The sequence below is a fragment of the Phalacrocorax carbo genome, chromosome 2 (assembly GCF_963921805.1).
Source record: "Phalacrocorax carbo chromosome 2, bPhaCar2.1, whole genome shotgun sequence".
NCBI lineage: Eukaryota > Metazoa > Chordata > Aves > Suliformes > Phalacrocoracidae > Phalacrocorax > Phalacrocorax carbo.
The window spans coordinates 30,147,641-30,291,819 of record NC_087514.1 but is presented as its reverse complement, the minus strand read 5'-3'; the positions used below and the strand labels follow the sequence as shown (position 1 = coordinate 30,291,819).

Here is a 144,179-nt window from a genome sequence, read left to right as displayed (position 1 = left end):
CTGCAGGCCACAGCGCTGCCCTCTCACCTGTGTTGTCAAATGAGGGACATTTCCCTTTTACACGTGGTGGGTTGGGAACCAGTGTGGGGAGTGCTCATTCCCAGCAGCTGGCGGGCAGGAACCCCACAGTATCCTTTTTCATTCCAGTTCAGTCTTGTACAAATTAAATTTGCTGGCAAGAGCAGCAGGGCACAGACACTTCACCTTGCCTTTCCTCTGCCAAAAAGCTCTGGGGCCTTACCATGCCCCTAGTAGCCCAGGAGTCATGGCTTAGCTGGGAAATCCAGCCATTAAAAATAAATCAGCATGTACAGTGATAAGAATCAGAAATCATTGACAAAACCATAAAGGCAGGAACAAGCATGAATTGTTGCCCTTTCAATTTTAATTGCTGATCCCTCAAAGCTCTTTTTATCCCTTTCTCCTCTTCTTTCCTGGTTTGCTTTCTCTCCCCTCTTCCCAGCCCTGTGATTCTTCTGAGCTTGCCAGGGTGTCTGCTTACCCTTGTACAAACAGAGCTTCAACAAGTACAAAATTAAAACTGCAAAATTTGGAGAGGAATTTTTCTCCTGACATACATTTTCTCCCAAATGCAGGGGCAGGCTTCCTTCCTGGGGCCATCTTGGTGCATCACAGAAATATTTCATATACTTAGAGCAGCGTTCAAAGGGTTGAGAGATGGACAAGCAGAGTCTGTTACATGCCTGGGTTTCTTGCTTTTCCCAGCCATCTTGGATTTTTTCAGTTGCTCTCTTTCTCCTCCTCTTTCCTGGTTTACTTTCACTCCCCTCTTCACAGCTCTGTTTTCTCTTTCTTTTTCTGTGCTTTTCATCTTCCTGGGAAGAGCCTGCAGACCTTTGCATTCAACAGTATTGTTAGATAGATAAAGCCACGGTCAACTTGAATCAATTCTTATTTTAATCAAAGCTTTTTGATTTTACCTTCTTTCCACAGATAAGGTCTTCATTCATTCAAGGCACATGAGGGACTCTGCCACACTTTCTGTGGTGACTGGAGGCAAAGCTGTAGGCACCTAAAATGAAAATGTAGAAGTTAACAGGGGGGAAGGGCCTCCCTGGAGTAAGGAGCTAGTGCTTACCAAACTTCTACTTATCTTTTCGAGGCATTGTAAGTGGAGAAAACGAGAATTTAAAAATTGGACCAAGTTGGTGTCCCAGGGCTGTTTTATTTCCGACTTTGAGAGGGACATGACCAGTAACAACTGGATAGAGCTTTATAGAGGGATTCCCCACAGAAAGCTCATCACTGCACTACAACCGAGAGCTAATGTCTCCCGGCAGAGAAATTCTTAGTGAGGTGTAGACAAGACAATCAATTAAAATCTTGTTGGCACTGCCAGGCGGAAATTGAATCCTGCGCACATATCATCGGATACTGCCCAGCAGTACAAGAGGCTCAAATTAAGAGACATAATCATTTATGTGAAATGCTAAGTGTGGAGGCAAAGAAGAAAGATTGGGTAGTATTCCAAAGCAACTGCTAAAAGACAAACAAATACCAGACTTGGTATTAGTGAAAGATACCCAAGCCCTAGTTGTGGATGTCACCATACAATATGAAGGCAAACCAACATCTTTGCCCGATGCAGTGATGGAAAAAGTGAGGAAGTATCAACATCTACAACAGCAAGTGCAGGAGTTAACAAATGCTAATATTATTAAATTCATAGGAGTTCCATTTGGAGCACAAGGAAAATGGCATCTGGACAATTATGAACTATTAAAAGAACTTGGGCTCTCTAAGTCCTGATAAGAGAAGCTAACTCGGCAGTTATCAAATCGGGCTTTATTTTCTTCTGTAGACATTGCACATATGTTTGTTTGTAAAGTAAGAACTGTTGTAAAATTATAATGTTTGAATGTAACTATCATTAATTTGTAATAAACTGATCTCACCTTCTTTTCCATCTCAGGGGAATAAAACTAACCTTGTCTCATGATGATCGGGCAGGGGGAGAGTAAATGGGGATCATAGTGGACTTGTACTCATGATGTGTCACCCTTCCACACAAATTTGACAATCATTAGTGGACTTTTCCAAGGTGGATGGGCCACCTATAGTTAACCTGGAAAAGGAACATGTATACAATTATATATGTTCGACAAATAGCTCTTAAAAGCAGATCACTTGGATTGGTTTGCATTATCGCCATTTCACACAGTCCCCCACCCCAAAATAGACTTCCTCAAGCTCTGATGAAGCAGGATGTCAGCTCAACTTTTCTGAAGTGGAAAGCTTCTAACAGGATGGTTCAGCTGAGCAAATTCTAATGGGCTCGTGGCACAAAGTGCAAGGGCAAACCTCCACCAGCCCTACTGTTAACTTTTGCAGAGCTGCAGACTGATGACCTTGCCCTTTCATCACAGGATTTTAGCCCACACCAAGAAAGAAGTCCTTTCATGAAAAACATAAATGTAACACGTAAAACGTAAAAGGACCTTCTCTGAAGAGGATAATCTGTTTCTCGCTTCTGTTACTTCCCAGACCACACTTGTCTGCTTTGTTTCTGTCCCAGAGGCACAAGTTCAGGGCATTCAGCCCCTCCTTTCATCACTGCCCTGTAAATGCTCATTTTCTGCCTCAGTTTGCATGGCATTAGCCACAACAGGCACCTCCTCCTTCTGGAAGGGGCATCACTTCAGAAATGTGACCAGACCTTGAAAAAGGGTCAACATCTCTTGTGTAGTATGTGAAGAAAGCCCAGCTCGGTGTCATTAATGGGTTTGCGATATGGAATACTCATGAGTTTCTACCCTTCTGCGCTCCCTCTTTGCCCCTGAATTCTCACGGGCTGTCGTGCCCTCTAATGACGGCCATGTTGTTTAACTGCGTCTCCCTCCCTCTCTGCCACGGGAGTGACACTGGCTCTGGCTCCGAGCAGAGACAAGATGGGGGAAACCTGAGGACACCTCACAGCAGAGCCCAGGGCACACAGCCAGCTGCTGGGAATCATCACCTGCATGCCTGGGATGGTAAGAGCCTGGAGACAGACCAAGGAGACAAGCAGATTTGGAGGAGGAGGCTGTCAGAAGCGTGGCTTAGGGCGAGGTGTAGGTTTGAAAGAGGGACAAAGGGTAGAGCTGCCATTGGAGGGGGCTGACAACGGAAGGGAAAGGCTGCAGCTTTAGACTTAGTGTGTTTCTTAACCTTAGACTTTTGCCACAGCTGAGCTTTGACCCAGACTGCTGAAGATGGCCCTCTGAAAAAGTAACCCAGGAAGAAATCTTTTTGTAGCCTATCATCGCCTTTATTGGCAGCTCCTTTGCAGCCCCACTCCAAGGTCAGCTCCATGCTTTCTTTCTCCCTGCCCCAGCTCTAACCCTAACCCTAGACCTGGGTCTCATCAGAGCCTTTAGACCAAGACACTGAGACACAGACTAGGAGGAAAAGTTCTCCAGGGAGAAATATTTTGTGGCTTGCCTCTTCCATTGGCAGCCCCTTTGCAGTCTCTCTCCAACAGCTGCTCTATATTTGTTTCTGTCCCATACTTAACCCTAGACTTTGTCCTTGACTGAGCCTGCAACCAAAACTCCATTAAACACAGTCCAGGTGAAAAGGTTCACTGGGGAGATAAACTTTTGCAGCCTACCTCTTCCATCAGTAGCTTCTTTGCAGCCCTACTGCAATGACAGCTCTGTGCTTTGTCTCTCTCCCAGCCTTTACCTTAACCCTTACCAGGAACCTCTAACCTGGCACTATTGAAAAAATTCACAGGGAGAAGTCTTTTTGTGTCTTTTGTGCTAAGCCACTGTTCTTAGCTGTAGAACAGGTTCTCTCTCATGAACTTTAGCGTACGGACTTTGGCTGGAGATCTTACAGCTTCTACATCTATGCTTAGGAGAGAGATAAAGTGTAGAAATGTCATTGGCCAAGGGCTGCAAAGAAGCTGCCAGTGGAAGAAGTAGGCTGCAATAAGAGTTTTCTATCCGTTATTCTTTCACCTGGACTAATGTTTGGTTACCTAGTAAGGCTCAACCAGCCCAGGGTCTAGTTTTAATGTTAGAGTTAGGGTTTACATTAGGGTTGATCGGAGGCCTGGGAGAGAGAGTCAAAGCCTATATCACTTGTTGAAGTGGGAGCTCTCTCTGTATTGCAGAAGCATCTTCTGTATGCGGAGAGGCTGAGAGAGCTGGGACTCTTCAGCCTAGATAAGAGAAAGCTCAGGGGGATCTCATCAATATATATAAGTACCTGAAGGGAGAGTGTAAAGAGGACAGAACCAGGCTATTTTCACTGGTGTCAAATGACAGGATGAGAGGCAACAGGCACAACCTGAAATTCGGGAGGTTCCCTCTCAATATCAGGAAACACTTTTCATTCTGCGGATGACCAAGCACTGCCACAGATTGCCTAGGGAAGATGTGGAGTCTCCTTTCTTGGAGATATTCAAAGCCATCTGGACATGGTCCTGGACAACTGGTTCTAGGGGGTGCTGCTTGAGAAGAGGGGTTGGACCAGATGACCTCCAGAGTTCCCTTCCAGCCTTCAGACAGGAAATAAAAATATAAACCCTGTCAGAGTCAGGAGAAAGACTCACTGTTTTTAGGTGGCAGGAGTTAAAATATTAACCCTTGATCAGCAGGAGGGCTACCAAGCCTTTTCTGCTACAGGTTGAAGGGCCAGAAAGTCATGAACTTGCAGTGGTTCGGAAACTCATGCCTCAGGTCCAGCAGGGCCAGGCGTCCAGAGGCAGTGGTCTGGTGTGGCGTGTTCTGCTGCGTTTCAGGGAATAAACAAGAGGTGGTTCTATCTGTCACTTTTATCCAAATCCTTTCATCTAAAGGAAGGAAAAAGGAATCAAGATGTATCCCCAAATGGTGGGTGAATGATTTCTATTGCATAGGTAATATTTTCTACAGCTTCAGGAATAATTCTGAGTCAACCCCTCCATTGCACAATATAGATTGAATTAACCTTGATCTAAACTGAGGAGTGCCCCTGGTAAAGCTGTAGGAAGAGTTTCCCTGCAGTTGCTCCCTGGCAGACTCCAGCACCAGTGGCAGGTGATTACAGAAGCCGTCCTCATGGGACCTTTGCAGAGCCAAGGGAGCACTGTTCAACCGTGCTTCCATCTGCGAGGACTCCCAGGGTGGGCAGAAGGAAAACCAGCGAGCGCCGGACTGCACCCAGGGCTGGCCAAGGCACTGCTTTTTTCTGTAATCAGGAGTAAATATTAACATGACGTAAAGCTTCAGCCAGGGCTGCCTGTGCCTGGGGGGAGGCGCCGCCGGGCCCAACGGTCCGACTCGGCGGGACGGCGGCGAGGCGCCGCAGGCAGCCAGCCCAGCCCAGAGGAGCCCAGCCCAGAGGAGCCCAGCCCAGAGGAGCCCGGCCCAGCCGAGCCCAGCCCGGACCAGGGGAGGGCGGGAGCGGCCGTGGCCGCTGGGCCGCTGCTGCCCCTTAGCGGGCGCTGTGCGGCGCTGCCGGGGGCCGGCGGCCTGGGCCGTCCCGCTGCGGGGCCGCCGGCAAACGGGCGCGCTCTCCTGCCCGCCCGGCCCCGTGCCCAGGCCCGGCCCGGAGCCCTGCGGCACCGCCGTCGAAGCCGGGCGTGACAGGGAAGGCCCCTCAGTTTCGTCCCTCTCTGCGCGAAGCGCGGCTGCCCAGCGCCCGGTCGTGGGCAACTCTGCGCTGGGCTGCGTCTGTAGCCAATTCCGCCTCTCGCAGACGCCTGCGGGAGGAACAGCCAGGCCGGCGGTTCTGAAATACGAAGCGTCAGCACATAAGCAAGTAGCAACGCGTTGTTGTGAACGACTTTATGAGCAAAAGGACTTGCCCAAAGCTGCCCCGGCCGCCTGTGTGGGACAGGCCGCCATTTCCCGCCACAGAGGGGCGACGCTCGCTGAAAGAATACCAGGCTTTTTTACCTGATCGATGTACCTGCACTTACCAGAATAACACAATCTTCACAATCACTCCATCGGTTGGATCCAGGAGACTCTCCGCTGCTCTTGCTTGGAGAGAGATCGCAGATGGAGGTGAAAAGGGGAATTTCATGTATAAATCCCACGCTCCCACCCTGCCGTGAGGTAGATGCTCCTGGCAGTGCTGGAAGCTCACGGACAGTCCCGGGAAACATGCTCTTACCCTCCAACGGGGTGTAAAAGGCTCAGGGCGAGAGACACAATTTCACCACGAGAAACAGAGCCACAGCATGCAAATGTAGGGTTCAGAATCTAACAGTAGAGGTTATGTTCTGGTGAAGAGTCCCATCCAAAGTACTATAATGCTGGTGTGAAGACGGTGTCTTCTCGTTGTTCCTGCTCCGATTGTTTCTGGAGCATCTGTTGCACAGCCTTGAAAATCTGCCCCAGCGTCCCAGTCCTACAAAAAGCATCACATTGTTTCAACGCCTAAAGCAAAGTCCTGAGCACTTAAAATCTTACCAGAAAGTCTGCTATTAAAAATCATCTGGGGCCTGGCATGAGATAGTAAGTGCTTTGAGGGTGAGGACCATATATTTATTTCATGCGTATACAGTACCGAAGGATGTACTATAGCTGGGTTATGCTTTGTGATTCAAGGTGTTGCCTCCATACATGTAGATGAGTATATGAATGACGGATAACTCTCTCTGAAATAATGAAACCCCAAACAAATGTGGCAGTGCAAGCTACGTTTATTAAATATCCATCAAGTGTTCATTTTCCTCTCTGAATCAGGCCAAGTGTTCTTCTGAAAGCTCTGCACAGCTCTGTCCAGCTCCCAGAGCAATGATCAGTTCCTCTTTCAAGCTTACTAATGATAACACTGAAAAAAGAGTACCGCCTGAATTCTAGCTGAGATCAAAAACATGCCGTAGAAAATTGGACCAATGAGTCAGCACTAATCTATTGTATGCTAAAATAATTTCATACTAATATGAATATACTAAGGTGGGCAAGATGACAGGATGTTGAAATTTTTGTCCCTGAGGCAACAGTGACTCAGTAATGACTACTTTCGTCTGAGCCACAGATAAATCTGTAGCTGATGCTGTGCAATATAGATAGCTGAGTCAGAAATAAGGCTCTAAATAGATATGTATTTTGCACCCAGAAGCTGATGAGATCACACCTGCATGCAAAGACAAGTTTCCAAATATCGAATAACTTCAATACCACAAAAAAGAAATGGAGAAATGCCTTCCAGGCAGCTCTACATTGAAATGAGCTACGTGAATACTGATATTTTAACACAGCTGTGCAACAGCATGTGTTAACTTTACCCTAAAGACTGTGGTTCACATCATATTTGCACTCAAGTGATTATCGTTGTCATCCATTTTTCATAAAAAAACCAAGTAGACATATTTCTATGGCATACTAATGTGAGCCAAGATTTTTAGGCAGTGGCAAAAATGCTGACCCTAGCTTATTTGTACAGTACCTGTTAATCATCATGAGACCTAAGAAGATTTATATATGACAGTACAAAAATATATAAAACATCTTTTACCTGAAGGAAATGGAACTTCATATTCCCACTGTGTCAGACAGAGTATTCACAGTTTGAGCACTTACATAGTGCAAATTTCAGTGGACAAGGATTATCTGAGTAAGAAAAACAATTGCCAGAAGTTTAATTTAACAAAATGTCAACAATTTCTGTATCCTTACAATGCCTGTGGAGAGAGATAGAGTCTCTTAGAATTAACCTATAATGAAACTTTGTCTGCTCTGTATCCTAAAGGACAGTCGAATTAATCGTCCCTCGCATGAAGCTTTGTTTTGTGAATTCTTCCATGCATGTGTATGGATAGTAGATGCACAATATGTGTAGTGTAGTACCCAAGCACTGCTCAGACGCTGTGCTTCAAACACTGGGCATTTGGTAGTGAGGAGAGTTAACCTCATCTGGCAGCAACTGGGTTGCTGGATTCCTATTCCTCTCCTTCACTTTCATGGAAGGTCAGTGTCTAGTCACAATTATATATCTAGTTTTGCTCAATAGCCAGCAATGACACAAGGATTTGAGAAGGGGTGGGTTTATCCCACAGATATCAAGCACATCTTTTGGCACAGCCTTGGTCCATCTCTGGAGGTAAATCGCTTTCTGCTGCAGCACAGGTCTAACACACTTTCTGTGAGTGAAGCGCACAGATAACCATGCTCCTGTACTTATGCTTTGTGGCAGTCCGTATCAAACCAAAAGAAAGACTCAGCAGCCACCTGAAAAATGCACTCCATACGCCTGGAAAAACACAGGTTATTGTACCCTCACTACCGAAACCACTTGGAGAGCAATCTCATTCCGTCTTCATGCTACATGAAATCCATGTACTCCATAATCCTAGAGCTGCAGCCTGATGACTTAAATCTACACAGACACACTGTTCAGCCTCCCAGGAGGGGAGCTCTAGACACTGACCTAGACTCCACTTTTAATTGATGACCGCAGATCCTCTTAAGTAGCCATCTCTACCTGATACTAACAGTTTTTCTTCATTTGGACCTGGAGGGAGTCAGTAAACACTGACTGCACATCGTAATATGTAGTTGCTTGAAATCCAGGACACAGCAGAGTTTTGAAATAGGAAACACTCAGTCCAGCCTTGAGCAAAGACCAGCCCAGGATGCTAGTGTCAGCGCCTCTCCTGAAGTTACCCAGCGAGAGCAGCTCATGCTGCAAAATGTGGTGAGGAGAAGTGACCAGGGCAAAGCTGGGGACCAGATGCAAGTGCCTCGTCTCAGACTGGCCCAGTTGCTGTGTCTTTTGGCCGCATTAGGCAGTACAGGGCTCCAACATTGGCACCACAGGTTTAATTGCCCAGACTTACCTGAGAATTGCATTCAGCTAGAGCTCTTTCACGCTCCCACAGCCTCAAAGAAAAGGAGAAATAGCATCATACCCCACTACTACTAAGCTATGGGACAGACACAGGCTTCTAAACCCTCCCACACCATGTGGGTAAAGTCACAGACACAGGACAAAGCATCATGGAGGACAGCATCTCTGCAAAGGTTATGGCTTATCCCCTTTTAGAGGAGCCTGCATGCTGCCTTCTTGCTGCTGCCCCCCACAGCTCACTGAGATGCGCCCTGTGCTTCAGCCAAAAGGTTGTTCCACATCTGCAGTCAGAGCAGCAACTGACATCACGGTTATTTTCCTGGAGCAATCACAGCAGTCTTCCTAGGGAGAAGCATTTCACCAGCGCAGAGCCTTGCAAACAGTGGCCCAGAGTCTCAGGTCACAGAAATCAGCAAGTCACTGCTGTGCCATGCTAACTGGTACAGCCCTGACTGCTGACCAGTAACATGTCTCTACTCTTCCCCTGCCCTCTGCCATTTACACAGGCACTGGTATCAAACACTGAAATCACAGAAGCATGTGAATCTATACATTCATATTTAATCAGACAGCCTAGCAGGTAGTGTGTCCTCCAGGCAAATTTTATAGTAATTGCGTTCCGGGATAGTTTCAGGGCAAAGTATATGGTGCAACATGGACTTCTCACTGTGCTTAATAAATTCTGAGCTGAAGAGACAACAGGACTGTCTTGAGCAGGAAGAGGGACTGCTTTGTTCTCTCTGCCGACTGCGCAAAGCACCCCAGAAAGGGTGGGAAGTGGGCAGGACATGTCTGCAGCCCCCAGGGCTGCGCTATTTCAGCCTGCTCTGCTTCTTATTTTCCCCCACCCCATGTTTCAGATGCTGGGGTTCTGCAGCCAGCTTCTCACTAAAGGAGGCAGCTGCTGTTTCTATTGTAGCCAGCAAAGGCAAACTCCTCTCTAGTTTTTCATGTGAGTGCCTACCACAACCTTCTACCTGGACATTATATGAAGAAGTACAGAGTTGGCATTAAAACAGTGGAGTTAAGAAAAAAAGATACGTAGGAAGTTCTGTGGAAACTCCATCTCTGGATTCTATTGCCACGGTTCATCCCTGTCCCATAACAAGAGATTCCTTTCCATTTGGGCCACTGCTTTGGCTAGAGACAACATGCACTTCTGATCCTTATGGCAGCGGCACGGGGAGACCTGCAGCAAGAGTGGGACTGACTGTGGGTGGCACAGGTACGGGCATGAAGAGTTCAGGGAAAGCCACACATACTCGTGAACAAAATGCAGTGGCTTAGGACCTCCTTGCTAAGCATATGGCAGCACCACATTCCTGCTGATGTGAAACCCAGGCCACTGCTTCATCATTGAATTGCTGGCAGAAAAGTGAAGACCATCCCTGCTGAACAGTGGAAGACAGGACCCTCAGCACAACCGGTGGGGTTAGAAAGGATGCTGTGTTGACCCAGCGCTGGCCCCAGCCATGACTGCGGTGCCTGCAGGGATGGCACCGAGCCAGCATGGAGCAGTGCTGGGAAAAGGCAGGCTCTGACCAAGCATCCCTGCCCGGCACCAACACCCCACTTCTCAGCCTTGCTCAGGCCAGCTGGGCACTGTCCTGAGCCCTGCAATTGTGTCCCATGGGATGGGCCTCCTAGCCTGAGCAGGATGGGCCAGGTGATCTACTGCTGCAGCTCCAGGTGGAGTCCCGCTGTGGCTCCAGGACACGCCAGCACAGCTGGGCCTCACAGCAGCAGTGTTTCTCATGCCTGCTGCGGTCTGCTCTGCAGGGAGGCTCTGGGTCAGCGGGGTCATGTGGGTAACCCGGGACCACATGATGAGGGACAGGCACCTGCTCCTCTTCAGAGAGTCTCTGCTCATTGCCAAGTTAAAGACTTTCAGGCCACAGCTTCCTCTTCCCAAGCCACAGCCCTGACACCAGGACAGGGACACCCTGGGAGCATCCTGGCCTTGGTCCTGGATGCACCAATGTCTGTGCCAATGGCAGACATATGGTAGAGGTGAGCAACCAGGCTTTTAGCAGCCAGTGTCTGCCCAAGGGGCAGTGCCTATGGGCAGTTGTTGCTGCCAGAGCCTGGGGGCCTGTGCCAGGCAGGACTCCCCAGGGACCCCCAAGGAGGCCACCTCAAAGTCACTCCCTGCTGCTCCTCTGTGCAAACCTGGCACCACCTTGCACCCGAGCTCCGCCTGGCCCTGGGCAAGCTGTGGGTGGTGAGCTGCAGGAAGGAGGCAGCCAGGGATGAAGAGGAGGAGTAAGTCAGTGCTGCGGACAGCAACGCTCTTGTCCTCATCTGGTCCTGTGTTGCCACTTCCTGGTGAGTCTTGGTGCCACGTCGCATGGCAAGGTTGAGTGGTACACTGTGATGATCACCTCCTCTCCTCTCTGGGGTCTGGCAGCTCCGGTCAGAGGGTGGCAGGAGAGGTTCCTGAACATGCCTCTGACACCTTCTGAATTGCCTCTGCCCTCTGTGCAGTGCCTGGGCAGGGAGTGGGCAGTATACCAGGAGGGAGTGAGGCTGGGTTTGCCATATGGGTGCTGCGGGGTGGGCATGCAGGCAGCTGGAACAAGAGGGAGGAGGGCACATTCCATGTTCTCCATCCCCTGGCCTTATTGTCACCCAAACAGCAGGACAAAAGCAGCATCTCTGAAAGGGAAGAGGGAGCCAGGGCTTTAGCAGCACCTCTGTCCTACCCCATGAGGCTTCGTCCTGCTTCTGTGGCTGTCCCAGTGGGGCAGAGCTGTGCAGGCACCCATGTCTGCCCTGAGGCTTGGAAGCAGCAGAGCCTAATGGGTTTTTTGTCCTCTCTTTCTGCAGTTCATGAGTGGTAAAAGAGCCGTGGGTGGACACGCTCCTTAGGTAGGCCCTGCCTGGCATTTGTGAGGCAAATGCTTACACATGGGGGATGCTCCAGGTGTAGCCATATGCAGAAACACAGCTCCCAAGGAGGGGAGAGGTGCCCCTACTGCTGCAGACAGCTTTTGAGCAGTGCTGGATGAGCTGCTCGGCCATGTGTGTCCAGTCAACACATGCCAGCCTTGTTCTCACCACTGGCTCTGCTCTCTGCTTGACTACTGGGTGGTATCTGGGTATTTCAGGATCACTTTTAAGCCTAACAGCTTTTTCTCTGTCCCTTCCCAGTGCACAGATGACCAGAAAGAGCAGAGGGAGTGAGGGTGACCCAGGTGTCCTCCATTAAGCTCCTAGTGAAGGAGCCGAGCCACCGCAATGCCATGAGGGTCCCTCTTGTCTCAGCTCTGCCACCAGAGCACCTTTGAGTGTCGCTGGTTCTCCAGCTGAGCATCAGATGCCTCATTTCTCACCTTCCACTTTTTTTCTCTTCCCTAGGAATGACATTAGTTGCCAGGAGTCTGCAGATGTTGGTCAAGGACCAAGCAATGGTGAGCTTCACCCACTTCTTGCTGTGTCATGCAAGTGCAGTGAGCTTCTGTTGGAGGGTCCCGTGTCCCAGCCTCCAAAAGTGTGGGCATCATGGGTCACTGGGCACATCCTGGGTTGCTGACTACAGCAAAGCCCCTCTGCCATCCCTCCTACTCAGATATTGCCAGGTGGCTGATGTAGCTTGCTGGTGGCCCTTTCTGCTGCAGGGCTGCTCAGTAACTGCAGCGTGTTTCTTGCAGGCTGGACCCAAGCAATGGCCTCCACCCATCCTGTCTGGCAATGATGGTGGGCTGGGCCACTTGGCAGGTGAGTCTTGAGAAGAAAGGCAGGTAGGACCTTCTTTCCTTCTCTTGCAAATGAGCACTTCTGCTGCTGTGGGGCTGCTGTGGCCCTTCCCGCAGGGCACATGACTCACTCCCAGCAGACAGTGCTGAGAGGGGCCAAGAGCACTCGCCTGGTGGTTTTCCTGCATAGCTCCTTGCTTTGTTTTCCTTTGCTGCAGGTGAGACCAGGAGGATGGCCCATTGCACTGTGAGGGACCTCAGCTACTGCAGAGGCACCGGGGCAGTTGGGGTCTTGCTAGAGAGGGGCTCTCTTTGCCAGAGCTGTTTATCAAACATATATAATTATACACATGTTCCTTTACTGGGTTAAGTATAGGTGGCCCATCCACCTTGGAAAAGTCCAGTGGTAATTGTCAATTGTGGCAAAAATTATGACATGTCATGATATCGAGCTAACATTGGTCCCTATTTACTCTCACCCTCACTCACACAAGTTTTTGTTGCCAATAGCTATAGGGGGTCCAGCTCTTGCCCGAGATAGATGGAAAGGAAGTGTTAGTTTATTTACAAATCATCAGATAACACATTTACAATCAAATATTAAGATTTTACAAAGGTTCTTGTTTTGCTAGTAAACATGTGTGCAATGTCCATTGAAGAAAACAAAGCTCGGTTTGATAGTTGACAAGCTAATTTTTCCTGTCAGGAGCTAGAGAGTCCAAGTTCCTTTAGTAATTCTTAATTGCCCTGATACCACTTTTCTACGTGCACCTAGCGGAAATCCTATAAATGTAATGATATTAACATTGGTCAGTTCCCGCACCTGATGTTCTAGATGTTGATATTTCCTAACCTTTTCTGTCACTGCATCTGCCAAAGATGTTGATTTACCGTGATATCTTCCTGTGATGTCAACGACCAGGGCTTGGACATCCTTCAGACAGAAGTTTGGTAAGCAGTAGCTTCCTACTCCAGGGAGGCCCTTCCCCCCTGTTAACTTCTACATTTTCATTTTAGGTGCCTACAGCTTTGCCTCCAGTCACCGCAGAAAGTGTGGCAGAGTCCCTCATGTGCCTTGAATGAATGAAGACCTTATCTGTGGAAAGAAGGTAAAAACAAAAAGCTTTGATTAAAATAAGAATTGATTCAAGTTGACCGTGGCTTTATCTATCTAACAATACTGTTGAATGCAAAGGTCTGCAGGCTCTTCCCAGGAAGATGAAAAGCACAGAAAAAGAAAGAGAAAACAGAGCTGTGAAGAGGGGAGTGAAAGTAAACCAGGAAAGAGGAGGAGAAAGAGAGCAACTGAAAAAATCCAAGATGGCTGGGAAAAGCAAGAAACCCAGGCATGTAACAGACTCTGCTTGTCCATCTCTCAACCCTTTGAACGCTGCTCTAAGTATATGAAATATTTCTGTGATGCACCAAGATGGCCCCAGGAAGGAAGCCTGCCCCTGCATTTGGGAGAAAATGTATGTCAGGAGAAAAATTCCACTCCAAATTTTGCAGTTTTAATTTTGTACTTGTTGAAGCTCTGTTTGTACAAGGGTAAGCAGACACCCTGGCAAGCTCAGAAGCAGCACTATTTTTAGCTATTTGACCTGCTATATATAAAAAGGCAAAGTCCCACTTTTTGGTTCATGTCAGTTGGCAGTCCTAATGCTGGCTTGTATTGTCTGAATCCCAAATAAGCAGCAAGAATTTGTTCCAAGTAGCTTTGGACCATACTGGTGCTTCTTAGGTCATATTTCACCTGAGATAATTTAGAAAAAAAAAAATTTAAAAAGACAAAACTACCTAGGCTCTATACAGTAGGGTTCTACTTCTGGTACCTTTGTACTTCTTTCTGCACTGTCCACTAGAGAGCAAGGCAGTCCAGGATGGCTGAGTACAAACTGATTAAATCAGACAGCTCAGCGGGGTGTTCTGCAGAAAGAGGGGCTTAAGTCCTGAAAGCAGCGCAGTCCCGGCCAGCTCAGTGGCTCTGCTCAAGGGAGTGTGTGTGGCCTGTAAACCTGGGTTGGTAGCAAGGGACAGCGAGGGATTAGGCTGCTCAGGCTTTGGAAAGGACTACATCACACCTACCCAGGGGCTTTCTGTCAAGCCCAGCTACATGGCAAAGGGGCCCTGTAAATCTGTATAAACTTAGTTCTCTGATGTTATTACACATGGTTAGAAGAGGCCAAGCAATACTGTAGTCACTGCTGGTAAGAGTTCTCTCATCTGTGCTATAACCAATTCCTTTTGAATTTTATTTCCCAAACAAAGAGGAACTAAATCATGCCTATTCCTGCCTTTATGGTTCTATCAGTACTTTCTGAATCTATCGTTGTAGGTGCCAATTTATTTTTATTGGATGGATTTCCCAGCTGAGCTGTGACTCCTGAGCTACCAGGGGCATGATGCGGCCCCAGCACCTTCTTGTCAGAGGCAAGGAGAGAGGTGCCCATGCCCTGCTGCTCCTGCCAGCAGATTTAAATCACGCACAACTGAGCCAGAACAAAAAAGGAAAATGTGGGGCACCTGCCCACTAGGCACCAGGGCTGAGCACTCCTACCACTCCGGGGCAGCCCCACACCTCCCTCAGACCTACCCCCCTGCCCTGTGCAAAAGGGAAAAAAGTCCCTTCAGATGACACCGCAGGTGTGAGGGCAGCACTGAGGCTTGTCCTGCCTGTCCTCCACCTTGTACTGGAGGTGCAGAGGATAAGGGGCATCCCATCTCTGGCAGGCGGCTTTGCTGGATGGTTCATCAGCTCCATGCCCACCAGTTGGCAGAGCTGAGAGATGGCTCCATGACCTAGGAAAAGCACCGGGAAGCTCACAAAAAAGGCTGCTCTGGGGTAACTTCTAGTTCAGCTTTGCAGTCTCAGTTAGTTGGGATAGTTTCTGGTCTTCCAGTTGCTTATATAAACTGAACTTGCAAACCTTTGCTGCTTTACCCTTGGCCCTATTTTCCTGTTGAATCTGAGGGGAGATTGGCAGCAACCCACTGACCATGGGATATGCTTTGGGAAGACTGAGGCAGTCCAGCTTCATGCAATCCCCTTCTTTAGAGTGAAAAGAATCAGCCTTTTCTCTGCTTTCCTGATGATTCTGTCCTCCATCAACCCCCCATCGAGGTCCTTCATGCCTTTCCCTTGCCGAATTCCAGGTAGTCACTACGCTGCTCTCCTCCTAAGCTCTCCTGAAAGCTAATTTCTTCTGTGATACCTACAAAGCCATCAAGACTGATGGGCTGCTCCTCCTGATTTGTGGAGTACTAAAGCACTGTCATCTTAATTTGTAGCTCTGTAAGCAATTCAGTTTTCAGTTCTGTAGCTGAACTTAAATAATAATAAAAAAAGTTAACTGAAGCCAAAGCTTTTTAAGTTTTCTCACTGAAGCCAAAACAAAATTCAGTTTCTGTCTGAAAAAGACTTTTCAGGTTGTTTCAGGAGGACAGGGATAATAGGGGCCTACGTTTCCTGAAATTATCTTGGTGCCTACCCAATTCTAAGAAAAAAATTTTAAAACAAAATATTTTGGAACAAAACAACTGGAAAAAAATTTTAAAATGTCAAATTGAAACTTTTTAACTTGTTTTGAAGTTCTGTTTCAGTTCTTGGGAGGCCAACCCAACCTGATAAATTAAAAATAAAAATGTTCCAAATCAGTCTTTCCATGCATTTTTGATTGTGAAAAAGTGCTCCATGGAAAATTTGCATCAGCCGGAGTTCACTGATGTGTTTTCTCTTATCCATCAGTTATCTCCCGTTTCCATTGTTATCTATGAAGCAGAGCCCTCTATGTATGGCTAGACAGTGTCTAAAAAGATGGGGTATTGTCCTCTTCTGTGGCTTGCATGCCAAGCTCGGAATATGCTTAGTCCTGCACAAAAAGCCAGGGAGCACACTATTAATGCTGCATCTGCATCGTCCAGTTTTTTCAATAGGGAAAACATCTCCAGTGAGAAACTGGTGGAAAGCTGAATTGTTGCACCTGAGGTGCCTCAGAATGGTTTCTGTTGCCTGTAAAAAAACTGCTCTGTTTTGCATATAATTATATACTCATCAGACCAGAGATTTTCCCACTTCCACCCAGTAGAAGTCACCCTCTCTGTATTTTTTTTCTCTGTGGACAATTAATGTTTAAGTGACTGTATCCACAGGGAAGAGTTCCAAATGAAGAAATTAAGAGCAACCTGTTTCCTGACTGTCTCAACTGCTGATGAGGCCTCTTCCCTGAGAGGTGAATAAGCCAAGTTTGTGTTCCAGTTCTGAGCCACGCAGAGGGGATTTGAATGGATGAGCATGACTGGACTGGAGGAAGAGCAAAGAAACTTTACCAAGGTGCCAAGGTAGGTTTTAATTAACTAAAACCTTTTTCATTAGTCAGTGATTAATGACAACTCAGGAACTGAAATTCTTGAAAAGGATCAATATATTTGAACCAGGCAGTAAAGGAATCATTTTCTTCTCCAAATTGCCTTGGGAAGATTTGAGCTCAAATTGCTATACTCAAAACTAATGTATCTGCTATTTGCTTAAGTGTAAAACCCACATGACAAATAATCTTCCAAGCCTGGTCTGGAAAGGCCAGTTATCCCAATCAAAATAGAGCATGTAGGTATACAAGACCTCAGAAATGGTATTAGCCAAAGGCAATTCAAACCTATTAATTTGAATCTTCTCAGGAATATTATAAATAAGCAATTTCTCATTGCATTGCTCATTTGGCAGTTTTTCTTTATTTCTAGGATTTTGCCATTTAATAATGATGAGCTGGCATTGCCTCCCACATATATTGGGATTCAATGTTTCAGAGAGAGTTATCCGTCATTCATATACTCATCTACATGTATGGAGGCAACACCTTGAATCACAAAGCATAACCCAGCTATAGTACATCCTTCGGTACTGTATACGCATGAAATAAATATATGGTCCTCACCCTCAAAGCACTTACTGTCTCATGCCAGGCCCCAGATGATTTTTAATAGCAGACTTTCTGGTAAGATTTTAAGTGCTCAGGACTTTGCTTTAGGCGTTGAAACAATGTGATGCTTTTTGTAGGACTGGGACGCTGGGGCAGATTTTCAAGGCTGTGCAACAGATGCTCCAGAAACAATCGGAGCAGGAACAACGAGAAGACACCGTCTTCACACCAACATTATAGTACTTTGGATGGGACTCTTCACCAGAACATAACCTCTACTGTTAGATTCTGAACCCTACATTTGCATGCTGTGGCTCTGTTTCTCGTGGTGAAATTGTGTCTCTCGCCCTGAGCCTTTTACACCCCGTTGGAGGGTAAGAGCATGTTTCCCGGGACTGTCCGTGAGCTTCCAGCACTGCCAGGAGCATCTACCTCATGGCAGGGTGGGAGCGTGGGATTTATACATGAAATTCCCCTTTTCACCTCCATCTGCGATCTCTCTCCAAGCAAGAGCAGCGGAGAGTCTCCTGGATCCAACCGATGGAGTGATTGTGAAGATTGTGTTATTCTGGTAAGTGCAGGTACATCGATCGGGTAAAAAAGCCTGGTATTCTTTCAGCGAGCGTCGCCCCTCTGTGGCGGGAAATGGCGGCCTGTCCCACACAGGCGGCCGGGGCAGCTTTGGGCAAGTCCTTTTGCTCATAAAGTCGTTCACAACAACGCGTTGCTACTTGCTTATGTGCTGACGCTTCGTATTTCAGAACCGCCGGCCTGGCTGTTCCTCCCGCAGGCGTCTGCGAGAGGCGGAATTGGCTACAGACGCAGCCCAGCGCAGAGTTGCCCACGACCGGGCGCTGGGCAGCCGCGCTTCGCGCAGAGAGGGACGAAACTGAGGGGCCTTCCCTGTCACGCCCGGCTTCGACGGCGGTGCCGCAGGGCTCCGGGCCGGGCCTGGGCACGGGGCCGGGCGGGCAGGAGAGCGCGCCCGTTTGCCGGCGGCCCCGCAGCGGGACGGCCCAGGCCGCCGGCCCCCGGCAGCGCTGCACAGCGCCCGCTAAGGGGCAGCAGCGGCCCAGCGGCCACGGCCGCTCCCGCCCTCCCCTGGTCCGGGCTGGGCTCGGCTGGGCCGGGCTCCTCTGGGCTGGGCTCCTCTGGGCTGGGCTCCTCTGGGCTGGGCTGGCTGCCTGCGGCGCCTCGCCGCCGTCCCGCCGAGTCGGACCGTTGGGCCCGGCGGAGCCTCCCCCCAGGCACAGGCAGCCCTGGCTGAGGCGTTACCGCAAACCCTGCGGTTAGTCTTGCCTTGCCTGTGACAGTGCTCCTGCCACTAACAGCACCAGTTGCCCGTTGTTATAGTATATTTGAATTTATACAGAGAAGGCAATGCAGTAATTGGTATATTTAGGTGCAAGCACGCTCTCTATCCCACGTTTACTAATTCCCATTACATGGCTTGGGTTGCCTGATGCCGAACTGTACCATTTCATCCCAGCTGCGGCAGTGAACCAGTCTAACCCCAGCCTTTGCTGTCTGCTGCCGGCCCAGTCTGGGAAGCGGGCAGCAGAGCGGGGTCTGGCCGCACTGGACTGAGTATCAGCCATGGCACGGCCGAGTGTACAGGCTGAGAAACATGGGCCGCGGGGAGATGCAACTGGGTTGTGGGCTGAAAGCAGAGAGCGGATTAATGGGGATTTGAACTGTCTACGGAGGGAATTGCAGGGGATGTGTACAGGCTTTCGCAATGTTTTTACTGCAGGTTGGATTAATTGCACAAATGTAGTCCTTTGCCTTCACCTTTCAGAGACACTTCTCATCACTATAGAGGTGTCTCATCCCATAGAGGTGACACTATAGAGAGTCACAAGACCTACTGCAGTAGAGCTGGAACATAAACCACGTTTATATGCACATCTTAATGACAGCAATAACGCAGGCAGCACAAAAGCGAATGCAGCTGAGTTTCTGCCTTCTGAATACGCTGTGGTTTTGAACTGCATTGTTATGGGGTCTTTTGGTGTCAGCCCAGTTGTGCATTTCCCTGTAGCCCTTCAGATGCTCATTCCTAATCTGTATGTCCTGTGCTATGCACACTGAATCCAAGTAATTAAATTTCCATTACGAAACCTTATCAGCTCTGTCAGAGGCAGGAGAAAGACTCACTGTTTTTAGGTGGCAGGAGTTAAAATATTAACCCTTGTTCAGCAGGAGGGCTACCAAGCCTTTTCTGCTACAGGTTGAAGGGCCAGAAATTCATGAACTTGCAGTGGTTCGGAAACTCATGCCTCAGGTCCAGCAGGGCCAGGCGTCCAGAGGCAGTGGTCTGGTGTGGCGTGTTCTGCTGCGTTTCAGGGAATAAACAAGAGGTGGTTCTATCTGTCACTTTTATCCAAATCCTTTCATCTAAGGAAGGAAAAAGGAATCAAGATGTATCCCCAAATGGTGGGTGAATGATTTCTATTGCATAGGTAATATTTTCTACAGCTTCAGGAATAATTCTGAGTCAACCCCTCCATTGCACAATATAGATTGAATTAACCTTGATCTAAACTGAGGAGTGCCCCTGGTAAAGCTGTAGGAAGAGTTTCCCTGCAGTTGCTCCCTGGCAGACTCCAGCACCAGTGGCAGGTGATTACAGAAGCCGTCCTCATGGGACCTTTGCAGAGCCAAGGGAGCACTGTTCAACCGTGCTTCCATCTGCGAGGACTCCCAGGGTGGGCAGAAGGAAAACCAGCGAGCGCCGGACTGCACCCAGGGCTGGCCAAGGCACTGCTTTTTTCTGTGATCAGGAGCAAATATTAACATGACGTAAAACTGAAGAGTTGGAGCTCTTTTCTAGAACTGTTGTATTTAATGCCTGTTTTCATATATGATTTATTGTGTATGCATTTTTAACCATACAATGTCTTCCCTATCTCCCCTAAATCCATGACTTTGTGTGTCAGTAAGGTTTTCATCACTGTTTCTCCTTTCCTTGTTTATGAGAAGACAAACTATGCTATGTTATTTTTAGGTTATCTATTTTGATGGGGTCTGGACACAAATAGTTAATGAGTGCACCCAAGATAGCCTCTACTATTCAATACTTGTTAAAGGTCAAGAAACAGAGACGTGGAATGTAAGAGGTGCCACCACAAGGTGAAGTCTGTGAGTGACAGAATGCAAATACATGTGGATTTGTATTGATAATGGTCATTTGATACATTATTTGATATGTATGTTGCTTAGTGTTCAAGTTATGTAGTAAGCCTAGAAAATGGAGTTGCTGTAACTGTGACTAGGTATTTCTTTCCATTCTTCGCATTTTATGGAAAAAATACTTTCTTGCTTTTTGTATCTGCATATTGGGGTTTGGTTTTCTTTTGGGTTTTTTTTTGGTTTTGGTTTTTTTTTTCCCCCCCTGTTAGCATCAATTTGTGTCAAATTCTCTCAGAGACTTTGTGTAATGATGGTACCTCTAGATTTATATTCCAAGGCACTGATGTTTCCTTAATTTTTCCTGAAACCCTTATCCTTAAGTATCAATATTTATTTCTTTGTAAGCTTAAAACTATACAAGAAAACAAAAGATATTAAGCAAATAAGTATAGCAAGAGTAGTCAGCAACCCCAGGAGCATCCAAACCCTGCACTTTGCAATATCTGATAATGTCTGTATGGCCTGGAGTGGTCTCAGGGCTCAAAAGCCACAGTGCTTCGGCCTGCAGGAAGAAGAAGGAATGAAACCTGCAGACTGCAGTACTCGGATCTCATAAGGGTGGATCACAGGAGCATTTCAGCCATGGTGATTTATAAGTTTGGGACCACTTTATCAATACTATCTTTCTTCTACTCATCTTGTCTTCCTGGACATTTTCCATGCAACCCAAGACTGTGATACCTGATGACTGTAGGACTGAAAACTTTGACACATTAAACAGACGTACATTTCATGGTCTGAGCTTTTCTGCACCCACTGGCTCTCACCAGTTTTAGAAAATTATTGCCTTCACTCACAGAGTGCTTATCCACGTCAAACTGCAACAGTGGTATTATAATGCAGGAAGGGCTTGGGTGTTGAAATTTTTTTCACTTTCATTTTCTGGTAGGAAAGCATGGAGCTTAGCAGGGATCAGCAGGGTAAGGAAAGGAAAGCAAGCACGGGAAGGTACTTACCTGTCTTTTCCTCTTAGCTAAAACTAAGTGTTCTGTATGGCAAACAATAACCTTCATGAAAACGGACATTAACTATGATCTCATCCCTTTTGTGTCAAAACTTTTTGTGCAGTAATAACAGACAGCTTTTGTGAAACCAGGAAGGTTGACTCCCTTAGTGCTACAGCTTATTGAGCTTTCACTGTCTTGTGGTTCTTCCTCTCCCAGATCTCCTCTGATTCCAGTCCTCCACCCAAAATTGTAAGATGTCCAGTTTGGAGCAGAATATTGGAAAAAAGTTAAGCATGTTGTTCCTGGTCAGATGTACTCTGATTTCACGTGACTGTAGTCTGCTGTTTGGAAACATCCTCTTCTTGTAAATCAGACTTTCCAGAGAACGATAGTGAGACAGTGAGAGAGTTTTGTGCTGCATGCACCGGATATGACCTTATTGAAAAGTTGTAGCAGGGCTCATGATGTGTGCAAGAGAAAAACATTTAACCGACGTCCTTAGCCTCACACTGCTGCATGTTGATCTGCTAATGCCATTGATAGAGCAACCTGTAGACACCCAGCTGCACCTGGTGTTGCAAGGTCACGGCACAATGATGCCTAGAGGTTCTGCTAATGTAATCCTTCCAGGGCTGGTCTTTCCATCTACCTACTAGAAATCTAGTATACTTCCAAGGCAATGAGTTTCAGGTTGGGAGCCTTCCTTGATTTGAGAGGGCAATAACTAATATTAATGCTGAAAGTCTTTGAGGAAAAATGAAGATTAACTGCCAGTGTGTATGGTATGGCTTACAGGCTGCTATCAAGAGACATATAAAGGCTTTGAAATATTAGTTGTGGGAATGGAGTATAGATGTCACCTGCAATGTAGACAAGTCTTTTATTTGAAGAGTTTAGATGTCCTCTCAGAAGATTCGAAAGCTGCATGTGCACTGTGGAAAATGTAAGGGAGAAATGAGGTAATGTGAGAAATGCACATTTAGTTCTAAATGATCTCTCTGGGAAACAGCCAGGAAGATCAAAAGCCAAGCTAAAATGCTTGAAAAATAAGGCATGAACTGATATTATCAGAAAGTCATCAAATCACAGTGAAGAACAGAGCAAGATGAACTGCTGAATGTTTGCAGAAAAACAAAGACAGAAAGGCTGGAAGATTTGGATGAATTAGCCACAGAAGGAGAGCCAAAGTGGGAAAGAGAGGCATTCTTAAGGGAAAGAGATAACAATGTAGTGGAGAATCTGGAGAAAGGAAAATGTCTGCTCCAAAATTGGCCCTTCTAGATTGTAGCATGAGGATAAAACAAATCAGGAGTTCAGAAAGATTGAATCAAGGTGGGACCAAGAGAGAGACTGAGATGCTTCAGAAGAAATGTGGATATGTTTGGGGAAAATATGTTTACTGAAGTAGCTGTAATTTATAAATCAAAGAAAATTGGATTGAAGGACAATACTTACAGAAAACATGAAATACTAATACCAGCATGTATTACGAGAAAGCTGGTAGTTCATGAATCCTGGAAATTAAAGTAGGAGCCAATTAGGAGAAAAGGTAATGTTATATTGTGTGTCTATGCTATTACCTTAATCATTCTGACTTTTATATTAATGACATTTAAGCTAAAAGCCCTGCTCATCCCCTGTATAAATATTAACATAAAATAGATTATGTCTCAGATCGATACCACATCCACAATCTATAACATGCCTTGTAAACAAAATATTTAGTTTCAGAGTCAAGTTTATTTAGCGTTTCATTAACACTAAAGTATACCCTATTGTCTCTTACCTGTCTTCTTCAGGAAAAAAATTCCTTTTTAATTAGGTCATTGCAGTCATGTGCTGCTGCCATTATGTAAACTCTTCCTGGTACATAATGAAGGATAAATACAGCATTTCATTTATATAGGTTTGATGCTGGCATAACTATATTGATATACAGGCTGTAGAACAGGTAGAGCAAATAGACTTTGACGATACAAATTCCTTTCCTAAGTCCTCTCTCAGTTCTGACTAAACCTAAGGCTGGCAAGGTAATTAGGGTCACTTTTCCTAACTCTGCTATGTAAGAGGACACAAGTTTATATGAAATGCCTACACTCAAGTCATTGAATAAAACCTACTTTACAGTGACGAGTATTTTACTGAAGACCAAGATACGATTATTCTATCTACCTAATTCTGAGCTATCCACACCTCATTCTTGCATAAGGTAGAGTCAAACACAGAAGCGGAAGAGATTTAAGGGTAACATTGGTTGTTGCTCTCTTGAAAAGAAGATGAGTAACTCTTCCAGAGAAAATTCAGTTTGGTTATCAGCTAAAAGAGTTTATTGGCAAAAACTATATAGATAATGCACAAAAATACATTCAAGCAAAAAGGTCAGAGAATGGTGAATTAAGCCTCATTTAAATTTAGGTTTATTCTGATAAAATTATTTTAAAGGGTAGTTTTAAAACACCTTGTATATTAGACTGTTTAGGCTTTGAAATGTCGCTGTATGCTTTTGCCCTTAATACAGTATAGAGCGTTTTTTTCATTACATAATATACATATTAAAAAATCCATGGATTCTGAACTTAGCATTATTGCAATTCTTTGGTAAGCACAATTACAGATTCTTCTACAAGTAATCATAAAGGCAGTTCACTATTTGTGTAGCTCTGATGCTGCCACTGGAATATTATTGTAGATGGGCAAATTATGGAGTTTGACAAAATAGTAATTTGTTAGTGAAGCACCATATAGTTACTGTTCAGAGTGTCTTTCAGTTCAGTAGAGCTTCTTGGGTCTAGAGTAGTTTAACTACGCAGGGGATCTTGGGTAACCTTTTCCCCAGAACCCTTGTTGCGGTGAAATGTCAGACTGTTGATGCTGCACATCACTTCTAAAGAATAATCATGAAGCAGAAAGGGTGACTTAACAAGGTCAGTGAGGTACAAATGACTGTGCAGGGTGCAATAGACAGCCGGTATTGCACAACTTTCAATGGTGTTCAGACCTCTTGTGTTTGCAGCTGTTGTTCTGCTGACGCTATTGATTAGTCCTTTGTCTTGTGTGCTTTCCACACCAAAAGCAAGCTGTTCCTCCTCAGAGGGGCTTTTGCCTCATCCTAGTCTCCATTACTCTGTGTGCAGCAAATAATTGTTATAAATTGATATTACCTGAACCTAGACAAATATGTCTTTCGGGGTAGAATGGCCATACTTTGGCATGTAGGTTCCTTGTAAACTGCAAGCAATTCAAGCACAGCTTCCATGCTGGGGTGGGGGTGTGTGCCATTTGACTGACAGTGAATCTACACTAGCATAAAATGTCATGAGTTGCCTCTAGCTGTGGGAAGAAGTGAGCTAGTACAAGCCGATGAATCCCGCTAGTCACAGCAGCCCTTGATGTGCATGCTGCACACACAGCCTGGCCCTGTCCAGAGTGAGAAGCTGCCGTCATGTGTGAACTATCCGCAGAATTCTTCCTTCCCTCAGTTTTAAAACGGATCTGGTACATGTCTCATGACCAGTCAAATGAAGCTTTGGGTTGTGGTTCACAGATTCTTGGAGCTCTTCCTTATCAGCTCCGATCTTCTTCTCACATTCTTACTTTCCCTAACAGGACCTGCTTAGTCCTTCAAGCTTCCAAATGTGTTATGTGTTTTGCCTGTCATGGTGGAACTAACTATCAGCAATAATGTCCAGATGACAATGCAGTCAGTATGCTACCAGACTTCATCAGAGATCAGCTTGTTACATCACCTTATAAATTATGCCATGCTGGTTGTGAAAAAAAGTTATCTTCTGTTAAAAAGCCAGGTTTCATACTTGTCTGGCAGAGAGGTAGGTACAATAGCCTGGTATAGCTTTAGTCTAGTAGAGTGCTTGATCCTGTGTTGACCATGTATTTGCTGCAAGAGTTTGTGAGAGCATCAGAAATGATGGTTCTTTCCTTTTGCAGGTGATTGCCTGTGTGTCCCTAATGGCATTCTCATTCAAGGTGCTTATAATTTAAGTGAACTCATAGTGACTTAAAATTCAGTTCTGTTGATGGATACAAAAAGAGAAATATACTCTTTTCCAAAACTTTCTGACAAATAATCTTAGTTATTTATTCACAGCTGTTCCAAAGTGAGTACAGGCATAAAATGTTGCTCTGAGTAGGCCATCAGTTAGGCAATCATTAGAATGAACAGCTTCTATTAATCTCTCCTACAAAACTGTATGAAAAAAACCCAAACTTTTGCAGTTTGAATTGAGTCTGAGCACCACTTTTGAAGGTTACAGATCACCATGCCCCATGTCCTAAGCAGGACATGCTCTAAGATGCATCCTCTTTTGACGTTCCTTATAAACAAGCTTTTTCAAAGTGCTTGAAAAAGCTTGACTGACCTTTACTCTGCCTTGCCTCACATCATGAAGATGTTTCAAAATTAATAGCTGCTCTTGGACAAGAGAGACTTTCCAAGATGCTTCAAGGTCTATGTTTCTGATTGCATCAGAGGTTTTAATAAGCTCATGAAGCTATGTAAAAGTCTAGGTTCTACTTATCCCTTTTCCTGCCTTTGTATAGTGATAAATGCTATGGAAATTGTTCCATTGTTTGCCTGAAAACTGCTTTTGGATTTCTTAGAGTAAGTACTGGCAGCATAAGAATGCAGCAACACTGGTGCTCTACCACAGAGATCTTGCATCTCATACAACTTGATCTGGATTCATTGGCAAATTGTCTTTAATCCAGCCTGTCAGCAGGTACGTCTGACCCAGGTAAAGCAGTCTGAGGAGTGCTTCTTTCCTTTTCAAACAGAAGCTGACTGGCCTTATAACTGCCAGCAAATCAGCTTGGATGCTTCTACCACTTCATACTGGAAAGTCATCCCCTGCTAAATGACAATCCTTATCTGAGCACTTTCTTCAAATAAAGTATATCCTGTGTGACTGTGCACAGCCAAACTCACTGACTATTTTTATTCAGTGCAGCAGCAATGTCAGCTGCCCTTCAGTCTTACTTTGTATTCTGGAAGGCGGTTTCATTATTTTCTCTTCTGTGTATAAAAATTTCAAATGGTAGCTGTAATTGACTGCCATAATGCTTGTTTTTGACCACGCAAGGAAGAATTCAGCAGACGCATGTGACATCTTCTAGGAAAACAAGCCATTTTTATTCTTTCCCATTGCAGAAGGTTGCTCAGTAGTCCTAATTCACAATACAAAGTTACAAAACAGTGCTGTTGTCTTTTTATTAATTTTATTACAGCACCCTGTATTCTAGGCTGGCTGTGCACAGCTTTATCCTCACATTACCACCCTTCTGCCTTCATCCCTTTCTACAGGATTTCTCGCCAGCACTGGCAATTGCAACACATCACTGCCACTGAAAGAGCTATAATGGCTTATACAGCGCTATCATGGGCCTTTTTCTGGGTCAATATATCATTGTGCTAAGTATCTTCACTGCTGTGAACTTACTATATAGGTTTTTTCACCATTTTCATAACCAACAATTTGCATGTTAAAATTAAACTTATTCAAAAAAATGTCAGCTGCACATTCTGACAAAGCCACATACATAGTTTAACTGGTCGGCCAAGCCTGTTTCCCAGAGAATTGCTAACAGACAAAATCATGACTACCAGAAGTCATGTGCTTGATAATGGAATGAAATGTGGAAATCAGCTTTTGTAAGCAACAAGACCAAGAATATGAAGGTACAGTTGTTCTCAGTGCTGGTAATCTGTTCCTGAGAAACCTGTATGTTTTCCTTCAGGGGATCAGGACTACTTCTCCTCTGGCAAGGAAGAATTTATATTCTGCTGCCAGTCCAATTTGGAAAGATACTTAGAATTTAAAGTCAAATGTAGTTTATGTCATGTTTTGATATAAAATAGGTGGTAGCCGCTCATCATTTATTTGCAGTTGATACCTGCAGTAGCAGACATTTTTATACACAATGTACAGTTATTTGTACATTTTGAAAGGCTTTTTACAATGATCTGCATTATCAAACCAGTTTCATGTAGTATGTCAATCCTGAAAGAATACTAATAAGGTCAGAATCCTTAAGAAGATTGAGTAATGCTTACTGAATAGAAATTTTGAGAGCTGTGTGTGAGAAATATAATCTAAAATGATGGAATATGGAAATAGTAGCTACATGACCGAACTTTGATTTCTGAGCTGAAAAGTCCATTTTGTGAGATATGTCATAAATCTAAACATGATAAATGAGAATTATTCAGATAACATTATAATTTTCAATTTTGATTAGTTTAGGTCAATCCAAATTCAAAACCTCTACTTTGTATTCATTCTTGTCGAAGACCAAGTCCTTGCATTCCACCTACAAATAGAGTATTCCACTGGCTGTAAACAAGAAATGAATCTTGTTATTCTTTTTCCTCCATTTTCTATTTCTGAAAAATAAAAATGTATGGCTTCTATAGATAGGAAGAACAAAAGGAACTTTGTAGAAGCAGTTCACACTCCCTGACTTTGTAGAGTGTCCGAAACTCTGATGAGTTTTAACATGAATCTTCATTATTTTTAATGGGTGTTAACTCACAAAGTAAACATCTTAAAATGCTACAACCATGAAAAGCAATTAACAATTGTCCTTTTCTACATTTTCCTATGCTGTTTGAAAATGTTGTTGCCCCACTACTTGATTCTGGAGATAATCATTTTCCTGTGATAGCAGCAGGCATCACACTTCACTTTACCTAAAACCATCTTTTCCACAGAAAGGCTGTGGCAAAGCTAACCTCTGTCAGTAGTGTGTTTTAGTCATTTGCAGGGAGTGTTGCAGGGCGACACTAATATCTTTAGTTGGCCTGGCTGTTTGCAGTGTAGCTGCACAGTAATTTTCATCGTAAGCAAGTAGAAGCGGTATCACTGTGAAACCTGCATCGCTGGTCTCCAGGATGGATAAGCATGTAGATTTTAATAGAAAGGAATAGAGCAGAGTGCAGAGAATATATATTTCAGCACAAAGCCTTAAACGTGGTTAGTTTAACCGTGATATTATCCAGTCACAGGGACTGAATTTTTCAGTAACTTCCTGACAGCTGTTAAGAGAAATGACTAAAAACTGGTTCAGCCAGCTTGAAACTGTTTTTCCTTTTCACACACGCCCCTGGCCCCCAGTCTGCAGAGGACATTCTGGGGTCATGCGCTGAGCTGAGTAGGAGATGAAGCATTACTCCCAACTTAAATTGTTTGAGAGATATCATACCTGAAATAGTCATCCTGGTACGTTGTGTCAATGGCTGAGGAAGCCATCAGTAGCCCCACGGGTCAACATTCAGAAAACTGATGTGAAAACACCTTTGATTTACTTTTTCACAGTCCTTGCTGAAAACAGTTTAGCTAGACCTACAAGCCTGGTCTTACAGTTTGCTTTGATTCCACATGCCAGTGAAAAAGTTGAACTGAATTGATATTTGTGAGACAGATAGCAGCGGTTGTACTAAGCTATTTAAAACCACCAATTTAGGCTTAAACCTTGGCTGAGTAAATACAGAGCCTTAACCACACATAGTACCCATAATGAGTTTTCCTTTTTCAGTTTCAGTAGGTAGAATTTATTTTTTTTAAATCAACAATATAAATTGTAGATTTTCCAATACCAAATTTTCTATTGCCAGATACTGAAGTATATTACCAAAAAAAGGGAACTAAAAATGGAGCAGGTTAGTTTATTTTCTGTTTTCATCAGTGAAGTCACTGTTCATCACTGCCAAATGCAGTGTAGCTCTCTGCTCCCTCAAACAGAGAAAAAAAAAAGCCCAACATTGGAATAATACAACAAGCTGAAAAGTTATGTCTCTCTGTGTGTGCATGTCTCATGCGGTTCTGGAATGAGAGAAAGGAAGATGAAGTGGATTAGAGGAAACGTAAACAAAACCAGCCTGTGTATGCGTGTACTTCCTGTTGGCTTGTGTAGTCTTCAAAATCCAAACATCAGTACATAAATATAAGAATAGGAAAAGTTCCAAAGCATTCTTTCTGAAGTCAGCAGGTTGCTTCCTTATCACTGAGGCATCTAATACTGACATAAGTAGGACAATAATGTCAATTTTTTACCCAGGAAGAAGAGAATGAGTGAGCAAGTAATAGTGTAGGGACAGAAAGATTAGTTCTGAGACACAAGCTTAAGGTTTAGTTCCTGTTACAACACAGACTTGTACTTAACCCTACAAAATCTGAAGGTCCTTTGCCCGATAACTCAGCATATCAGAGAATTTCTTGGGAAGGCAGAAGCTGCCATTTAGTGGCAGCTTGACATAGAACTATACATCAAAACAGACTTCTCAGTATCTTACTGTAAGTTACTCCTAGACAGAAATTTAAACAAACCAACAAACATTTTGTCAAAACAAAGCTTAATTATTTTCCCAGGAAATAAAAAGTAGTATGTATTATGTGGCTATTTCACTGATTTGTGAAGTATTTGCAAACCTTGGCACGTTTCCTTATTACTTTGAAATGACATCCAATTCAGTGACAGATTTGCACAGCTGCTAGGATTGCCCAGTCCAATTTGCAATTTTTCATTAGAATTAGAGTCCTCGGCACCAGGCTGTGGATGGAAGGCTAGGGTTCGTAGCCGTCGTTCTTGCTTACACCCATCAATGGCAAAAATCACAGTTCACATGAATGGCTTTTGGACAAAACTAGGTGAAGGTCTGTTGTTATCAACAGGTTTTGCTCTGCAATTTCCTGCTCATTTGGATTTGAAACTTTAGCAAGAAAAACTAACAAAATCAATAGAGTATTTATTACCTCGTGACATGACACTTGGTAGTTTTGCACGGTGCAGTCATTGGTGTTCAGCCACCACCTGTCTCTGTGCAAGCACAAGCCATTTCTGAAAGCTACGGTGCTCCATCCTAACTCCTATCCTGTGGGCACCTCACAGAGCTCCTGCGTAACTTCTCCTTGGTCACTGCTCTACACACAGCAGCCACAGTGCCTTCGTATGCCCAATATTGGTTTTCCCAATCCATAAGCATTTTCATGATGCTGTTTTTAACTGGGGTAGAAAGTTCTTCCAAAGAGTAAAAGAGGAGCAAGTTGCCACTCTGTCTTACCCTGAGAAGCAACATTCCTGTGTTCAACTTAAAAGCTTAGTATAGGATCTCATATAAAGTAAATCTTAGAATGCCCATTACCGGGGAACCTGGTTGGATACCATTTTCAGTGTCTTCACTTCACACGTTCAGCAAACAAAAGCAGAGTGTGCCATGGTCTCTAATAACAAAAATAGAATACCTCACAGTGCGTTGTTTTTTTTTTTTAAATTTGAAATGCAGGTAAGAAGATGTGACAGAAATTAAAATCTCAGCTCTTCCTGGTTGTTATACTCTTACCTGCAATGAAGCTGAAAGGGATACGGTTGTGGTGGTTTTTTTTAAGTGCAGGTGGTTTAGTTGATTTACATTTAGCAGGGCAGATGGCATTAATAAACTCAGAGAAGACAATGGAATTACTCACATACATAAAATTACTCAGTATGTCAGCATTTGTATGATTATAGTTGATACCAAGGTATACACTAAACTTTCTCACAAAATACCTGTCTATTAGAGGTCTGTACTTAGAGGTGAGGTTAGATCCTTTTTCCACAGCCGCCTCCTAGCATTTATTCTTAGATACTCCTCTCTTTTTGTTTCTGTTTCTCTCTGTAGTTCAGTTTCATAAACCATTTCCCACCTTTTCCTTTGTTGTTGTAAGGAAACCAAAGTTTCTTTGAGAACTTTCTGTTTTTTGAGAATTCCCTTCTAACTCATGGAATATTTGGTGAGTCCAACTATGAGCATTTATGTGCTACTTGAAACAGTTTTTTATTAGAGGAGGGTCTGTTCATTTTCATCTGGACCAACACTTAGTCAAAGTACCAGCACAATAAAAATGTTCTAACAAGATGTAACTTTTTGGTTCAGATGTCAGTTAAAAAACACCTTTGTTCTTTTATACAAAGGTAATAATCTAATGACATTTTGCTTTGGTATTTATACTCTTTCTACCTAAATCCTCCCTTGCAATTAAGTTCTGATACTCTCCTGACCCTGGGTTATGTATGTAATTTAGGATTTTTGTGACATGAACAAGTTTACTTTGAAGTAGGAAACACTGAATTAAGAGTTTGGAGATAACGTTTTGCCATAAGTGCATACAAAAAGCCACTAGTTACCTCAACATGGTTCATTATTACTGTATAATAGGCTTTCCTCTGAAATGGCCACACAACAGACATCTTGCAGCACTGTGCAGGACCAGCTCACCCTATAAATTCTGAGCTGTTGCCACATTGTGCTATTTGGACTGGGAGGCATCTAATATTGCTCACATGCAGGACAGCCATTATCTATGATTTTAGGATACAGTTTAGGAACATCAGGAGTCTCTAAAAAGCTGAGAGAAAAGAAGACTAAGATAATCATATGCAGAATATGATGCAGGAGATAGTACAGCTGAGGCACTTGCACTTTGTGGATGATTACTCTAGGGCCAGAGAAAAGCTCTGCAAGTCTGGGATTCCCACATTGCATCAGTTGCTGTCAGAGGCCTCCTTCTCTCTTGAGGCAAGGCATGGAATTTATATATATAGCAGTTCTCCTCTGTGCAAAAATACCCACTGACCATTGTGTCAAGTACATTATCATCTCTGCAGACTGGATATAGAGAATAACATAAAGACAGAATTTCCAGAATCTGTTCTGCCTAACAAGCTAACTGATTGCAGCGTTCTGTATAGCCTCCTTGAGGTGGGGGCTCTGCATCGGGCCAGGTGAACTCACTGAGGAGCTCAGAAGTGAGAACCTTTGGGGTGCTGGGAATGTTTTTTATAGGCAAAATCTCTGACTTGCTGATGTTGGTGGGCAGAAACTCTGCAGTAACCACGTGGGTTATCTCCTTTATCTTCCAAACAGTGCTGGCATCTCTTGCCAAGATTTTGTCCTCAGAGGAATAGGAAGTGACTTGCCTAGTGACCAGCTGGTGGCTTTCATTAGATTATAAACCGTATTTAAATCCTTTGCTTGTGCAGTGTTCTACTGAGTCACTCTGGTGAGCTTCTGCTGCCATTGCCTAGCAATACTGGTTTAGGTACATCCTGGTAACAGACTTCCAGCGTAAGCTGCTACAAGGTCACCACATGGTGCAACACCAATCACAGAAGCCACAAGAAGGTAGTTTGCAGACTAATGGGGTGTATTTGCAAAAAGGTACATAGGTGAGAAGACAGGATGATGACCGCTGACATATTCGTGTGTAAAGAGGAAGGCACACTAACACATAAACAGGGAAGTAGCATCTGGAGCTGTAAAGACCTGACAAGTAAAGGCCAGGTTGTGAGACAGTTCAAAACATCATGGAATACAGTTGTTGAACCAATACATTAGCCTGGAACGAGAAGGCATGTACACAACTATTTCCCTAAAGTTGCAGGACTTAACTAAAACAGAAACTAAAATGCCCTTGCTGACATTAGATTTACACTGCATAGGGCTTTATCGTGCGGATGTAATCTCACTGAATGGCGACAGATAGCTTTAGTCTGGAAAATGATCTTATTTGTGTAGTCAGGCTTGTTCATTTTTGCATACCAGATTTATTCATTACTGTATATTTCAAAGGGTATCAAAATGTGTATTTCAGCGCAGCCTGCGTCAGCAATGGCCAGAAGTCAGCGGAGAGGCAGGCAGGCTTTTTCTACTGCACTGATGTGTCATGAGGCTTGCATTGTTGACACTTGTATAATTCCCTTGTCAGAAATTAGTAGTAAAGGATTATTTTTGTAATACAAGGAAGGGCTCCAACCTGACCTCAGTGAAGGGCCAAATACTATTTTTGCTCTCATAATTGCATATAACTTTCACAGAATAGCTGAAATGAAGCAGGACGATGCAGGGTTCTTCTGGATCTTGCTCAGTGCTGAACAGAGACGAGGATGTCAAAAAATGACCGCAAACAGGTTTTCAGAATTGAAAAGCTACCATTAATATTAAAAGATTGATTTACAACATGATCATTGTGTGCACTTCTGCTGAAACTGTCATGCAGGTCGATGCACGTTTGACATGTCACTACTCCCTCAGCCAGAATACTCAAAGTAGTTGGCAATTGACTAAGGAGAAAAACCCTTCGATTTGGAAGGATCTGTGCCATTCTTCCCTCTCTACTGACATTTGCAATGCCTCACAAATAATAATAATAATAATGATCATAAAAAAATATTTCAGGAAAACTTTGTAAGTCATACACAAACAGGATGTTTTCCTTCCTGTGCAGAGGCAACAAGTGTGCCACGACACACAAGCTTTCAAAGCAGGAATCAAATGGGGCCTAAGTGACATGTAGGCTTTGCGCCGTCCTTTGCCCAGGAATGAGCACCATAAATAGTGTGGATCTAGTTGAGTGAGTAAACGGTTTGCACTTATTGAAACTATTGATGCTGCTTCTATTCGTATTTACAAATGTGGTTCAAGAGTACCATTAAATCTAGAATCACACATTTGTTTACCATATTCAGCTATGATTTAACTCCAAGAAATAGAGATGAAGGTACCTGGTTTTATTAGTTTATTAAAACCCCGCACAATACGTGGTACCAGTAATGACAGAAACAGGGGACAACATTACCCTGGCATCTTTTCTACCCAAAATGTTAATGTCAGAGTAATCAAATGGCTACATCAATTATCTAATCCGTTCCCTGTATTTGTATTGCTTGAAATGTATTTATAATGCTTCTGTTGCCACAGGATTTGCGAACATTTGCTTCAGGAACTGCTCCTACACATTCTGTACGTGCACGTAGGCCTTACTGGTATGCGTCATTCCACCAGTTTCAGCAGAACTGTGGCAGAGAGGGGCAGGTTTATGGAGCACAGCGTGGATTTATGTGAGACGCTTGAGCTAGTGAAGGTACCGTGCTGATGTGTATTATGTCCTTTTGCCGTTGCCAACATGCCTTGCTTTTTGTCACTGCTAAGCGGCTTCACCAGTGTGCAGTGTTATCTGGATACTCTTTCCAGTATCCAGCTTCTTCTCAAGGCTAGCTTATGTCTTTCTTTGATGCGCTGTGTTCTGCCAAGAAACCATAGTCTCAGAGTAGAGAAGTCTGATGCAGGCAGGAGGCATAAACTAAGGAAGCTGGAATCTACAAGCCCAAGTCAATGCCAGGCTCTCAATAGCAGCTTCTTGGCTTCGGCTCAAGCCTGCAAATACTAACTGCTGAATGATCAAAGAAAATGGGTGTTTAAGAACAATTGACCTTCTATTTGTGGAGGTATGTCTCTGCGTGCTTAGTAGGTACAACATACCTGCTGATAGAAACAATGTGATAAAATGAAGAGTCATGTAATTAAAATCGCAGTCCCTCGGTGGTGCTGCTGACTGACTTCATTTCCCCGGTAAGAACTCCAAGTAGATCTTTGAGGAAGCCTACTGTGCCAAACATTGTGTCGTGCTTAATCCTGTACTTGTCCTTTATGTGGTACTCCCGTTGACGTCAGTGGAAACTTAACATATGAGAGTGCAAAGGAATCAGGCTGATTTTTTTTTTTTGTAGCAAGATTAAATGGAAGGAAGCCTTCTGAAATGTACAGAAATCTTATTCCTTCCTACAATATAAAAGGATGTTTTCTGCTTTATTCTTTGAGAATTCTTACCTATATGGATTTGTGTATGTGTGTGTGTTTATGAGAGACTGTCAATACACTCAGACAGCACAATCAGCAGATTTAAAAGTGATTGCCGGAAAGGATCTATAATGAGCAAACAAGGAATTCCTAGTAAATATATAACATGTGAATTCCCATTTGCTGTTCACATACACCACGGCCGCTTCTAAAGATCTGTGTATACAGTTTTGCCTTCACATTTCCGTTTTGTGTTCGCTAAATCATCTTGAGTGGAGGCATGCAAATGTGAGGGGACACACACTGTGTTAATCAGTAACAAGCTTTACATATTTTCTGCTTATACTCAGAGAGGTCTGAGAAATGCCTTTAATTTTTATAAGCAATTTCCCAGCTGGTTCCTTTTGCTATTAGCAACAGTAACCACACTGTATGAATGGACTTTCCACCCCCCTCTTAACAAATAAAACCAAATGACACACGTTTTACAATGTTGAATGTAAATGATGGAGTCATTCTGGTGGTGTTATTCTAGATTTACAATGACCTCACCGACAACAGAACTTGGACCTCTGCGGTGGAATCACAACAGAGTGAAATTAAAAACGTATTTGAACAGACCATCTTAATAAGAAAATGGGATAAACTAGTATTACAGTTACAGTGGCGTTCCCTCAGAGGAAGAGGACACTGGAAAGCATTCGGAAAGGGTCACTGCAAACCCACTCGTGTGCGAGTCGCCTGGCGCGGAGAGGCAGCCCCGCTGCGGCGCGGGGACGAGGAGACCCGGCACACGCCTCAACTCAGCCGGTTGTGAACGGGTTGCCGAGGTCGGATCCCTCCGAAATCCCCGCGAGAAAACACCGGTGTGTTGAGCAATATAAAAACATCTAAAATACGTATTGCTCCATTTTATTCACGCAAGTCCATCCGCGGGAGGGGTAGTTTAGCCGCTCTCACAGTAAGCGCGTATTTCCTAAATGCTGAGAGGTAGCCTACGAGCACCGCTCTGCCGGGGGGCTTCTCCGAAAGCGCTGGGGAAGAACACCCTCCCGAGAAATCAGCAATAACGTCCTCGTTCTTCCGAAGCGTGACGGGGGCTCGCCTCGCCTCAGCGCCTCAGGTCTCCGCCTCCGGGCCCCGCGGGACCCCTTCCAACACCCGGCGCCCCGAAGCGGCCCGGGCGGCGGGGCAGGTGACCGACCGCCGCCCCGCCGGGCCCTTCCCTCCGCCCCCGGCAGGGAGCAGCAGGGGACCGCCGCGCCGCTCCCCCGCACGCGCACGGACGGACGGACACGCACGTACACACGGACACGGACACGGACACGGACACTCACGCGCGCGCCCCAAGCACTCTCGCACCCGCGCACGGACGCGCGCGCCCGCCCGCCAGCGGCACCTCCCCAAGGTCGCGGCGCTCCGCGGCGCTCCGCAGGTGCGCAATGCGGGGCAGGGGGCGAGGAGGGAGGGAGGGACGGACGGAGGAGAGGGCGGGCAGGGCCAGGGCCCGAGCCCGGGCCGCGGCCGCCCCCCCTCCCCCGGCTGCCGGGGGCGCTGCCGGCCGGGCCCGCCGCAGCTCCGCGGCCCATCGCGGATGATACGAGCCCGCTCTCCCCGCCCCCAGCGGAGTCTCCCTCCGCCCCCGCCCGCGCTCCCCACCCGCGCTCCCCACCCGCGCTCCCCACCCCTTCCTCCGGCCGCGGAGAAGGGCATGGAGTTGGCGGGAGCCTATAAAAGCCCCTGAGAGGCCGGCGGGGCCACGGCGCTGCGACGGCATCCGCGGGCACAGCTGGGCCGCGCACCATGTCCCACCACTGGGGATACGGCAGCCACGACGGTGAGTGCCCGGCGGGTGCGGGGCTCCGGCCGGCACGGCACGGCGGGGCACGGCACGGCGGGGCACGGCGCGGCGCGGTGCGGTGCGGCAGAGCACGGCGCCGTGCGGGACACCTGCCGGCGGGTCCCCGGGAGCAGCGCCCGGGACGTGCCCGCTGCGCGTCGCACCCAGCCCGTGCCCGGAGCGGGAATGAGCTCGGTGGCAGTTTTTTCTCTCTCTCTCTTTTTTTTTTTTTTTTTAATTTTCCCCCTTTTAACCTTGAGCCGCCACCTGCGCCTGAGCAGCGAGCCCGGCGCGCCGCGCGGTTTGCCTGGAGCATCTTCTGCTTTCCTGCTGCAATTCCTTTACTTCGGTAACGGCGCAGGGAAGAGGGGAGGACGGGGCGCTGCTCCAGCAGGACAGGGTGGCCCCTAAAAGGACTCCCCGGTAAAACCCCAGCTTCCACCTCCCTCTCAGGGACTGCCGGGATCCTGCCTTGTCCCCAGGTGGGGTTTTCCCTCTTCTCTGTTGCCAGCACCGGCAGCCCGCACGGGCGGTACATTATTAAAGGCTGATACTAGTGTTAAAACATCCCGGTTTCTAGAGTGAGGGTTATCATTTATATTCCCCGAGCTTCGTGTGTTTTCCCGCTGAGCTGCTTTGCGCTGTCTTGCAGGACCCGCTCACTGGCACGAGCACTTCCCCATCGCCAATGGAGAGCGCCAGTCCCCTATCGCCATTAGCAGCAAGTCCGCCAAGTACGACTCCTCTCTGAAGCCTCTCAGCTTCAGTTATGATGCCAGCACGGCTAAAAACATAGTCAACAACGGGCACTCCTTCAACGTGGAGTTTGATGATTCTTCTGACAAGTCAGGTGAGACCTCATCTTCGTGTGCAGGGCTGGAGGTGGGAGAAACTGCTGCTAATGCTGCTGCTAAAATGTCTGTAGAGGCCCCAGGGTTTTCTAAAAGACAAAAAATACCGACGTGTTTTGGCTTCAGTAAGGTCAGGATTCAGCATCCCACACAGCTCCTTTAGACTAGAAGGGTACTGAGCTCCTGTTAGAATAAAACTAGGCTTATGTGGGCATTTTTGAGCTGCCCTGCTCTAAACTCCAGAGAAGTGAATTGCTTTATATTTGTTTAAATCAGAAGGATTTGGATAAGAGCTCAGCTGTGGTGAAAAAAAAGATTATTTGACAAGAACAATTTTAGGCATAGCTCATCATAAGCCACCAACTAAATGGTTAAAAGAAGAGGCAAAATACATCATAGGAAGAAGTTGGCCTTAAAATAACAAAGGATTACAGTTAAAAACTTGAAGTAGAAATAGTTTGGAAATAGTTTTGTTGGTTATCAAAATATTATTTCATATTTCTGAAGCCAATATGCTCCCAGGTTAGCACAGAAACAGAGGAATGATTAGAAAATACCTTTGCTCTTCTGTAATTTAAATAAGCATTATCCCTGACATTTCTTGATGCTGGGCTTTCTGGATAAAGAGAATATATCTGACACATTCCTACAAAGTTTGCTAGCAGGCAGTTGTTCCACAGCGTCTTACTGTTCATTGCACTGTATGGGGAAATTAGGTGCTGAATCCTGCAAACCTTCCAGTAAACCTTACCGAAAGGAGTGGCCGCGTGGATGGACGGACGGAATCCAAGCTGCAGTTGCAACAAGGGTTTTGTATTTTAGTCTTTAATTGTAGTTTTTCAGCTGGCTGAATTTGCAGAAATCATCACCCTGTTACAATGAATGTGCCTCTATTTTTAATTTAGACAGCAAAAACAATCCCATTGTAAGTCACTGCCTTCTCTAGACACTGCCTGATTTAACTTGCTTGAGTAAGTGCCCTATTTTTCCTAAGCATTTCGTTGGCAATGTCATTTGGGGAATGGTGCTGAAAGCAAATGGTCCATGCCCACTAAAAAAGTGGGGGATTTGCAGGTAATGTAATATAAGAGTATAATAGACATTCAGCTTTGCACTAAAAATTTGACTTTGTATTTTAATTACAGTCTTTATACTGAACAATATTAACTGGTCAGCTGTAAGGGTTCACAGTCATATAAATACACATAGGTCCATGTATAATTTACACAGAGCATCCACATTAATATTCTTAGTGTTTATTTTTCTGAAGCGCTGAGGAGCTGAAGGAGCTGGATGCATGTTCATTTTAACAGTGTCATAAAGTAAATGATTCAGAGTACAGAAAAAGGGATTATGTTTTCACGAAATACATGTGAGCCTGCTCTCACTGAGCCCTGAGGAAACAGGTTCAGGTCCTCACAGTCTAACAAAACTATTATGTGTTCACTTTGTGCATGCATAAGTTTGGAAAGATTGTGAAAATTAGGTTGTATTTGGGCAGAAAAAATGCAGGAACATATAATGATCTAAAGAAGTGTCTGTAGGAAGAATGCTTTTTATGAGAAGTCGGTGCAGAACCAGAACATCTGTGACAGGGATCCTCTGACAGATATGCAGTGACACAGCTTTCAGAGTGGGAGGATAGGAGATGCAAGTAGCAATATTCTCAGTAGCTGTATTGGTGAATAAGAAACTGATTATTCTTTAGGGGGAAAAAAGGCATTAAACAGATCTCTGAGGCCAGGTAAGGGTGGATCCTTCAGCATCACAATTCCTATTGAAAATTACAGTGCATAGAATCTACCTGGCAGCACAGTTAATGGCTTCATTTGTATGCAGTTAACTGGGTAACCTACTTTCCTTACACAAAATAGAGCTGTCTGACTTGACTGTGCTTGATTCACTCCTGTTTCTGAATTTGAGACTAACTGTAATGTGTATACCAAATTCTCGGTTAGACGTCATGCAACAGTCACAAGGAGAAACTATGTGAAATAATGTGATGTGCTGGTGTGTTTTACAGAAGACAATGGAACGAAATCCTGTAAATACTTCCCACAGGCTATAGTGCGTGCTCCGATGAGCTGTCCCATATGCAGTAATGGTATCTGTGGTAGTAGGCGCAAAATGAAGTAATAAGATCATTGTGTGCAATTACTCATGTCTTGAAGATTATTCAAAAACCAAGAAGTAGATCCATTCATTAAGTACCTTCAGCCTAACTAATGGCAGTGAAGTAAATTGAACAGCAGTTCTAGGTATTGTCTGTTTGACTCCTGCTCATTAGGGTATGCAAAATGAGTTCTTGCAATAAAAAAGATACAGGCAGTAAAAGTATAGTAAAAATAAGTAAGAAAGCTAAAATACATGTTTGGATAAAAGTCTTTGAAAGTAGTTGTTATTTATTTCATTGATTCAAAAAATATGTAATGTGAGTACTATTAATCACAAGTAACAACAAGAAGGTGTTAGAATACTAAAAATTATGTGAGAGATTTTTCCTCCCAAATAATATATATTTGTTATGTGTGTACACACAAGAATATGTCGTATAAAGCTTCTGCCCATGTGAGTGAAAAACTAAAAAAATAAAAGAAAAAATAGGATTTCTTAAAATTATATCCCATCTATATTCTTTAGCATAGTAAGGATGTAAAATAAAAGTTTAACATTTTAAAACAAAGTGATCTATGTGCAATTTATATGACCTGTATATCTTCACAGAAGAAAATGCTTTCTTGTCTGCTCTTAGAGGATCGCTTTACTAATAGGTGGAGCTTTATAGACATAACTGTTAATTCAGGTTGTAATTATGCCTACGACCCATTTAATTTTTTCTTACAATGATGTTTTAATGGAGAAATTATGTTAAAATCTTTGTGATAGCTGTAGAACCTGACTTTGTTTTACTTCCCCGCTAATTTTATCAGACACACTTAGATGATACTAAGCATGTTTAAAAAAACCCTCTTCCTGAGCAATTACCCCCAAATCTTCTATTTCAGTTTTTGTAGTAAACCTTTGAATTTCTTGGGCTGCGTGACAGCTTTTACATTCTGGAATACACTTCTAAAGGCTCAGTCAATTCCCAAAGTGAATCCCCTTCATATTTCACAGTTGCGAGTTGGTGGAAATGGTGTATGGAAAGAAGATTCATAAATCGGCATTGCCATGTTTATGGACTTTTTTTTGTTTGCTGAAATTCCATTATTTTCCCTTAGATAAAAAGATGCCTTCTTTCTTGTTTCCTTGCAGTCTTTCAGAATGTTTTCTTAGACTTGTATGAAGAAAGCAAACTGAACTTCCTCTTCCAGTTGTTGATCAGTTTCTCTTCTTCAATTCTTGGAGTTGCTTTCTTAATTCTCATGTCCACTGTCTGTTAATAATGGTGAAAGTCAAGTATTTGCAGGCATTCATCTTTAAAACTTCTATAACTTTAAATAAAAGCAAAAATTCATAACGATAAAAGTGACAGTAGGAACAAAACTACAGATTCAGGTTCATCCACTCTTGTATCCTGGGACCTGACCTTCCACATATGAGTGAAGGAAATGGTGCTGATAACCTTTGAATTATAACAGTGCACCTTATTTTAGGAACTTTACAGCAAAGGAGTGTCTTAAGGGTACTTTATCATATTAAACACTTTATATTGTAGTCTGCTGTAAGGGCAAGTGTAAGGAGTGTATTTCACTCCCTTTAAAAGATGAAGTAGAGACTTCGCAGAGCTGTAAAACCACAGGAAGTGACTTTGCTCAAGAGAGGTTCAAGAGCCCGAAAGAAGATTTTGTAACATACCTACAATGTGTTGTCTGTGTTTCACAGAAGTTTCCAGAATTCACCTAAAACCTGAAATTCAAGTGGGAAATTCTCACAGCGGTAGGCACTGTATCATGTGTGTGATGCACTTATAAAAGGAAGAAGTCAATCATCAATTAATTTATTCCATAACAAGAATGTTAAAATATCATATTTTAGCTGTAGAACCTGACAGAAGTGAATTGCAACGGTGGTGTAAGGCTCTGGAGACATTACTAAATGTACTGGCAACTTCTGCTGGTGGACAAGTCCCTTAATTATTTCCTTTTCCTTCATTGCTGCTGAGATAGAGATAATATTGAAATCCAAGACAGAGTCCCATGTAAATCTGACACTTTTGTGGATACTCAGTTGTAGTGGAACTTTAAAATTGTGAGGAGCCCTAGGGAAATCAAAATACTATATTGACCTTGGAACTAGCACCCCTTGGGAGGTTTTCAGTAGTTGTAATCAAATACATTGCCCAATTCTTCCTATAACTGTCAATATTAATGAGGAGGCTTCATCTGTCTTGAATTATGACTCGCTGTAAACAAACAGATTTTTTTTTTCATTTGTTATTCAACAACCAGTGCATTAGCACTGCTGGGTTGGCAGTGAGTTACTCTGAAAGTTGTGCCACTGTTGCTCTTTTCCTACACTTCTGCCCCTCAGCAGGTAAACTGAGGAAGAAACATGCGAGTCTGCTGTCCTTAAGGCACAACTTTTAATCCAAGTCGCTGCCACTGGGCTATTTTTAGGCTTCCCAACTCTGAAGATGTAACATTAGCTGTGCTAGAATAGTATTGGATGTTATCAGTATACAGTCATGGATTGAAGGTCCACAGTACAGTGTAGCCTAAGCAATGTGCTGACCCTTCTGCATCGTAAATTAGGGAGCTGATTGCTTATAGTATTTGGACACCTGCCTGTGTGTCACAAGTACTTTTGTGCACTGCTTGACAAGAAAGTCAGAGGTCCCAGAGGGTGTGTGATCATTAAGTCATTTCTCTAGTGAATGGCGATGACCAGAAGCTGCAAAGCCTACACAAGCAGGTGACTTGAGAATAGTTCTACTGTTTTGAGGAACTGGAAAGGAAAATGAGAGGGGTGGAGATCAGTCCTGCATTGTCTCAGGCCCAGAAGTGCCCTTCTTCACTTACATGAACTTTTTTTTTTTAAACATGCAACTGCTGGGCAGAAATTTGACATGAATTATGTCTGTAAGAATCATGGCAACTTCTTTCCTTCTTCCAAATTACTCCTCTAGAGGTGCTTTTAGTGCAAAACCAGGATAAACTAGTCAGCTGTTATCAGCTAGGGCCACTTGGAAAAGTTTATTTTTAAGATGTAATGAAGCTGTGTGCCAGATGTCACCATCGTCCCAGCCAATATATTTGTTCATTTACTTAGAGGCATGAGGGACTGCTGTGTACTTAGAGGCAACGCTTACACCTTAAGTTTGTTCATCCTTCATTAGATCTCAATGTAGTATGCTCACCATGTCCAGTACACAATTTTCAGTACTGTAAGCAGTAACTGATATTAGTATTATAGCTGCTATCATCAGAATTTAAATCAGTTACTTCTAAGAATTTTAATGCTTCCTACTCAGTTCTTACAAAGTCATTGTCAGTTCATAGGGTGTGAAACATGAGGATTGAAGGCTGATCAGAGGCTCGGTACAGCACCTTATGACTGTCAAAGAATCTTCATTTAAGAGACTACATGAGAAATAAACTCTGCTGGTCCCAGGGAGCAGGAGGAAAGTTAAGAACCTAAATGACTTTGTATCCGTAAGCAGGTCAGAGTCTCTCTGGCTGCTCCCCAGTCTGGATGAAATAGTTCAGCTGAGGTGAATCAGAATCACTGACCCACTGCTGATACACACGTCTGTAGACCTGCTGCATTTTGGCAGATGTTTCATTCTGGTCTATCTCTGTGGAACATCCTTGTTGCCTTATCAGGCCAACCCTCTAGCAAGGTCAGAGTAGAGTTTTTCTCTTGAAAATGAGATACCAATTACGTAGTTTTTCTCTTGGTGAAACCCATTATAGATGTTTTCTGCGAGTATGATTCCCTACAGTCAGATGCTTGCATGCTGTCTTGATCTCTTGCTCGTCATGATACAGCGTCCTAGGAGGAATGTCTGAAAGAGATAACATAAAGAAGGAAACATCTCACAAAATGTGACGCTCTGTACTCCATATTTCACAGAAGGGACAGCTTACCCTAACTGAACTCTTCTGTCCATCAGACGGGGAAAGCTCATTGTTGTATAAGAACATAAGGCTAATCCCTGAGCATCCTCGTAAGAGCCTTTTTGTGTGCCATTAATAGTGCATGGTGCTCAAGATTTTTTTTCTCAAGTAATGTTTCACCTACTTTGTGTCTTCAAGGCCTGTTTTCCGTCATAGAGATGTCTGTGCATACACAAAAGCTTACAAAATATTAGCATTAATGTGTGTACTGTGCATGTATTTACATACACACATACCTAGAACGTCATACACACATGCACATCTACTGCAGGCTGATACAAAATCGGGGCTTTCTTTATGCCAAAGCAATGTGTGTGCAAGAGGGCTGTCCTCAAAGGCAGATGCTGGAAATGTCCTGCTGCTAGATTTTTGTTTGGTGGAATCTCAATTAGAGCTAAATTTCCTAAGCTTGGAGCTCTGGACATCCACTGTGCTGTAGCAGACCCAGTATTTCAGCTACTGGAAGGAGCTTTCCTGTCAGTGATTTCCATTTGAAGAACACTCTCTCATTCTGCGTTTTCTCGGAGTAACAAACTTTAGAGTAGTATTTTTCTTACTGCACTAATTTGTATGACAGGAAGGAATTCATTCTAACTCATGAAACAATCTTGTAGTTCAGCTGTTTTGATTATTTCTTTGACAGGTTTATTGCCTTGATCAGATTTATTAGTCTCCTGCTCTGTATAGAGAGAGCATCCCATAGGAGGTAACTAAATAACAGTAATTCCACAGTATTCCTGCAAAAAATCACAGATGTGGAGGCTGCCACTTCCTGAAAAGAGGTCCACAGCGTTTTTTGTATGGAGCTGTGCTGTTCTACACAGGAAAGGTAACTACTCAGTGACTTGCCTTTACATAGAACAGTAAAGTTGTGTGGCCTCAGTAAACAGCTGTCCCAGGTGCAGCAAAATGCCTTTTGATTTTTGGGTGTTTCCAAATATCCAAAGATTGTGTAATGGAGGCAAATCAAGCTCACCTTTTTTTAGCTAAGAAATCCCACAGACATAAATGGAACAGTTCATTTGGTTATTTGAATTTCCAAATTAGCACTGCTAATACTTATGTTCACCTAAGTTAGAAAATGTTATGAGATCACTTAATAACAGTGCAATATAATTACTGGATGTTACTAGTATAACTTCTCCAGTAAAGGGTAGAAGGTTGAAAACAGTTACCACTTTGTAATCTAAGCAAAGTAGCTCCAAATTTGTCTCACTGTAAATTTCAAATAACTGCCAAATAAAAAAAAAAAATGTTGCGTTTTCAAGCTGTTGGCTCTTGGCCTGTACACATCTATGGAGAACAGATCACTGACATAGATTGTGTTGAGTGGGATGAACCTGTAAGAAAAGAATGTGTTTTCCAGGTTGGCTGGTGCTGTCTTCACCTCGCATTGAAGCGGTGCTACATAACAAAAGGGAGCACAGCTATGTATGGGTTTCCAGGATGACATACACAAATACTAATTTCTAAAAGGAAGGGAGCTAATGATGAGATGCTCGAATATGGATCAGAATTTCCCCATGCCTCAAAAAAAAGGGGAAGGAAAAGTTGGACTTCTGTCATCAACGTGGCCTGAATCAATGTTCATGTCACATGGGGCAGGGAAGTTCCCAGTGTGATTGTTGCTCTCATTTTCGATGAACTTTTACTTTGCAAAAGCTGGTAGCATTTATTCATGGTTTAAAAAGCTTCTGCTGGAAGAAAATTCAGATCTAACATTTCTACTTTGCTTTTTAAGTTTGAGGCTGAGAAGTATTAAAAAAATAACTGCTTAATGTAGGCTAGAACAAGAAGAGCTGTTCTGTAATTAAGCCTGCTGACTTTGTGTTCATTTACACTAATCTAATTATTACTTTTTTTGAATGTTCTGCTGTGAGTCAAAATAAGCTAGTGCTGGATTTGAGAACCACAGAATGAGAAAAGTAAGCAAAAACTGTGAAGAGATTTTTTTGCATCTTTTGAGTTTTATGGGACCGTAGCGAACTGTGTAGAGAAATAACACTGCAAATGGATTTAAGAAGACTGCATGGTTCTGCTTTTCAGCATGCTTTCCACGGATTAATAATGGCAGATTAACCTGTGCTGCGCTAGTGCTTTCTGAGGTTGAGGAATGGTGGAACCTCAGTCCATTTGTACCTGCAACGAGCAGCAAGTCCATTAGCCAAAGGAACTGAAACTGAAACATTGCAACTCCATGGCATCATTTTTAAATGAAACATGATATTGTGTGGACTAAATGATCTTGCACCTGTAAAGGCATGGCAACCAATTACTTAATTTTCGAAAGCAACTAATGCACGTTCACAGTCACTGTTCTGAAAAAAAAATATTCTGATTTGTAGCCCTGTGCTTGAAATAGTTATGCTTCGTGGTAACTAGCACGTGCAGAAACATAAAAGTAGAATAAGATATGTTCCTATTTAATTACTTTAACTAGCCATTCTTCTTTGTATCATGTAGCCTGGCAGTAGGTAGGGCAGGTCTTGCTCTGTTGGCTGCTCAGTGTTGGCTACGGTATCAGAAATTACAGACTGCAGCGAAACATACATTCACATTTTTCAAAGAGAAATACATGTTGGGAGGCTTCTAAATATATTTACCGAAGAAGAAGCCCTAGGCAAATACTAAATTTGTCCACTGAACCCAAATATTGCATGTGTAAGGCACACCGGTGGAAACTAATGTGGTTTATATATATCTTATTTAATTTTCACGTATTCCAGTTTTTTAGTCAAATCCTTCTCACTCCATTACCAACTATCCATGGCTCTTATTGTCCATGCTTGCATATAATCAGAATTATTCAAACCTGAACAGACAGTGACCTTCTCCTATCTGCATTTGATGTATATTTTCACACATGGACGTATTGTGATAGTGTCTAGACTAATTGCAGACAGAGAGGAAAGCATCTTTACTCCACAGAACCATTTTGTTTGTGGCACATACACAGAGCACACTTACATGTAATACCTGACTCAACACTCTTCTGTCACTTTATTATATATAGTTATGTATATAAGGAGAGAAATTGATCTCTAAGATCAACTACATTGATCTTCAAATTACATTTTCAAATATTTTTATTCTTAAATATTAACATCTTAAAGATTTAATTGCGAATTTGAGATGCTTGCGGGGGGAACAAAACCAGAAACAAACCACAAACCAGTGTGAAAGCTTGCTCTAATAACTGAGATAAATAGCTCTATTTAATAGAACTATTTGTTATTGTTCTGTGCTTTATGCTACACTGGAGGAGACATTGTCTGTTCCTTGAGCATTTTGCTGTAACAGGGCTTGATCCTGCATATCGTAATGGTGTTTGGTCACAATTTAAGTACAAGGTTAAAACTAGCCAGCAGAGTAAGGGAGCTCAGGGGAACCTGCTCAATTGAAAATGTGGCTGAGCACTCCACTTACAGCAGTCCCATAGCAGGAATAATGTCAGATGGTGGAGAGCATAAGTAAACACCTCATTTCCAACCCATATTTTTTAAAAAATCTGCCTCTGCAGGCATTGCCATTCTTGCCACCATATTTTTAAAGTCATTCTTGAGGAGTAGGGGTTGGGAGGGACAAGAGATTTAAATTCACATCTCTACAATGCCTTGCACTGTGCCTAGTGCTTTACCTTGCTGCAACCCATGGCTAACAGGTGTTTAGGTTTCATTTGGAACCAAAAGCATTTTACTCAATCCAATCTACCACAGGATTTGCAGGATTAAGGCCTAAATGGATGAAGTGTCTAAAAGGAAGAGACAGAGTACATTAATAAGTGAAAGGTGAATTGGTCTTCAAGTGTACTTTCATAGAATAACTGTATATGGACCTCTTACTAAGGCTGTTCTTGGCTTTTTTTTATTTATTTGGTGACAGAAGAGTTACATCCTTGGCTCTCCCCTTGTCACCTGTAACATTAGCATGCCTGTTAAATTGCCGATGAGATGCTCACTGTAGAGTCACTTATGGTTTTGTATGTTTATTACTGATTTTGGCCTATGGCCGCAATGAACCATTGAGGACGATCTGGAGTAGCATGGCAGCATGCAGATCAATGAACTGTAGTTCACTTGGAAGACTTGAGATGGATGTTCCAGTTTGAAGTGAAAAGGCTATGGGAGATGCTAATGGAGGCTCTTTGCTTTGCAGTGCTGCAAGGAGGAGCCCTGGATGGAGTCTACAGGCTGGCACAGTTTCACATTCACTGGGGATCCTGTGAGGGCCAAGGGTCTGAGCACACTGTTGATGGTGTGAAGTATGATGCAGAGGTAGGACATGCTTTACCTTCTGCAGTCTTTTGTGTATAATGAGTTGTGGTTTTTTTGTAGTATTCCACCATGGTAGCAGCTTCTCTACAAATCTTCATAGAGCAAGAGATTGTGGGGGTTACCATAGAAGATATTGGTACAATGCCATCCCAGGACCTACTCCTTGCAAGAACAGAGATTAGAGTTGGATGACTAATTGTTTTTTCAGCTACTTCATATCAAAGAGACTACAGAAGCAGAAAAACTCACATTAACTATCCCTGGTTTTCCCGTGCTTTCTCAGTGACTCTTGAAAATTATGAGGAACTAGAATTGCAGCACCTCTATACACACACAACCCCCTTTCCTAGCTTCAGTTTCTAACATCAGAGACATTTATATAAACAACAGAAAAATTTTGGGGCAGACCCTTTCATCTTTCGGTAGCAAAGAGCAAGGGGAGCTGTGGAGAGGGCAGGTAGCAAAGTGGGGCTGTGCAGGCACTTCGCATAATATTCTTGAGATTCCAGATGTCCATTGGACCACTTAAGACTGTATTACAGTGTCACAACAGAAATGGAGTGACTTTAGTGTCTTGCATCCCAACTTTCCTTGTCCCCCATTTAGAAATCTACCTCTGGATGCTGTGACAGCCTTATTTTAACCCTTTCATAAATGCACATTGACTGAACCAAACCTGTGATTTGCATTGATGGATAAAAGAAATTTTCCCACAAATTCACTGGCTCTGCTGTTTTTTTATGACATAAAGTAGCTTTTGACTTACCCAAGAAACTTGCTGTTGCCTTATGTCAGTTCACAGTACCATAATTACTTGCTCGACTTGCAGATATGGGGAAACAGCCAGATGAACTTAAATTAGAAATAACTCAGAAATCATAAATAAAGCAACATCCTGGCTAGTGCGACCTCAAGATTAATTTCATAGTCTTTTCAAAGGCTTTCCAGAAAAGGACAGGACTGTTTTTAAAACAAACTCTGTAGATTCCAGGTCAGATCTGTAGTTAATGCTGCTTTTCCCTGACACCGGACAGCCACGGTTTTTGGTGTTGGTAAGAACTCCAGGATATATAGCATTAAAATACTATATCAAAGTCTTGCAGGCTGCATGCAGGAAAAACTCACGCTGAAGATAACAGGAGTTTCACCAGTCTAAAAGCAGAAAGATACAGCCACAGTTTGCATTTAAAACTCATCTGGGAATAAGAGTGAGAAGCAAAATAAAACGCATGATAGAAATCTCTTTGCATAAATGAAACTTGAAAGTAGATGAATGATTCAACAAATTCTTAACTGTACACAGAAGTTTTTAAATCTCAGCAGTAAAATACCATCTACTCTTAATGTTTAATAAATTACTTCCCTGCATCCTCATTTGTAAAATATTGTGGATAGAATATCATCTTCATAGCACTTCTTGTTCTCTTCTTCCTAGCTCCATATTGTTCACTGGAACGTAAAATATGGTAAATTTGCTGAAGCTGTGAAGCATCCTGATGGTCTGGCTGTGGTAGGCATCTTCATGAAGGTTAGTTAAACCTTTTCTTTTGTATTATTTGGATGAGTCCAGTGTGTTCATTGTGTTGCAGGGAGACCCAAGTGCCTAAAATACAGAATAAGGCAGCATTATGTTATAAGGCACAAACCCAGAGCAAACTAGATGGTGCTCCAGATTTTTGGCTTTCTCTACATATAAAAATTGTACACTAGCCATGGAGTATGACTGCCATCAATCACTGTGGCAGCCCCATAGCAGCATACTTGCCTTCATCATGACAGTGACACTGCCATAACACTTATCAGTGAAAGGTGATGTGCATAACTGACAAAGTCATGTATGAATTTAGGACCAACCTAAATAACACCTATTTTCCTTTTCCTGTCATTGTTAAATGTCCAGAGCATTTTGTCTTAGTTGAATTGTCTTCACAGCTAGTTGAAGAAGGTGACTCTGCCCCAGCAGTGTGCACTGTGTCCTGGCTTCACTGTGTCTTATATAGGAGGGTGACTTCTATCAAAAAGGAACAGCTCAAGTCCAAAAATAAATCCATGTGCTGTAAAAGAAAATATTCTGTCCAGTGTCCTTGGCTGACCCGTTTGTGCTGACTGTCAGCTGGCATGATTTTAGAGACAGTTCTAGTCACTTTTGCTGTAATACTCGTGTTATGTAATGGAATGGTGCTGGGAAAATGTACTATAAAATGTTTCCTTGAGAACTGTAACAGAAAACTAAAGGTATCTTGAGAGTGCATGGTTATTTTCTTTTCATATGGTTTGTATTACAGGTAGGAAATGCCAGGCCTGAAATACAGAAAGTTGTGGATGCTCTGAACTCCATTCAAACCAAGGTAATGTTAGCGGTCTGTGTTGACTGACACCAGTCATAACTGTGCTGTTGTCGTCTTCACAAAGTGGTTTTTTTACTTCTTCCCAGTCTGCTGCATGTACAGAAGTAAAACAAACCTTCCTCCATCGGCACTGATGCTCCTGTAATCTTAAATGCAAAAGAGATTCAAATGAAGTTGTGGTAGAGGACAGGGAATACTAGAAACAGTGACAGTTTTTGCATCTCTGTGACTACATTTTTCTGTCTTTTAACTGCATTTCAACCTATAGGGTAGGATTCATCTTCCTAATATAAACTATTCTTCTAGGTGCCCTTTCTAGTCAGTGGTGGCAGATGCAAAAGGCAGTTCCCCTCATCTCTGCATCTGTTGGATAAATTTCCTTCCTCCAAGAGGGCATGTTTTTCTTGGCTATTTATAGAGGGAGTCCAGATAAGAAGTTTGATCAGCATATACAACTCTTGGGGGGTGGGGGGGAAGCCTTTCTGTATTTTAAATATTATGTGAAGCGTGTGTGTGATCTTAGTGAGCTGAGTAGTGAGAAACTGAAAGTACTTACTCAGTAATAAGGTACTTTTATAGTGGTGAAGGCCTGTGCCAATGAGAAATGTGGACAGGAAAAGTAAAGTATGAAACTATGCTGTCATCTTTGTGATCAGGCTCCCTTTGAGGTAAATGTACTCCATTTACTGCAATGGACTCTCCAACAGGTCTCCCAGGTTCTCTATTTCCAGTGCCATCAGTGTACTTGGTTGGCATCTGAAATCTCATTGTTCCTTCAGCCAGGTCAAATCATATCTCCTGGAGCAAGGAACAAGATCTGAAATGAGAAACAATGTCTTGAAAGTATTATAATATTATATTGGTACATTATTATATAGGATATAATATCTACAGTACATTAATCTCAAATATTCTGCTAAGAGGCACTCAGCAGTGCATGCCAAACTCCATTTCTGCCTTTCTCCAAACATGTTGCTCCCCACAGGAGACTTTACTACTGCAAGCCCAACGTGTGTACGTGGTCTCTCCCCTGACATTAGCCCACCTGCTTTCTTTATTGTAGGGGAAGCAAGCTTCCTTCACAAACTTTGACCCCACTGGACTGCTTCCTGCATGTAGAGATTATTGGACATACCCTGGCTCACTGACCACTCCCCCACTGCTCGAATGTGTGGTCTGGCACGTTCTGAAGGAGCCCATCACTGTCAGCCCCGAGCAGGTATGTTTCCAGTGGATGGTGCCAGTGTATGCGTACTGGAGTTGTATTTATTGCTTTGGTTCAGCCCTCCTGGTGATCTTTTAAATGAAATGGCAGTTTATGTTACTGCAGAGCTCTGCAGGGTATTACCTACCATCACATGTCAAAAAAATATATTTGAAGTGGTTATCGTCTTCTGATAGGACTCCTTCTATGTGCGGAAGTAGTTTGCTGTAAAATATAAGACTGTCCTCCATTTGGACACAGTCCATGGAAAATAGTGGGGAGTGGGGGAGTTAAAAATGTAATCGGGCTTTCCAGATACATGATTAGAGCTGCCACGTGGCAAAATCTGGGATATTCGTAGCATTCATGAAAGGACCATTTTCCCAGCGCAGAGTTAGTCTAGCATGTATTGTGAGTGTCAGCAGGTTTGCTGCACATACACAGATCACCTCTCTGGGTATACCTGCCCTGAAAATACCGGGATCACCAAGCATCTGAAGAGCATGTGTTATGGATCTGCAATCTCACACCATAGATCTGTAGCTGGTTTGTTGATCTTCCAGCATTTCCAGGACATAGAGCTCATTTTACAAGTTTTATTCAGCACAGAACAGACTGGGAAATCCCACGCAGAATTGTGACAATCCTAACAAAACTGCGTTGTTTGCAAGAGAGAAAACTTGCGGATTCCAGAATTCTGCTGCCTGAAAAAAAATCCTTTCTTCTGTTGAGCAGCTTGAGGAGGATACAGTCTTCCTACTAGGAAGGAGTTCATACCAATTAAATCTCTGCTGGCCTTAGTTTTCTGCACCATCCATTAATGAAATTACATAGAGGCAAGATTCCATCCTTGGGTTTGCATCTGTGTGCTTGGGAGATATAAATAGAATCTAGAGCCTGAAGGGCTTTAGTTCACCCTTCAAACACTTAAATCCCCTTTATCAATGGCAGACAAGCTGACAATTCACATAATTCTAGGGGTTTTATTCAGCTGATGTGAAAAAAGTGCAACTGAGCTGTTGTGGGACTTAACATAGTAAAAGATAGAATAGATGACATGGAAGAACTATTGGAAATAATAATTATAGCAATTATTACTATTAATAAACTGCAAGGGAGCATTAAAGTTGACACTGTTTACTTGTTCTAAACTACTGGTATTGTTATTGATAATCCAAGGTTTGCAAATATGGTTTCATTATAGGGCAGGGGCATATTCATCAAAATAGAGTTGTTTTTCCTACTACACCTACCTTAACCGCCTACAAGTGTTAAGACACCACTTGTTTCTCCCACACACACCCCTCCATAGTACCATTGGCATTTCAAAGATGGATTTGAGATCAAAACAGTGTGTGTGGCGGCTTGCCTTTTCATTCCAAAGCTGATCAAAATGAGAAATCATAAAGCAGAGTATTGACACTGGGTTTGAGTTGAACTGGTTTTCCTAAGATAGATAAAAGGTGTAGTGAGCCTGTTATCATTTGCTGTAGTGACACAGTAGTTCCTAGCAGAGGTTGAGTTCTGAACTTTTTTCCAGTCGGTCCTGAAGGTAAAGTCCTCTCCTGGGCTGGACACTGCTGGGGCCTTCCTCCTTGAATGAGGGAAAGCCTGTCCTGCAGCCTGACTTGTACAAAATCCTGTATCCTGCCTACATACTTCTGTCAGCAGTTCCAGCTGTCTATGTGAGATCACATTTGGGGGGGGTTAGTATTCTGGCACAGTCTTTTTCTTTAGTTTTGGAGGTGCCCTCTTAGACATCAAGGTGCTTTTATTACATCAGACTGTTCAAACACCAATTTTTAATTTAGAAACAAGCACTAAAACCTTACAGTATCCTTTTATTGATGTGGAGCAGTTTTTTCCTCTTACAGTATTTGAAAATCAAGATGAATTTGAATTAATTTGGCTGCTTTAATTTGACCCAAGGATAAGTTGGGTGTTTTCTTGTTTTGTTGTTGTTTGTTGTTGTTTGGGGTTTCATTTTGTTTTATTTCAATGGGATTAAAAAACCCCAACTTTCAAAAGAGGCAAAACAGTACAACTTGCAAAGGATTCTAAAAGGGTTTCAATTCAGATCTGGATCAAGGACAAACAGCTCTTTGTCCACAGAATTCAGAAAATGTGTGCCTAGGTCTTTGTTTTCTGTGGTTTCTTGGTTCTTGCTAGGATATTTTCTGGGCAGGAGAGCCTGTGTCAGGGGCAGGAAATGGTGTGGATCAAGTGCAGAGACACATGAGTGGTGATGCCATCTCTAGACCATAAGTGCTGGTGAGACTTTGAGTTGGACCTCTGGCTCAGGCCGAAGGTTCAAATAGCCCTGCTGAAACAAGAGCATGCATTTGAGGATGTTTGTGCCTTTTTCCACAGATGTGCAAACTTCGTGGCCTTTGCTTCAGTGCTGAGAATGAGCCCGTGTGCCATATGGTGGACAACTGGCGCCCATGTCAACCTTTGAAGAGCAGAGAAGTCAGAGCTTCATTCCAGTAACCTCAGTGCTGCGTGTGTTAGAAATTGCTGTGCTTGTGAGGAGCGCCTTTTGCTAAGCACAAATCAAACCTTTGCCATGTGTGCCCTGGCAACATCTTGTCTCCCAGATCTATTCTTTCTTTTGCTCTGTATCTAAAATGCCAGCTAACGAAATGTGAAAGGCTCTTGGCCAAATAGGAAAGGGTTCTTATGGTGTGGGGTTGGGGCAGGCATGGGGGGGGGTGGGTGGCTGTGTGCATTTTGGTGGCTATTACTGCAACTGACACTTTGGTATAGCGAACAGTATGTTGTCTACTTGGGAGAGGATATGGTCATAGTAAAATAAGCCATTTTAAGAAACCTCATCCACAGGTGTGGTAGTACACATAACTAATGATAACTTGAAGCTTTGTGAAAAGCACAGGAATACAGAATCTAGAGATGATTTAGGAAAAAAAGTATTTTGAGAAAGAAAAGCAAAATGAGTATTGAGAATTAGACTACTTAGATTTTAAGAAACCGACATGTAAATATTTTTGACAGTTTTACGTTTTTACCCATGTTATCAACAACCTTGATTGTCTTAATGGTAGTGTTGGATTTTTTAAAATAAAAATGTCCTAAATTAAGTATTATCTTTTAAAGTTGTTATTACCATAGAAACAATAGAAAATATCTTTTCATTGAAATAATATATGCTCTAATTTAAAGAGGAAAATATTATTGTATTTTAGATAACTTCTCTAATAAATCTATACTTATATTTTTGCTTCCATGATGCTGTTTTAATTCAAGAAAGGGGTCACTAATCTGTTCACATCGTTGCATATTAAACATAATTACTAAACATATAGTATATTAGGAATTGGTTTCAATGACACTGAAGACAAATGCAAACATATCCTTATATGTTATGAAATCTTCTCTGATAGACAGCAGAAGGAAGTGTTAGTTTTGAGCAATCACTACAAATTATCATCAAAGCTGACTGCGTGATAGAAGATCCTCTCACAAGAATTTTCAACAAAATCATACTGAAGAATGGGCTTCTCCAAACCAGTTGCTTAAACATTGCCCTCTGTGACAGCCCAAAAGCAAGATACCTCATCCTTATACAGAACAGATATTCAATCTGTTTTTCCAACTAGGCCAAATCTTTAAAGACTGTGTCCTCAGTGTTTGGTTTTTAGCCTCACAGTATCATATATGAATGATTTCAACAGAAGATTTTCTTTCAACAGAAACATTGCTGAGCAGACGATAGCTTCCAATTACTTCCATTGCTGGGTCCTTTCTAGGTGATTACTTGTGTTTTCATGAACACATATGGAATAGATACCTAACTATAAGTGTGTTCTCGATACACAGGATCCAAACAATACCATAAGGGGCTACCTACCTTCTCAGGCTCCTGGCTGTTGTAAGAAAAGCCATCTTCAAATCTCTCATCTCACTAGATTCTGGTCCTATTTTTTAAGGCAACTTACGATGAGCTTCCCACCCCTCCAGGCATCAGTTTGTAGTTTATAAGTTATCAGGTGGGCAGGCCAGATTCTGAAACTCCTGGGATCTTGAAATGTGTGAGATGGGAATGAAGCCCTCTTAAAGTGCATGCAAACATCTTCAGAAAACTCTGTCAAAGCTCCCCCTTTGAAAAGCTTCCCCATTTAACACCCCACCCCCACCCTCCTGCCTGGCCAGAAAAAAAACCAAAACCAGAACAGAAGAACAAAGTGTTCCTTTGTCACAGATCATTTGTTCTGCGTTCAGCTTTTCTGAATGGAGCTATAAAGCTACTTGTCTCTTCCTACAACAGCTACAATGACTAATTCAGGTTCTTCATGTTGAGTGGTTTGAATTCTTTTCTGACTCTGTCAGCTACAGGCCTGAGTGCTACACAGGTGTCCCCTAAACAAATCAAGGGAGGTTATACCTCTAAAATTAGAATTACAGATCCAACGCATTGTGGTTTAAAGCTGCTGAAGCAAGCCAAGGGGGAACACCTTACAGAATCACAGGATGGCTGAGGTTGGAAGGGATCTCTGGAGGTCATCTGGTCCAACCCTTCTGCTCAAGCAGGGCCACCTAGACCAGCTAGCCCAGTACCATGCCCAGATGGCCTTTGAGTATCTCCAAGGATGGAGACTTACAAGCTTATGACCCACTTATTTCAACAGGTATCATCTTTTTGCAAAGCTGAAGCAAAGTGCTTGTTAGCAGTCACAAACACTAAACTCATTTCTGGAATTGTGCATGTATGCCAGAACTTGCTCTCAAAGGTAGCAACCCTACTTTTTGCATAACGATAACATGTTATGGCCCTCCTAAAAATAAAATATAAGAGCCCAAGATTTTTAAATTTTAAACCCATACCAAATTTTAAACCCATACCTTGTCAAATATGGTACCCTGACTACCAGGTAGTAAGATTTTCTGAGAAGTCATAAACTCATTGATACCTGTACAGCTTAAATAGTATCCAGGCTGGTAGGTGACAGAGAATGTGAACTTCTGCCTAATGGCTAGGGTAAAAACCTGGAAATACCTGTGAAGGTCTAACCACTGCTGCAATAAAAGTTCCATATCTCATACTCCATCACACTTCAAGGTTCCTCATAAATAATAACTAACAGCAAAGACAACCAACATCAGCCATATATTTATCATCTTGTTTGCATGAACTTGTTTACCTGGAATGTTGCCAGTGCCATATGTTTGCCTTTGCTGAATATTAAGTACTTTTGTATTCAGCCAGACAGTGCAAGCTGGTATTCATAAGTCTCATACGTGGTGTACAGGAAGAGCCTGCTGTGTGTCTTACCTGTGTGATCTACTAGGGAACACTGTTCTGGTTTTTTTGTTTCGTTTTTTTTTTCTTTCTTTTAAGTGAACAAACTTAGAGAACCACCCCCCAAAATCCTTACAAAAAACCCTCTTCAGGGTAAAAGGGTACATGGGCTTATCACAAATTCTCACTTTGCAGTTAGACTCTTGTGCAATGCCTTTTCAAGGAAGACATATATATCAAGGCCAAACCAGAAATTAAGAAAACAATTTCCCTGGCATTCATGATCCACTTCCTGAATGGTGAGTTCAATTAAGATAAAGGTGAATAGAACCATCCAGTTCTTCCTGACCTCTGTTCTCCTTCACTATTTGCTCGTATGAAGAGGTTATAATTAGGTCTTGCAATTGTTCCACAGCAGACTTAAAACAACACCCATTCTCACATCACACTCAGTCTGTTTCAACTGGAAAATTGTTTATGAATTCATAATGAAGAGAAAGAGACCACTTTGGTCATGGAGCAGAAGAGGAGCCACTGCAGGTAATTGTGGTACTGTCAAGTAGGCAGCTGTGATTAATGGGAAAATTATTTAGAAGTATTAAAAAAAAAAAAAAGGCTAGTTTGTTAATTCGAAGTCATCATAAGATACTCAGCCAGCACTTTGATGGGGGAAAGAGAGAAGCATGTTCACTTGCAAACTGTTCATTTTGCACAGTTTGTGATCTTGTCTCGCACTTGTCTGCCAACAACATGTGTTAGAACATTTTATGATTTCTCCACTGCTATTTCTAAGGGCTGGATGTGTCCTAGATTGACATGGGCGGGTAGACTGTGATTAGAGATGTTCCCTGGGAGATTAGATAATAATGATGTCCTGCATGGAGTCAGCAATATTTATAGAAGTTCAGATAGTTTATAGAAGAGTATCATTCACTAAACGACAGCTTTAGAATTTTCTAACTCTTCAAAGAAAAGCCCTGCAAGCAACAGCTGTGTCAAATCTAATATTGTAGGAACAAGCAGTGATGAAAGTACAGGCAGTGGCTTTATTGAAAAATTCCCATGAACCCGCTAACATCAGCCACTTCCTCTTCCAAACCACATTATCTCATACAGTCACGTAGCACCTGGTGACAGTTGCTTACACTGGGTGTTTGATAAATTTTAAGTCTTTCTGGTAACTGTTTGCTCCACTGCTGTCCCCCTTGCACTTTCATTATGATGGTGAAGGATGGTACTGCCTCAATACCATTGATGGTTCACTCAGGCTGTGAGACGCCCGAACCACCAGCTTCTTTAAAGTACAAGTGCAACAGGTGCATGTTTGAAGCCACATTGGCTCCATACCAAACAGTGAGAGGTATGGTGACGAAACTTTTCAGGGATCCCTGATAATTTTTTGACCACAAGTCTTGCTATTTTTTTATACAAGCCACAAACCAAAGCCAATTTGGGGACATCCTCATCCCAGTGTGGATTACAGTGTAGTGATTCCCCCAAGCTCTCATGTTCATTCAACATCGAGCTCTTCAGGATGTTCGCTTTAGTTCAGAGCTCAAATGTAGCTATGTTGCCCGAGCCGATGGACTCAGATTCTCAGCAGAGCTCGGTGGTAACGTGGGGTAGCTGTGTTACTCCTAATTCCAGAAGAACCAGTTTTGTCCAGTGAGGATGTCAGTGCACTACAGCATATTAAACAATAAAATTATATCCTCAGGACATTTGAAAAAGGCAATATATAAGCCCTGTTTTTATAATCTTGTGTGGTATGAGGCATTGTATATATGTATGACAGGAGACAGTCTCTGCTTTTTTGAATTCACACCATGACACAGAGAAGAAATGCATTGAGACAATATGCGATAAACAAGTGATTAGAGCAGACAGGTGGATATTAACTACATATTTTTCTTGAGGGATACGTTTGAATGAATCTCATAACATCACTCAGTATTCAAGGACCTGGAAAATTTGCTGCAAAGTACTAGAATAGAATAGATTATTTCAGCTGGAAAGGATCTACAGTGATGATCTCGTCCAACTGCCTGATTGATTCAGGGCTGACCAGAAGTTAAGGCATGTTATTAAGGGCATTGCCCAAACGCCTCTTAAATACTGACAGGCTTGGGGCCTCAACCGCCTCTCTAGGAAGGCTGTTCCACTGTTTGACCACCCTCTTGGTAAAGAAATGCTTCCTGATGTCCAGGCTAAACCTCCCTGGTGCAGCTTTGAACTATTCCCATGTCCTATCACTGCATGCCAGGCAGAAGAGATCAGCACCTCCATCTCTGCTTCCCCTCCTCAGGAAGCTGTAGAGAGCAATGAGGTCACCCTTCATCCTCATTTTCTCCAAACCAGACAAACCCAAAGTCCTTAGCTGCTCCTTATTGGGCATTCCTTCCAGCCCTTTCACCAGCTGTGTTGCTGCCTTCTGTCCAGGAAGCCCCGAGATCAAACAGGGAGAAAGAGTTTGTGCAGCACTTGGGTGCCTTGGACTGGGGATAACAGAGACAGAAATCTTCCTCTGTCCGTACTGCTACACAAAGGGTGTCTCTGAGAGGCATGGCAGACCTGCCACGGCTGACAGGTTTCACAAAAAGCAGAGCTAGGCTCTCTTTTCTGGATGCTGATCTACTAGCCCAAAGGCCAGGTCCAGAGGTTCAGCTCACTCCAGTAAGGTGGGAGGACTCCACCTGCAAGGTTCAACAGTGTAAGAAGGATCCTCTTTGGTGATCATATGCCACCCCATATATAGAGGAAAAAGCAGGCTTGTGTAAGGACTCATGGGACTTTCTGTCCCACTCTGTTCCACAGCTGGGCCTCCTCCAGTGCACCTAAGCAGGGAAGGACAGTGGAAGCGGAGTGCCCTCTCCCAAAAAAAGGAGGAAGAGTAGCCGATGATTCTGTTTTTGCAAAACTGTGTAGCAGCAGAATACTTTTTTTGAGTTACTCAAAGGTCAGGGAAGAACTTCCTCTTTCCTCAGCCTAAATTTCTCTTCAACCAGCTGAATTGAACTTGATACAAGAAAAAGAACATGAGACTGTTTTAACAAGATGATATTCACATCAGGTGATGCAGGATGTTGTAAATTGGATGATGCATCTCTTCACCACTTTATTGATTATATTTCTTCCAAAAGTCACTATAAATAGTCTAATTACATTATTCTCAAATGACAATCTTAAACAATATATTCCTTGAATCAAAAACAAAACCGAAAGGCCTCTAGATCTTGCACTGAACGTGTCTTTTGGTTGTTTTAGCCATTAATAACCATGCCCCAAGAAGGAAGATAGAAATACTAAAGAAAACAAGAGCAGCAGATTGCAGAAAAAAAAGATAAAAACAAGGCTTGAAAAAAATATCATCCTCACTCAGAATGTGTTCCTGGGGGATGTTTGAAAGGACAGCATTTTGCGGATCAGCTTAAAAGAGGGTGGTAAACATCATTTCCTCCTACTCTCTGTAAAAGTGCATCAGACTCTCTTAAATGCTTTTTGACTAGTAATGAAAATCATACCCAGACAGCATTTTGAAACTGAGGCATTTTAAACTATTTTAGAGACATAAACAAGCACTCAATGAATGATGAAGCCCACAGATAAAAAATGCAGTACTCCCAGAATGAGTAAAATGCCCCTGCTCTGACTTCTTAAATATCATGTTCTCTGGAGAAGTACTCGTCACATTATCAAGGGTGTGGGGGAGGCAATATAAAAAATTAGGGCCTGATCATGAAAACTCTGATGTGACAAATCACTGACATGAGTAATCCCATCCATTAATTGAAGTTCAATTGGCTTGCCACATTCCCTGAACAGGAAAGGCCATTCTTCCTCCATGAGGAGTGGAGTTAGGAGACCTGTCAGGTGTCCTGTTCTTTGGATTTCGGTTTAGGGATTTATCCTGAGAAACAGTGGGAAGGGGATAAGATGGAGGAATCACCTGTAGTAAAAGTGGCTAGAGGAAATGCTCTTCATTTTTTGTTTCAGCTTTACAGAGGTTTTTCAAAGACATGAATGTGAAACAAGGACTGCACTACTCCCATTAGCACAGCATGTGCATGGAGGGCCATTTTCAGGCCTCGTACTCCAGGTGCCCGTTTTCAGTTTTCAACCATTGTAGTTGCCAAAGGACAAGACAACCATGCATGGTGCAAGCTCCTGCTTTTCAAGGCTGCCAGCATGCCCTACAGAGTCAATAGAGAGGTCACCAATGAAGCGCTGTGTGACAGATCATCTCTGCATGGCCTCAACCTCGATACTAGGACCTTGACTTTCCAAATATTTTACAAGCCCACAGTGTAGCAGGTAATGGGGTAAATGTAGCCTTGCTGAAATCTCTTTCACCATTTGTCACCTCAGAGATGGCTTCTGTCTGAACAGGAGTGAGCTCAACTGGTGGGACTATTCATGTGAAGAAATCTGAACATGCTCTTAAGTGATTTGCAGCATCCAGCTCTTAATTTCTGTTGACTGAAGTTCTATTTCTATCTAGTTATCTAATCCTTGTAAAGACCTCAGGTAAATGGAAATGTCAGATCATTCCCATGTGAAAATCCATCCTTATTTCTCAGAGAATTTTGCAAGAACTGAGCAGCTATCTAGGTTAAAGGAAGAGAGGGGACTGTGAAAATATTTTTGCCTTTCAGAAAGAAAAATAGCAAACAGGAAAAAAGTCTAAACTTGTGGAATACTGAGATTATTTTCATTCTGAGGAATAATTATGTCAGTGTAATAGTGACCTAGTCTGTCATGCAACCACCATACTGTGTTTAATGAAGTTATATGATAATAACAAAATGTACAAATAATGTTTTATTAGATCCTGGGCCTCATATATAAATACTGCAATATATATGACTGCGTGATAAATGTCAACTCCAATTCATGAGAAGGAAAATCTTTTCTTCCTTCAGTGTATTGTAGTTTTAGTAATATAAACCTTTGAAAAAGTGTTTAGTTTTGTCATTCTGAGACCATTTGTCTTAGAGAGGATATGAAATAGAAAAACAATACACCAATTACCACCCAAAACCAATAATCCACATCAAGGCAAACAAAATATTTTGTATTTGGTTAGTAGTTGCTTTGTCTTTGTCTTCAACCCTTTGCACTTCGATCAAAACTGTACCTTTTGAAGTGTTCACTACTAATAATAGGGAAAAACTGGGTCATATTTCTGCTCCAGCAAAAAATATGGTGCATTTCAGACACCATACATTTGCTTATGGTTGCTTACAGGAACTAAAGATTCCCAATAGGTTTGGTAAAAAGCTTTATTAAAAGATGTTGCAAGGACTCAAATGAAGCTAATTGCCCAAGAGGGATAGGGCGCCAAGTAAAAAGCAGGCCTGTCATATGCAGCCATCACTCCTAGTCATTGCACTCCCAGTGACTGAAGAGCTAATGACACCAGACTCTTTGGAAATTCACAGCCTGAAAGCTTGATTAGATAAGACAGCAAGTGTAATCTGCATTTAATGAATGATTCAGGAATAACTTTAAAAGCCTAACTTCAAGGTAGCAGGGTATTGACGGAAATAGGTACATGCTCCATGGACATCTTGTGACCTAGCTAATTATGGGCATCTGAAAAAGTCATTACACTTCTTCCATCCAGTTTCAAAATCTGTTCTCTGCTTGTTCTGCCAGCTAAGAAAACCTAACATTTTTTTAAAACTTATGCTGCCGGGTAAGCAGAGGCTAGAAAATAATGAGAGGAAAAGGAAAACTTACTAAACCTGTTATTTCTGCAGTGCAGTGTAGGCAGACAGATATTTATGCCTCCATGGAGCCCCAGTGTTATTAGTGTGTATTCACAGTGTCGTCTGCTAATCAATAAGAGGATTTTGACCTACATTGGTCTGAACACCCCAAGTAAAGAGTACTAGAGACAGACAAATAAATGCAGTAGTATTTTCTTTTAAGATAGGGAAAAAAAAATTTTCCTTTTAAGTGGTGGTTCTTAGATATATGATTTTTCAACAAGAAATAATTTGTGAATGTTGGCAGCACTGCAAAACATCACAGGGAAAACTGTATCAACGTGCACAACCTGCAGTGATACCATTCAAGAAAGTGACACTGTTGACAACCCAGCTGAATTGCCTCTACACCAATGCATGCAGCATGGCCAACAAACAGGAGTTGAAGGCTACCATGCTGCTAGAAAGCTACAACCTAGCTGCCATTACTGAAACTTGGTGGGAAGAATCCCATGACTGGAGTGCAGCTATTGGTGACTACAGGCTGTTGAGAAGGGACAGGTGAGGAAGGAGGGGCAGAGGTGTTGCCCTCTATATCAAGAAATGGATAGAGTGTGAAGAGCTGTCTCTGAAGAATAGCCATGAGCAGATTGAAAGCTTATGGGTAAGAATAAGACACTGAGGCAAGTAAGGGAACCTTGTGGTTGGTGTTTACTACAGGCTGCCTCATCAAAGGGAGCTTATTGATGTAGCCTTCTTATGCCAGCTCAGGAGGTATTGTGCTCACAGGCTCTCATCCTGCTGGGGGGACTTCACTCCAACATCTGCTAGAAAAGTAGCATGGTGAGCTCTAGACAGTCCAGGAGACTCTTGGATTGTTGAGGATAACTTCTTAAGCCAGGTAATAGACAGCCCTACCAGAGCGGATGTGATACTGGACCTGTTGGTCACCAGTACAAGTGAACTAATCGGTGACATCAAGATTGGAGGCAGCCTGGGCTGCAGTGATCATGCACAGGTGGAGTTTGCAGTTCTGAGGGATATGGGTCAGGCGAAGAGTAAAGTTAGGACCATGAATTTTAGGAAAGCAAAATTCCAGTTGTTCAAGGAGTTAGTCAATAGGAACCCCTGGGAAATTGCCCTCAGGGACAGAACAGAGCTGGCAGATCTTTAAGGACACTTTCCATAGAGCGCAAGAGCTCTCAATACCCAGGTGTAAGAAATCAGGAAAAGAAGAGACCAGCATGACTGAGTCAAGATCTACTGGTCAAACTAAAGGGCAGGAAGGAAATGCACAGGCAGTGGAAGTAAGGACAGGTATCCTGGGAGGAGTATAGGGACACTGGCTGGTTGTGCAGGGATGATGTCAGGAAGGCCAAGGTGCAGCTGGAGCTGAATGTGGCAAAGGATGCAAAGAATAATAAGAAGGGCTTCCACAGGTACGACAACCAGAAAAGGAAGGTTAAAAAAAAGTACACCCCCCTGATGAACATGACTGGCAAACTGGTAACAATGGATAAGCAGAAGGCTGAGGTACTCAACAATGTCTTTGCCTCAGTCTTCACTAGCAACCTTTCTTCCCACACCTCTTGAGTGGACAGATGACAAGGCAGGGACTTTGGGAGCAAAGTCCTTCCCACTGTAAGAGAAGATCAGGTTTCTGACCACCTGAGAAACCTGAAAATGCATGAGTCTATGGGACCTGACAAGGCACATCCCAGGGTCCTGAGGGAATTGGCTGATGTAGTTGCCAAGCCACTCTCCATGATATTTGGAAAGTCATGGCAGTCAGGTGAAGTCCCTAGTGACTGGAAAAAGGGAAACATTGCACCCATTTTTAAAAAGGGTGGAAAGGAGGAACCCTGGGAACTACTGACCTGTCAGCCTCACCTCTGTGCCTGGAAAGAACATGGAACAGACCCTCCTAGAAGCTATGCTAAGGGACATGGAGGACAGGGAGGTGATTTGAGACAGCCAGCATGGCTTCACCAGTGCCAAGACTTGCCTAACCAATGTAGTGGCCTTCTATGATGGAGCAGCTACCTCAGTGGACAAGGGAAGAGCTCTGGAAGTCATGTATCTGGACTTCTGTAAGGCCTTTGACATGGTCTCCCACACCATCCTTCTCTCTAAATTGGAGAGATATGGATTTGATGGGTGGACTGTCAGTGGAGGGATTGAGAGCAGCCCTGCAGAGAAGGACTCGGGAGTACTGGTGGAGGGAAAATTGGACATGAGCCGATAATGTGCACTTACAGCCCAGAAGGCCAACAGTGTCCTGGCTGCATCAAAAGAAACATGGCCAGCAGGTCGAGGGTGGTGATTCTGCCCCTCTACTCTGCTCTGGTGAGACCCCACCTGGAGTGCTGCATCCATCTCTGGAGCCCCTCAGCACAGGGAAGACGTGGACCTGTTGGAGCAGGTCTAGAGAAGGACCACAAAAATGATCCGAGGGCTGGAGCACCTCTCCTATGAAGAAAGGCAGGGAGAGTTGAGGTTGTTCAGCCTGGAGAAGAGAAGGCTCTAGGGAGACCTTATTGCAGCCCTTCAGTACTTAAACGGGGCTCATAAGAAAGATGGGGACAAATGTTTTATCAGGGCCTGTTGGGATAGGACAAGGGGTAATGCTTTTAAACTAAGAGAGGGTAGGTTTAGACTGGATGTAAGGAAGAAATTTTTTACAGTGAGGGTGGTGAAAGACTGGCACAGGTTTTTCAGGGAGGTGGTAGATGCCCCATGCCTGGAAACATTCAAGGTCAGGTTGGATGGATCTCTGAGCAACCTGATCTAGATGAAGATGTCCCTGCTCATTGCAGGGTAGTTGGACTAGGTGACCTCTAAAGGTTCCTTCCAACTCAAACTATTCCATGATTCTATGATTCTATGCAAGTATCAGTCCTTCTTGGAGTCTGAAAACCCTCTCACATTCCTTTTCATTTAGCAGGAAAAAATTGCTGAGGCATATTTAAACCTGACCATATGTCAAAGTTCCAGTAGGGAAGAAGGGTGTTCAAGAGGCAGGTAATTGTCATCCACAGTTTTCAGTCTTTCATCCTTCTGTCACTGAAATTCAAGCACAGAATTCATTCAGCAGGTACCACTGTCACTTTCTTCTCTGCACCTTACTTACTTCAGATCTCATACAACAACCTTCACTTTCCCTCCATCCTCAGTCAAGACCCCAGTGCAGTGATCTAGACGTACCATATATTCTCAGTATAGATTCCCATCTCATGTTCCCTACCTCGAAAATACAGACCCTGGGGTAACAGGGACGCTGCAAAACAGCAGTTGCACCCTGTGTGACAAGGAAAAAGCTACTGCCAAATAAATATAGAGGCAACCTATAGCAGAGCAGCTGAGGGATGGCAACTTGCTCCTTTGTCATGGTTAGCAGGTTATAATTCCCCTGTCTATTTTGCTGTGTTTTTCTTTTTTTTCTCCTGTCTAACTGCATTTCTTTAGTGCTCTGGACAGCAGTGTGGATAAAATTAAAGCATTTGGAATAGCTAACTATTACCTGCATTTTACAATGGAGGAAATAGAAGCAAACACAGAAATAAAAGTGATCTCCAAAGTCATACTCTGTACAATCAGAAATAAAACCCAAGGTTCATACATTAACTATGAGACTATTCTTACTTCCTAGCAGTCATAATTTAGCTACTGATTGCAAGAGCAATAGAGATGTGCTTGAGAGAATGAGGGCTCTTGGCCCTTTGAAGCAGCCAAGGGAATCTGGGTTAGACCCAGACAGTAGCACCACCGCTCATATTTGAACAGTCAGCTTTGCACCACAGAGCTTTTCTCCTGCCTTGTGAAGACTATGACTCAAGATCTCTGCAGGCTTATAAGGTTGAAAATATCCTCACCAGCCTCAGCTCTTGCAAGGCATTTTAAGAAGTAAGCAAAACCTGCTGCAACAAGCCCAGCCTGGATATACGGAGCTGACAGAAGTGGCACACTGTGCAGTATTTCTATTACAAATCCTCCATTCTAAAGGTCTGACATGCAACTGTATTTAATCACTGCAGGATGGAGCTAGGCAGGAAAGCATTCCAGACAAGTACATATTATTTTTCTTTCAGCAAATCTGAAAATATTGCATGTATAGGTGAAATACTGGGCAGGCTACTCCAGGGCCTTGAGATTATTTTGTATTCCATGTTAATAAAAAAAGATTTAACAGCAAAAACTGGCATACAACAGGAATTTGAAACAGTGGAATTTCACCAAATAAAAATGCTTCGACCAAATTAGAGCCTGTCTACCTCTGTTCCCATGTCTCAATCAAAGGTTCTTTGTTTAGCCCTTCCCCCAGTTATGTGTTCTGTATGAGTTTTTTTGCACACAAATTCTAGGCTTCTTCTTATGACCATAAACTACACCAGTGCCACAGAATTCCTTCACAGAGAGCCATTTGTGGTGCTTCATGAGTTTAGGCTTTAAAATGTGGTGCAGGAATTGCATACACCTTAAAGTCCATTTTATGAGTGTGCTCGTTGTCTGCTCTGACTCCTGCTGGTGTTCTGGTAGAAGCTGTGCCATCAACGATGTCTGTCAATATTTTTTTCGGTGCTTTTTTTCACCTACCCTTACCGGTCACCTGTAAGTCTTACATCCAGACCACCTAGTTAACTCTCTTCCTTCAACACCAGCTTTAACAAAAAGAAAAAAACCAAAGACATTCTGCAGCCGGTTCAAACCTGTTTGCCAGGGGAATGGCAGGCAGGAGTACATTTATCTGAGATTTTGGTGTTAGTCGTTCTGGATAGAGAAAATCTCTGGTAAGTTCACTGATGGCAAAATAACCATGAGACAAATGTAACCCAGACGATGTAAGCTCAAGAAACACTTGATCTGTTGTATGTCATATAATCAAACACTGTGCAAGAAGATGATGGTCAGCTTTGTGATTTTTTTAATATTATGTAAAGATAGACCCTGGAACTGAAGCAACCATGGCCTCTGCTAAGTGCTACATACTATGGAAGCCAGCAGCTGTAACCATGCACCAGCAATCATGTTCCTTATCCTTCTTTTTTTGATAAAAATCAAGGTTTTTTCAACAGATTGAAATGAAACTCAGTCATTCATATTTTATATATTCAGACGGAATGGCTTGTTCTAATTGGGACTCTATGGCAGTGTCAATCCTAGTACTTTCTTATGCTAAAATATCTTAAGTGTTCATCTATGACACTCGCTGAAGAAAGCTTCAGGTTTATGAACTTTAAAGGGATATTATACATTTTATATTATATTATGTTATCATGTATATTATATTAATGTATATCATATTATACATTTTATATTATACATGGCTAGGCCATGGTTTCATCATCACTCTGAAAGCAATAAAAGAATAATATACACTAGAAAGAGACAAATAGAAATGTTTAAATATGTCAGTTATACAATAAAATTCTTGAATATAGCAAACCAAGCACAGAGGGACCAACCAAAGGAAAAAAAGATGGCAATAACCGTATTGCTTTCTTAAGGTAACTGACAGGAAATTCTCTACCCTGAGATTATTCTTTCTGGTCATAAAGATAAAACATTATCACTGCTCTGAAAAACTCAGGACACTTTCAACAGCTCCTCAGGACTTGATGGTATTCATCCTAGAAATCAAGAACATAACTACAAAGGACCTTAATAAGCTATCAGTTTTTAAGAGGTTGCCATTGACTCCAATAGGAAATCTGTTCTAAAACCAGATAGCCTTACATTGCCCAGTGTGTTGAGCTGATAACAAAATAGGTAATTTATCATTGAAAGTAACTAATTTTCTCCATATTTCTTGTCCTTATCTTTTAGAAAATGCAAGGGCTGCAGTAACTGCTTAGTGGGGTTTGGTCATGAGCAATGGAGTCTGTTTTCCCTGCTGAATGTTACTAACTTAAATCCAAATAAAATAGAAAAAAACAGTAGGTGAGAAAAAATATTTGTTGCTCAGGCAATAGAAAATATTTTTCTCATCTTACAGTTTTGCAGTCTCTTCTTCATCACTGTAGACTAATATCTATAACTGATTCAACATTAATTCAGATCTACGGTGACAGTTCCTGAGGTGGGATGGGGACTGAGATTCTAACCAAGAATTTATTAGAATAAGTAGACTTATGTCCTCACCCTGCATGAACACGGAGAGAGGCTTAGCTCCTGCTTTCCTGAGGTGAACAAAAAATCAATTTCTTACAATACCCTTTTCCCCAGAATTCCATTCAGACTCCATGGAGAGCAAAGCTTTCCAAGATTAGGTCTAGTGCCTTCCACTAGTACTACACTAACTTAACACCAGTTCCCAGGTTTTCATTTGAATGTAGCAAAAGGTTGTGGTGGGAGTAAATTACTCTCGGTAAAACTGAACATGATGAGGCATGCAAGGGCTTTTAAAAGGGCTTTGAATCATCTTAGTCATATTCACACTTTCCCTGCTGCTTGGCAAATGGTACAAGACGTCTCTCGTTTCTAAAGGTCTGTTGCAGGCTGCCTGGTATTGCTTGTGATTCAGCCTCCTTTTTGCAGAGACAGTTTTTTTGCAACCTACACACCAGGGAGGCTGTGAAACCACTTCAGTTCACTCAGTCTCCAGGTCCTGAAGCTGAGTGGCAATTTTCAGAAATATATCACTACAGAAATCATTAAAAATCTCAGGTATATTGCCAAGGATTTGCTTAATTTTGCTACAGAAAAAAGCCCCAACCCCCCAGAAAAATCCAACAAAGGTCAGTTAGCCTGTATTTGTCTGTATTTCTCTCTATTTATCTTTAGTATACAGCAGTGATGAGAATGATCGTTAGAACTAGTAGCTCTAGAAACCACAACCATCAGGCTGAGTGAGACCTGACTAACACTATCTCAACATATAGCAACTTTACTCAGTAGTATAGTAAACTTAATTCATGGGGGTTTTTGAAACAGATGAATGTAAAACTTGTGGAGCCATTTTGGTCCAGTTATAAACAGAAGTATCCCTCAATGGCTTATAGTGAATTTACTGGGATACATTTATCCATGACAGTGTTCTGGAAGTGCTTATTTGACTATGCTAATATTTCATTTTGGTTTTGCCAGATGGAGGTTCAGACACGCAATACTTTCCAAAGCTAATAGGGGATACACCAGAGTAGGGACTGAGACACTAACTCCTTGGAAGACAAAACGTCTGTCAGGCACAGGAGTGAGAGGCAACTGTGGTATTTTAATGACAGGGGCTGTACTCATATTCAGAATGAAACAGAACTGCTATTGCAATTTTTAGGAGAATAACGCTCATAGACCCATAGAATCATAAAAGTTGGAAAAGACCTCTAGGATCATCAAATCCAACCACCAATCCAACACCACCAGGCCTCCTATACCATGCCCTGAAGTGCCACATCTACATGTGTTTTGAACACTTCCAGGGATGGTGACTCCACCACCTCTCTGGGCAGCCTGTTCCAATGCCTGACCACTCTTTCAGTGAAGACATTTTCTTTCAGTAAAGAAACTTTTCCTAATATCCAATCTAAACCTCTCCTGATGCAGCTTGAGGCCATTTCCTCTCATTCTAATAGTATATATAGAAGAGTATTATATATATAGTATTATAGTGTTATGTTCATTTACCAAAACTGATAATTACTGGATACCTACATTTCATGATACTGCCAATGCAACTTTTCTTCTTTGACTTAACACATAAAATGTGCTAAGATATACATGCCCATCCTGTCTGTTGTAGCTCACCATATAATTGTAAGTCTTATGTAAATCAGCACAAAAATGTCTACTTCTAGAAATGGAATAATCATGGAATGAAAGGAACAACACTACAGATTTCATCTCAAACAGAAAGGGCATTAAAGAACCACAAATTTTTGCAGTACCACCAATTACATTTGTTCTTAAATTGCTACTATATTGGGCATTTATATAAATACGATTCAGATATTTTGCCATTTTTTCATATGTCTTGTCATATGTATTACATCATGAGTTACACTTTTCAGGTCCTTATACTCCCAGTCTGGACTTTTAATTATTTTTTTTATTCACCTCAAAGAGCCTATTATCTGCTTTAGACAGTATCTGCAAAGGTCAGCCTCACGCTCAATCAAATTAACATCTTTTGTCCTGTTTTGAAATGTATAACATTTACAGCTACGTCATCTATCCTGAGGTAATCTGGCAGTGAGCAGACCTTCTATATCCATTATCTCTGTAGGGTAGAGAAGGGTGAAAGGGAAGTTATTTGCCTTCTGGAGTCTGATTCTACCTGAGCTTCTCATACACACAGTATGGGCCATCCCTTGCCACTGACTATCGGGCAGAACAGAAGCAGATGTGAGAGAGCTCTGTTTCACAACTGATCACACATCATAAACTAAACTAAGCTCTAGTCCAGATCCTGAACCAGGACTACATTTTGACATGGTCAAAACTCACTGACCTATGAGATCTGATCTATGAGACTGGACAAAGCATTCTGGGGGAGAATGGGAGAACACACCCAGCAGAAAAATCCCAGATAATTGTATACTGCCATTTCACTCCTTTGACACGTGGTTGATTCAACAGCTACATGCAGACAGTACCAAATGGCTCCAGGTTTTGTCACCCAACAATGAATCCCTCTGGGAAACATAATGACCAGAGACCTTAATATATGGCAAGACTCCAGGCACAGTCACTCTTTGGGCACAGCCACAGTGGACATTTTACTCAGAGAAAAACCTGTGACTGGGTAGCAGAGAGATGATTTTGACAGTTCTTTGCTATGTGAGATTTCCCTCAAGGCAAGAGATTTCCCAAATAACTGATTGACTCTCTCGGGGGTCTTGAGGACAGAAGGAGGATTCGATAACCATGGACATGTCTTCAGAGGGATTTTAGTTGCAGAAAGGTCTGCCACTCTTTGCAGTATTATTCATTAACGATGTGAGTGCTAATAGGAGCTGATGCTCAGCCATGCAAAAGCATGTGTAAAAAATGGGGCAGGGGAGGAAATCTTGCCTCTTCGGACAAAGAGGAATGCTCCTATCAGTGCAAGATTACTTCATGAGTGAGAAGCTACAAATCATATAAACAAAAACACTGTCATTAAATGAAGGTCTACCAGTGCTGTAGCATCAGGATTCAACATATTCTTATCATATAACATACAATAAAAAAAAAAATCCTTTCAACATATCATATGGACAGGCTGTTTCCTTAAAGATCAGTGCTAGCCTAGGACCTTATGTAAAAACAAAACAAGCTACCTCTCATCTCTCAGAAGACATCAAATATTTATTGAAATCTTCATTTATTTAGCCACCCACAGAAAACCACATATAGGAGATCTTAGTTGCTGGTTTGACCTTGACTATTTAATGAGATGTATAATGATGCCATTGCAGCAAACAGAGCCTGGCAGGACAAATGCAAGCAGGCACTAAGATCTCTCGTCTTCTACAAAAGCAGCAGTGGGAAAAAAGGTAATATTAGATGAAGGAAACAAGTCTCAGCATGTGGGATCAGCATATGGTGGCACCACATATCAGATGCCAAAAGAAGAATTAATGCTATTTGCTGGCCTATTTCATGCCATATTTTTTTTATGTGTAAGATGGCTCTGGGATGTATTGTAAAGAACCTGCATGCTGTACAGCAGCTGGTAGCAGAAAATTTGATATTATTCATAATAAAAGGTATTTGAGTAGTTTTTTCCCTTCTCTTGTATCTTGGCTATTATTTACATCTGTGCAAAGCAAGTGTATTGTACTCACAAAACACAGTCATTTTGAGAGGCTTTTTTAGAAGTAAATATTTATCTAAGGGTTATGGCAGTGAAGGAAAAAAAGCCCTTTCCAAAAGCAGCAGACAGTGTTAGAGGTCCATTAAGCTTGACACACATAAAATTGCAAGATGTGTCTCTTGCTCAGAAGACACAATTGCACTGTGTCCCGAGCTCTCAGTCTGGGGAGACTGTAAGGAAACTAAACATAATTTTGGTCTCTTGGGTTTCTTTATTGTACTAAGGGACAAAGTTTACAGTACACAGGTACAGAGGGAGTGGGATGCTTTGCCTACTTTCTTTTTTTTTAAGCTTACTTCTTTAAGAGGAATATTTGTCACAATCCTGCACAGTGTCTTCACCCCAAAGCTTTGACCCAGCCAGAGGTGAGGACAGCTGCCTGCCATCCCACTTCCCCATATGACTAGTCACTGCGAGAAGCAGAGATGCCCAGCAATGTCATATTTTATACATGCTAAAATACGTTTCAGATGTTGAGGGCTTTTAGAAATAGACGTTGTTAGGTAGTTAAGTTTAACTGCTCTTTGTATTCACCCATAAAGATGGCCTGTGACATGTAGATAGCTTGGAAGAATTGCATATGAATGAGGGGTGTGGAGGTGGAAAGGTCAACTGCTTTATAACTCAGGTCAAAGAGGCATTTTAATGAATGGGAAGGGCTGGGTTAAAGAAAGTTCACAGTCTGGTATGGGGGAAGGGGACCAGTATCCCTGAGGGGTGCATATATGTTTAGGACAAGCGATTAAGAAAGATTTCCAAGACAAAAACTAAGGTTTATTTTTCAGAAAAAGACCAAATAAATTCAGTTTTTAAAAAATCCACTTTGATTATCAGTTTCATTGAGGAACGACTCTAATCCAGAGGTAGTTCACAGAGAAGTGATAAGGAAGGTGAATTTACATGTTGACTAGCTGCTCTAATCGGCTCCCCACTGAGTGAACAGCCTCAAGGCATACTGTCTAAACCAGACGAACTCCCCCACTCTATCAGACCCCACAGTCAGCCACGCTCTTCTAAAAAGAGGTTTTTAATGGCCTCAAATGCCCTCAAAGCAGAGTAGCAAACCAACCTGTAGGCTATGCCTAACCCTTAGGAAGTTGGTGGACTTACCAAGAGGTTAAATTAAGGCCACCGGATATAGCCTAAGAATATCCACCTTGGAGTACATTAAAGACCCATCTTCATGCTTTCCTGTTGAGCTGCTTCCCCAATACCAGGCCCCTTCTCTATTGCTCACACAGCCCCTTCCATGCTGCATTACCAGATTAACACCACCTTTTCTCTCCAAATCTGTTACTCCTGAACCCACTGTACTCATCTCTGGGAGCAGCAGGTAGCTTATGGACATGGTTACAGACAAGAGCTTACTCAAATCACAGTATTACTGAGATATCTAAGAGGAGAGTTTTTCTCCAGGCCAGCCCCTGCCAGTCAATAGCAGCTACTTTAGCCTGGACCTGGGGAAATGGGGATGACTGCAGTCAAGGGTCTACCACCTTCTTGCTCCTTTTGAAGAGGACTGCAAGTAACATCTCTAAGAAGCCCCTTTCACCCGTGGGCTGTAACCTTTTACAGTCACAGGCAATACAGAGGGTAAAAGCATGCTTTGTACATTCTTTTTCCTTGCACAGCTCTGTAAACCAAGCCAAGACAGAGATTTTTTTTTTCTTCTTGGCCTGCACAGTTTCATGGCAACAACTTTTCAACAAGCATTACCAGAGATATATTATTTCTTCTGCAGTAGAGATTGAAAACAGATTTCCATTGTAAAAGAGATTTTAGCAATGACTTTTAATCAGATTTTTCCCTGATATCCACTGAGCACCACAAGTTGATTCTCTCACCGGAATAACACCATTGTGGCCTCTCCTTCATGTTTTATTCACTTTGTATATCTCCATGGACACTTAATGAACAAACAAAAAAATACTCTCTCATATCTGTCTGCATGCAGTGGAACTTAGAAGTGCACTTAAGAAGCAATATTATAAACGATTTTAAAAAATGTATTCCTATGAGTCGTTGGGGTTTTTTTCCTGCAGAATGTAAATGTCTTAGAAGAAGAAGACAAGTGGTATAAAATAAGGTACATATATACTGGCATATTGTCACAAACTGCATGAAGCATTTAATAAAAGGGTTTATTAAGAGACCTGTTATCATGCAACTGCCAGGGGTTAATGGTGCAAAAACATTGAAATAAGTTTCCCTAGTTAAGGTCTTAGGCCAAAGTTTATTGACAACATGGGGATATTCTGCTGGATTTGATAGACCCGGATGAGATCTCTTTATAGCATTCTCCTGGAAAAGTTTTCTTGTTGAAATTTTTTGGTTGTCGGTCAAGTGGTAGAGATCCTCTGGAGTTTAAGAGCCTAGTGATAATCAATGTGATCAGCTGCATTGTCATTGTATATTATCTACTGTACAAATCACCCAGAAGACTTAAATCATAATGAAAGAATGGAATATTTAGATTAGGCCACCTAAATCTTAATATATCTTCAATATATATTTTTTTGACTTCGAATTATATATTTCCCCCAAAAATGTAGACACAGATGTAGACACAGTTGCCAATTTTTAAAGGAGTGAAAGGGTGCAAAGGTGAAAATATATCATTGGTAGATCTTGATTAAAAGGTTAGCTTCCCTTCTTGAGGAATTCAGAAGGACAAGCAAAGGCTTTATGGCTTGGGCATTCTCCTTTCACTTTTACAGTACACAGAGATAAATAAAGCCGTTACACTGCACTGCAACGTGTAATGACAATTACCTCCCCATCTGGCTCTTGTGGGGCAGAATATCCCTAAGATTTGAAATTTCGGAAAGAATGACATGGGGGATTCCTGTTAATAACACATAAGAGGCAGGGTTATTTTCTGGTTTTACAGGTGAAGCTGCCAGAGGTTTGTTAAATCCATGCATTTCCAGCAACAGGAAGCCTTCAGGGAATCTGAAAACTTTTTTATTTCAAGGACCTAACCAGCAAATGTACATCCTCTCGACAGCGGAAAGAGACCAGGGAGACTGTTGCTGCTTTTCTGTAGACGCTGCCATGGGGTAGCTCGATTTTGTTCAAGACAGTGACTACCAGAAACTCACAGGATCTAGCCATCCAGCATCATTTACACCCAATAAACAATGCATAGATTACAAAGCGTCTTACCTCATCCCTGTATTTGACCTAAATTGCCCACACCCTTTGCATATATCTCAACTGACTTCTCCCACGAAATGGGGGAAGGGAAGATTATAGGCTGGCTTTTCCACAGGGGAACGGAGTATCATATGACTTAGTGAGCTCTGAGGACATGTAAGGACGTATCACATAATAATTGCATATCTGAATATTTTCATGAGAACATCTCATCCCAGCTGATCCAGAATCCTTCCTTTGAGGGATTGAAAGATCTCAGTCCCCTACAGAATGAAAGAAAATGAATCACAGAATCACAGGGTTGGAAGGGACCTCTGGAGATCATCTTGTCCAACCCCCCTGCTTGAGCAGGGACACCCAGAGCAGGGGGCACAGGAACACGTCCAATGTGAGTTTTGAATGTCTCCAGGGAAGGAGACTCCACAGCCTCCCTGGGCAGCTGGTTCCACTGCTCTGGCACCCGCACAGGAAAGAAGTTTTTTTCTAGGTTTTCTAGTGTTTTCTAGTGTTTCTAGATGAACAATAGGGCAAAGCAGTGAGTAAGTCAACACATTTTTGTCAGCCTACAACAAACTCAAAAATGGCTACATTTTCTGTGGTAAATTTCATTTGGAGAAGAAATTAAGGAAAACCAGAAGCCAATTTAAAAAAATATTACAAAAGTGAAACCTTTGTCTTTTTGGTGCTTCAGTTTATTATTTTTAAAAGTTCCATAAATTGTGACATTTTTCATAGCTGATAGTTCCCTGCATCCTGCTACTCTTTAGTCTCCAGGCTAGTTCTATTGCTGGGTGAAACAGAAAGATGTCTTAGAGCCAACACTGCTTTGCATAGTGAGTCACAAGCTGGAATAGCTAAAAAGAGCTCTGCAATTTATTCCTGGTCTTAAACGGGAACTGACTTTGATTCTTTTGGTCAGACTTCTGCTGGAAACCTCGCCTTGTGAGCCATCATTAACACTTCCTGTCTTCTTGCATATTTCGCTTGATGTTATTACAAGCAATAATCACTGAATTTGGAAATCAAATGCATATTTGAGGGAATCAAGGACATTCAAAGCATTTCAAGGTGACTTTCACTTAGTGAATGAACTGATTCCAGATAACAGAGATTTCATGTAATTTTAGATAGAGTTGGCAGTTCAAAGTCCAGTGTGTTCTGTTATAATATATAGAAAGCAGCCTGTCAGGAAAGGAACAGACTGATTCAATGAGACACCCTTGGAAGCAATAGAATTACTGTCATTAGATCTCTCTAGATCAGGTAATCTCAAATAGTCACAGAAGAGTGACTAGAGATGTGCTCCCACTGATTATCCATTTATTAGGACTTGTAAAGGGTAATAGAACCTCAAAACTGCCTGCCTGTCAGAAAAATTAAAATAATTCTGGGTTATAGGAATGATGTAGCAGAGCTTTTTGGTTATAAACATTGCAAAAACACCCAATACACTTAGTAGGGTGGCTCTGAATACATAGCAAAGTATCAAGACGCATTAAAAACATCATCCTTTCAGGCTATGTGTTCCCTTATGTCACTAATTTCGTAACCTATTTTAAATCTACCCACTCACTGCCAGTCTGCAATACTTCAGACAGCATCCCACTTTATAAGACACTGTCCTGAGAGCTGACATCAATGGAAAATGCAAGCATTCAGTTCTCTGCCAGATTTAGCTGCACACTGCTCAATGGCCTCTTAGGAAACATGATTTTTTTTCCCACTACAGTTATCTCACTTAGTAGATGGCATGTTTCATACTATAAAATTCCTAGAATGTCAGCTTCTAGTCTTGTGATAAATTCAATATCCTTAAGAAAGAAACAATGAAAAGTTAGTGACTGAAAACAACTCAGTAATAGAAAATGAAGCGTGGATAGATTTTCTTACTTGGCATATGTGAGAAGAGTGTAAACTACCCAAATTAGAAGTGAGGAATAAACTCCACTGGAGGTGGTTCACCCTTGATTTAACCTTTGACTCCAAATATATAAACCCTTTTGTGATTCCCACAAGGAGTCCAGCAAGTTTCCACATAAATTGCTCTGCTGACCACACTTCTGTCTCATGCTCTTCACCAGCCTTCAGAAAGTTTAAAAGGTTCTCCTTCAGATATCCTCACTCCCCAAACATCCTGCCTTCCACCCCTCAAAGACTATTTTGTATTCATCTACTTTTATTTTGTCAGGAAGCAGAATAAATGCACATTGCAGTTGTGGTGTTCCTTATTTTAGCTAGGGCCTCCAGCAGGCATAAGCGTGCAAACTGGAGCAGAGTCCCAGGAGATGGCTGTTTGCAGTTTGCCAAACAGGGCTGAACACAGTATGGATGATTCACCCTGCTGATGCTGACTGTTTCTCAAACTCTGGAGAGGAGTCAGAAATGGCATGGTAGAGGAGCAATTAAAGATTATAATCTTCTCTTTGATACAATATTTTCATATGGGACTGAATCACTCGTTTTCAGATAGTTCTGAAGAGTTGAAATGCTTTGTTCAAGCTCATTCTCTAAATGAAAGAGCCTTTATTTAAACAAACATTTTCTTTTATTTCAATATTTTTTTTTTAATTTTGACAAGGACCTGTTTGTCTCCTCTCCCCCTAAAAAGCTGAGTAAACACTGAAAATGTCTAGCTCTATGTCTGAATACTCAGAGTCATGGCTAGGAAAGAGTTCTTTTCATGTGCATGACTGCAGACAGTCCTCTCCAATGTGGACTTGTGGTCTGTTTGTGGCCACATAATTTTGTGACTGTTGAGAAAAGTCTTCTATACATAACCCTGAAACCATCAGCTTGAATGGCTTCAGACCAGTTAGCCATTCAGTTACATATAACATCTACTGAGAGAGGTCATCTGAGAACTTAGTTGGTACCTAAGTCTTATTTAACTAGATTATAAATACCAGCTCCCATTCAAGATTTCAGGTCTCTGGATTCATGTTACCTGAAGGGCAGTGTAAGTCTGGCCATAATCTCTTGTGACGGCTACATCCATTGAAATAATGACACCATGAATCACAAGGGTAAAACCTGTGTGTACAAGAAGCAAGAGTTTTCTTGGCAGCTGACCCACTGAGATAACGCTCACCTTTGGAAGATGTCCAGAAACCTTGGCATCTTAGCAACAATATAAAATAGCAACAATTCTTCCATCGTTCCTTCCTGAAATACAGCCAACTACAGTGGAGACTGAAAATGTGAAATCCAGAGCTAGGCTCACAAGGAAGTTTTAACTCATTATTAAACCACTCAACTGTCAGGATACCTCAGCTCTGAGTTACGTGGCTAGTAGGCTCTAGGCATATGATACCCCCAAAGCCAGCAAGCTATGCAAGTGGCACGCGTTAGCCAACAGAAACTGATAAGATTCAGATCACAGCTCTAGCCTGTGGGGAGCCCCCTACTCCCATACTGATTTCAAACCATCAGCTCCACCTTGGTGTGAGGTCCTTCTGCCAGTCCTTCTCACAAATTATGGCCTTAGCAGTGGCTCCTCCATAAGTGGACTTAGCTGTGGATTTATGTAATAGAAGTGCAACTGGAATAGGTTCATTCATGTTCTGTAAGGTGGCTGAACCTACATTTTCAGTTCCCAAACCACTGGAGCAGATGCTACCTCGGGATGGAAAAGAGAACATTCTTCTCAGTTGCTCTTGTAGAAGCTATATCCATCCTTGTAGACTTGTTAACTATTCATTGTGCCCTAGAAAAAAGACAAGAATGAACATGTCTCTATAGCTCACTGCTTTCTTATGATTCTCATCTGGGAGAAGAGAAGAATCTCACTTTCTGCTCTCTCCTCCAGTTCAAAATTTAAATATTTGAAAAGTACTCTGTCCACAAGAAACCCAAGGCTTAGCCACTTAGTTCTTCTTTCCTTCCTCTGATCTAATGAATATTTAATTATTCCCTGGAAAGTGGAAGTTAAGAGAACTCCACTCCAGCCTACTATCAAGTACTTTCTTAGAAAATGTATTCTGGGCCTTGTTTCTCCTTCTGTGAGGGCTCAAACTGTTGAAGATCATTAGAGGTCTGAGGTACTGCAACTCTATATTTTGTGCAGGGCGTTTTCTAATAGATGTGGACTGAAAACGATTGTCAGTTGAGCAAGAGAGATGGAGAGGACCTAATCTGTAAAGGGAGTTATGCATCAAATGGCTTCTGAGAATTAGATATTTTTTAAAATGAGGCATTTCTGGCATACTCAAAGGTAAAGGTTTAGGGACTTTGCTAATAAGCATATAAGTGACTGTGGACTTGGATGAGTCTAAAATAAGGCAAAGCAAAATGTTGCATTTTGATGACTAAAGCAGCAAAGACAACCTGAAGTCCCAGTTAATTTCTTCCACACTTTTCAGACTGAGAGTCTTAAGTCCTCTGGTGACTGTAGCTTTCTTATGCTTAGCATTGCAATGACGTGCCAGGGGTTGCATGCAGACAGCAAGAGAGATATCCCAAGTGTCATCTCGCCATGGAATTACCACAGATCGCTCTGGGCTGTCGTCGTCTGCACCTCCAACTTAAGTTATGTGTTATGAGATAGGGCAGATGTGTGGGGCTGTCCCTACCATGCTGCGTGAGGCAGCCTGATAGACCAGGTCACAGAGGGCCTGCAGGCACTACTCAGACTGTGGCAAACTGTACTAAGAAGAGCCACTGTAGCACAGTAACACATCTAAAGAAACACTGACACTTCCAAGAACCTTTCCTTAAATGCCTTGAGGAGTTTAACTAGCAGTTTCATACCCTATGTCATGACTGTATTGCAGGAGAAACTCTGAAAATAGCACATCTTTTTTTGATCCTGCTGCCAAAGGAAGAGATGGAATATCTGGCGGCAGAAAGCTGCTGGTTCTGGCAGTAGGAGCACAGCCAGGAGAGAGGCAAGAGTCAGAACTTGCACTGGACATCAGGGCTCTAAGCTGCTGCTTACTTTGACTTCACGTCAGCTCAAACTTGTGACATGCAATTAGAGAGGGGCACTGCAAATTTTTCCCCAGAAATGCAGCAGTGAGATTACTTGAATAACAGGAAGTTCATTGAATCCCTTTACATTCACAGTATTACAAACATGAAGTTTATACAGCAAGAAAGACGTTTATGCAACATGAAGTGTAACAAGAAGAGATCCAGCTGGTGGTAACCTCAATTAAATTCACAGAACAGCAGAAATACAAAACCTGGGAAGACCGTCTGCTCCAGTCCTTTGGACTGAAGCTGGTCAATGGTCTACACTGAGATCATCCCTCACAGATGTTCATCTAATCTATTCTAAAAACCTCCAGTGAAGGAGGCTTCACAATTTCCATAGGAGAACACTTTCAGTGCTTTCGCAGTCAAACAGAAGCCTTCTCTTATACTCAGTGAGATCACTTTTGGTGAAATTTAAGCTAATTTGTGTTTGTTCTTACTCCATTGGCCCTGAAGAACAATTTATAATCATCTTCTTTGCAATAACATTTTATAGCAATGGAAGGGAGAAAAATGTTTCCTGTCTTTCTGGGATCAAGTAGAAGGAATAATTACCTCCCACATCATTGTCAGCTCTTGTGAATGCAACACAGAGTAAGATTTGCCTGCTTAGCTATAGCGTGGGATTTTTTTACTCATACTTAGTCTGTGTTCTACTGCAACTGCACTTTTTTTTCTGGTATCCTATAACTAAACGAAAACTCCAAAATCTTGCCTTCCTCTGAAATATATATCGTATTCTCATTGCATTGTTTAAGTAATTAGCCAGTAAATAAAACTTTTAATCATTTAACTTGGTAGTCTAAGGGAAAATAGAAATCACTATAAGTATGAAGGGTATATATATACGTGTCCTTAATCTTTCTTTCTAGAACAGACTTGCTCTTCTCTCTTAAAAATGGAGCTCCCCACTGTGCTGGAAATTACTCTGCACAAAGTGTTATGAAAATCAAAGGGTAAATTTTACTGTTACAAAACATTGATTAAGGCTGAATGAATACTTGCAACTTATGTATTTATAAAAGAAAATTAATTAATTGATACCAGAGGCATCAGCATGTGTCCTCTTACTCTGGGTAAGCTTAAAGAAATTGCTTCAACACATAGTCCCATAGGAGGTCATTAGTCACCTTCTCAAACAGAAACTTCTGAAAGAAAAAAAGAAATATTTTAGACCTTCACTAACTCAGAGGTTTTAGGAATAACCCATTTCTGCTTCCAGCATCTACAAAGGTACAGGATTAGTCACTATGAGCATACACACACTGTCATTTGCAACCAAATGCAAGAAACCAGTGTAACTAGTAAGAGCACTATGTTTAAAAAATGTTATACTTAAAATAGATTTAAAATAACAATACAGTAATGCCTGGGAATCCTGCACTCTTTAGTTTTGGGATTAAAAAGAGTTCTGACCTTAGTAATATTTTCAATGTGTAGAAGAATATTTAATGACTAGGAATTAATGATCAATGATCACAAAGAGAAAAAGTGATGACAAAAGGTAAGCAAAAGGTAAGTTACTGAATGATACCTGGTAATGTTGGAACAACTGTGCTGATGCTGAAATTCATCAGTATATCTTAGATCATAAGAACTATATCTTAGGTCATGTGATTAAAAAGAATGAAGTTCACATCCTTGTTAAAGCATAAATAATATTTCTTCATCTTTCTTTCTCTATTGTAATAAATTTTCAATTGGAGTGACTCTGTAGCTTCAATACATGAATTTCAATATTTTATAGAACTTGTTATGTGTTCTTTACTCCCGTTTTTCTCAGTTGCAGAGTGGTATTATAAAAACACAGCAGAAGAGATAAACTAAATCAAAGAATTAGAAGGCTAAAGTAGGATTTAATTCTTATGTATCTATATTTTTTTAAAGTTAAAATAAAAAGTTAGAAATATCTCCGTGTTAATCTAGAATAGCTATGTAATCAAGAGGAAGAATAGAAGTGTATAGTCTGAAAATTGAATCACCTGTATTATCTGTCAGGAGGCAAACAGAAAGACACAGACGAAAAAATAAAAAAACTTTTTGAAAAAAACAGTTGTTTATATTTGAGTGTGTTTTCATGCCTCCTTAATAATTTTGTTCTTGACTCAATAAATAATGGCTATCTACAGATAGGAGAAGCCTTAGGCGGTTAACAGTATTGTACATAGAAGTGTTATTGTTTTTATGGTTATTGTCGTGGTTTAACCCCAGTTAGCAACCAAGCCCCACACGGCTGCTCACTCACCATCCCTCCCCACAGTGGGAAGGGGGAGAGAATCAGAAGGGCAGAAGTAAGAAAACTCATAGGTTGAGATAAAAACAGTTTAATGACTGAAAATAATAATGGAAAGGGAAAGGGAAAGGGAAAGGGAAAGGGAAAGGGAAAGGGAAAGGGAAAGGGAAAGGGAGGGGAGGAGAGGAGAGGGAAAGGAAAGGGAAGGAAAGGAAAGGGAAGGGAAGGGAAGGGAAGGGAAGGGAAGGGAAGGGAAGGGAAGGGAAGGGAAGGGAAGGAAGGGAAGGGAAGGGAAGGGAAGGGAAGGGAAGGGAAGGGAAGGGAAGGGAAGGGAAGGAAGGGAAGGGAAGGAAGGGAAGGGAAGGGAAGGAAGGGAAGGGAAGGGGAAGGGAAGGGAAGGGAAGGGAAGGGAAGGGAAGGGAAGGAAGGGAAGGGAAGGGAAGGGAAGGGAAGGGGAAGGGGAAGGGAAGGGAAGGGAAGGGAAGGGTAAGGGAAGGAAGGGAAGGGAAGGGAAGGGAAGGGAAGGGAAGGGAGGGAAGGAAGGGAAGGGAGAAGGGAAGGGAAGGGAAGGGAAGGGAAGGGAAGGGAAGGGAAGGGAAGGAAAGGAAAGGAAAGGAAAGGAAAGGAAAGGAAAGGAAAGGAAAGGAAAGGAAAGGAAAGGAAAGGAAAGGAAAGGAAAGGAAAGGAAAGGAAAGGAAAGGGAAAGGAAAGGAAAGGAAAGGAAAGGAAAGGAAAGGAAAGGAAAGGAAAGGAAAGGAAAGGAAAGGAAAGGAAAGGAAAGGAAAGGAAAGGAAAGGAAAGGAAAGGAAAGGAAAGGAAAGGAAAGGAAAGGAAAGGAAAGGAAAGAAAGGAAAAGAAAAAGAAAAGAAAAGAAAAGAAAAGAAAAGAAAAGAAAAGAAAAGAAAAGAAAAGAAAAGAAAAGAAAAGAAAAGAAAAGAAAAGAAAAGAAAAGAAAAGAAAAGAAAAGAAAAGAAAAGAAAAGAAAAGAAAAGAAAAGAAAAGAAAAGAAAAGAAAAGAAAAGAAAAGAAAAGAAAAGAAAAGAAAAGAAAAGAAAAGAAAAGAAAAGAAAAGAAAAGAAAAGAAAAGAAAAGAAAAGAAAAGAAAAGAAAAGAAAAGAAAAGAAAAGAAAAAGAAAAGAAAAGAAAAGAAAAGAAAAGAAAAGAAAAGAAAAGAAAAGAAAAGAAAAGAAAAGAAAAGAAAAGAAAAGAAAAGAAAAGAAAAGAAAAGAAAAGAAAAGAAAAGAAAAGAAAAGAAAAGAAAAGAAAAGAAAAGAAAAGAAAAGAAAAGAAAAGAAAAGAAAAGAAAAGAAAAGACCAAGCGATGCAACCACTCACCACCCACTGACTGATGTCCAGCCCATCCCTAAGTAGTGATTGTTGCCCCCCTGACCAACTCCCCCCAGTTTATATATTGAGCATGACATTACATGGTGTGGGATATCCCTTTGGTCAGTTGGGATCAGCTGCCCCGGCTATGTCCCCCCAAATTTCTTGTGCACCTACCTGGGAAGCACCATTTTCACCATGGGAAGCTGAAAAGTTCTTGACTTAGTATAAGCACTGTTTAGTAACATGGGTGTGTTATCACATTATTCTCATACTAAATCCAAAACACAGCACTATACCAGCTACTGGGAAGAAAATTAACTCTATCTCATCCAAAATCAGGACAGTTATATACCCCAGTATTATGAACAGCCATGTTCTAGGGTTCATGACGCCATCTTACAGCTAACTGATTAATGTGTTGGATTTTAAAATCAAACCCATTATTCAGTTAAAAATCAACCATAAATATTTCTCACTATCAGATGTTTTGTAAGACACTTTGACATAGTTCATTAGATCTCTCCTAGCTCATGTGTGCTGCAAGTCTAATAATGTACTGTAGGCTTTAAGAATGGGATTTATCTTCTGGCAGAATTTTGTTTTGTGTATCTGTATACATCACTATGATTTAATAAAAATCTCCTCGATATAACCCTGTTGCATTCCCCACTGCAATACAGTCTTGTTGTAGCAATATCTTTTCAGAGCAATGAAACAACAGAATTTAAAATAAAGCTTAGGAAGACCTGAAAAATGTGTTGCTGTTGTGTGAAAAATGGGCTGTCCTCTGTGGCAGCTCAGTATAACACATGGAGGTGAACACTGACTCACCATCTTTAATTTCTCAGACTAAAAATAATAATAAAAAAAGCTTCTGATAAACATGATCCAAGATGCAAATGAAAAGATATATAAATGAAAAAGTGAAAGCTTTTTTAACTGTGCAAGTGTCTGTTCATGAGGATTTGGTTCTTCACATGTTGTTCCTCCATCAGCCCGCACCACCCTTACCACTGTTTCAGTACCTCTTGCTCTTGGCCCACCTCCCTGCACGGTCCCCTTCTGCCTTCCCTCAGTCCCCTCACGCTACTAACCCCATGCAAACCCAACTTCTTCCTGCCAGCTGCCTGCCAGGCTGTGCAGTGAAGCGGCTCGGCACAGGGCTGTCAAGTGGGGAGGACCAAAGCAGTGGGACCCAGAGCAGCTTCAGCTGCCCAGACCTGGCACTTTGGGTGCTTGGACACCCTGCTTTCCCCACTGCTTTCACCTGCATCCCCCACGGCTGGTAGGTCAGATGTCCTTGTCCATCTAGGAGACAGGTTGGGGGGAGAGCTTGGATTTCCACTAATGACCAAATGTTAGAAAAAAAGTTTTGTGAATGCTTGATACCTCCTGGTGTCCTAGAAAGAAGTAAATGGCAGTGGGTGAAGTCGGTGGAGGAGATGTGCCTCTTTGAGATGCCTACTCCAATGCAAGCAACGGCGCTCTGCCGTAGCCCTGGGAGGTAGAGACGAGACATGGGAAAAGGTCAGACTGGCTGGGGCGACACTGCTCATCTGATGGGCAGACATCCTTCTGCATGCAAACACTGCCACCCTTAAATCTAGGCTCTATGTAACTTTACATTTTTTTCTTGCCACACAACACATGCTAACAGAGACCTGCAGGTTCAATTTATGTTCTGTTCTGGGGTGTTGTACAAGTAAAAGGTGACACAGGCCTGGGAAATGAAGTAATATCTCACTTGTAATGAAGTGGATGAAAAAAAGGATGATAGCAATGTCTACAATTCATTTCCTTAAGAGCTGTGGCTGCAACCTTGGCCAGTCCAGAGTAAAGCAAATTTATTAATTTCACCCTTTTATTTGTTTTACACCAGACGAGACTCTGGACCCATAGCTCCTTACCATAAAACACCCAATACTGTAATGAACTAAAACATGTTTTAGATTTCACTTTCTTGATAGATATGGAGGAATAAGTTTCATCTTTTTCATGTCACTACTGATATGGGAGACCATGGCTCTGACTAATGATAACTGAGGTAGAGTGTGATAATTTCTATACAGGTTATTTATGATGCTATACTGATACTGAATAAAACAGTCAGCACCTGAATTAGGCGTATGTCTCTGAATGCTCAAATAGTAACATGTTTTGTAATCACAAATTAAATAGCCATATGAGAGAGTGTGGCCTGTAAAGATGCTACTAATAAAATATGAAAATAACCCTTGGTCCTATTTCTTTTTTTGGCAACCTGCTTTAATATTTTTATTCTTTAAAAATATAAAAATAAATCTAAATAAATTTAAATTTAATAATAAATTTAATAAAATAAATTTAAATAAATTTTAAAATATAAAAATATTCTTTAAAAATGGGTTTTAAAAAAACCCATGACCTTTCCAATTATCTGGCAGTTTACTTCTATTTCAAATCCTGACAGAGGAGGTTTGCTAGATACACGCAAAGTAAGTCTGAAGACTGATAAAGTGTCAGTGCTGGTTGAGGTCCAGGCAGGAGTGGAAACAAACACTGAATCTAATCCACAATTATGAATTCAATAGTTGTGGTAGACAGACATTTGTATCTATATCCAGATGACAATGCCAATGATTTGGCAGCAGGAAGGTAGAAATACAAGAATGGATGGGAGATGTGATCTCAAAATCAGAAGGATCATTGGGTCTCAGGCTGAGAAAATGAAGGGTTTACAGTTCTGGAACAAGAAGTGAACCCACGGAAAAGGACTGGGCTATGTTGTCAAAGGTCTACGTTACATGACAGACACTTGCAGCACCTGACAGACAATATTATTTATGGGAGCACATTATATGTTATTACTTATATTGCAATAGTGCTTTACCTTTATGCAACTCTCTAATTCCCCAGCTCTTAAAGAAAAGCAAAGGTTCACCCATGCAAGTAAAAATGTTACAAACCCTGAGTATCATTAGACATGATATTCAGCACACAGAACACTGAGCTTTAAGCAATTCTAGTAAACAACAATAACTTCACTGAAACTCCTGGGATTGGTGCTTAATGATCTGAACTCTCTCAGCGCCTGATAGTTGTTGATATGCTGAGTAGTTGGCTCGTGACTAGCTTCCCTCAGACCACTCTGTAGCCCAAAGAAGGACTACACCTTATCAAAAATCCCAGTTTGTGCCCATGGGACATTTCTGATAGGCTGCATTTCTTCAGTTCTGCTCGTTCTGCTCGGCTCATAGGGAAACTTTGAAACAAAGTAATATTCTCTACATTCAATTCTCAGTAAGAAATCTCCCTTTGGCTCATTTTCACTATATTATTTCAGAATTTCATCGCTGCTTTGAAAACCAAAGGTGACAAAGAAGAATGGTAGAGGAAAGGTTTAATGATCAAAACTTTATAATTCCTTATAGAAACCTTGCTATTGCTGTTAAGAACATTAATTCCACAGGAAATTTTTCATTTTCACCAGAGCCCAATTTTCCAAAATGTTTTTAATCAAGAACTTTAGCCATCTAGGAAATCCAGTGCTGTTGCTGCTACCTAACAGTGTTACCAGAATTTCTTTCTTTGCAAGCTGTTATTTTCAGTGACACTGGTATAATATATGGTTTTCGTTTAATACGTGGCCTGTGTCTGCTGTATTCCTGTGGTGTATTCCAAATCATGACAGAGGCAAACAGCGCAGAATGCAGGAATGGGATGTATAGGGCTAGAAAGAAAAGCACTTGGAAAGTTTTTATTAGGCTCTAACACTAAAGAATACTTGAGTTTTGCCAGCTATTGCTTAATAGAACCCTTGATCAGACACATATACAAGGATGGATATCTCTTCAAAATCCAAAAGCCTGCTTTTGTAGAGAAGTTTTGCAAATTACATAAAGTAAATTTTAAAAGAAATGGGCAGAGAGTGCAAGCTAATCTGTGTAGTGTGAGGAGGCACTATTTGTAAGTCTTAAGTGTTTTACAGGAGGGTGTCCTATAAATGATAGACCAGAAGTGAAGTGATAGAAAGTGGAATAGCTTTCTAGCTAATTCACAAGACTACTTCTGATTTCATATCATGCCATTTTCAAAAAAAAAACCAAAAAAACCAGGGTTTCCTTCTGAAAGGCCTTTCTTTTCAGGCATAAGTAACAGTAATAAAATCATCCTTTACTCTATATACAGAGGCAGCTTTCCATTGTAATTCAACCCATATCCATGTATTGCTAATCAGAACAGCTACCGACTGCATGCATAATTTAGTGATGGATAGAATGCCTTAATGCATTAATACCATTACATGCCAATGTAAACATAAAGAGTTTGAGACACATGTACTGCTGGAATTCTAACTAGTCATCAATAAAAATAATCAGGCACAGCACATAGGAAGGAGCAAATTCCTGGAGCGTTTCCCATAGATCTCTGGTACAGGAACAGTTAGCAGATATTATGCACCAAAGGCCAGGTGGGATGGAAACTGCCTTGGTTGATAAGCACAGCGTTAGGATTCAGATGGTAAACATTTAATGTCCAGATCTGCCACAGGTTAGCTGATAAATGGAGGATAATTCAGGTAGCTATTTCATGTTCCATTTCTTCACGTGCAAACTTAGGACTGTATTCACTGTGGACAAAACACACTACTGGGTGTACGGCCAGAGCACACTCAGAGCACTAGAGAAAAGACAAGGAGTTGGGGGTCTGTTATACCCATGCTGCTTTTCTCTTTAGCCTGGGAGTGCTCTCAGGGACTGTGTTTATACCATACATTTGAGGAAATCTCTGGAAACTAAGTAGATGGGATTAAAGCCTTCCTGAAACTCATCTTTTCTGCCCTCTCAGTACAGAACTGATCTAGTAAATTATTTTTCCCTTTCCCATTCGTGACACACAATAGGAGCTATAATCCCATGTTCATATTTACGGTAAAGACTAAAAAAAATTCTACAGAAGCTTGAACTTGTAAATCTGAAAACTTTGTTTTGCAAAGTGTCCAAATTACATTGTGAGCTGTAGAAAAGAGAACAGTTCTCCCACGCACTGTAATGCTGACTCATGCACTGCAGGATTACCAAGGCATTGCTTCCCTGGAGGATTATTCAATTACTCTGGGGAAACTGTAGCATATTTGTCCCTCCCTCTTCATGACCATTCATGAAAACACCTACTGAATATTTTCCTGCTGCAGGCAACTTCTCTGATCTGTGTTCTGGCAGGAAGATACTTCTGCCTTCCTGGTTTAAATTTTGAGCTTCAGAAATGTAAATGGCCTGAGAAACCTAAAGAGCTTTCTATCTGCCCAAAATCTAAAGAAAGACCATGACTATTGCACTTGGCTGCTTCAGACAAAAGGCTTTGGTAAAACAGTTACTGCAGATTGCTTTTCATTTACTGTAGACCAATCCTGACTGTTGAGTTTCCAGTGTACAAGTTTCAGCAATAGGAAGACAACAGTGAGAACAGAAACTTGCCTGTTGCAGATGTATGTCAGATATTAAACAGATATATATTAGGCTAGCACTATTAATTACCTTGGAATGAGTTTGCATTAAGTGTTTGTTTATATTAAGGTTTTGCCCAGTGAACATGAAGAATTCAGACTTTCATTAATTGCAAAGTGATTTCTGAGACTAATGATAATTGCAGTGTTGAAAGAGAAGTACGCACCACTGCATTTAAGAAGAATACAAAGGAACTAAAGGACTGACTCCTGGAAATTGCTTCTGTTTAAAGCTATAAGTTAGTCTTTGACACATGCTACGAAATGTTCACTACCCTTGTAGAATTAGGTCTGACGCCCCCTCCCCCTTCGCCCCCCCCCCCCCCCTTTTTTTTATAGTTAGTACATTTTTAAGTGCCCAACACCACAAGCACTCATACATGTGATTATCTTTGCAGACACAAATAAATATTCAGCAATGGTCTTGCTAATATGTACAAAATTATTTACTTTCTTTAAATCCTGAAGGATCAGGAGCTGTCGTTGTAGCATAAAGCTGATATTTAACTCCTCAGGTAAAACAGATTTTCAGTGGTGTTTATAGGCATTTAAAAGGTACCTTAAAATAATGCTGACAATTTTACAGAAAATATAAGGAAAATATTATTTCTTCTGGCAAAATTTTATATTTTCTCTTGGCAACTGCTTCCTCAAACAGACCAAGCTCAGTGTGATTTGAAAACTACAGGAACATTAGACCTGAAGGTTAATTCCAACACTCTGAGGAATCCTCTGTGCTGTTTCTTGCTCCTGCGCTATGTACAAATCCACTTAACTCCAACTTCCAACATGCCCCCCTGCCCCGACCCTGGGTATCAGATAAGCGCTGTGGGCATAAGCCCTTTTCCCTTAGCGCTGGAAGCCAGCCGGCTTCTTCCTCCCTGCCCAAAGACCTTGTCTGACATTCAGGCACCTCGGTTGTAAGCCGAGCTGCTGCCCTCCTCCCAGGTGCTGACTCCAGCGGCTCTTCTAAGATATTTCAAAAACCATACTGAAGATCCAGTTAGCCTTAGGCCCTAGTTCAGCCAAGCAGCGAGGCACAGGTTTAAATTTAACTGTGACTGCAGTGAAATTGGTTATGCGCTTAAAGTTAATAGGTGTATTATTAACTTGCACGAGGATCAGGCCTTAATGAACATGCCCCCATCAGCACGTAATGTTACACTTACAAGGAACTGAAAATAATTTTGAAACTTCAGTATTATTTCTATTCTACAGTTCCAAATAAACTGAGTTTCCTTTCTGTTTGCAATATATTTATCGAACACCTATCAACTTCTCCCATAGAATAATTTTTAAAATATTTTATTTTAAACCTCAATATTCCTCTGGAAGTGCGTAAGTACTAGTAATTTTGCCATGAAATTAAGGGCATAAATAAAAAATACCTTAGCCATGACACCATTTTTGCACAAAAGTTATTTTCATTGGGAGGTAATTTTTAATTTAAGAAAATAATTTTCTGCATAACATTTACCTACAGTATCCAGAGCTTTCTCCACTTAATTGTCAGGATGCTCAAAAACGCCAGTGTTCTGCAGAGCAGAAAGTGAGGCACTGCTATTCCAGATGCCATCAGATCCCCTCCAGAAGACAATGAGATACCTATTCAAGATCAGATCAAAGACTGCAATACTGAAGTCAATAGACCTTTGTCATTTGTATCAGCTGGAACTGTAAAGTATTTGCTGCTCTGAAGGATTTGCATCCTTCCCTGTTCTTTAAGCTACATAGTATGCCCAGGGCACTTTTTATCAAGATAATTTACTATTTCTTCTTTAATCTGTTGTAACATCTTAGAAGGCATAGAAGACAACAGGTATTTTTCTGTTATTTCTGGGATATTAAGAACTGTAGCATTGTGGAAGCAAGCACATAAAGATTCACTAGGATTGTCCAGAATGAACTCTGGTCTTCCCTGCTGCTTTTTGCCTAGACTGTTTTTGCCCTATTCTTTCCCCTCAGTTCCCTCCCATTCCCATTGTTGCTAGCCTTATGGCATGGCAAGTATTTCAGAAGATTACTTTACAACTGACCAGGCTAGAAGGTCATCCTTGAACTCTTATAGCCTGTGAAGATTATAGAGAGTTTTTTTTTATGCATCAAATTAAAGAGAAAGACTGGCATTTTGATTTAAAGAGAGGCTGGATTTTTGGCTGTTCTTCACACCATACTTAAATTCTGTCACATCTATAATTTTCCTCTGCTGAATAAACCATGTGCTGGATGTCAGCTCAGAGTTCAGCTGAATCTAAACTTGACTGTATCCTGAATATTGAGTTTTTAATCTTTTGTCCCTCTCTAAAAGTTGTTCAGTGTCAGCTGTCTTTGTGCTGCGATTGCTGGGTAAGGTCTTGGCTCTATGAAATCAATGGGGATTTTGCCACAGGATTCTGTGGGGGGTGAGGTTTCACCCAAGCTGTTTTATTTGTACTCCTTCTGTTTTGCTCTATCCTAAATACACTCACTACAGCTTTTAGATTTAGCTCTCAGATGAAATGCTTTACTTTGTCAGATAAAACCACATGCTTTTTAAGCTGTACAGCATAATGCCTTTTAACTACTTGAAGAACATCAAAGGTCAAAGCAGGGGGAAAATCTGGATTTGCTTAGCTGTTAAACTTTAATGCTAGATATTAGGTTTATCTTCCAGACAAAATTATGTTATCACTATAAACAGGATATTTTTAGAACTATATAAAGTATAGGTATTGATTTTCTGAAGCATAGTATTATGCAGCTATTGCCTGACAAACTTTCTGGGTTTCATTCAATGGTCTAGCCTTTGTTCAGTGCCTTACTTCTTCATTTTTCTCATTCAAATGTCAAATTTATCACAAAACCAGCTCAGTTTCTGAGTAAGTTACTTTCCCTGGTCCTACGTTTAGAAATGAAATTAAATTGTCTTGATTTGAAGGCTAGGGCATGCACGCTACAAAGCTGCTGGACATTAACAGGTGCTTGATCAAAATAAAAAACCAGTTTAGCTTATCTGGAGCACAGGGCCTAGCATACCATACAACAAGTAAAACAAGCATTCGGAAATGAGGCTTTCAAGAAAGGCTGCTCAAAAATGTGCAAGAATTGATGAGAATACAAAGTAGAGAATAGTGAGTCTACACTCAGATTTTGGTAAAAAAAAAAAAAAGACACATTCAGATGATCTCAGCTGGAGAGTTGGATGCTGGTGATGGTCCAACAGCTCTTGGAAAACTTGCTTGAGAAGCAAGAACAGCATCACCTGCAGAGCAGGGGAGAGGAGGGAACCTCCACCCATGCCTGGTGCCATGTGGGCTTTGCCAACATCCCCCAACATCCCCATGCGGGAAGGGGTCCTTTTTGTGGCCTCTGCTTCTGTAGTTCATCCCTGTCAGACAAGGCTGGACAGTACCTGAACAGACAATTCCCTTGGGAAAAGAAACCTTGCTCACTTTCTGTACTTTGAAGGGGAGCCTATACAGTGCAGAAATAGGGGGTGACAGAGGAGTAAAAATTTCATTAAAGAAGCAAAGGCTGCAGGTGAGTATGTCTTGGACATCTGTAAGTGTCTTTACCATTCCACATTGTCATGGGATACCTGCAGCACTTTAGGAAAGGAACATGAGTCTTTCCTCTGTTGTAAACTAACCTGTTTGTGTGAGTTTGCTTTTTTTCTTCTCATTAGGCCTCATTTTGGAGAAAAACATTGTGGTGTATTTTTTGCCTAGAAGTAGGATCTTTTCCACCAGTCTTCCCTTGGTTTTACATTTCAGGTAGATAATACAGTGGCATTAGCATTTTATCAGGCAGGAGAAGAGATGTGCTAACACACTTACCAGACAAAAGTGATTGGTGTATAGGCAGACACAAGTGAAAGACATTAAATCTGTAAGAAGATAGAAAAAAAAGAGAACAGAAGAATTTACAGCATCATCCCTGCTAACTTGCCTTTAGAAAAGCTGCAAAAAACTTATGCTATATGAGTAATTGGGTTTATTTTGTTATCTGAGTATACAGTACTCTTATGGCAGAGATGTTGTGATAGTGACTCGTGCATAATGCAAATGAAGTGTAGGTATCCAGCATCTCTTATTGCTAGAGCTAGTATTTCCTAAACATTGTCTTTGCCCATTTTCTTCATTTCCTGTTCTACAAATTGAAGGGTCTTGCATTTTACAGGATGTACCCACACTGGGTGAGGAGACACAAATATTTATAACATGAAAACTGTGCACGCAAATACCTACCTGCTTTCTCAGTTTGTGCGCTCCAAGTCTCAATTTGACACCTATGGGTATCAACTATGGATTATTAGGCTTTATTTTTAGCTATTTAAAAAGGTAGAAAGAGCTTAGAGGCAGAAGAAATGACCTTTCAACTCCCATCAGAAAAAATCAGAAAAAAATAGCCAGTTTTCATACAACCTCAAAAATGCTGTAATTTTGTTCTGCATTCTTACGCTACAACCTTCACTATGCTATCACCTGTGAATAAATATCTCAACTATAAGAGGCTGTGGGGTCCAGGTTTTGGGTTAGGGTCCAAGTCCTACCCTACAAGATGTTTGTGACCTTTCCCCCATCTGCTCACTGTGCTTTTTTCTCCAGGGATCTTCTACTTTTTGCAATCATTCCTCATTGTTGGGTTTTTATATTGACCTTGGGAGCATTCAGAAACACGAGAGACTGATGCGTATCGTTCACGGCAGTTGTGGCCCTCTTCCTCCAGTCCTCCCCTTCTCTGCTGACACTTTCTATTCCCACCCCCACCCCCACCCCCATTTCCTGTATGTATTTATCACTGTTTTTATTTTTGTGGGTGTGTATGCAGCCAATTGCAAAAATGTTGTTGACATTTTGGCCTCAAAGTGGACTGGTCTGCGGCCATTTCTACTTCCTTTTGCTGAAGAGACATGAGGAAGTAGCTGAGAAGATTTCTTTTTCTGCTTTCACATCTTATATGCTTAAGGTCAGTGGGTTTGGCACTTCTGAGAACAAGATCTGTTACAAATAAACCTCACAGAGCAGGGGGAGAGGTGCATTTATGAAATTGAGATTGAGTTAATGAAGGCCTTTGAAGATTAAGATGAAGGCCCTGAGTCCAAGAACCACATGACAAAAAAGCTTCATTTCCTCTGGGTACGTGTTGGAAGGCTCATCCAAGTCACTGGGAGTTGCTTCAGAGTTTTATAGTGATAACAATCCCATTTACATGAACCCCACACATTTCTAATGAAAACAAAAAAAAACCCCAAACCAAACCTAGCCCTGTTCTAGTCATTATTATGGATGCCTCTAGAAAATTAGACTAAAAATACCAGCAGATAACATTACAGCACTACAAGATAAAGTCTCCATTCAAAACACATTAACATCAAAGTTGATTTTCATCAGCCCCCGTGGATATCTGGGGTTAATTCTGGATCAATGAGATGTTCTTGCTGAGTTAGCTATGGAGGGGCAAGAGTCACAGACAGGACAGGAAGAGAAACATACAGGTACCTGTAGAACAAGTGTCTACCAAGAGATTACTATACTCTCTACTCACAGCTGTGCAGATGGAGAGTTAACTGTTGTATTGAAGTCCTACATGTGATACGCTCTATTCACAAGGAGTCAGGACTTGCTGACTGGAAAAATGCAATGCCAGTATTTGAATGGGTTGGGCTATATTAAAATTAGAGTGCAATTAAAGGGCATAGCTCACTTAACCGTAGGAACACTGAGGTCTGAAAAGGCTCAGAAACATAAATTCAGCTGAAATTAATGTTTCAAGTATTTCATCACCGAGTGATTAACAGTTTCACGGCTTTAAAAGAGTATTTCATAGGCATCTTTAGCAACTTTTAACAACCTAACAATACAAGGATTTGGTATTACAGCATTATGGAAACTTTTCTTTGCTGGTCAGCATTGTAGCACAAAATTGTTCATGTTAGTGTAATCATAACAGAGAATAATTCCTGGGAAAGTGGTTTGTTTGATTTTTGTCCTCTCTGTATTGTTTGTTCTGTCTAATAATCTATGACTCTATTCAGTAATGATTTGTTTCAATTTGGTGGAATACCTGTAAACAAATTTCAGCTTAATTTCATAACTGGAGTTTAGTAAGCAACAGAGAAAAGCCTTTTATGTCTCTTTCCTAGTGATACTGTACCATTTGGGGTACTGAGTACTGTACCAGAATCCAGAAAGCAGGATCCAGTCACCATAACATCTTGCCAGCAGCCAGATCTGTCTTCTGCCAATGAACTCAAGGCAACTGCTTCACTGAGACTATTTCCTAAGGGCTTCAGCTGATTAATTTTAGATAATTCTTAGCTTGAACAAATACTATCTATGCTTGAAGTGGTACAGCTGGAAGTTCATCCAAATTCCCAAGTACCTTCCTCATCCTATGCTGGGGGAAGTCTAATGGCCTACAGCCCCTTCTGGGCTCTTTCTGATCTCAAAATCTGTCTCAGGGGAAAATGAAACAGCACCTGCTATATATGCTAGGTAATTAGTTTATGGCACACCCTTTCTAACCAGCTGGAAATTCACCATCTGTTTCATTGCTGGTGACGGAAAATGGTGTGTGTTATTTCAGCTGAAGATTTTAATTTTCTTCCTGATGCTGGAGAACTATAGAACTTCACGAATATCCAAGCATTTAGTATCTTCCATTTTTTGTCCAGTGCACAGGCAGGCGATAATCACAGATTCTTGGATCCAGGCAAAAGGAAACTGCCTTTAATTTCCTCCACTGCAGCTGTCCTGTGCTGAAGGCATCTGCCATGCTTAATGGATGAGTTCTTGCTGTGGGAGCACTACCAGTTTTGTACAAACCCAGCTGAAGTTTCTGCCAAACTTCGCAGAGATCACATTTACTGTTTTTAAAGTTTGACAGCCTGTCCCTTTCTGCTCCACTTTATCTCTGCTTAGCCTTTGCAGGGAGTTCAGGAGATTCACAGGGCTTGTGGAATCTGGGTAGAGTACACCATGATTGCTGGCAGCTGCACTTTGAGATTCAGATACCAGTATATTAAAAGAAAACATTCCCATCCTGCACACTGGTATCCTCCCAAGCAGGGAAACAGCCCAGTAGCTACGGATAAATAAGAACAGAAACCCATTTTACACAGACCACCAAGGGTTGTCTGTTCTTGGACTGAACTAAAAGAGAGGTGCATTCTTCCCTCATATTGAATACTGGCTGAGTGTAACACTAGTTCCTCTACTAAACTGGATACAGACTCTGCTCTCTGTTGTGCGAAATGGTGGTAGAAAGCAGGAGAAAGGTTTTCTCAGCAGTGACTTGTAGGCTGTCCACCTGTACTGGGTGGACAGAGGTGGCTCAGGATCCTAAGTGGCGCTTCTGTGTGCCTGGAATTAGAGGGAAGGGTTTTGTTCCTTAGCCCTGATGCCATTCCAACAGGAGCTAGTGTTATGACAGCACATTAGTATTTCAGAGCATTAGCTTGAAAGTACCATAATCTAAATGTGTATTGGAGATTTGACTCCTGAATATGCTGTGGCTGTTACTCTGCGCTTCAGTGTTGGCTGCGACTAGAAAACAATAGTTATAATTTGTAATTTTTTTCTGAAATGTGGCAAGAAGTTGTGAATATGCAGCAAATGTGCTGTGAGCACACTTAAGAAATGCAAGTAAAAATAAAAAATCCAGTGGTTCAAAATGTAAGTGTAGGGAAAATTGTAACAAATCAGACATTACCTGGGAAACCTTGGTAGGAATGTTTTTCCTGCAGATCCTATTCTATGTTCCCAGGAAGAGGGGAAGATAGCAGGCTTTCCCCCATGAAAAAGAAAAAAAAATATACGGTTAACTAAGAAGAGACCACTGGATATCTAAAAAAGAGGTTTTATTTTTAATAGTCTTAATAGGCTATGCAGACCACATCAAAGGAAAGACATTAGGCTTCCTCGGGGGATCAGACAATCTCCTAGATCTACAGTGCAGGAAAGTTGCACAGACTCCTCAAAAACTGTCTTTTGGTACACACTCTGGGATTTTAAGTGCATAAAACCGGCAGGACTAATAATGAAACTAATGAGGCTTAGGGCTCATGCTGTTCACAATGCAAAAATGCCCGCAGTCTAGTCAGTGATGAGAAGCTGAAACAAATTTACCATAGGGTCCAAATTGCACATTTTTCATAGGGAGGGTAATTAAACTCACTCATGTGCAGAGCATTATTCATATGCCATCTTTACACCCTACGTATGTACAGGTCTACGTATTCTACCACCAATGGAAATGGTGATATGCAAGACTGATGCCCACATTTGGCTTGTGTTATGAGAATAGTTTAGACAATTCTTGCTAAGGTTCATTTTTACTGCCAGAAGACTACGATCTGTGTTTACCAGACCATAGAATTTCAGAAAAGGTGATTTTCCAGGAACGTGGATAAAGGGAATTATATTGGTGTAAAAAAAGACAGAATTCAGCTTGTCATTTCCAGATACCCTGCAAAGTTTAGCACCACAGGAATCTACTCTCACACTATATCTCTTTATGTGTGGACTTCATCCATGGACATATATGTGTTAGTATGTATATATACACACATATATTTGTATGTATAAATGTATGTATGTGTACGTGTGTATATGTAAATTTGTGTGCTTAAGGTAAGGCTGAGAACCTTAGAACCATAGAAAAGTTGTAAAAATTATGTTACATAAACAGACGGCAAAAGCATTCATTACCTGAGACATATTTTGCACAGCTAGTACTTACAAAGCCAGCACTCTTTTGGCTTCTTTTCTTGTTCTAGGGCTGGATCAGATTTCTACTTGACATAGTATTACACTTCCAGTGACTTTCTCTAACAGTGATATGGCATGAACAATTTAGCTGCTATCTGATGGAAGAGAGCTTGGAGCTATGTAGGCCCTATTTTGAATGCTTTTTGGGCTAGGCTGGAGTAAATGACACTCATCCATACACTATCTTAATGACTCATCATTATAAAAAAGATTTGAAAGATACTGAAAGTCTCATGAAGCATCTGTAGGAAGCTGACAGTGTAAGAAGAGGGTGTTTCACCCGTGTAGCTATTAGAATCAGAGATCTAAGCCAACCTCGTTCTCAAAGCAGGATTAAATCTGAAGTTAATCTATGTTGTTAAGGGCTGTGCCCAGTCATGACTTGAAAATCTCCAAGAGTAGAGGTTCCATAGCCTCTTTAAACAACCTATTCCAGTGCTTCACAACACTCATAGGGATTTTTTTCTTTATATTCAGCCAGAATTTCTCTTGCTGCACCCTGAGACCATTGCCTCCCCTGCCTTCCCTGTGCACCTCTGAGAAGAGTCTGGGTCTCTTTTCTGTAACTCCCCATTAGTCACTGAAGACAACTAGATCTCCCCTTAGCCTTCTCTTCTCCATATTGAACAAATCTAGGTCTCTTAATTTCTCCTAGTATGCATTTGTGCCAGTCCCCTAAACTTAGTGGATCTGTGCTAACTGTCTGCAGTTTGTCGATCTCTCTTGTACTGGGGAGCCCAAAACTTTACACAGTTTTCCCAGTTTAACCTCACTAGTGCTGAAACACTAAAATTTAATTAACCACACAAGTGATATAAAGGCAGAGTCCCTTGCCATGTAAATCCAGTATCAGGCTGAAGGTGTAAGAGCTGTTAGCAGTTACCAGTAGTGAGTCGGCATGATAAGTTTCTGAGAATCTAGTTAAGTAAGAAGTCTGAGATAGCACAAGGGAGGTCAACATCCAAATAATATAAAAGACAAGTTTTTATAACAGAAACCCTCATTTCTCTATTGACAGTATGTGCTAAGCTATTTTTGTTGCAAGACAACTATTTCATACCTTGGTGATTTTGAACAAAGTGCTGTTTAAAATGGAAATGTCAGCTTGACTGGGAAAAAATGATCCAGAGTCACTTAAAGGAAAAGGCTGTGACGGGTTTGTTTTTTCCAGTCTTGCCTACAATTATGAGTGTTTCTCTGAAGTCTTTAAACTTTCTTTAGACATGGTAGTACATGCAAAAGGCACACAGAGGGCATGTAGATGATTTCAAGAGAGGAACTCAAATTTTTTGCAGCAATGTCTATTTTTTGGTGTAACTCCCTAGACAATTATGCTATAAACTTCATGTTGTAAACTCCCCTGATGTACCTCTAGTCTTTCAGTCATTGGCATAATAGGTCCTATTATGATGTGGAAATATGCCAGTGCACTCACCCATGATAAGCACATGGTCAGTTGACTTAAAATACAGTTGCTATGCAAAGAGAAGATTTACCTTTTCAAGTAGTGATTGTTGTCTCAAATATAGCCACAAATGTTGACACAATCTTTAAAAAAACCCAAAACTGTCTCCCATAACTTCAAAAGGACAAGTCAACCATTTAATTAAGAAAAAAAAAGACGTAGTTCAAACCCCTACTCTGTGCTCCACTCTTATCCAGTTCTGACTAAGGCAATGCTGACATTGATGTTGGTTTGACTATTAGATAGGACGCTATTGCCACTAAGCCTGCCTTAAAACACACACGCATTCTGCAATGCTGTTTTGGATTATTTTGCAGTGCAGTATCAACACAAAGTGGAGCTCTTCATTTATGAAATCGTATTTGTGAGGTTCTGTACCCTGAGGGCCAGACTGGGCGGGTAATAACCAACATAGTTGATGGGGGCAAGGATCCTCCTGCCTTCTAGCATGACTATTCTCAGGAAGACAGCTGCAATCTCCATGCTTTCTGGAGAGAATAAGTCAACTCAAGGGAGAAAGATAAGAGATAGGACTGCAGCACCTCTTTGAGGTTTGTTTTTTCCTGCCCTGTCCCAGGAGATTATTGTCAAAGGAAATGGAGCAGTCTCTGCAGTCAGAAAGATATGGAGATGCCATTATGACTGGCTTGCAATGGGAAGAACTCCTGATATACGGAGGTCAGCCGTAGCAGGACCCCTCTAACCTCCTCACTTTTGTAGTTGTCCTAAGTAGAAGGGCATGTCAGTCACTGACACCGTCCCCTCTCTGTCACAATAAAAAATGAAGTAAACATCAGAAAAAAAAAATCCTTGGCACGTTTGCAATATATTTTGAAAGGTATTATAAGGTTAAGAACATTATCTGGAAAGCCAGCTGCACTCTTTACTCCTCCCTGTTCTTGATAAGTTCCTTGCTCAAATGGAGGACAGGTTGAACGTTGTTGCACTGACGTTTTGAATTTTATCTTCTGGTTCTTATCTCTTCTGCCACGCAAAATGTGTACATGAGAGCCCTAATTTCTGCACGTTAGCAGCAAAATGATTAAAAAAAAGAAATGTCTTTCATTCAGCTACTCTCTACAAGCAGAAGACCTGAATGCTTATGAATGAGTACAGTCCAGAATATCAGAGAAGAATATCTATAGAGCACATGTACCTTCCTTCAACAGAATTAAAGACCTTGTTGATGCTGCATCTTTCTTGGTGTACAGTGCAGGATGTCTTCTATACCAGTTAGTACTACAGGTCCAGTAACAGGTTACTGCTTTTATTACTGCTGCTGCGTCTAGCGACCCAAGAAATAAGTGAGGTTGTGTCATGGTAGGCACCTCGTACAGACAGGGAATTGTCTGTCTCAGAAAACTTACACTCTGTATGAATCAAACAGGTTAATGAAGGCAAGAGAGTAAACAATATACAAGGAGTTGAAGACCTTTATGAAAGGCTGGATGAAGCTGGCTCTCCTTGCAGGGTTGTGACCCAGCCGGAAAGATCTCCTCTCTCCTGCTTCAACCTACACTTCATGAACAAATGGTGAATTCAGGCAGGGGCCCACCATCTCCAAAGGGCATCTGGAACTCACAGTGAAAAAGAGCTCAAATCTATCAGTTCACCAGGCATGGTGCCCTGGCCTCTTCCCTCATAGCCACAGGCTCTTAGCAAGGCCGTGTACTCATCGGTGGTGGGGTGCTTCTGACTGTTAGTGGAGCTCAGCTCCGGCTACAAGAGCAAATAGAAACTGGCATGTTTGTCTATCTATACCCCTCTCACTTGTACCTGATGTGTCTGAATCAGCTGAATAATAAAATTAATAGGATAATTGATTTTTCTTTGAACACTGAATGAAAGTAAAATAAACATACGGTCATGTTTTTATTTAATATTAATTGTTAAGTGTTTAGGATCATTATGCCCTTTGCTTACCTGACACAGCTGCACAGTTTGATACTTTTACAGACATGAAATAATCTAGGTTCATGGAAAAATAGAAATGTTATTCAGAACACGTACACTGGGATCAGTGAATCTTGCAGCTGAACAGGAAATGTAATGTCTAATTTCTAGTGCATAACATGAGGCATAACATTATGATAAGGACTGTAACAGTCCATTACAGTCAGTGCATGACAGAACTTTCAATGTTATGCTTGAAGCAAGAAAGCCACAATTTCCAAAGCTTTTTAAATGTTCCACAGTTAAAACTACCTTAGGGAAGAAGGTATTTTCTGTTTCACAGTGGCATTGATAAAGCTGCTAGCCTGACAGAGGAAAGCATTACCATTATTAGAAATAATACTGTACATAACATCATACAGACTACAAAATACTCAATGATATGTTAAAAACAAAAGCCTCCTTATGCTGATAAATCTACAACTGAAAGAGCCAAGTGGGATAAGTTCAGTATTTCACTACAGAGAGAAATGATGGTGTGTATAGCATTAGTGACAACTGCAATATTCTGGGAAAGGATTTCACATTACAGGTCTTTTAAAGAGCATATTGTATTTAGTAGAAGTTAATCTTTTGTGCAGATAGACACTGTGTTTCTTTCAGAGACAGGAAAATATTTAGAGACTGTCTATTATTTGGAGAGAGGATATCCTCTTAACCAGATACTCTACTATTTATAAACAAAAATATTAAGAAAATGTAATTTCTGTGGGAAATGTTCATGCTTCAGTGTGAATTTTAAAATCTTCACTGTTAAAAGGGCAGTCAGATACAGGTTTATGGTTGCAGCTTATTGTAAACATTTGGTTACATAAATTGCATGCAGCTTTCATTACTGATATCACTGTCATTAAAATCCAGTGCAGTCCCACCTCTTTAAAAATATGCATTTTTAAAATTCTTATGATTTTACTAACATGAAAGAATAATTATTTTACCCTGTTATGTTTGTAGTCAGCTCTTAGTTACAGTATTGGATTTTCTCCTGATAGTAAAGAACTTTTGTTAGCATGGTTAGAGGCACAGTGGAAGTGATGGGAATCATGTTAATGAAACCCAGATTTAATAATTAAATCCTGGTAACTAAAGGGGAAGGTATACTTTAAAAAATTCCTTCAAGGCCTACGGTTAGGTAATTGCTGTGCAGTTTAAACCCACTACAAATTCTCTGAAGTTGGCTGTTCAAAGTTTTTACTCTACATTGCGTAATAACTTGTGCACCGTGAAGGTCAAGTGTACATACTACTCTCATGCTAGTGGTAGCACTGAACATAATGACATTAAAGAGGGCTTATACATGTTTCTCACTCACACTGCAACAAGTTACTTCTGCCTTATGCTGAAGCCTTTGCTCTGGCATGCTTCACTCAATGGCAAATTGCCTGGGTACAGGCAGCTGTGAGATGGCATTTCTTTACATTTCAGGTCAAGTAGCACTTATCTGTGCACAAAGGGCAGTGCTGGTAGTACTGAACAGAGGAAAAAGAAAGGAGTCATTTGTTAATTCTACAGTCTTTTGCTATAACCAAATAAATCACTCTGTGTGAATGCGTTCATAGCTCTGAGCACGTGAAGTGCTACATTAGATGGCTACGAATTATGCATTCTGCTGGACAGATAACTCTGAACAGTGGCTGGTCTATTATGTGGCTTATTTCTTCTTTTGGTCAGGTCAGTTGGTCTGGCAAGCATTTGAATTATATTTAATTAAAGCCAATTTGACAGCGATTAATTTTCCTCATATCTTTTACTATTAGCAAAAATATTCCATTTGCTAAAAAAGGTTCTTGGTTGGGAAAAAGCCAATATTCTTTAACTTACCTTCTGCCCTGAGGAGATTCCTTATGTAGAAACTCCAGCCATTTTGCTCAGTAGGCTCGAGTTCGTGACTTCTTGAAAGTGTGTAATTACAGAGGTTCACTAATACCTACAGCTGCATTATTGTAGTTGCTCATATGTTAGGCAGTTTTCATTTGCAGACGCTGGTGTAGAAGATTGGAGCTTAAGAACAGAGTTGTGACAAAGCATATGTTATGTATAATGTATAAATATAGATGTGTCCTTCCTCCTCCACTCTGCTCTATGTGAGAATCCGGTGCAAAATAACAAAAGCTCCACTCTTACTTGGGTACAAGCTCAGGGAAAAATATATAAAAAGTGTTCTAAATTTGCAAGACTTGCTCATATCAGTGGGACAATTAAGTTAAAAAGCAAGTGCTTTTGAAAGTGCCAGGAGAAAGTAAAATTACAGAGGTATTTAAGTTACTGGATTAAATAATTCTGTTAGAAGGAATGACCTTCTTTGAACCTCAGGATGGAATGTGTGCATGTATGCACATGTGTGCATATGCTACATCTAGTGTGGGCTATAGAGATATAAAGCATATTTAACAACTTATTTCACAAACTTTAAATTTTTTGCAATTTTGCAAGACTATTGCTCATCTGTTCCTTCTGATGGGTTAAGTTGCCTCCGTGCACATTTGTGATAACACAGTATACTGGGGCTACCCTGTATAATTTTATCATACCAGGGCCAAAAAACCTATCCTGCCCTAACACACAAACATTTTATTTATAGGCCAGTAGGACAGAAGCCTTCCCATTCCTTATCTTTTATAACAGTCCACATAAGGTGATATGAGGTAGCGGACAAACTGAAGTTAATTTCAGCTCCACAGATAACCTGTGGTATGACCACTTAAATATAAAAGCAGAGCAGACATCAGCAGTGGGACACTGTAAGAAGGGGAACAAACTGTCATGCTAACATCTCTGAAGCAGCTGTCTGTCTCTTGAGACAGAACAAGTTATCAGTTTGGTTCTGCTATTTCATCCAGCAGGAGCATGCAGTACAAACAACCTGAAACATGCAAGGTGTCATTCAACCTTATAATATCTAGGGTGTCCTTATAGGGAGGCAAAGAAAAAGTATCAGGGTCATACTCTGGCTTTTATTGACTTCATGTAAGCAGCAAATGTAGCTGAGCCAAATAGCCAGAAATTAATTTTCATTTTACACTCTGCTATCCTAACCTATTGTTTATGCCACCAAAATGTATAGATTCATTTCCACTCTCACGGAGCACTGAAAGCTGCAGGCAGCTGGTACCAGAGGGAGGGTGCTTTGGCCTGTAGTGCACCTCATCCCTGCCTCACAGAGGAAACCCAGGATTGCCCCCATATTCCCCCCAAACTGGGCATCTGCAAAGAAGAGGAGGTCTGCTCTAGTCTTTGCTGAAGCAGAATGAAAAGCCCTGTTGACTTCACTTGAATTTTGACTGACCCTCCTGTAGACAGCCCATAGTAAAAGCTTTGAGACTGTTCAGTTGTTTTTGCCAGCTGAACCACTCTGGTGTTTCTTGTGTAGCACCTGTATACATGCCTGCATAGAAAGGGGTGGTCTGAGCCTCCCAGATGTACCACCTTATAATTCCTATCTTTGTCCCAGAGGCAACAACTTAATTACAGCTGGGTGCAGAGACCTCACACAGGTTGTACTCTCCTGTACTAGACATGGGATTATATCATAGAAATAAAAACAAACAAACAAAAAACCCAACCCAGAAACAAGTAAAAATATAATTAAGAGCTGACACATTCATTCTTGCTGTGTTTCAACACGAAACAGTGTAGTTTTTGGTTTGGATAAGGCATCCGTGTCAGAGTGCTAGCTGAATCATGTCCTTGCATGCTTAAATGAAAGAAAAAAATTAATCCTTTTTAAGGACTTTTGACCTTGCTTCTTTGGAAGATGGTATTAATATTGCCTGAATCAATGTTCTTCCTCCATTGCACACACTTCACAGAGATTCAGCATTAATATTTCTAGAAGGTTTAACAGCCTGTCTCAGGACTTTAGAAATGACAGATAAAAGGAAAGTTTTCAAGGTTGTTTACTGTTTTGCAGGACTCAATTATTTTATGCCATGTATTTTGTATTTATCAAAAACATACTTGACATTGCCACAGAAAAAGTGATGACTGAGAACTATATTTTTGCACTCAGGTTTAGTGGTTTATAAGTCATCACTGTGAGTCCAGCTGCAGATTTGCTCTCCCACCACTTTGCATCGCTGATATTTTATTGGGGATCTTTGTGAAAGTCCTCAGGCTCAGAGATAGCATCACATTCCTGGAGATTTTGTTTCCTATAGTTTCAGACTATAAAGCCACCTTGGCCTATCGGGTCACACACTGGTTGTGCAGATCACAGTGTACCAGCAGCTGTGGCTTCTCTTGAAGTGTAAAAATGTATTCTAGCAAACAAGAAGTGCCAGTCACTGGTGTATGTGATTAGCACTAATTCACGTGCAAATGGAGAGAGCAGATAAAGGACACAGAGAAGAACCACCAAGTAGACAAGCATGCCTAGGAAGGAGGGAAATTGTCTCATTACCTGCCAATAATGGTATGTACTCCATAGAACAGAATTATGAAGGTTGGAAAAGACATCTGCGATTATCAAGTCCAACCATCAACCCAACACTACTATGCCTCCTAAACCATGCCATGGAATAAAATATCCTGGGAAGTGACAAAATGACACAGTTTAATGTTGTTGCTGGAGCAGACAAGTTGCTCTGAGAAATGAGTGTTTCTTATTCAAAGTTTAAAAGTTTTTCTTTTAAATGGATTAATTTTTTAAATAATGAACAGACAAGACTAGTTTGCTGAGGTCTTATATAACACTATAATATTTTAATTCACATATTTTCTGCCTTTATGGTATCAAAACTGCTATCTGTTTTTGCTTGTATTTGTTCTTTACTACTCAACACCACAAATGAGTAATTTCTTTTCGGACTACATTACAGAAAACAGCGAGGAACAAAAGATAAAATTTCCACGATAGGGGACCAAGAGAAGGTGTTCTGCACAGCAAAGGACCTGCTGTTTCTGCACCTAAAACCCCATCATAGGCATTAAACTGTCACTGTAAAGGCTCTCTGAACCATACAGTAGCAGAATGGAGCAGTGCGCCCAACAGGTCCATGAACTGCTCGCTGGCTGGAACAGGCAGAGATGAGGTATACATAGAAAGTGAGATGTCTCTGGCAATATGTTAGTAGACTGAGATCACTTTCCTACAGGAATCCAAACCACATTAGTACGCTCTGCCATGCACTTCAAACCTAGTCCTACAGTAGCTCTTGTTTGTGAGGTGTTCAGAATTGCAGTGCGTAGTCCAAAAATTCACAGGGTTAAATATCAACAGAGATATAACTGCTGTGAGGTGTATACAGCTCAGCAAAGCAAAATCTTAAAAGCAAGCCTAGACAGCACGGGCTTGCCAAGCCTTCAAGCCTAGCACAGGAGCACTGTCCTTAGGGTGGCCATGCTTGCAGAAAGCCTGATGCTCTGGTGTCCCAGGCAGTTATGACTGTATGTGATCTTAAAGTCAGCCTGGACAGTGGCAGTTTCCATTCCCTGAATACACCAAGACAAAGTTAAACGCTGTGACAAACTAGGCCTGCAGTCCCAGAAATTCAACAGTGTAGCACATGCAACATAAACCACCACAACTTCGTATTCATGTGTAACAAGGTACAGTATTTGATTTCTAACAGATTAGCAGCTCCTACTGCTCGTTCTCCACTTGCTGTTGGAGTCTTGTCTGATCTAATTGGCTTTTGCAATAGCAACAGCAGAGTTAGAGTCCGAACTCCAGGGATCTGTGTTAATAAAACAGGATTATGATCTTTATGGACCTCGGTCAAAAGCTGGGGCTTATAACTTCATATATAAACAGCATGCACAGATGAATTGTTCAAAAGCAAAAATTCTGTTGGTAATTGCTTTTAGAAATGAAAAAAAAGGAGTAGAAAATTACGTGAGATACATGCCAAGGGGTCTGCAAGCAGAATGTTTCAGGCATTACCAGCCAAAGCTGTGTATACGCTTCATTAAAAATTTAGAAAAGCCAGTATAAATATTTTGTATATGAAATGACAGCTAATATTACAGTGTTTAACTGTTATTGTACAGCTCACTGCGAGGGGTAATCAGCTAGACTTTCACCTCACGGATGAGCGCTCCAAGTAGGGGCCCCAGCCCCCTGCTCAATACGGATGTGCTCTAAGGCAGAGCAGGCAGGACACGAGTCACCCCTTTCCCTATACCATGCTCCTAATGATTAGCTCTTTGAGGTTACTTAGCTGAATTATGTATCTTCTTGTGTACAGGAAAAGAAAGGGGACTGATGTGCAGTTCAGAAACATCAAATCCAACCGAACGTGGTGGGAGTTCAGGGGCTGGGCTCAGTGGAGAGCTTTGAAGAGCCTCCTTTGAGGTGTAAAAGGGTATATAGCCAGAATTATGTGCCTATGGGATGAAAAGGGGTTCAGAAAGATCCTGTACAGCTCTCAACATGCCCAAACTCATCAGCATTAATTTTTTGCCCTGCACGTTCCTTGCACTGTCAGCTCTCCTCAGTGACTGCTGCAAGGGCAAATAAAGCGCTTTCTGCTGACACCCTGCAACGCCCTGCTAGGGCCGGGGGTTTAGGGTTTCTCTCTGTATCTTGTCATGTGTAATTTGTCTTTGGTAATGCCGATAAAACAGGAAACAGTATACAGAAATACAGAAGCTAGTGATTTTGAGTCCTGAAAGTCAGTAATCAGTGATCACAAGCTGAGCATTTATCATCAAGAACTGCTTTTGAAAACTTCGCTCATTCTTTTTTCTTACTTTATGACTCATGCTCAGTCCTGCCTTCCTTTGCTAATATTAAAAAAAAGAAAACCACAAATCACCATTAAAATATCTGAAATGGTGGAAAAGGATGTTCTTTTTATAGCTTCACACTGTTAATATACATTGTAGCAGATAAATTATATCAAGCATTCACTTGCCAGCATGCTCCAAACTAAGTAACAAAAAATGTCCCATCTTGATATTAATTAATTTATTTATTTGCTGACTAAAATCAGTTGTGCTTACATTAGGACTAGACAGAGACTTGAGTTTTTCTGATGCTCTCTGCCCAGAAGAAGAGTCAAAGTTCGTTTGAACATAGAGCTCTGTGCCTGAGCAGTGCAATGGGTCAGAAGAAGGCAGAAATCAGCTATTCTAAAAATCAGATATTTATGTGCTCTTAGGAAAAACTACAAACAAGATGGCCTTTTCTACCAGCACTGAAAAAATATGTGAGAAAGAACTAAGTCTTTCCTTGATCTTCGTTAGGTGCCGTTAGCTGTTGCTGCATTTGCAGAAAAAGGTTTCTTTGTATAAGAAGTTGTATGTGGAAAGCAGCGATAAAGCCTGAGGTAATTCTCTGAGTGCTTTTGCAAGTAGCTCAGTGGAGCACACAAATGCCCCTTTAAAATATTTCAGCTTTGAAGAATCAGCAGGAGAATCTTAAAATCAGAAAACAAGCTTCTGGAATGGATCTTTTTGAATGAAGGATTGGAAGCACATGACCACATGGAATTTTAAATGGCATTAAAAATACAATATTTATGTAACTGTCCTTCCTGTAATTTTTTCAGACCTTCAGTATTGTTTCAGAGAAATAGTGTAACAGTGCATCACAGGACCCTGTTCCCATAGATCTGAAATTTCTTAGTTTAATCTTCACCTAAACAAATACTCCCTTAAATAAAATAGAATAATATTCTCAGTGGCATGTGCTGAGGGTTTTCAGTCACTTGGAAGAGTAAACAGAGCCCCCCTGCCTGTTCCTGCTTCCTCTGGCTCCTGCTTCCTTTCCCACATGCTTTATTTCTCTAACTGTTTGACCCATGCCTGGGCCTGGCAGGTTCCATCTTCCTTTCTTAGCTCTAACAACACCACAGCACCTTGTGGCTAACGAGCTACGGAAATGAGCTTTGCCACCTTCATTGGGAAACTTTTCCACTTTATGGGGAATGATTCTGTGTGGGTGTCAGAGAGGCACTGGATCCTCTCCACTCAGCAACACATTGCTTCTTTTATCTTGACCTTTCTGCCTCTTCTTTAATTCCCTACATTTTTTTTCTGAACTACTGGATTCTTGGCTAGTTTTACTGTTTGCTACAGAATATGTGTGTCTTAAGATTTGTTTTTTTAACTGACATATTCTGAGGAAAGAAATGCTTATTTTAGTCAAGATATGAGCTAGTCTAAAAGTAAAATACTCCTTTTGATTCACATACTTCAAGCCCCTAAATCCAGACATCATTTCTGAAGAGACTTTTTCAAGTGGAAATAAATTAAAAATATGGCAGTTCAGTAAATTCTTCCCAGTTTGATTGCTGCTTAGATAATGTGTAAAATAAGTATGTAAAAATACAACAATACCACACTTAGAGGAATTGTTCTACTTTGAAGTTATATCCAGCTGGCACCTGTTCTGGCATTTATTGATGTCACAGCAGAATATCAGCTATGTTTCTCTTTTCCTTCTTCCACTTGTTTACTAAAACAGTATGATGTTCAGTACTCCCTATCCTACTTCAAATAAATTTTCACTATTATATACATCTGCCAAGGTATTATGGCAAATATTAAACAGTCGAACATTAAATGAGTATTAAATATTGAATGGTGAGTGTTAAACAGGTGAATATTAAACAGTTCAGGAATGACACAAGAAAAAGTGTCTTGTTGATGATAGCTGATGATAACAATATGGCAAAAATCATTAATAGTAATGACTCCTTTGCATCTGAATACGCATTATTAAAAAGTTCTTCAGAAATGACAAAGCATTCTCTTGATACTTTGTGATTTTAAAAATATATGTGCCATGATACCAACTACTCTGAGACATACATAGTTTACAACCTCTGATCTAAATCATGCAACAAGCTGTTCAAGGACAACATACTGATTTTTGCTCTGAGTTTATTTACTGAGGCAGAAAAGCTACTGATTGGACTATAGTAGTAGTCACTTTTTAGTAGCTTCTGTTATGATATTTTAAAAATTGTTTTGAGTTGTGATCTCCTACATATTATTGATGGAGATGTGGGTCCATACAGCAGTGTTTGCATATCTGCCATAGCATATGGGAATTTGCTTTTCTTGCTTTTAAAGGCCTCTTCAGGAATAGTCCACAGAATAACAGAATCACAGAATCCCAGGTTGGAAGGGACCTCAGGGATCAACTAGTCCAACCTTTCTAGGAAAAGCACAGTCTAGACAAGATGGCCCAGCGCCCTGTCCAGATGACTCCTGAAGGTGTCCAATGTGGCCGAGTCAACCACTTCCCTGGGGAGATTATTCCAATGGTTGACTGTCCTCAGTGTGAAAAATTTCCCTCTCGTGTCCAATCGGAATCTCCCCAAGAGCAACTTGTGTCCATTCCCCCTTGTCCTCTCCATGTGTCTCCTTGTAAAAAGGGAGTCTCCATCTTCTTTGTAGCTACCCCTTAAGTACTGGTACATGGTGATGAGATCCCCTCTAAGCCTCCTTTTCTCAAGGCTGAACAAACCCAGGTCTCCCAGCCTATCCTCGTATGGCAGGCTTCCCAGTCCTTTGGTCATCTTGGTGGCCCTTCTCTGGACCCCTTCCAGGCTGTCCACATCCTTTTTGTAGAGCAGGGACCAGAACTGTACACAGTACTCCAGGTGTGGCCTGACAAGCACTGAGTAGAGTGGGATGATGACTTCTTTCTCTCTGCTGGCGATGCCCTTTTTGATGCAACCCAGCACCCTGTAGGCCTTCTTGGCTGCCGCAGCACACTGTTCGCTCATGTTGAGCTTCCTGTCCACCAGGACCACCAGGTCCCTTTCCACAGAGCTGCTCTCCAGCCAGGTGCATCCCAGTCTGTGCTGCACTCCCGGGTTATGTTTTCCCAGGTGCATGACCTTACACTTCTCTGTGTTGAACTTCATAAGGTTCTTGCTGGCCCACTCCTCCAGCCTATCCAGATCTTCCTGCAGAGCAGCTCTCCCTTCTGGAGTGTCTACTTCCACACTCAACTTGGTGTCATCCACAAACTTCATCAGGCTACACTTGATGCCATTAGGCTACACTTGATGCCAGAACTCAGGGATTTCCAGAGAGTAGTCTGAAAATCCCTATTCTACAATGTATTCTTTTGGGTGTTCCCTCCTCTCCTGAATTAGATGTACTTCAAATATGAAGGGTATGATTATTTCAAGCCTGAAATAAAAACAAACACCTAGAATGGGGATGACCTAAAAGGACAAACTGGCAATAAAGCCCACCAACCTGATCACAAGGTAAGAGGTTAGGGCCCTTGCATACAGAATGAATACCTGGTCCTGCTGAAGTACAGGATTCACAGCAAAGGCTGAATTTAACTACTCTAATTATGTCAAGAATAAGAAAAAATTGCTGTGGACAGAGATATCTAGGCTTCCCAGAAACCTGGAGAGACTTGCATTTGATCAGAAAGTCTCTATTTGAAACTGGAACTATGCTTCTTGCTCTTTAGGCATGGGACACTGACTTACATTTACAGAGTAACCATGGTCAGCATGTGACACATGTTAACATTGACAATGGATAGTTAATACGAGATTGGGAAATCTTTACAGCCACTATCCATAACTCTGTGATTGGTGTCTGTCTAAGAAAAAACAGTGGCAAAAGAAAGTCCTACACAAGTTTGTAACTACCTTTGGATTGGACCTTGTCAGCAGAAAATCAAAGGAGGAGATTTCCTTTGAAAACTGCAGTTGGCCACTAGCAACACTTACAGACATGATTACCAGCTCATCTGTTGTTATGTCAGCTAATTATTGGTGCAACTAAGATCAGGATAAGAAAATAGGTGCTCAGTTTTGCAATAACAGCATGCTGCTAAGACAATTTCACAGGCAAACTCTGGATAAAGTAAGAAGATATCCCATGGTGTGCTTTTTTTTAAGATCTCAGTGAATGAGAAACAGATGCTTGTCCCTCTCAACAAATCATTTCTAGTTTTGTTGGTCTGTGAAGAGCTAATTAAGAGAAATTTAAGACATACCTGATGACAACACAGTTCTTGTTTAATAATATACAGGCACTTGTTTAGAGGCTGAGGATAACAGAAATGTTTAACTAAGCACGTGAAGCTAAGTAATACATCTGAAACCAAATGCAAACATGAAAACATTTTGGCATGTTCCTGGATAACCATCCATGTCTGCACATGCAGTTTCTTAAAAGGTACACTTACTGATCTCAATTCACAACACTACAAAGAAGCAAATGCACTAAGTGGCTCTTTAGAAGGGGCAGGCAAGGAAAGAGAGGTGGAGGGGCAGCCTTGTATGTTAGAGAGTGTTTTGACTGTCTAGAACTCAACAATGGTAATGATAATGTTGAGTGCTTATGGGTAAAGATCAGGGGGAAGGCTAATAAGGCAGACATCCTGGTGAGAGTCTGTTATAGACCACCCAACCAGGATGAGGAGACAGATGAAGCACTCTACAAGTAATTGACCGAAGTCTCACAATCTCTAGCTCTTGTTCTCGTGGGAGACTTCAACTTACCAGATATCTGCTGGAAATACAACACAGCAGAGAGAAAGCAGTCTCGGAGGTTCCTGGAGTGTGCGGGAGATAACTTCCTGACGCAGCTGGTAAGTGAGCCAACCAGGGGAGGTGCCCCGCTGGACCTGCTGTTTACGAACACAGAAGGCCTGGTGGGTGATGTGGTGGTTGGAGGCTGTCTTGGGCTCAGCGACCATGACATGATAGAGTTCTCGATTCTTGGAGAAGTAAGGAAGAGGGTCAGCAAAACCACTACCCTGAACTTCAGAAGGGCAGGCTTTGGATTGTTAAGGAGTCTGGTTACAGAGTCCCTTGGGAGGCAGTCCTGAAGGGCAAAGGAGTCCAGGAAGGCTGGATGTTATTAAAGAAGGAAATCTCAAAGGCGCAGAAGCAGGCCGTCCCCATATGCTGTAAGTTGAGCAGGTGGGAGAGAAGACTGGCTTGGCTGAACAGGGAGCTTTGGCTGGAACTCAAGAGAAAAAGAAGAGCTTACCGCCTTTGGAAGTAGAGGCAGGTGACTCAGGAGGACTACAAGGATGTTGTGAGGTTATGCAGGGAAAAGATTAGAAAGGCAAAGGCCCAGTGGAACTTAAACTGGCTGCCTCCATTAAAGATAACAAAAAATGTTTTTATAAATACATCAGTGACAAAAGGAGGGCCAGGGAGAATCTCCCTTCTTTGTTGGATGCAGAAGCTAACCTTGCCATGAAAGATGAGGAGAAGGCTGAGGTACTTAATGCTTTCTTTGCCTCAGTCTTTAATAGTCAGACTGGTCATCCTCAGGGTTTTCAGGCCCCTGTGCTGGGAGATGGAGATAGTATGCAGAATGAAGTCCCAGTTGTTGAAGATGTGGCAGTCACCGACCTGCTCCTTCACCTGGATGTTCACAAGTCCATGGGGTCAGATGGGATCCACCCAAGGATACTGAGGGAGCTGGCAGAGGAGCTCGCCAAGACACTCCGCATCATTTATCAGCAGTTGTGGTCAACCGGGGAGGTCCCAGATGACTGGAAACTAGCAAATATGACGCCCCTCTACAAGAAAGGTCAGAAGGAGGATCTGGGGAACTAAAGGCTTGTCAGCATGACCTCAGTGCTGGGAAAGATCATGGAGCAGATCATCTTGAATGCCATTATGCAGCACATGTGGGACAACCAGGGGATCAGGCTCAGCCAGCATGGGTTTAGGAAAGGGAAGTCCTGCCTCACTAACCTGGTCTCCTTCTAAGATAAGGTGACCCACTTAGTGGATGAGGAGAAGGCTGTGGACATTGCCTACTTGGACTTTAGTAAAGCATTTGACACTGTGCCCCACAGCATTCTCCTGGACAAGCTGGCTGCTCACGGCTTGGACAAGTGCACCCTGCGCTGGGTTAAAAACTGGCTGGACGGCCGAGGCCAGGGGCTGGTGGTGAATGGAGTCAAATCCAGTTGGTGGCAAGTCACGACTGGTGTTCCCCAGGGCTTAGTGTTGGGGCCGGTCCTGTTCAATATCTCCACTGATGATCTGGATGAGGGGATTGAGTGCACCCTCAGTAAGTTTGCAGATGATACCAAGCTGGGTAGAAGTGTCAATCTGCTGGAGGGCAGGAAGGCCCTGCAGAGGGACCTGGACAGGCTGGATCATTGGGCCAGAGCCAACAGTATGAGATTCAGCAAGGCCAAGTGCTGGGTCCTGCACTTGGGTCACAACAACCCCATGCAACGCTACAGGCTTGGGGAAGAGTGGCTGGAGAGCTGCCTGGAGGAAAAGGACCTGGAGGTGTTGGTTGACAGCTGGCTGAACACAAGCCAGCAGTGTGCTCAGGCGGCCAAGAAGGCCAATGGCATCCTGGCTTGTATCAGGAATAGTGTGGCCAGCAGAAGTAGGGAGGTGATCGTGCCCCTGTACTCGGCACTGGTGAGGCCCCACCTCGAGTACTGTGTTCAGTTTGGGGGCCCTCAGTGCAGGACAGACATCGACTTGCTGGAGTGTGTCCAAAGAAGGGCAACGAAGCTGGTGAAGGGTCTAGAGAACAAGTCTTATGCGGAGCGGCTGAGGGAGCTGGGGTTGTTTAGCCTAGAGAAGAGGAGGCTGAGGGGAGACCTTATCGCTCTCTACAACTACCTGAAAGGAGGTTGTAGCGAGGCGGGGGTTGGACTCTTCTCCCAAGTAACAAGCAATAGGATGAGAGGAAAGGGCCTCAAGCTGCACCAGGGGAAGTTCAGGTTGGACATTAGAAAAAAATTCTTCACCAAAAGGGTTGTCAGGCATTGGAACAGGCTGCCCAGGGAAGTGGTTGAGTCTCCATCCCTGGAGGTATTTAAAAGAAGGGTAGACGTGGTACTTGAGGATATAGTTTAGTGGTGGACTTGGCAGTGATTGGTTAGTGGTTGGACTCGATGATCTTAAGGGTCTTTTCCATCCGTAACGATTCTGTGATTCTATGATTCTATAAAATGCAAGCAGAGAGACACCAACTCTGAACATCTTGCCTATCTTTTCCAAGCAGTGGAGAAAGGCATTATAATCTGTTCTGACCATGCAGTGCCCAAATAACCAAACAACTTCTGAAATGCCCAGTAAATTCTGTTGGCTTTATTGCACATTCATTTAGGAACCTTAAAAAATCTTTAAGGGTCTCCAAAGCTATGGCACAGCTAATTCAGTTCATCAGTCATTGAGAAATATGGTGGTCAGGGAGCACCAGCAACGAAGCAGAGATGAAGGTCTCTGCATTATGAGAGGAAGCCAAAGCTGCCTGAGAGCTGATATCAGTTGGGTAGAGGAGTCACTTCCTAAGTGGAAGCTGAAATCAGATATAATTCTAACAATAATAACCAGGAAATCACAAAAATCTGCAGGATTCATTAGTTTCCCAGAAGACATAGATGTTTCTCTAAATCTCCAAAATTAATGTACATGGCGTTTGTTTTCAGCAAGTTCAACAAGGAGTATGACAAAGATCCTGTTGTCCTTGCCTCCAAACTTATTCATGTTTCTTTATAAATTGCTACCTGATGAGCCATTTATATAACTCTGTCTCAAGTTATTTCCTCTGCTGTCTCAGCACCAACAATGTCTAATCTGACTTTGCTTCCTATGATTCTTATCCAGTGATGCATTTAAACATCCACATCCAGTCCAAAAATCGAAGTAAAACAAAACCAATCTATGTTACCTAATACTTTTATGAATTGTTATAATGTCAATAATTGTGAATACAAATCTGGCTATGACAGCTCCCTTTCTGAGACATGGTATTCTCTCTTGTTCACTACATCAAATTTTTGGTCATTAGTATAGCTATGGCTTTTCCTACTTATCTAGCTTTTCCACCCTTTTCCTCCCTCCCACTGAGACTGCCAAGTACTGTTTCTCTTGATTCCTGCTACTGCCACTTTATCTAATGCCAACCAGGGAATATTGTGCTATTAAAGAAATAATTCAGAGTTCTTAAATGAATGATCATAGCACTCAATGCTTGAGCATCTCAGAGTTTCCACTGTACTCTGAATGATCACCATCTTACAAGATCAGGTAGAAATTGTCAGGAGCCAAACCTGTGTTTATACCACCACTGTTGTTTCACATAATCCTAACTTGTCTAATATCTAAATTAATTTCTTGTCCATTTCATGCAATGCTGTTATATCAGGAAATTGTGGAAATTGTTGGTACAATCATTATAGCTCCTCCCAATCCTGTGCATGATTTTTGCTTGCATGAACTAGCATAGAAGTAGAATGACAATGTGCTCTGGTGAAGCAATACATATGATGATATATATGGTCCCACACCAAGATATTATTTCTATTTACTAATTGATTGATAAGTGAACAGTAAATGTGGGAGGAGAGACACTTACTTAGGAAACTTTCTTATGGTAATGAATCACTCTATAAATCAGTACAATTGGGAATATCTACTCAGAAACAGTGCTTTCCACCATGTAAGCCTCTGCCAGTATTCTGTGCAGGGCAAAGGCATACTAAGCTAAGGATCACATTAGTAATCTGCACACCAACTTGAGAGCTGCGCTTAATTTGCAAAGTAAGGAAAAAGGTGCAGGAGTGCCTGCCTCGAGAGGATGATGTTAAAGTGGAAAGGATACTGAATTTAGCAAAATAGTTTAACCAGCTGGTCTCTTTAAACATTCACTGTAAGCAAGTGCTCCAGAAGGTGATGCAAGGGATGTAAAGTTCCTGATGTAGGTCCCATTTAGAAGAGCTCCAATCTCTTCATCAGGTCTTCAGGGAGTCTTTTTGGCTAGTTTACCTAGCCAAAGTTGGAGGGTATTTGTGTGTGTCCTCACCTCAGCTGCCTTCTCTCCTTTTCCGTTATGTCAGTAGCTGCCTTTGACAATGTTCAAGCTTCAGGCATCATCAGGCTTGTCATTAAAGACCTCAAAGCGCTGACTGCACTCTCTTTCCCTGTAAAGCTTTGTTTGCCATGTAAACTCCATTTTGGCTGTTGATAGAGGTGTTTTCAAATAATTACCAAATAAAAAAGGTAGATCTTTTCCAAGACCCCAAGGCATAGAAACTCTTCTGAGGTCTTGGGCTGAATTTCTATTTTCTAATATTGGCTGCCTTCTGGAACAATATGATCCATACTTTTTCACAGAAACATTGGTACTTCCTGAATAAATTTTTTTCCCTCTAATACAAATTGTTTATTTATTGTGATAAAACTTAATTGTTCTCATCACATCTCACTGATGGTATAGAATTATTAAGGTTGGAAAAGACCTCTAGGATCATCAAGTCCAACCGTCAACCCAACACTACCATGCTTCCTAGACCATGCCCTGAATTGTTATGTCTACATGTTTTTTGAATACTCCCAGGGATGTTGACTCCGCCACCTCTCTGGGCAGCCTGTTCCTGTGCCTGACCACTCTTTCAGTAAAGAAATTTGCAGTATATGCAGTAGTCACAGAGTTCACTGATTCATAAGTTGCCATAGGTGTAAGGACCCCAATTGCCTGCACATCAATGTGCTCAAACAAACAGAAAAAGGATTTGCATCCAAATGGATGTTAGGAGGAATACTTTGTAGGCCATAATGAAGCTATATTGTTGTGTAACCAATGTTAATGTGCTTTTGTAGTTGGTTTTGAAACTGTATTTGAGCATTTCAGAATTAGGTGAAAGAATTAAAAATTTTTAGAAAGGTGCAATTAACATCTGATGTCTAATTTAAAGACTACAAAGGAAAGATGAAGCACTTGTCAGTCCCTTCTAACAGACCTTTGCACAGGGTATTGCTTTTCAGGTTCTGGACAGACTTATATATTGCTCTTATTACGTGAAAGCACTAATTTTAATATAAATCTGAGGTTATAATTTTCATAAGATTATATTATTTTTGCTTTAAATTTGGAATTGGGCAAGTATTATGAAGTTGGTTTTTCCTGGATTTAGTAAGGTAATACTTCTGAATACCAGTTCTGAAACTCTGTTCTCTGAAAGCCTTTCCACATGGTAATTATCCTGTTATTAACATTTTTTTGCAAGGCTTCAGTTCTGGTGGTAGAAACACCAATCATGTAGGTATATATTACTTTTTTACATCTGTGTTTCTCCTTTACATTCAGTAGCGGTTTGTTTGTAGCTAAGGTTGCACCTGTGCATAATATGGATAAGGGTAAATGTTAGTGAATGATAGACACATCCTACATTCGAAAGCTAAAAGCTTGAGCTGTAGAGAGTTTCTCAACTTTTATCTTCTGTATATCTATCAAGAGTCTGACAAGCAGAAATGGTAACTTCCTAAAGAAAGGGTCTTCCTTCTGCTTCCTGAAAGCAAGAATTCAAAACAGAGTCAATTTACAGATCTGTTAAATTCAATGCAGCACAATTTCAACAATAATTTCCAGTGAAAATTGATTCAGGCCTATCCCACCGTCATTTAAAATGTTGCACTGTGAAATCCACCAAAATGAATTTAAGCAAACTGATTTTAGATTTGTACTACCCTATGCTCAACAGTGAAATTTGTTTCCATGTAAAATTTGTTTTGTCCTTTGAAAGTTTACTATTACCTAACTGTACTTTTATTACAAAATTCATGATAAGATTTATCAGATTATCACCAGTTTTCACAGAAATATTAGGAAACTTCATCAGTAACTGGCTTGTGACACTACTGGAGGTCACACAGTGATTAAGGGACACAGTGATTACATTAGCTTCAGTCTAGTAAAGTTCTTAGGTAAATGAAAACTGCCATTATCATCAACAGAGCTGTGGATATTGCTGAAGAAAGCAAGTTTTACGCAGTCACATAGATCATAGTCCAAGATGTTATTCATCTATGCTGGGCATAAGGATTGCATGAGCATTTGTAACTTTCTTAAATTTGGATATTACCATATAAATTACTTTTCAGCAGTCTAAGGAAGTGAAATATCCTAATATGAGTTATAAGGCTGACTGGAGGCTGTGGGTCTAAGTACAAGCTAAGTACAGTCTTCCCTCTTTTAAAGGTGATTCACTGTCTCCAACATGAGTATGGGCTGTTGGTACCCAGAGTGTTGATCTGTTATGTTGCTTCCTGCAACTGCCTGAGCTATCCATAGACTCTCTGTGTGTGTATATGCTTGTATTTTTATCACAAGCATCGGACTGTGTTAATTGATCCAGGTTTAAGAAAAAAACATTGTATTTGGTGGGGTTTAAAATGAAATTAATTTAGCTGCTGCAACAATACTTAAAGGATGCTTTTCTATGGGCTTGTTTAAGGAACAGCTGCTTCCTGTTAGGGGAAGGGTAGCTCTTATTTACATTTTACAAAGGAAACTTAAGATTAATTAGAGCAATTAATCTACATGGTAATAGTATCTTTTGGAATTTTCCACATCCCTACAGGTTTGCAAGTCAGCTTTCATGCTCCCAGACATGCTTTCTCTCCTTTCCTTGTCACTGATTTTAAAGTGAAAGCTGAGTGAATTCTTATTGCTCTCTCTGCAAACAGAAGGATACACAAAAGAATAGGTTGGGAAAATCATATTAACAGAAATGGTCTTGCATAAAATGAGAATGTCTTACTTGCAGAGTCATATTATAGTCAGACTGGTGAGTTAAAGTTATAGAAGAAGAAATAGTTTAATGCATGTAGAGCTGAACTGACATTTCCTTTCCTTTGAACACACCAGCAAAGTCCTTGTGAAAAGCAAACCCTCACTACCTTTTGAGCTGACTAAACAGGCCTTAAGGCTTGCATTCATTTTATATTTAATTGTTCTTTAGAAATAATGCTATTTTTAATAAATAACCTTTAATAATTATGAAAGACTAATACACTAGGGTTCTTTAATTGCCCCAATACAGTGGATTGGAACAGTTGTATCTGTGATAGCTGGTGTTTTTTTGTACATATTTATACTACATTTCCCTTCTTGCATTTTGTCACTCTTAACTCCTACTGATAGTTTGCTTAGAAAGCTTCCTCTGTGTCCATTTGAAAAGGACTAGGCCAAATGGAGATGACTAAGTCTAGAAAAGCAGGGAAAGAACCACCATGTTCCTCAAGAGTGAAGACCTTTCTGCTGGTCATGCTTTGGAGACTGGTGACAAGTGCTGTGCCTCAGGGGTCTGTATGGAGCCCAGTAGTGTTTAATATCTTCTTCAATGACAGTGACAGTGGGATTGAGTGCACCCTCAGCAAGTCTGCAGAAGACACCAAGCTGAGTGGTACAGTTGACATGCCTGAGGTACAGGATGCCATCCAGAGGGACCCGGACAAGATCGCCAAGTGGGCCCAGGTGACCCCCATGAGGTGCTACAAGGCCAAGTACAAGGTCCTGCACCTGGGTCAGGGCAACCCCCAGTATCAATACAGGCTGGGGGATGAAAGGATTGAGAGCAGCCCTGCGGAGAAGGACTTGGGAGTACTGGTGGAGGGAAAACTGGACATGAGCCGATAATGTGCACTTACAGCCCAGAAGGCCAACCGTATCCTGGGCTGCATCAAAAGAAGCGTGGACAGCAGGTCGAGGGAGGTGATTCTGCCCCTCTACTCTGCTCTGGTGAGAGTGCTGCATCCAGCTCTGGAGCCCTCAGAACAGGAAAGACATGGACCTGTTGGAGCAGGTCTAGAGACCACAAAAATGATCCGAGGGCAGGAGCACCTCTCCTATGAAGAAAGGCAGGGAGAGTTGAGGTTGTTCACCCTGGAGAAGAGAAGGCTCTAGGGAGACCTTATTGCAGCCCTTCAGTACTTAAACGGGGGCTCATAAGAAAGATGGGGACAAATGTTTTATCAGGGCCTGTTGGGATAGGACAAGGGGTAATGCTTTTAAACTAAGAGAGGGTAGGTTTAGACTGGATGTAAGGAAGAAATTTTTTACAGTGAGAGTGGTGAAACACTGGCACAGGTTTTTCAGGGAGGTGGTAGATGCCCCATGCCTGGAAATATTCAAGGTCAGGTTGGATGGATCTCTGAGCAACCTGATCTAGATGAAGATGTCCCTGCGCATTGCAGGGTAGTTGGACTGGATGGCCTCTGAAGGTCCTTTCCAACTTAAACTATTTCATGATTCTATGATTCTTTAGTCAAGTAGAAGTTGAGCTTGCTGTAGTGTCTGCTGAGTAAAAAGTCTGTGGATAGTGTTATGCCATTGCAATATCTAATGGTCCTTTCTAGCTTTAAAAAGCTACACAGCCATGTAATGCTTCTCCCCTTCAAATGACTGTTTCAATATCAGTCACATAATCTCCTTAGATATTTTAAACAGTAAATGTGATAAATTACATTAATGGTGTTGAGATTAAAATTAAATAGATTTGGTTTTCAAACCTAACAGTTGCCATTTGGACAGGTTGGAATGGAACAGAGTGCGGACTCTGGAGACAGAGGACCTCAGGAGGTCCTATTCATGCTTCAGGCCACAGTGAGGCAAAAGGTATTCCCAAAATCAAGCTTCAGGGCATAGAGAGACAAGAGATATTATTATAACACCTTCACCACAGGTTTCTACTCCTCTAAGAGGTACTAGGATGTGGGTGGGAAGAGGGGAACTGCACAGTGCTCACATTACGTGACTACATGCTCAAAGGTGTCACCACTCAGTGTTTAATGAGAAAAATTGTAGTGGCTCAGTTTCCCTGTAAAAAGACATTTGCAACCCCTGTAGACTATGAGCTTGAGCAGTGTAATTGGCTCCATCTCCTGGGCAGGTCTCACAGACTCTTTTTGAGCAGGAGACAGTCCTGGAAGAACACTGAGAAGGCAAGTGCTGAATGGAGAATAGCTGCAAATCTAACCCTTTTACAGGACTTTGCTAGAGGATGGGAACTTTTTAAAGAGATCATCTTTTTTGTCTGGGCTCAGCAGTACCAGCCCTTCCCCTCACTACTACCAAAAAAATATAAAAAGTTGTCAAAACTTCAGTTTGCCTAAAATAGGAAACAGGTTTGATCTGATCTGCATTCTGACTCTAAAGTAATGCTGCCTTTGGGCCCTCAAACTGGTGATTAATTTTGAGAAGTGTACTTAAAGATCCAGTAATATTGTGGTTTTTTTAAAAAAACATTCTACATTTGTTTCATGGGGAGAAGAAAGCTCAGGTCTTTTCACAGGAAAGTCGTGGTCCATAGCAGTCCACCACTTACACGGTCCTCTAGACAAAACTAAACTGGAAGGGGGGCAGGGAGAGTGCTCCCTGTTTCAAAGGATTTTCTGTTTTCTCCTCTCCTTTCCTTTCTACTCTTTTGCCTGATTTTTGCCATTCTCTGTAATGGCATTTCCTTAAGGTCAATCTATTGTTATTTAAGAGTGTGATAGAGGTACCAGGCTGAGTCATGCAATATTTGCCAACTCCACACCTTTCAGCATTATGCTGCTGAGAGTGGAGGTAAAATAGTTGTTTGTTATTACTACTTCTTCCTCAGTAAAAGCTTATTTTTAAAGAAAATGAGTAATAAAAGGAGTCCAAAAAAGAAAATTACTTTTTAATGTATTTTCTTAGGGTTTTCATAAGCCTGCAATGAAACTGAAGCTGTCCAGGGCCAGCAGCATGCACAAATAATGCCTTAGTAACACACGTGTGTAAGTCTAAAAGACAGAAACAGGAGAAGGAAATCAACAAAGAAGCATACATTAAATCAACTAAGGATGCAGAAAAAAATCAATGAGAAAAAAAAAGTCTGCCTAAAAATTCTGATAGGTTAGTGAAAATCTGTTTTTAATTTCACAAATAGCATTTTACACTGATCACATGCAAAAAAAAACCCCTTAACTGGAAATGAAAAACTCTACATAAAGCCTACTGTGTGTGAAACATATCCAATGTGAGCCATTATGTAAGACACTAACCATAACCTTCTTTGCAGCAATCTTGTACTTCAAATTACTTTGCATTTGCCTTTAACAATTTCTGACAACTGCATAAAACATCTGTATTGCAGCCCAAACACTCAAAAGGGGCACCCTGAGATGGTTGCGCATGTGGTGAGGTACTCGCTAATTCTAAATTTCTTCACTTGGCTGTGATTAAGAAACTATTAGAAACAAAGTATGTTCTACTTCTGACATAGGACAATGCTGCAGAGCTGCTACAGAATGAGCTAAAGCTCTGGCTAGCTACTTAGGCATGTGTTTACATTTGCCACCTTAGCTCTACAAAGTGAATTTTGATAACTAAATCCAAACAGAATGTTATATTTGCCTTTTTCTTCCTTACAGATTTGCCCTTGGACTCATTGCTCAACATTTTCCCTCCTCCCTGACATATACAGGTATGTGCCTGGGATGCAACTTCCGGGGCCATCCACACCTTGCTATTTTAGGTGAGGTTTGTCAGCCCTTCTTACCCTCCCCTTTGCTGGGGAGGGGAGCAGCAGGAGTAACTCTACATAAAAAGTAACTGCTTTCAAACTGGATGAATTCTGGTATCATGAGAGGAAAAATATTGACCTAATCCTTCAGTCTGAAGCCTTTTCATATTAAGGCTTTGTTAAATCTGAGACAAAATTCTTTCAGAATATGTAGGTTCAGACTACCTGCATTACTATTTCTGTAAAAACAATTACTATAATAAGTAATGATTTGCCCAAAATGTCATGTTGGCCCATCTTGAGTGACTTATCACACAATATAGCTGTAGATTTCACATAATAATTCCCACCTTGAGGTAAATAGCCTGAAACTGAGCTATAGCTTCCAAATGAAACACAACATGCCTTTCAGAAAAAAATATTCTGGCTTCTCCAGCTCACAGGAAGTTCACCACAAACGTCAGGAGTCTCTCCCAGATGTTAACTGACTTAATCAACTGCAGTGCATTCCCAGTTTTGCCATTTTTTAGCTTTATTGGCCTAGGCCAGTGAATTTTGCCATGTCGGGTGATGCAGCGATCAAGGATTTTCTTTAAGCAGCAAGTACAGAACTCATCCACCCTCTCCCAATCTTTGTTCTCTAAAAGTTGGACCTCTGACTTAAATAAATTAGCCTCCTTTTCTAGCATGTGAGAAGACATACACAGTTAATTTGATCAGTCTTAGACACCTATACTAGGGCTGGATAAAGAGAAGGAGGCCGTTGCAGGGATCTTCCCCTCTGTTGACTATGGAGAAAATGTGGGCAGTTGAATTGGAGGCCACCTTTTTGGCCACTAAAATTATGAGGTGAATGGCCAAACTGGTCATGCGTCGGAGCCATAGCCCTCTCTTTGAAAAGCTGTACCATCTGAATTGTCTTATTCTCTCACTGTGTGTCCATTTCCTAAATCATAGCCAGTTCTTGTGGGTTTTCTCTGAATTGTGTTTTGTCCTTGAAGCCCACTATGAAAAGCAACTTCTCAAGCACCAGCAGTTTTTTTCCTACAGGAAGAGCTCTTCTCTCCACTAGCAACCTCTTTTCTTTTTCTAAAACTTTTAAACGTATACTTTTTTAAGAGACAGCTTCTCTTCTGACATATTTGGTTGCAACTGGCCAATGGTTAAGTAGACCTTGTTTAGGCGCACAAGTGTATGGACATGCACACCCACATGCATGCACATCCACCCCCCACCACCACTGCACATACAAGTGATGTAAGCTTGATTTCCCCATCTAGTAATTTTAAATGAAGACTGCAAGTAAATACCTGGGGACAAAGATAAGTGCATGTTCTTGCTTTCTCTGGGCAGACGAGAAACATGAAATGACTGACTGGTAATGGGAAAGCTCTATTTTTTCCAGAGTTTGAAAGCTGACTCGTAATTCACACTGATTTAGATAAAAGTGTCCAGTGACGTGCCTTCTATGGTTTCTTCCCTTTAATTGATTTTATTCCTTTCATGTTAGTTGCTTTGATGGCTTCTGTCTACCATACCTGTTTTATTGCTGTTAATGATGGCTGTAAACATTAACACTAAGGCTCTCAACAACACTAAGTTTGTATGAGGTTATCCTGAAGAAATCTCTTCTGATAACAGAGTGGAATTTCTGCCCTAAACCAGGGAAGATTAGGAAGAATAATTCTGGTTTTCTGGACAGAATACTTCTTCTGTCACAGAAGACTAAATTTAATGTTTGGCCTTCCATGTATAGCTCAAAAATAGCTTTGTTCAATATCTTCAATCAGATTTCACCAGCTAAGCAATACTTGGATGGAGGACTTCTCAAGATGTGGTGGAGGGAACCACACAGTGACATCTTGCTTCAGTAAGCTCCAAAGTATAAGCATTTGCTTACTGAATATACTGTGCTGCTCTTGAAACTTGAGTATGTTAAAAATCCCATTGTTCTTTATAGATGTTTTTAAAACACAGTGATGAAATTTTACCTGGGAAATTAAACTTCCTATAGAATTTCTGCCCAATGAAAGAATCTTCAATGTCCCATCCTAAACCATTGCATATTGTTGGATGTCAATAAAAAGTTGCCAAGTTCCTTGTCTGTAAGCAGCTACATTTCAGTGGTGATGTATTATATGTTTGAGGGTAAGTAAAACATCTGGGAATTCTTCTGTGCTACTTGCTAGGTTTTTGTTGTTATAGCGATATTGGTTTGTAGCAGCTTTGAAGCTTCTGGGGTTTGTTAATAAAAGAACACACAGACATAAGGATGCAAAGACTTGATGAAAAAGTAAAATAAATCTAACAGTTGTACAATGACTGGAGACCAATTACTTTACTTTTAAAATTTTTTTACTTTAAAATTTTTTCTTCTTTTTTCTGTGTTCAGTTAAATGATTCTATTCTGCTAGCTCCATATAATCTGTGTGAAAAAGTTTCTTATCTATATATGATTACACATTCACTTGCACCCCCCTGGATGAATATACATGTTACTCTAATCTAGGTATGTAATGGAGCTATGCCTATTTGTACCATATGAAATTCTAATGCTGTACTTGCACCCTTTTAAGATACTATGATCCTAAAAAAAGTGCAGGAAATATCTACCATAGAGTAACTAATGTAAATAAACTGCTGTGATTTTTTTTGGTTTTCGGCCAATTGTCACCACTTTCATGTGTTTTCCCAACAGTTATGTCCTACTAAGGAAAAAAAAGCTGTGGAAGATTAATTTAATGGATTCATGTTGGGAAGATTCACACTGGAGTAGATGTATTAACATTCAATACTGTGCTCTGCAAGAAATGTCAGTGACTGCATTAGTAATACTCATGATACGAGATGTAAACCATCACGGTTGTCAAAATGTGTCCCTAATTTGCCATGCTCAAATAAATAAGGAGAATGAGTTATAAAACCCTTGCTTTTTGCAAGTATTCACAAAGAAATGTGATGAAGAACAAGTTTGTTCAAGACCTGTTTTTTAGATCTGCAGCAACTTCTACCCACATCAATAAGTCCTTGTCAAGGAAAGTAAATGTTTCACAGACTGCATCAAACACTGGTTAATAAGTTATCTGAGAATCAATCTGTATTTACCCAGGTCCTGCCGGTTAATACACACTGTGGATTATTTCCGCTTCAACCCCTCTACATTTCTCTGTGGGTTTATCATTGAGTATTCCAAAAGCAGAGTGGTAAAATGCTCTAGTTGAAAAACAAAACAGCCTGGAAAAAGAAAAATGCAATAGATTTGGAAAGCTCATGTGAAATTTATGAGGGATTTGAATTTGAATATCTGAATTTGCCAGTCCACAAAGGGAGAAAGTAGGAGGCTGTGAGTGAAGAAGTTTCCTGTGGTTCTTCCTTTATAACAAGCCACAAAGGAAGGAACTCTGTACTCAAGCAGGCTTTGTAAAGCTGTTCAGTCTGTGCGTACATGAAGACTGCTGTCAGGATGGTGATGCAGCTCAGGAAATCTTTCTGGGCATTAACTTGCCTTGCTCTTATGTCTTTTGCACATCCACAGCATAAGGACCCTGTCCACTGACCTGCAGCTTCAAGACAACAGAAAGGTTTTGGCACACTGCATGTTCAAGTAAATTGTAAGATCTTTTCTCATAGGATGCAGAGTTTGACAGTCTCTTTCAGTATTTGCGATTGGAAGTAACTATATATAATGCATCAAAGACAGTTTTGCGTAAACCAGGGGTTCTCCATTTCCATAATGTCGATCACACCCAAAGAGAGGGAGTCCTTTTTATTCTTAAATACCACATTCAGTCTCATGGGCAAATAACAATCCTACAACAGCTTTTTTTTTACAAGGAGTTTTGATAGATATCTTTTCACAATAATAAGTTAAAAACCAGGCAGTAATACCTAGAACAAGGCAATCCAACAGACAGTTTCCTACAGAACACAGAATTGCTGACTACTGTGTGAATTGTTCATGGTCTGTGGACCATGAATCATTGCATCCTTCATAAAAATAGACCTTGGAAACCTGTGTATCTGAATACAATTGTTTTGTGCAAATAAGGACTGTATGTAGGGTAAGAAGGTGAAAGGATATGGAATAGATTTCAGAAAGAATGATTAAGTTCAGGGAAGTTTTGTGACTCAGGGAGTGGGATGCTGTTTTACTCAAGAGCATGTGTATGCTTCTATGACAGACACAGATCAGGGAAAGCACTGTTTTTTGAAAGACATGAAAGTAGGTTTTTAGCCATTTGGGTGCTAAAAGCTGTCTTGACGTAGCAAACTGGGAAAAAACCCCACTTATTAGAACTGGGGAAGCAACTTCAGGGAGGAGCTAGGGAACTGGAAAGGGCAGATTTGAAGAGGAAGATTAATTCCCTGAAACTGTCAAGCTTGAGCTAGATGCTGAAACAAATAAGTATGAAAGCAATAGTTTGCAGCTAAAAATCCCATACTATTTGGTGCTACTCCAGGAAAAAAGCACAGAAATCTGTCCAAGAAGATAGGTTGCCTTCATCCTGTCTTAGTGGTAACAGGCAATGCTGGCTCTTAGACAGCCAGCATAAAAAGCAGGGATGGAAGGACCTGCCCTGGCACAATGCCTCTTAGCTGTGAAATGGTAGATATGAAATGGTTCCTCAGGTTGGTTTAACTTCTAAGAGATAAACTGACCTAGTAGAGGGTGGAAGGAAATTTATATAGTTCATGACTGAGGACATGTCTTTTTTTTGGTAGGAAATGAAGAAGTAAGCAGCATACTTTTTTCAATCTGGAACAAATCTGAGTTCAGTGAACTGATACCTGGAAGGCTGGGGACATTCATGCTTTATGCAGTGATTTAATTCAAAGGAAGCCACTAGCAGCCTGAGGCCGGAATAGGTGCTTTTAACTCAAGAATTAGTTCATTAAATTAACAAATGATGAGGCTACGACAATAGAGCTGAGAGGAAATGAAGACATGATTATGAGAGTCAACATAGCATTGGCTAAGATAAAGCACAACACAAATGGCTTTTCAGAGATGACAGGCTGAAGGATTGCCAGTATGGAAGATGCATACAACCAACGAGAAGTGAATTTAACAGTAAAGCCGTATTGTTTTTCCATGGCCTTGAACTGTTTTTTCTTAAGCAATCAAAATCTGGCAGAGATTTTTAACAGCACTCGTAGGTGTCTGTTATGTTTATCAATGCTTCTACTAAAAGAATGCTTCTCCTACAACTATTAAAACATTTATAGTTTTGCACTTTTGCATAATTATATCTATCCCATCAGGAAAATTTCTGGACTATCAGGTGCTGTCACAGTTAGTGACAGCAACTCTCATTGGGATCCATTAGTCATTGAAGTTAATGAAGAGTACCTGCAAATAAAGAATTATCATTGGTATTTTTAGGTTTTTTTTTAAAGTTCTGTAAAGATGGCTGAACTCTTCTGTTAAAGGAGCAATGCAGATGAAAAGTGAGCATGTAACGCTTTCCTGTAAGGAAAATGTACTGTCAGCAGTACTGGAGCTTTTAAAGTACTGCATTGAAATTGTTAATTTGCTAAAGGAATTTACATCTCATTCCACCTTCTTTTCATGGGAGACTTCAAAACAAGTTTTCAACAAGCTGAGCTGTAAGATCAGCCTTGTATCATATGATGTGGGGATAGAAATAATGAGCTTGAAAAAGGGAAGTGTAGCACTGCTGTACAATTAACTATTTCCTCTTTTATAGTTTGTGCATACATCTGAATAATGACTGACTCTAAATTCCACTACTTCCCATGGAAAACTAACACTAGATTTAAAGACAATTTTTCTGAACCATGTTTTTTCCTGGCTTCTATCACATTTACTAAATTTTCATATCTCTATCTGTGCCTTAGGAGACCCACTCACCTTTACAAAAATGTATTTTTGAAAATAAGCCTTAAGAATCTTCCAAACTGAGGGGAAGAAAAGGAAGGAAAATTGGAACTAAGACAGGCTATGTGCTGGATAGAAGAGGGAGTCCTTGGGAGACCATAAGTTTCTCTTCATTTTACCACCACATAGATTCATGTTGTTAATTCACATGGCTGTTGAATCATAGATTTATTTTACAAGTAACTGTAGGCCTTGCAAATAAAAATTCAATGGTGTAAAATCATTGTATGGGCCAGAAGACCTGAATGAATCACATATGTTTCAAATCTTCTGGTCCTGGAGGTGAGCAGCACAGAACCTGCAAAATATCACCACTTTTGGGTCTGTGGAGACAGTGGTGGGGATGTGATGTACTGGGGGCTAGAATGGTATTTTTCCACACGTTCAGTCTTAAACAAGTCAATAAAACAAGGGGCCAGGAAGTAAATTTTCCTGTGTTCATTTTGGGGGACAGTGAGTGAAGCTTGTCTTCATAACATGTGAATGATTCATATTTTAGGCATTTTTACCATGTCCAAAATCTCGCTTGCCTCTTCCCAAAATGACTGGCACTTTAGAGTTTTGTACTGTAAGTCAAAAGCATATGAAAAGGAGTTAAGATGATTTTGTAATTTATGAGAGGTAGCAACGAGCATGGAATGGATGTGCTGTGACATCTTCAGAAGATAATTTGTCATCTGTGACCACAGCAGGCCCTTCCTGGTGGTTACCTTGTCCCTCCCAGTACTCTCATCTATTTTTGTCCTGTGCCCATCAATGCTAGAGGCTGAGAAAAGCTGGTATCTGCTGTCTTTAGGGAAACCTAAGGATTTCATACTCAATTCACAGTCATCTATGTTGCACTACTGATGACACTAATTTACAAAGATGGCTCATATTGAGGGCTATCAGTGTATCTACTGATCATATACATCTGGAGACTAAGAAAACATCTTCACAAGATGGACAAAAGCAGTTTTCTGTTTCCACCAGTGTGACTCAGTCCTGAATATATGGGGTTTTTGCTTCACAGTTCACCGTCTGTGCTGCTTGCTGCATCTGAAGACAGTAACAACAGTCAAAAGCCATCAGGAATTATCCCAGCAACTTCAAGAGCTGGGGTCTTTAATCCTGATCTTTAATCTAGTTCTTATCGGTGTCTCCCTTCACTAAAGAAAACCAAACCACAGACAAATATATATGAGACTTATCAATATACTTAAATGGACAGATGAAAAAAATGTCAACTATAGCTGCCCATTTATCAGCAATTTTGTCACTCTGAGAAATAGAATGAAAAGTTGAAAAAATATCAGTGCATTTTAACTCTGCCATTCCTAGGATTATTCTGTGTTTATTTCTCTGCCTTCCATGGTAAACATATAAAGCAATGAATAGACAAGAGGCACTCCCAGCAAAAGAAAATTTACAAATCTTCAAACAGTGTTGAACAAAGCTTCAAACAATGTTGAATGCAAGTGGGCAGACCATGACAAAATGTTCACACTTCCTCATCAAGTCTAACTAGTTTACCACTACCTATTTGTGCTATAAACTGTGAACTGGAGTTCCTCTGTGGGAAAGTAACCCAAATGAAATGACAGGAAGCAAAAAGACAACTGCTTTCACAGATATGGGATAGCGCAGGATTTGCTTGTTCCCAATTCTGTTTATTTAATTGGAAAAGTCTTTAGGAATCCATTTCCATTATTTTTATTTAAATGGAATCCTAATTTACTCTGAGAATTAGTTGCGTTTGTTCTGGAAATACAACCAGTAAAACAACGTCTTTAATCTTTGCTCTTTTTGAAAAGGAACGATAATTCTGCCTGTCTCATTTACAGGTTGTGACTGAAACTGTACATGTATGAAAGTGCACGTATTCCACAGCAGTGGGTACTAGTTCAGAAATTATGTATTTTATGCTCTATAGACAGAATTACCTTCAGAAGTTTTTTTGTTGTTGTTAAAAGTAGCAGTATCATTGCTTCTTGTGCTGATAATAAACTAATTTAGGGTCACAGTAGTGCAAAACTTTCAGGATTTCCCAGTGCAGCAGGTTTGTGACTTCAAAATGCAAAGCATAGACATTTTATTTGTAAATCACTGTCTAATATTTACATTACACTGTTGAATATTTACATAATCTACCAAGACATCTCAATAGCATTACTGTGTGGTTTTGCAGTAGTCATACAGAAAAATTCTGAAAATTGTTAAAAAATATGGTTATTGATTATTATGATTCAATACTGTGTAGAGTGTCAGTCTGATAACTTTAAAATATAAATTTGAAATTCAAGAAATTATTTCAAACATGGATTCATCAACTTAATAGATCAGATATAAATGTATTCCTTCACTTATATTGTATAACCCTTGGCTGGCTTTCAGTTTCTTAGAAGTCAGCATTTGTTAGGCCCTACCAGTTTTGGGCCCCTAAGACAGGAAAGACACTGATAAGCTGCAGCAGTTAGGCAGAGGCTCCCCAAGGCATTTACGGCTGGAGCACTTGCCCGGTGAGGAGAGGCTGCAGGAGCTGGGCCTATTCAATCTGGAGAAGAGATGCCTTGGGTGGGAGCTCACCGCTGCCCCCAACATATACAGGGAAGGGGCTGAGGAGTTGGAGCCAGGCTCTTCACAGCGGTGCATGGTGGGAAGAGGTGAGATGATGGCAGAAGTTGAAAGAAGAGGGGTTCAGGCTGGAGATAGGGAGACCCTTTCCCCCTGGGGACAGTCGGCAGAGGTGCAGGTTGCCCAGGGAGGCTGTGCTGGCTCCACCCTTGGAAGTTTCCAAGCTCTGACAGGGCACAACCCTGAGCATCCTGGTCTGAGCTCAGAGCTTGTCCTGCCTGAGCATGAGGATGCACTGGAGACCTCCTGACCTCCCTTCCCAGCTGTGATCCTGTGCTGGCAACTGTGAGAAGGAGGCTGCCTACCCATATAGGTATGCATGGCAATGAGCCAAACCACACAGTCAGACCCTATACCCCATTTTTCCTAGGAAAGCCTGAGTGAAATTCTAATATCACCTAGGTCAAGAGAAAATTTAGCCAGGATATCACCCAGTGTATTTTGTCTTTAAATATGGAGAAGGAATACTGGAGCTTTGCCATCATCTTCAGAGAGGTCATGTCACACCAGATGAATAAGGATGTCCAGCCCTACACTGACCAGGGAGCTAGGGCCAGCTGGAATCTGCACTAAGCTCTTAGCTAAGTACCTAAAATTAGATGGACTGAATCCAGGCATGAGAGTTAAAACAACACTGAATAGTTGTTTGGGTTGTTTTGTTTTTTTTCACGTACCTAATTTGAGGTTGGGCACAGCTCACTTTTCTAAGGAAGCAAATATGTATGACTGATACTCAGTTTTCAAAGTAAAGCATGTACAATGTGTACATACATACATTTGCCTAAAGCGTGGGGTTGCCAGAGAGCGAATACAACTGATCTAATTTTACCTGTTGACACAAAGTTAGACATGATCATGTGTCCATAAAGAACTCCAGTCAGTGCTCATGCAGATTGAAGTCTTACCTTCTTGCATTTCTGTAGGCAAGTAATACATATATATGAGACTTGGACACGTGTCTGAATTTCCTCTTCTTCTCACTTAAAAGAAGTTAAAGTACAATGTATTTGAGATCTAAATACTGACATTACTTAAATTATTACTTTAGAACACTAAATGAAATAATTCAATGTTTGTCATCCTGCCCAGTCCCTGATGTGTGCTGATATACACCAGACTCAGTCATCCCCTACACTTCTGTCCTCAGTCTCTCAGAACATGGCTTTTTTTCTGGGAAGGCTAATTAAAAGGCAAAGGCATTAGATCAATGAAACACAACGAAAATTGCTGTAAACATTTTGAGAATGGTAAGTCTGCCTATTGGCATTTCAACCTTTGGCGAATTGCTCTGTGTAAGAGTTTTTTTTTTAAGATTTTCACCTCAGCTGGATCAGTTCCTGTATTTTCCCAGTTAGAGGTATGTGTCTTTTGCTACCCTTTTTTCAATTACATTGTTTGATTTAAATGTTGTTGCACCAGAATGATTAACATACAAATTTGGCCTTTAATTAAAAAAATATATTTTAGTGATGAAATATTTATTACATGTCCTTGTATTATATTATGAATCACTTATGCAAAGAATACCAACAAATTTTACATTGACCAGGCAAAAATCTATGGCCTTGTGAAGGCTACAGAAATACTTGGGGGTGCATAGTTATGAGAACCTTCTTTTAGACAATATGCATTGTAAAAATTCTTAATTTTTGGAACTCCAAGAAAAGATGTCTTTTTTATCATCTTAGACACACAGCTTTATTTAACTTTAGGTGTAACTAGAGGTTTCAGTATCAAAACTGTCTTTTAAGAAGGTAAATCTTAATTTTGAATGGCAGTGATAAACATGAATTTAAAATACACCACATTCTAGTAAAAAACCAAATAAACAAAAAACCAAACCAAACCAAACAAAACCCACAAAAAAAGCCAACCAACAAAACTCCAAGGAAAAAAATCTACTTTTTAAGATGTCTCCATCATTAAAGCTAATTTTACTTCCTGATCTCTATATTACTATAGCTGTATCTTTAGTCCCACACCCCTGTTTACAGTTCTTGTCTGCCTTTTGTTCTGCCAACAGGGTTTCTTTTGAGGCAAATTACAGGACTGGTGTGCTTATAGTTCCTCATGAATAAAGACCAGTTCCTGCCTAGAAAAGATATATCTGGCTGTCGAGCTATCGAGTGGCGAGGGTTTGGCGTGCCTCATGTGCATTGTTGGCTCAGATTTACTTTCTCTTCTATCCACAGGGCACTCCCATAATGAGGCAAAGAGAGGGGAATATATTTAGTTCTTTCACTGCTCCAAAGAAAGTTCACCAAGATGCTACCAGAGGTTAAAAATAAATGAAAATATATAGCCTTTTCCAAAAGCATAAAATGAATATGATTTTAAACATCCCAGTGTACGGATTTTCTCTTTGCAGTGGTGTTTCTCCTACATGCAGGTGCAAGATATCGGTATTTGAATTCTTTCCTATGCTTCTTTTTAAGGGTTGAAGGAGTTGCAGATATGGGTGACAACTGAACTCTACTTGAAAGGATCTGAAAGTACTGGTTCCAATGGGATTTGAATTTCGGCCATAGTGCTCATATCTGGACTTCCAGAAAACTTCTAGAGGTAATTGGAATGGCCACCCTATTACCACCTATTACCACCACAGCCAGAAAGCTGGCACCCACCTAGCCAGAGTGTTTTGACTTCTTTCATTACAAATTACAATGGAATATTCATTCCAGGGGTCTGCAGCATCCTGTTCTTTAATAATGAAGTCCAAGTCTGTATGCGTAGAGGCAGTTCAAAATCAATATTGTGCAACTTACCACTGAATCCCAGCTAGGACACTGAAAAGGATGAGGAGCCTGGGTGGGATGGATGAAAGGGGTCAGGGACAGTCCCCAGTCCTGGGTCTATCTAGCGTGCACAGCCCTGTCATGGCACGGTGCCAAGAAAGTTTCTATAATCACCTGTCAACCAATCAATATGCAACTTATGGATGGGTGTAAATTTGAGCCTGAGAAATGTAAACTTCGTCATCATAATGAGTAAGCAAAGAGGAAGCTTGCCCTGGTCAATGTGTGCCTCAGATAAACAGAATATGACTCACATGCATGCATTACCTTGGCTGCTGGAACAGGCTGCTAAATGGCACCATTGCCAACTGAAAATTTGCACAAAATTTTGTAAAATATTTTTGTGCTCTGTCTTTCAGCAGTAAAGTTTTATTTTGTGTTTGTTTGTTGGTTTGTCTTTAAAATCGCAGTCTGCAGAGACTCATGCTTGTAATTTATTCCTCAGGCTGTGATTTCACCCTTTTTTTCCATTAAAGACTCTGCAGTCATCTTCCTTTACAGGTGCCAGGGTATATTTTAATCTAAAACACATTTTGTTCTGAGAGATAGGACCAGTCACTCACGGTAATATCACAGAGTAGCCTTACCAGGGGAAAAAAACAGCTTCCCTGATATTTAGAGGCTGCTGTTCCTCTCTGTAGTAGCGTTGTGGTTAGTACAGTGAATTCATACCTTTCCAGGTCAGGAGGGTTAAATTATTACTCAGATCTAAAGCAATGAAGTAAACATTTACAAATTCCTACTTTGCTGAAGTTTGAGTGGGAAGATCATGAATATACCCACAACGTGTGTTGTTTGACATGCTCTGGCCTCAGTGTTCACCCATAAGACCCATGAATCACAGGCAGCTGCAAAAACTGTTTCAGGGAACAAGTTAACTTTAAATAAATAGTCTTCTTTTTAAGGTCTTTGCTGAACTGAAGCCAGGAGGATTAGCTGCAAGATATTAATGGGAAGCAAAATATATAGAGAGATATATTAGAATAAATATCTCTTTCTCTACGCTATATAACTTCATGAGGCATTTGTCATTGAAGTTAAACTGGTCATGGGGAGAGGACAGTGCTGAATCCTGGCCTGCAAATGCCATTTATTACCACACTGATGAAGGAAAAGGCGAACAACTGAGTTTCTTCTCCTACTGTCTGTTGAAAAAGGTCCTCTTTATGGTTTTATTTGTTCTTTTTAATGGTACAAAGATGCTACTTCTTCCTGAGAGCCACACAAGTTTTTATAGTTGCTAACCTAACACGGTGGCACAAAGCCAAGTGATAGCTTTATATCTCTACAGCTTCCATTTGCAAAAGCAATTGATAAAGTAGTTGTGTCAGCAAGAAAGGAGCAAAGAGCTATTCCATGGAAAGACTTGGGGAACTACTGTAGTTTCAAACAGCCCATTTTCTGCCACAGTTCACAGGAAGGTGTACAATAAGCCAGGTAACCTGTAATAGTATGGATACAGCCATGTCTGGTTTTGGTTGCAAAAGGAAGATCTTTCCCTCCTAATTACCACAGTTCTCTACAAACCAGAGGCAGTGTCTGGGAATCTTTGCTAAAGAATCATCTTCATTATATATTAAAATTTACTTGAAATACTGACTTTTATGCTGGCCCATCTCAGACTAGATCTGATTCCAGACTGACATGTAAAAATAGGCAAGCATTTTGAAAGAATGTCATTTTACTGATTAATATCCAGAACTTGAATTTATGCCTCTCCACTTTGCTTACAATTTCCAGGATAAAAGAGAATGATAAAAGCTCTAATCATGACAGATGCTGATCATTCTCCAGGGAAGGCACATGGCTTCTCTTTGGAGGCCAGTTGCTGAATTTGCAGTTGTGATTTTGATTGCTCCATTTCAGAGCCTGTAGGAGTAGACTATTCTCTTAAGAAGCCAAACAAAACTCTGAGTTTATCTCTAAGTCAGATAAACTGTGTTGTCTTCTTAATCGATTTTCAGTGATACTAACTTTTATTTATGCCCAGAGGTTGATGAACACAAAATAGTGTCAACATGTCCTAGGCTTCCCTCCACCAAGTTGGCAGAGGGTAATCAGTACAATGAATTGTTTCTATAACCCACAGTTTTTCTCAAGAGGAACTGCTCTGTCTGTACTTCGATAAACACAAAACCTCACACACAACTGAACTTTAACAGAAATGGTGCAAGGTAAACATATCAGTACAGTAGGGCTATATAGCCCCAGTCTCATTTTATAGGTTAAGTACCTGTATAAAATATAGAATTAGATATATATTTTCTTACCTAGAGATGAAATTATTCTCACAGATTTAAAAAGATTGTAGCCTTTGCATTGTGGAAGAGAGGCAATGAGATTGGAGAACATTTTGTACATCCAAAAGTATCTAGAATGTCACAGAAATTAAAGGTGGAAGTATGTTACAGAGAGCTTTGCATCAGGGAATGACTGAAGAAGCCGTTTTCTGGTACCACCATCCCTTGGGGTACTCTGCACATTCAAAGCCAGGATGTTAACACTGGTTTCCCAGTTGCCATGATTTACTTGCATCTTTGACTTCATTGGCGTCTCCCTTAGGTTCCAGGGAAACCAGAGCTGCAGCCAGCAAGGTATTGATGACAAAGTTTGGAGGCACAGCAGTTCCCTGCTGGAGGAAAATAAGATGGTTTCCATGTTAAACTTTCAGTCAATAAGAAGAGATTTATCCTTGTTGGTAGAAGTCACCATTGGTAACAAAAATAAAGGGTCCGCCCCATGTACAGGGGAATGTGGGGTTTGTCAGCATCCAAAACACAAGCCAGTATAGAAGGCAGTGCCATGATTTCCACTAGCAGAGACTGAAGGGGGGAGTTACAGGAATCACTATGTGTGTCAACACAGGGCATGTCTTTTCTGCCCTCCAGGGTTGAAAAGTCCCTGGCATATTCACTGGCATACTGGGCACACCCAGCAAGGGTGACCTTAGCAGACCTGTGATCTCCTTGCATCACGTCCTAGAACAACATGGCTTGTCCTTTTCTTAGCATACTCTGCATGTACTGTCCGTGATCCTATTTCTCATTTGTAGTATCAAGAATAATCATTATAATAACCACCATTTCACTACTTGCTTTCTACTTGCTGCTATTCTTCTATTTGCTGTCTACTTTTCTACTTTCTGGTCTTATTTTTTGTTCTTCCTCATGCATATCAAACTGAAACAGTGCAGAGGTGCCAACAGAGGTGGCAGAACTTTACTGAATGTTCTGTGAGCAAAGAAGGGACACTCAGGTTTGCTGGTGACCACCTTAACCTGCAGTACTGAACACATCAACTGCTTTGTAGGCTTGTAGGTGACCTACTGCAATGGAATCAGAAGAGATTGTAGGGTTGTTCTAATACAACATCTGCAAGTCCAGGAGTCCATCTGTGTGTGCACAGGAGGTCTGAGATAAGGCTCATCGGTGAATAATGTGGAAGGGCAATAAGCAGCAATAAATAACCTGGACTTGCTTTTAGGCAGAGTTCTCTGGATGAAGTCTATGGGCATAATTGCCAAGCACCAAGGGCTGCTGTGCTGTCCTAGATGCAAACTGCAGCTGCCTTTTCACCTAAAACTTAAATTAATCTTCAGTGTGGAGCATTGTGCTATCTTTTAAATATAATAGAGAGTGTAGGTACCTATTCAACATGTGAACAGCAACATGTAGTTGCTTCAGTCTCAGATTGAACCTCTTCTCTGGTTCTCAGAATACATGGGGAAGAAATTGCAAACTCCTAAAGTTACAGCACAAAATCCCACAGACATGTGAATAAGATTATTACTGCTTTACCCCTAAACAGGATTACAAAGAGAATTCAGAGCAAAGCAAGTAAAATTAGTGACCTTCTAAAGAGTATAAGGAACCAAAATAACCTTGCTTAAAGTCATTGGCACTCAAACAGTTCACTGATGCCAGGGTCTAACTGTGCCTGGCTGTTCATTTTATATACACCTACATTGCTCTAAGACAATTTGCAAACAGTATGACAGAATGGAGGATTGCCTACTCTTGAAGTGCTCTATTATTAATGAATTCACAGCAGCTCTGTACTGCATTTCAGGACAGGAAGAGAGGAATACCATGTGCAAGTGAGACTGTAGGCTTCTTTCAGTAAGCAGCATGTAATTATCCAGACTGGAAGGTGGCCAGTGCACTAAAGCTGACACTCTAACACTAACCTTGCAGCATTCAGAACCCAGCATATTTGCAAACTGTTTGCTGCAGTTCATTTTCCAATATTCAGTGTTAGGCAGGAATATATTCTCTATTATATTCTGATGGCAGCACATCCTCCTCACAATTATAGTCCCACAATCTACTTTTTCTGCCTAGCTCTAATCTGATACCTTTAATTTTTCTCTACTAGGGAAATGGAAGAATGAGAATAGCTTATTCTTTCCTTTTCAACAGCTTGGATGCATTTAAGTGGCAGTGGAAAATTACTCCCCAGACTCTTCTCTCAGGTCCAGGCAACATTGGTCTTAAAACGGTGAGAGTCATGCACATCAGGATGAAGGTCATGCACACCAGGATGAGGGTCATGCACATCAGGAGCACTTCACAAAAACACTACTGTGTCCAGGGGGTAGGAGATATCTTTGAAATCACAGCCATTAGCAAGCCTGCCAAACTTTGCTTATTTTTAATTTCTCTGGTAGGCCGCTGTCAAAAGCAATGTTCTCTCTCTCCTCATTCCTCAGACAATATCAAATGACTGAAAAAGGAAGCTCAACAAGTCACTACATGGAATTACCAGGGGAAAGAGGTCATTCAGTTTGCGCTGGGGTGGGAGCAGGAGCCAGTTCGGCTGTGGGGCTTGTTTTGGAATGATGTGAAATGGGTAGGAGGTGCAAAGATTTGTCAAGAAAAAGGTTGGCACCTGCAAGGAAAAGGCTATATAGGCTGCTGGCAGAACTTAGTTTAGAGGAACAAAATCTTTTATGAAGCATGGCTTACAAACTCTGCCACCTGGGATTCAGGCAGGGATGCCTAGTTCGATGGAAATACCATGCTTCCAAATATTGCATCAGCTTTTGGAACTGGAAGCAAACAATAGGTCTTTTAATAATAAAAATATTTCTATTGTGAGCTTCTTAGTTACTCAGCTTTGCATTTTCCCATAACAGCATGGCTTTGGGCCCTGATGATTACATTTTCCAGAGGGAGAGAACAAATTCACACAGTTTTTAATCTTATATATGTGGGAGGGGAGAGTGAGCCCATTGCTGGCTGGCTCTGAGTCAGAGGAGCCAGCACCTAAATAGAAAGCTAAATTGCAAAAACCAGAGCTAATAATGGAGAGGAACACGGACCTCATTGTTCTTCTGAGCACATTTCTACAGCAGGTAGAACACAGTGATTTAAATCTGCGGCACGAATGACTGCCTGTTTTGTTGTTTGTATTTAGCTAACTCTGATGGACAGCGATTTTGTGTCAGGCAAAGTGTAATGCTTTGGTTTTTTTGACAGAACTGGCTCCTCAGAATAATTCTTTTTTTTTTTAGGGTTTTTCCTGGGCATTTTCACAAAGTTGTACTTTGGATACTTCTTTCATGCACCATTGAAATTGCTGACATCTTTACTGAGCTCAGCCGAACAATAGCATAATTTTGTATTTCGTAAATACTCGTGAGGGGGGTCTCACTACACAGTGCCAGAACATTTTCTAATACTAACTGTCCCAATGCTGTCTGCAGATGTTTATTTAACTAACTACTGCATCACCGAGACTTTGTCTTGCCTTATTTAATGATGTGTTGAGTTCAAGACAAATATATTGAACAACAAAGATTTTTATCATCGTTACTTCTACTGTAGGACCTTCATATTCCAATGTTTCTACTGCCAAAGCATTTTTGTACTATGTCCTCCTTCTGTGGCTGAGGCCTTTGTAAACAACCTTGAATTAAATGTTCCACTCACATTGTTGGTGACAGCAAGTGCTCATAATTTCTGCATCTCCACACTCTTTACCTCTCCTCATAGTGTCCTCTGTTCACTGCTATGTTGTTTCTCTATTGAACTGTTTGGAAAGCTGTAACAGAAGGAAGTGTTGGGTGAACTCCTGTAGCAGTAATTTGACATAAATGGCTAGAGATTTCCACTCAAAGGCATAAATGTAATAGCCTAATAATGAGAGTATAAGTGAATATAGCTGCTTAGCATTAGCTGAGGTAGTAGCTTGCTAATTCATTGATCCAAGCACTGTTAAAACTAGAATTTCTGAGGTTTTTTTCTTTCTAAGATTCAATCTTACATGTAATATTTCTACTTTTAACTATGGGTTTTTCTATAGCTAGATAACCGTTCTCATAGTATGTTTTGCTCTTCACAGAAAGGTTGGACTAGATGATCTCTGAGGTCCCTTCCAACCTGGGATTCTGTGATTCTGTGATCTGAAGTCTCTGTCAGGAACTAGCTTTTGAGGTGAACAGGTTCAGCTTTCTAAAATGTCCATAGGGTTGAAAGCTTGCTGTTTTAGAAAAACACTTTTCTATCCTGTCCGACACCAAAAAGCACGTATAAACTCTAATATAACTCCTCAGAATTTAATTTCATGTTAACATATTATACATTACATAAAATATTATTACACATTTATATTCTGATCAAAATGAACACTATACAAATAATATTTGAGACATCATTTCAACCATAAAATAAAACGGATGGCAAGGGCTAAATAAAATGGATGGTAATCAAAATGGTATTAAGGACTTTGCAAATAGGACAATAGTTTTGACTAACATCAGCAGGAATAACAGAGATAATAGAAACTGAAATTTTTGGTGTATCCATGTCCACAATAATCTACTGTAAGAGAAACAGCTCTCACACCATTTAGTCAGATCCGCTTTCTACGTTGACTTGAGCTAGCGTGTTTTCCTCTATGGAGAGCACAGGTCATGATGAAAAATAGAGTATGAAAATTCAAAGCTTATTGAAAATTACATTTCGCTGTTTACTTTTTACTGGTCATGGCAGTGACAGTTAATAACAAAAGCGTAATATAGGAGACACGTACTTGCTTAGCAACCAGTAAGTATCTTTGAAAAGAGATAAAAGGATTTTGTAGGCTATTGCAAAGAAAAGTAAAGGTTAAAAGGGGACTAATCCGGTGATAATACACTGAACATTACAAAGCATACAAATGCTGGTGCAGTATATAATTTTATTTTGTAAAATGGAAGTTTTTTTCATGTAACCCAGCATCTGATTATTAGAACTACTCAAATTCAATTTCTAATGGACCTTTTAAATTTCCTATAAAGCAGGGTGACCTCCTTACTAGTAAGGAACATATGGGCAGCGTGTCACAGTTCCCCAGATGTCAGAACAGGCTTTGCTTACCAGGGTGGATCTCAGCTATGCCTGGGTTTGAAGTGGAACAATTACATACTGGGAACATATTGTAGAGGCAGATTTACTAATTTAGTCGTCAAAATTATAAGCAAAAATATTTACAGTTAAATTAAAGTCAGAAATCTGAAACAGATGAATCCCTGCTGAATTAATTTTCAAAAGTACAGAGTAGGATGACAATGTCTGAGTTCTCAAGGTCAAAATATGAGCTTTATATCTGAAATGTTGTGCCTTTCCCTTGTTTACCTCATAATAAAAAATGAACTATAACCTCTTCCTTTTATGCTCTTCCCTCCTTCCCTTTACACAAGGGCAGTGGGAATTATAACCCTAACAAAACTATATAAAGAAAATAGCATAGGGTAAACTTTATCCTTTAGCTACAGCTGTTGAAATCATTAGTTCCATGGGACTAGTGAGATCCAGCAGAACAAAGAATTTGTCTCTGGGGATTTAACTGAAGGGTCTAAGAAGGTCTGATCCAGCTCTCAGAGAAATCAATGTGAAATTTTCCAGTGATTTCAGAGAAAACTGGATCAGATCCAACAGTCAGAGAATTCCGAGTTAAAGCTGAAATTTATCCCATTTAGTCTTATGTGTTATTTCAGCTCCCTCTCCAGTCAAAAAATGCCAGAATAAATGAGACATTACAGAACAAAGCTTGGCTTAATATTGCTTGATCTGTGTTTTCCCACAGCTACTCCTGCATGCCCTATTATCCCAAAGGACAAAATGAAACAAATAAATACATAAAGTTCACTGTACACACAGTTATTTATTATAAATACAAGCCAGTTCCTAGTGGAGAAAATACAGATAAGGGGAAATGCATCTGTGTTCTAAAATCTGGTTTTAACATGCAAATAATTTTATTGAAAATAATTATTGTAAGTTGAAACCAAAATTGTCAAAAGTATTGCTGAAATTAATTCCCTAACTTATGGATGTTGATTTTAATGGAACTAGTTGGAAATCAATGTTTTCTAACGAGAAATATCTGGCAAAGAACTTTAGTTCTTTTTTAGTTACCTAATTTCAGTTACTCCAAATGAAGAAAGCTGATGGTATAGAAAAGCTATACGAATAAACTTCACAAATATTGCAGCGTTAGTTCTGTAGTGTGGGTATGCAATTCATCTCCCCCAGCCTTACAGACATTTTCCCTCACGTTTTCTGTTCTAACAGCACATATGACCTGTCCTTCAAATATCTTTTAAAAAGAAATATTAGTACTGGCAGCCTGTATGTTGTAGACGGACCTTGGCAGAACAGAAGTATCTTGCTTTAAAAAGTACCTGCCCTGGAGCATTTAACAAGAATGTCAAACGCTAAACTAGGTCAGCCTTGTAATTCTGAGCGGTCTTCTCGTGACAAGAGCAATGCAAACAACGTGCTAAGTTTTTCTGTGCAGTTATCACCCTCGCGATGCCATATGTCTCTTGGCCTGTTTTTATAATTTCTTTGTTGCTGTTGTTTGGT

At 41.4% G+C, this 144,179-nt stretch overlaps 1 protein-coding gene and 2 long non-coding RNA genes across 3 annotated transcripts; 1 reads left to right on the top strand and 2 right to left on the bottom strand.

The window, feature by feature from the left end:
- Positions 1 to 36,835: 36,835 nt before the first annotated feature.
- On the top strand, positions 36,836 to 54,972 carry LOC104040699 (carbonic anhydrase 2). The gene is made up of 7 exons (XM_064442472.1): positions 36,836 to 37,001; positions 37,657 to 37,854; positions 48,070 to 48,188; positions 49,624 to 49,716; positions 50,474 to 50,536; positions 51,600 to 51,755; positions 54,111 to 54,972. Exons 1-7 carry the CDS (start codon positions 36,968 to 36,970, stop codon positions 54,228 to 54,230), a joined length of 783 nt encoding a protein of 260 aa, XP_064298542.1. The 5' UTR covers positions 36,836 to 36,967; the 3' UTR covers positions 54,231 to 54,972.
- LOC135311884 (uncharacterized) lies at positions 39,247 to 51,604 on the bottom strand. The gene is made up of 3 exons (XR_010371420.1): positions 51,093 to 51,604; positions 48,955 to 50,682; positions 39,247 to 43,802 (listed from the first exon to the last, which is right to left on the bottom strand). It is a non-coding gene; the product is annotated as an uncharacterized LOC135311884 (long non-coding RNA).
- An 18,283-nt stretch (positions 54,973 to 73,255) lies between the features above and the next one.
- LOC135311883 (uncharacterized) lies at positions 73,256 to 90,637 on the bottom strand. The gene is made up of 3 exons (XR_010371419.1): positions 90,120 to 90,637; positions 81,694 to 81,770; positions 73,256 to 79,354 (listed from the first exon to the last, which is right to left on the bottom strand). It is a non-coding gene; the product is annotated as an uncharacterized LOC135311883 (long non-coding RNA).
- Positions 90,638 to 144,179: the final 53,542 nt, after the last annotated feature.

Coding starts and splice junctions, on each gene's coding strand:
- LOC104040699 (XM_064442472.1), top strand. CDS start 36,968: ATGTCCCACCACTGGGGATACGGCAGCCACGACG. Junction 37,002..37,656: donor GGGATACGGCAGCCACGACG/GTGAGTGCCCGG, acceptor GCTGTCTTGCAG/GACCCGCTCACTGGCACGAG. Junction 50,537..51,599: donor TGAACTCCATTCAAACCAAG/GTAATGTTAGCG, acceptor TCTTTATTGTAG/GGGAAGCAAGCTTCCTTCAC.